Raw genomic sequence first — 143,224 nt, 5'->3', positions numbered from 1 at the left:
TCCACAAAATCTTTTATCACAACTAAGCTACACTTGTCTTTTTTTTTTAATAAAATGCTATTTTTAAAATTCCCATTCAACATTTAGTTCCTGTTTGCTGTTCTAAAAAGATTTCACTTTTCAGGGAAGATGTTCCACTAGCAGTCCAAGTCACCCCAAAGGTGTTCAATAGGGTTGTGGTCAGATTTCTAAAGCCACTCAAGATCTTTTACTTTAAACCCATGTAAACCATATCTTCAAGGATGCTTCATGCATCTTTATGTTGGAACAGATTTGGGTCTACTCATTTAAATGAAAGGAAACATTAATGCTGCCACTTCCAACACAATGGTGTGCCTCCAACTTTGTGGTAACAGTTTGGGGAAGAACAACATATAGTTAGAAAAGTCAGATATCCTAATCCTTTTGTCCATATATTGTACATGTCTTTGTAATGAAGGACTAACACCTGATTTTATTCATCAAAATTCATAGAAACAGAAATTATTTAAACTCCGTGATGTATGAGCAAGGAATACTGTTAAACCAAACATCCAGTGATTCAAACACAGCTGATAAATCAACTCAAAAGCTCTGCTAATAGTTTACTAATTTACATTTAACCTGCATATAACAATTTACACCCTTATACATGAAACTCACCCTAATTTATGTACGGTAGATGCTACAAAAGTAAATCGCCTAAAAAAAAAAAAAAAAAAAAAAAAAAAAAAATCTATCTGTAGGATACAAATCAGATACTAGAAGAAAAGTAAATAGTAAAAAGGAAAAAAAATTTTTTTCAGTAAATTTATGGCTGCTGACAAAATGTCTATCGCATCCTCAAAGAAATTGACTAAAAGCTTTCCACAAAATAAAATGAAAAAATAAAATCACCGGTTAAAATAGACACTAGAATTTTCTAGAAAATTCATTGAAACTTGCCATAATGTGTATAAAGACAGAATAAAATATTAAAAAGTATATTTTACAGGTTTTAAACGCGAGAAAAAAAATCAGGTAAAATTCAAATTATTTTTTAATAGAGGCTGATATCTAAATTATCTTTATTTTTAAAAACTTGATCAGTCAATTTTGACCCTGGTAATCAGTCAAGCATATGAGAATAAAAATAAGGAAGTGATGGGGGAAACACGCCAAAATGACATTCCAGATGAAAATTAGGTCTTTATGCCAAAAAAGCAAAAGGCCAAAAAAATCCATGTTTTTTTAAGTGCTTTATAAAATTAAAAAGTCTGTGGTGCACTCATCCAAAACACCATGTTTTCCAGCCCAAAGCAGCTGCACTCTGCATCTCGTATGCAAATGCATACAAAAACGAAGTTGAACGTTTATCCATCAGATCTAACAAAATCCAACTTTAAATAAAAGCCACTGACTTTTACACAAAACTTTTCTGAATGCTGTACTTGTGACTGCTCCTCATACTCTTTTAGATCCACAGAGCACTCTGGAACATAGTGTTTCTTTTCAACAGTGCTTCAGATGGAAAAAAAATCAGTGCTGATACACCCACTTCTTATACGTTGGTGTACGTGTTTCTGGTTTTAGCGAACATCAGTGGATTCAGCCTACGGTTTCATTTTGAAGAAACGAAGATGGAGGAGGAAAAAGCTTGGGCATGGATGATATCCACACACAATACACACAAGCAGGCTTTGTGGTGTGAGACCTTTATAACATAGTTAAACTTGCATTCAGTGGTGAAGCAGTGAATTTTATTTGGGTGTCAGTTAAATTAGATTTATAGACCATTTAATTTTTGGACCAGGAATGGGTAAAAGGAGCATCTAGGTGCAAAGAACACCACAAGGTTGGCACTGGACAGAAAAAAAATCCTTTTCTGCAGGCTCACACTTCTTGAAGCCTAGGAGGTTACCAGACAAATTCATAAAGCTTGGCAGAAATGGTGGATTTCAACCATGAAGGTCACCATAGAAACATTTGGCCTCCAACTCACACAGTAGGGGGACTATGGAATTTTGAAGTACCTAACTGCCTTAAGAAAAGCAAAAAAGCAATTGGTTTTTGGGACTCTAGAGGCATGCCACCCAATGTGCTGTAATGGACTACAAAACAACTAGCAAATGTATCAGTGGAAACTAAGTTCTTGTGGACCATGCAAAGGCAACAAGCAGGATTGTGTTAAAATTTATTTAAAAAAGGAAAAACCTAAAACTGGTGAGGGCAGTCTGAGCAGGTTTTCTTGCTTTTCCAAGAATAACCACAACTGTTAATGTGTTGTTCACTAGAAAGGATGTCCACACTTTTCCGGATCTGAACTACAAACTCCCTTAGTCTCCCTGTGTAGTAGTTTCAGGGTAGTAATGTGTTTGCCACAAGGCAGTTGGTTGGCTAGTTGGTGGGGAATTTGAGAAGGAGAAGAAGCATGTGAATAGCTAACCAAAAAAGTAGTAGTATTAATGATAGAAAATTATGGAACTTTTAGTTAATGAATGTTTTGGTACCCCATAGCTATATATCTAGAACACAGAATTCAGAGCTAAGGTAATTCCATCATCAATGCTTAAAGTTTCATAAAGTGCAGAAACACTTCAGAAACACAAATCAAAGCGAAACAACACGGCACAATTTCCTATGCACAACATGAACAAAAGTCGGCAGGTGGCCTGTTTCGTGGGTTCCATGTTATAATAAATGTTCTTGGATGGTGCTCAATCGTAGGCTTATCTCACATTGTTTTGTGAAGAATTGAGCCTGTCGCCAAGTTTAGAGATAATTGGCTTGGATTGGCTCTGCATATCCCAAGAGGAAATGAGATACAAATTGGTATGCACCATTCTGAAAAGACAGGATATTTGATGTTGCCTTATGCTTTTCGTCCTTTCTCAAACATGGTCGCAAAATGTAAAATCAAATTGAGCACACACACACGGTTTTGGTATGCAAAAGAAAAATCCTTAAATAATATTTTATATATATATATATATATATATATATATATATATATATATATATATATATATATATATATATATATATATATATATATATATATATATATATATATATATATATTTTTTTTTTTCTAAAACAAACTAACAAAACGTTAAAAAGTGCATTCTAATAAAAGTCAGCAAATCAAAACATAAAAAATACAAAATTTCATAAAAAATTGAGATCATGAGTCATGCACAAACTTGCAGAATGAGCAATCATAATGGCAGCATACACAACAATATTATTTTTTAACTCCATTGTCATTATAACCTCTGATCAGTTATATCACAGCAGCATTTTCTGTCTTTGTGTAGCACCTCTATGGAACATCACACATGGGAAACGAATGGGGAAAAAAAAAAAAAAAAAGGACGAAAATTTTCACCAAAACTATATATAAATTTTTTTAAATCGCCATCAAGACTATATCTTGTCCCCTGGTTGCAAAAATCCTTTAGGAAAAGATGTGACATGGTCTTAGTCGTAGAACAGTTTAAAAAAAAAAAAAGAACAGTACATTGATACCATGTTGTTTCCCGAGGTGCACTTTGAGCCAATAAACAGTAACAAGCATGCACTGGGGTAAACAGTTGGCACCTATTACACGAAAATTCCCTCAAGGGTCTCATTACACACACCACAGCAATCCCTAGGCAACCGTTGCTTGGGTGGCAATCTTGGCAGTGCATAGATAATGTAGGAGTTCAAAAGCTCAGCACGTGCTGATCAACCACCAGAGATTCCTGTTCACATGATGGTGCAGTGTACTGAACTTTGGAGATGAGAATCATGTACATTTGTACATGCACAAAAGTACCATGCAGTCAGACTGCATGGCAACCTGAAGTACTACTGTATAAAGACATGACAGCTACCAAGGGGATGTGTTTCTACTTTGCCAGTCAAAAGCCCAAGTAGAATGATTTTCAGTGGAATGCGAACTCCCAAGTCCCAAACATTCATCAGAAGTTTCACAGAAATACACATTTTAAAACCCTTTGGATTAGATTTAAATCGATTTTAAGGTACAAGACAAACATTTAACAGGATACATATAACTATGTAAATAATAAATGCTAGTCAATGAAATACTCCATATTGCTGCTAAATACAATTTGAGTCAATGTTATACTGTATAAAGATAGCAAGCACAATGCTAATCCATGTAATATTGTATAATGCTGGTTAAAATGCTAGTCAATGTCATACTGTATAATACATATGAATATAATGCTAGTCAATGTAACACTGTAATGCTAGTAAACAATGCTTAACAACACATTGTATATGCTGGACAGCACAGGTACTTCTGGCTCACACTTTTTCTGTTTCACACTGAATAAAAACGTAATGCTTTACAATGCAAATGACTATCAGCAATAAGCAGAAGGTCAGACACACACATTAAAGCAACGGTGTAGACAGGCTGCTAATACTCGACAAGTCTTAGTTCCGGGGCAGCATAATTGTAGTGCCCTTTAAAGAGTGGATGCGGATGTAGACATGCCTACACACTCATTTGACCAATGCTGAAGTGAAAGGAGCACAAACCTTGCCCTTCCCTCCACTTATATCCAGGAAATAAGGTAGTGATAAAAAAATATTCAGATTATAAGTGATTCAATTGTGGCTAGACATATTGGAATAGCTTAATAAATCATAGATTTTTGAGGATGTTTAAATTGGATGGTTGTGAAGAATAGTTTATGAGTTTGAAGAATAAACGGAAAAGAAGTGACCATTTGGCACTGAAAAATATGTGCGAGACAAATTTCTCACACACAATGCCACCATCTGGGTCTTTTAATGCTTTGTATCTGAATTCATGCAATAAGCACTGTTTAAACCATTAGGTTAGGTCAGGTCAAGTTTAGTTCTTCTCACCCATTTTCACACCTAGTAAAAAATTTAGAGTTGTAAATTTTTAACTTCAGCAGCATCAAAGAAGTTTACAAAGCTTTTTTTTGTTTTTAATCCAATTTTCTCTTTGTTTGTAACTCACCAGCATTGTTCTTAAATTTAGTTGATTCTATTGCCCCAATTTTAAAAAGATTAGCAACTAAATAAAAACCACAAGAACCCTGACCAGGTAGTTACTTAGGATGAAGGAGTTCCTTACACCATATTATTATAACATTATTCATTCATTAATTCATTGCACATTACATGTTAATGGCCAGTTTTTATGCTTTTACACTACAATAATACACATTGAGTTGGCACGACACCACAGAATGGAAAGCACAGCCATTACAAGCAAGCCTTAAACCACAGCAATTCACCAACAACAACCATTTTAACTAGAGGTCGACCGATAGTGGATTTTTACCAAATACCAATAGCTAGGTTGGACTGTACTTGCCAATAACCGATAATTCAACTGATCTTAAAAAACAGTTCTAAATCATGAATATGTGCTACATAAAATAAATGTGAATATATGAATTATATTAATAAATATTGAGGACAAGACATGCATTCAAACTAAATAAAAAAAAATAAGAATAAAGAGTTACATCCAAAACTAATACAAATAAATATGTAAATAAATAAAATAAATAAAATAAAAAGTGGCATCAGTGATTCGGCTCTAGAGACAGCTCTTGTACTGTATAACGTAACCTGGAAAAACTATCTTTATAGATTTTTGACAATAACCGATTCAATACCATTCCAGTAAGTAATTATCGGGTTTCGATTCATCTGCAAAACCAACACTGTTCATAAAGTCAACCTCTAATTTTAACTCTATCAATTTAGACTACCTTGTTAGTTCCTGCCAACATTTACATTATAACAGTGACAACCAGGTGTTCACTTACAAGTAGTGACTGATCGTTCATGAAAGATTTGTTCAATATGAACAAATCTTTAATGTGACTCAGAAGAACGAGTAATCTCAAAGATTAATTCTTTCATTTGCTTCTAGACACAGAAATGAGTAAATTACCTCTCAACTCTTCTAGTCCGAGTCATTCGTTCTTTTATCACATGAATCCAATAGATGCTACACAATGCAACATATCAGGTCTTTTTTGGTCCAAACCAAAACTAACCAGAACTAACAACACAGACCAGAAGATATAAAGGGTGAGCTACTTGATCATAAATTGTCCTTAGCTGCATGGTCATATTTTCATTACTGGAACTACAGTAATAAAAATAGAGTCTCAAACTACACTTGAGACTCTTTCCATGAAGGATACAGTACACACGACCTCTTTAAAACTTCAATCTGATTTACTTTGTTAAACAAAACATTTAACATAAATCGAAGTATACTTAGATGTAAATGTAAATTATACACCCTACAATTCTTTGTGGTACTAAAGCAACAATAACATTTTAGAAAGAGCGTTCATAAATCTATTATTAATTTAATGGCTGGTATTTCTGCTCGAGTCAAATTAATCTGCACTTTCTGAACAATCAGGTTCTCAACTGAGTCACGAGGTCGATTTGAATATTGCATTCATATTCATATCTGGCTGAATGAAATCATGCGCCCGCACCACTTCAATAGAGAAAAATTATATCATGATTACAAAAATTGCACATCCAATGGAATATCAACTTCCAAGCTGTAAACATGCCAAACTCAAAAACAAACAATGCTTTTAACATTTATATCACAAAGCTAAAATTAGTTGTGACATTAAAATTTACTAAATATAAATATTTTGGTCTTTTATGATGCAACCTGTTTAAGACAGCACAGCTACATGTCTAGCCTGGAGATATGTTGTGTGCTGCGCTCTTTTAGAAGTTTCCTCACAGAAAGCTGGCAAAACTTGCAAAATAATTGGCCCCTCACACAATAGAAACCAGACATGCATTTCCCTAGGACATGTAATTAATGATGTGTTTTTGTTTTTCAATAATTTAAAAATTATGCGACGAAAAAAAAAAAAAAAAACGCAATCTTTGAGAGAAACAAAAAGGAGCTCGGTATTTAGACGAAACAAAGCCAAAATGAATTGCAACATTGTAAGCAAAATAAATTTTTTTTTTTTTAAAGTTTAGAGCTGCACAATTCAACCTTTTTGCCGTGTTACTAGCCATTTACACTGACAGTATTATGTCAGATACAGCAAAATCTTAAAACATTCATTAGTCTAACAGTGTTCTATCAAATCCCTCTTAGGCATCTGTGCATACAATATACACCAGCGTTAATTACATTCTCATTACTGCTATAAATAAATTATTATTCATGTGAATAACATCATTTTAATCCTACCATGCACGTATTTACAAGGACATGGTGTATCTTCCAGATTACGTGACAGCAAATTATAAACACAAACATCAATATAAAGTACATTACGTTATGTGGCGAAATGCTGGAACTTGCTGGCATGCTGGGATGTGATTTGTATAATCTCCTGTCAGATTAGCATATTCAAGTGTCTTTATTTCATAACATGCTACGTAAAGTCACCTGTGTACAGGCTGGTAGCATTTGTGTTCTACTGGCAGCACGATAGGAATAGAACGCAGCTAACGAAACCTGCTTAGCAGATAGTGTGTAGGAGAAATAGATTCACCCACATTTCAGCTTGTGCATTGCAAATGTGTGTGTATTTATAATTTTTTTTCGGCTTTGCCTGTTCATTTAATTCGTTCTTTCGTATTTACATTAAACGAAATTATAAACACAACACTTTTGTTTTTGCCCTATTTTTCCATGAGCTGAACTTACAGATCTAAAAAATTTGTACACAAAAGGTCTATTTCTCTCAAATATTGTTTACAAATCTGTCTAAATCTGTGTTAGTGAGCACTTCTCCTTTGCCGAGATAATCCATCCACCTCACAGGTGTGGCATATCAAGATGCTGATTGGACAGCATGATTATTGCACAGGTGTGCTTTAGGCTGGCCACATTTAAAAAGGCCACTCTAAAATGTGCAGTTCTACTGTACTGGGGGGTCCAGATGGGTCCGAAAACCAGTCAGTATCTGGTGTGACCACAATTTTCCTTATATATGCATCATATATATAATAAGAGAATAATCATATCAGACGAAGAATAACAATCATAGACATAAATATTATATGATTATATAATTATTTTATGAAAAGTACATCAGCTTGTGCATCAACCTTGCAGTTTGCATTAACATACGGCTTCTTTGGGCTACAACCCACATTACACAATACAGAAAGGTACACCCAATTAGTAACTAGGACTATGTTCTATGGTCAAACTATTTTTACTGCATTTGTTAATAGCCTGGCTTTATGCTTCTTTAAACACACTGCCTAGCTTTTGTTTTAGAACAGCACAATCCTTTCCATGTAATATTTATGTATTTACTGCCTACTGGGCTTTAAAACACAACATAAGTTATTTGTTTATGGAAGGAAAAAAATATATAATATTCTGTCCAAATCTTTTAATCACTAGCAGGCAAAAGTGAGGTTTTCGTCTGCCACTGGTTCAGATATTTTGGCACAGACTATGTTTTTTTTTTTCTTCTTCTTCTTAAACACAAAGTCGAATGATGTACATGAAGCTCAAGTTTCATGAAAGAATATTTCTGTTTTACCTTTCCTAATATTGACCTAGTCAGCAGTACCCAGACCTACTGTAATGCAACAGATCACAATCATATTAAAACAACACTTAACCTTCTACAGAACATCAGTGTGTAAAAGCTAAACTGTTAATATACACACTTGTGCAACCAAACATGAACCAAAGTTAAACAATAAACCATCTTTCTTAAAATTAAGGTGTAGAGCAAGTGGAGTAAGCCTGACAACAACATGCCACATGAAGATAGACACTGTTGTTCACCAACACGGAGATTGAAAACAGAAAGAACAAAAATTGGATCAGGTCTGAACCATGACAACAATGATCCGGTTCACACGCTAACATTTTCCTTTTAACACTGGACTCAGGGGGTCTCGATGTGTGTATTTATAATGAGTGAATCGAGCAGTGCTTAGTTACTGCATCCATTCAAGTTTACAGCATCCAAAAGTAATCATGATAAACACACAAAGACATACATTAACAATATTAATTATTGGCATTAAGATTAATTGGATATTTATTTCATATTTATTACTGCACCAGGAAAGCAGTATATCCAGTGAATACACACTGTATGAGACACCAGTCCACTACAAGCCCAGCTGTTAAAATGTTAAACTTCTGATCAACAGGTTGTGAGTTTAAATAATAAATTATAAAATTTTACATAAATGTAACTTGTAACGTAAGATGTAAATGGCAATGCTACTGCACTCCACATTTAAAGTGGAAGAACACCTGAAGTGAACACCTTTGGAATGAATTGACCTCCTTGTCAGATATCATGTCTGACATTACTAATGCTCTCGAAGCTGAACACAGAAATCCCCACAGCCATGCTCCAGAATATACTGTAGTGGAAAGCTTCGAAAGACAAAAATGGAGTTTACATTTACAGTAAAGGTGGGACTAAATATGGAATGGGACACTAAAGAATGTGTGGTGTGAAGCTGTGAAGGTCGTTCACCAATATATTATATATTTATACAGTACCCCAACAGTGCCCCAAGCTCAGAATTTAACTATGGACCAGTCAGATGTGATGCAGCAATGCTACCTGCTGTGTCAACCCATAAACTAGTTTGTTCATTCAATTAGTATAATCATAAGTGTATTTGTATTAAAATAACATTTTCTGTCCACAATAAATAAATTATTTTCCTAATAAACTTTGTAAATGTTCTGGTAAAACATTTAAATTTAAACAAAAAGGAATCATAAATAGACTGAACTGCAACAAATCTCAATGATCAGATCAAACTAAAATCACACAAATACAGCACTGTAATTAACCGGTTCATTTAAGGTTTAACAAACTGCTTCGAAATAGAACTGGATCATAAAATCGACTCTCAACAGCAAGAAAATGAAAAGCGCCAACTGTTTGAAGTCATTTACTGACCTCTCATGGTGACTGACAGTAACTGCATATCAGTGAACCAAAAACCATGTTTATAGGTTTATGTATTTTGTAATATGAACAATTAGTAAGAAGGTTTACATAAAAATAATACTAATTATAAGCATTATATTTATGCTTTAACAGCTTATTGAAACTGGCTGGACTTTCAGAATGAGTATGAATGTAGCTGCACTAAACAATGAAACAGTTAAAAGAGGCTCGTTCTAAAAATCTTTCATTTTTATAGATAACTGAATAAAGAGACTGTTTAAAGTGATTGATGAACGTATTGAAATACAGTTGGACAAAAATGTGAATTTCTGAACATGGTGCAATGTTTAAAGTTTCAGTTTCCCCCTTAGATAGATAGATAGATAGATAGATAGATAGATAGATAGATAGACAGACAGATAGACAGATAGACAGATAGACAGATAGACAGATAGACAGATAGACAGATAGACAGACAGACTTTTGTCTAGATACACAAAATAGATTGCTGGGAAGAGCTACAGAACACAGATGATCAGGTTATGCTTTGTTCCTCATGTACATCGCTCCCAGTAATACATGATGTGTGTTTCACCATAAATATTCAGCTAAGAATGGACTGCCTCATTATTGTCAGATTTAACATGTGAATGCTAATATAAAAGCATGGGTATCTAACCTGGCCAGAGCAATAGTGCGCAGGAGGCGCTCTGTGGTTTCGGACAAATTCGAAGGCACCAGGATCTCTACAGGTTGGATCCTGAGAACTCTGGCCTCCAGTTCTGAGCGAGATGCGTTATCTTTAAAACAGTCAACCATCACGTCACCAATACTGGGCTGCACCACCTGAGACACAGAAACCAGACAACAACATAGACAGTCAAATTCATAGTCATAATCTACAAATACCCTATATAAACAAAAGAAAATAAAACCTGACTTTAGCCATATGTGGTTCTTCCCAGCTACTGCATAGGAGTGTCTTTGGATGCAGTAACATTCAAGTTTTTAAAAGATGCCCAGTTACTATTTTGTGTTTTAATCTTTCATGTCAAAAATTAAATGGAAAAAACATTTCCTTAAGCACTCTCTGAGCAATTCCATTTCCTTTTCACACACACCTCCCACGTTCTTGTGTAACTGACTGCTGCTAGTCAACCAATTTGCAGATACAAAGCTGCACTAAGCTGAAGCTGTAGTTCAGACTTGGGTCATTGTAATCATAGGTAGTAAAGTAAATACTCATTTTAATCATTTAAATTTACTGGTGAAATCTTGTGACTGATTGGTCAAATGAAAAAATTCCCAGGGGGGAATAAATAAATAAAAAAAATTAAAAATAGAAACCACTTACCACCAAGCCCACAGTAAGCTCCTTACTGTGTTTCTCCCAGCTCTCACTCACACACATGAGGTAGCTGCTGGCTGTGTCTGGCACTACATCTTCAGCTTGCTCCAAGTCCCCTAGCTTCAACAACGGGTTCACATCTGAAATACAGTGAAAACATTCATTACCACTAAACAGGAGAATTTTCAATTGGAGAAAAGTTTTTACTGAATAAATGAAGCATAAAAAAATTAACAGTAATAACTCTGGTAGTGCAGCACAAAAACAAAAACCATTTAATACTTCAACACCATTCAATTCTGTCTGGACTGTGGCTCATCAACCGACTTCAGCATAAAATAACACAATGGCCTGAAGCATACGACTGGGTCTGCCTTGTTACCACACCAAATTCTTTGGAACTGCTCTGGGATGAACTGGATCACAAGGTCCCAAAGAAATATCCAACTAGTAAAAACACCCAGCAGCATGGCATAGTATTTCAGCTAAATGTTTGCAGAAACTAAATGTCTGAATGCCATGAGTGTGTAAACTACAGGAGGATTTTTTCAATAAAAAAAAAAAGTCCAACATCTATAAATTTAGATATTTGTTTGGTTAAAGTACATTTTACTAACGTTAAATTAACTAGTTTGTTGCATATAAACAAAAGCAATATGCATGTGTTTCTCAAAACCCATAAAAGACTGTGTTTCCAAATATTTGGAAGGCACTGCATTTTTGGGTGTAAGTAAACTGAAAGGTTTGGAATAAAACGTAAATGTATACAAGCAAGAAACATGGCATCAAAAATGTAATATTAGCGAGTTTTTGATCCAAAGGAGAACATTTTATACACACCTTCCCCAACCAGTGTAGATTTGGTGTAAAGTGCGCTTAGCTGCCGGGTGAACAGAGAGCTCTTGTTGGCACTGGAGGCTTTGATTGCTGTTGTTTCTGTCTGTTTTACAACTCCGACCTACACCAACAATCATACATGTACACATATTACTAGTTTAGACTCTACATATCTTAGCAAAAAACTCATTCCCAACAATAAACCAGAGACAGAGAACAATAGTACTGACTTTGTAGCCCTGAGAAACGAGGCGGCGAACATGCACAAAAAGGCGATGAGCAGGGATGCTGGCGGTCATGAAGTTATGATCCAAATGGCAAAAGATGTTTAACTCCTTCGCTGCAATCTGCACATCAGCACAAGAGGATAGGGATTTAACTATTGGAAGCTATGGGTTTGGACACTGATGATATGGCTGTACAAGACAAAACAAGATTAATAAAGGTGTAACATAGTGGCTAATTATGAGTCAGTTATTAATAATAATAATAATAATAATAATAATAATAATAATAATGTGTGGACACAGTGCCTGTTAAACCACTGAAAGGAAATCATGTGGCCTCAGAACCTGCCTTTGCAGAGAAGGCAAGGGCTTTGTGCCTGTGATGTTCGGGCCATGTAATTACCCATCAAGCCTCTTGGCAATCACAAAAGAAGTCAAGAATTTAGTCTGGAGGCTCAGATTATCCCATAGAGTAACCGTACACCACCTTAACCTATCCAAAATTTGTAAATATCTAAAAATATTACAGATTTCTTACAATCTATTAGCAGAGGTCGACCGTTTGTAGTGGATTTTACCGATACCTATAGATAGAGTGGATCGGAGTCGCAGATAACTGATTTCAATCAACCAATAATTTTAAAAATAAAATAAATAAAAATTAAAAATAAATAAAAAGTCAAAGACAACACTCCATGAAAATCTTACTGAACTTTATTATAAAAATAAACAACTGTACTAAATCATAAAAATGTGACATTGTGTCAGTGTTGAGGCCGCTCTCGCAACGACAGCGGACTTTCTCAGCCTTCCAGCTACAGATGTTACCCGGAAAATCTATCAGTATGGAATTTTGCGGATAGTCAATAGTTCCAGCAATCAACTATCGGTGCCGATTAATAGGTCAAACTGTATCTATTACCATGCATAAATATGCCCAAGAAACATATACAAAGATGAGCACATACTATACTGTGGAATACATTTGTTTTTAAAATATACAATCTAGCCCATATCTTACCTCTGCATCTTCTCCAAAGAACCTGTACTTGTAACCACACTCCACACAAAGTATTGTGTCCTTGTGTTGCTCCTTAATCTCCATGTACTGCTGCTCAAGAGGAGTGTAGATGCTCTTGGTCCTCCTATTAGGTCCTGCCGGTTCTGGAGGAGTCCTCTTAGATGCAGAAACATCTCCAGTCTTGGTAAACGGACTGAAGTCAAGCACCTGGAGAGAACATCAGAAATAAACAGCAGAGAAATGAAGAAGAAAGTCTCATTTCCATGAAAACATTAGTACCGTTTCATCAGAAACACTTGTACAGTTTGATTTCATCTGATGCACACTGACAGGTTGGTTTTTAAACCATACCTGTTTGCTCTGAACCAGCTCTTCTTCAGCATCCTCCTCCACCTTGACATGTTCACTCATTGTGCTTTGTATTTGTCCTGTTCCTGAGCACTCCATCTTCTCACTCTGACATGCAGCTCTGCTCTCGTTGCCTGCATGGCAGCTAAAACCTCGAAGTTTCTCCAGTGTAGAACAGGAAAGACTTGCCTTAGAAGCAAAACCCTTTTCATCTACTGGAGGCAAACAGCAACAGCTACTCAGATCCACAAACAAACAATATTTATGAGCAAATATGTTTATATTCTTACCTTTAATGCTATTAGAGTTCGTCTTGCTTGGCGGCTTCTCCTCCTTCTCAAAGTCTTTTCCATCGTGAGAAACCTTTAGCCGTTTCTCCAAAGAGCCACTTCTATCAGGTAAGGACAGCCTTTTCTAAAGCACCAAGAAAGATTTAATTCAGTTTAATTAAACATTTACATTAACAGCATTTGTTGCCCTTATCTAAAGCAACTTATATTCATCCCATTTTACAACTGAGCAGTTGAGAGTTAAGGGTCTTGCTTAAGGGCCCAGCAGTGGCAGTTTGGTAGTGCTTGGAATTGAACTCACAACATTCCCATTAGAAGTCCAATGATTAAACCATTGAGTTGCCACTTGCCTTTTCTAAAATTATATACAGGCATTGGAGTATTTTCAAGGCTTCACAATTTCCAGTAAAACTTGCACATCACACTAAGCGAAAAAATTGTGCACGGACTTTAGTCGTGTTTTTATTTTTATTTTTACACAAGCTGCATAAATGTAAACTGCTTTGTGTATGAGTAAGGTGAATTAATATAAATCAATAAGCTCATGTGACTTGCAGCATGTTAATATTGTCTTTAGCTATAATAAACTTCATGCGACCACAAGCCTCTCACTTAAGCCCCAAGTTTGTCAAAGAATAGCCTTCATATCAATTTAGTTCTGTTAGAAATGACAAAAAAAATTATCAAGCACTAATTCTTTCAAACATCTGCACAAATGGTTTCATTCATACCATCATCAATAATGCTTTGATATACAAATCTGACATCAGTGACCCGATCCAGGTATGTTACTATTAAACTGCTGCTGAAATACACTAATAAAGTCAGGGAATTTCCATTTAAACTTTTGCACAGATTTTATCCAGCTAAGGCATGCAATCTGCTAGGATTGTACTCATACACAGTTGTTTTGGATTGAATTTTTAATGTTTATAAACTGCAACATGCTTTTAGATTTCTCTCTATTCTTTAAGGATGTTTAGCTTCATTTCTATAATATAGAAAAAGGCAAATATGATGAGCACTTTATTATTCATCTTTTATTGCTTGTCAAATCTCATATTCATCGTTGTAGATACTATACATTCGTCAAAATCCTATATTCATAGTTTTTGAAAAGGAAGTCAATATATCCGTGCTATTTCATCATCAAACAACTCAAAAGCCAAGACAATAAACCTGTGGTACAGCTTTAACTGACTTTGCTAATACTTAGATTGACTTTCGGTAATTTATTTATAATTGGCGCTTTGCTTCATTTAACTTTTTCAAACATGCTTAATTTTATTTTAGCACATTTGTCCTATATTTTTTCTTGTGTACTTGTGCTCTTGCTTTCCGTATGTATAATTTGATACTTTTGCAATAATAATAATAATAATAATAATAATAATAATAATAATAAACTGTTAAACATGCACCAATGTAATAATAATAATAATAAATAATAATAATAATGAACTGTTAAACATGCACCAATGTCGAATAAAGATTTTTTTTAAAAAGCTTAATAACAAGCTCCTAAGATCATAATTATGGGGTCCAACAATAAACGTGACAAGATATGCATGCTGAATTTGCATTCAGTCAATTGTAGGCATGAATTATACAAGATGCATTTGCTATACCAGATCAGTGTTTACATGCTAGGGCAAGCTGTGCATGGTTGCGTGAGTGCTTACTATGCTAAATGCATCTTAATTCTGAAATAGGGACAATATGCAGCGAAAGATTGCGCGTGCACGCGCTGTTTGCATGTGCAAGCTACAGTATGCTCAGCTAGAAATGGTTGCCAGTTCCACATACATAATTAGAGACTAAATGGGGCGCGCATGTTTAATATGCATGCTTACCTTGCCTCTTTTTTCCTGGCTAGGATCAGCACAGGTAATCCTTGGCTCATCGACTTCTACGCCTTTATTTCCTGCATTGTTGAAGAACCTGCTGATAGTCGTCTGTGTGCTGGACTTCACACAAACCTTACTTGCTGACAATCTTTTAAGATTAGAATGCATGATCAATAGCACCGGAGAAATAGTTTAAAAATCAGGTTACAGCGTTGCTCAACAAGCTAAAATCCTAATCAGCTCGACAGTATAACAAAAAGTCATCCTGGTGAGAGTCTCTAACACTCTTGTTGGCGCTTAAATGACGTTTTAGTTGCTCCACACGTGAGTCCGCGAGGCTGTTCGAGAGCTGACAGTATGCGTCGGAGATGCGCAGCTACAGCGCAAAAACATTATATTCTACCCTATAAATAGCAGTGGTGTCACAATCATAGAGAGGGACAAAATTAAATACTGGGTATAAGTAGAGGGCAAAGACAGATAGTGCGAAAATAAAACAGTGAGAAATAAGCAGTACATTTTGCTTTTATGCATATTTGCCCGAGCAGGATGATTGGCATTTTTTTTGGGTGGTCACAAATGTTTGGGGTTAGGTTCTGTACTGAAGTGACTCAGGATAGAGTGAAGATTTGCATCAGTGAGATGACTACTGTGCTTTTGTTTACCTTTATAAAAGGAAAAAGTTGCTCAAACAGATATGTACATCCAAAACATTCAGAGCGTTTAAGCAACCATGGTTTAATTTGGGGGATGAAGCATAGAAATCATCAAGAAATTTGAGGATGGATTTAAATTGCAATTAATATCATCAGTCTACTACAATGGCTCAGGACCACAGGTTGCATAAACAGTTTTGCATTTAAGTGCCTATTGCAGCATACCTTAACAATGATGGGCATGTAATGAATGGACATTCTGTGCCACAGAGACAAGAATAGGTTTGCCTTTTGAGTCTGGTTCTTCTCAAGGTTTCTTCTTCATGCCATCTCAGAGAGTTTTTCTTTGCCACAGTCACTATTGGCTCACTCATTAAAGATAAACTTACAATTATAAGGAACAAACTTACAGGCACTAAACTTTACACTTTTTTTATACAACTTTATCTCTGTAAAGCTACTTTGTCCTCTGTTAAAATGAATTAAACTGAAAGTTATAATAGAACTATGATATTACCTCACGAGTCGGTAGTGGCCCAGAGGCCTTGAGTTGGACATGTCTGTCATAGAGGATGAGACTTTTCAGTCTGGTTCCCCTCAATGTTTCTTCCTTATGCCATCTCAGGGAGTTTTTCTTGCCACTGTTTCCAATGGCTTGTTTATTAGGGTTAAACTAATAAAGGAATAAAATTTCAAATATAAAATGTATATTTTATTAACTCGGTATGTTTTGAATTCTGTATAATTAAGATTTCCTAATCTTAAGAAGCCCTGTCCAATCACTGACAATGCCCAGTTTGCCAAAGATGTTTTGAAAGAACTCAAGAGACTTGCAAAAAGCCCTGACTTAAACTAAAACCTTTTCTGTCTCAAAATAAGGTTAAAGCATCAGAACATTCTTACAATGAAAGATTTACACAATCATAGAGGTCAGGGTCAAAAGCGAACTCTGAAAAGCTGATCGTGCATGATTTTAAATGTCTCAAGGACAGGACAACTTGCCTCCTTTAATTGGCTTATGCTAATTTGGCTTGCTCCTCTCACTCTATCAATAGATGTCTTTCCATCACTTAATATCCATTCACACGATTTAAAATTAGCGAAGCTGGTGAGACTGCACCAGATCAGGCTGCCCACTTATTACTGATATGTAGGTTCTGCCTTTTAATCTCTCAAAGCTCCTCGTCTCAAACAGTCCTCTGAATAGCTTGGTACACACTAAATTTATTAAGCAGACTAATGGGCAGCTGCCTAAGCGACAGAATGAAGTACACCCTCTGCTCTGAACACCTTTGTTATTCATGGCACTGGCTGGAGTAGAATCTTGGTCAGATGTTGATTAATTCTCTTCAATAGCTGCCAACTTCATTGGAGGTTTATAACATTGCCATTGTTCTGACACATTTCTGTAGGGCAATCAGAACTCCATGTCATCTAAGAAAAATGTTTATGTTTATATTGTGTAGCTTTTAGCAACATTTATTTAAGATTTATGTACATAAGAAGTCTCCAGTGTTTTTTTTTACGTCATTTTACGTCAAATCATTCTATGCAATGTGAAAAACATTTTCACTGTTTTTTTTCCTCTTCCTCCAGAAAAAGGGGCCTAATAGGTTGAGGATGTTTAATTGGTGCTGTAAAATAAGTAACAACAGGAACTAACTTGTTTCATGGACAGTCCACAACATTTGTAACGCTAAACAGATAAAAAAGCATGACAGGTATTTATGAATACATTGGCAAATGAAAAAAGATTTGTGGAATCTTTACTCAGTCACATTCAGTAACTTCTATATCTTGGTGAGGGATCCAGAGTCTATTTAGGGAACATTGAATGTGAAGAAAGAATACATCCTGAATAGGATACCAATTCATTTCAGGTCACCATGTGCAACATTTCACATCTAGGAGCAATTTATCTATCCACTTACTGGCATGTTTTTGGAAGTGAGAGGAAACAAAAGAACAGGGATGAGGGCTTGCTAATATGTAGTATACATGAGGAAGAAAGTATTAGGGATCTGTCTTTTCCAGTCATAGGTGGTTCTTCTCCAATCTGTTGTAACAAAGCCAAAGGCACATATTTGTATAAAATGTGATTAGATGCAGTAGCATTAAAAATTCCCTTCATCTTAACTAAGAGACCCAACCATGTTCCAGCATGGCAATGCCCTTGTGCACAAAGCCGTGGAAATATGATTTTAATGGTTTGAAGTAGAACATCTTGAGTGGCTTGCTATAATAGAGCTCTGATCTCAACCCTATTAAACCCATTTGGGATAAATCTAAATGCTGACTGCACCACAGACCTCCTCAATCTTCAAAATCTAGTGGAACATCTTCCCAGAAGAATGGAGAATATTATAACAGCATGTGGGGATTAGATATGGAATAGAACGTTCAAAGAGCACAAATAAATGTTCCTTCAGGGTGGAAGCATTAACTTCACATCAGACTACATTACAGAATTCTGCAAGGCAAATCACATGCTTATATTAACAGGTTACAGTAACAGTTTATTAGGAAGGACTTGTATGGTGGACCACTATGTTATTTACAAAGAAAAGCTCTGTGTTACTAAAGATACAGAATGAAAGAATGAGGAGATTCGTGACAAAACACCTTTTAATTTATACTAGTTATCAAAAACTTTATATCATAAACATTAACCTGATGAAAAGAAAATAATTCTTTACTTCATTTTTAGGGGTTCAAGCATGAAATGCTGAAACTCTATTGTTATTGTAGAGATTTTTATTGGTATTATTCCGCCCTAAAACTGATTGCGCAAAATAAACTGTAAGGCCTAGAGAGTTAAAACTTGTCCAGATGGTAAAGCTCAATTTGGTGAGAGATTGACAAAGTATCAACCCAGTTGGCCAATGGGGGGTTACAACACTCAAAACTTTAAGATGCTTGGAATCCAAAACAAAAAAAAGCCTATTGACGTATTTGCTCAACGAAGTTCGCTTTTTCTGTAAAATTTAGTTATGTTAAAAACATTATTTTGCGGACTAGTCATAGGTTTTTCGTGCCATTGGACCAAAACCAGTGTAGCAAAGTTCAAAGGCTCACCAAAACGTTCAAAGTAGGTGTAGCTACTTTGACAAATATGGCAATCATTCATGAAAGGAATAAGATATCTCAATATGCTCAATGTGCTCAATATGTGAGATCAATATTTGGTAAAAGAATAAAAAAAATGTATAGCTTTGCCACTTGGTGGCGTTAAACAAGAAAAAATGGAAAAAACTGCTATAACTATGAAACCGTTTGGTTGATTGACCTGAACGTGGCATATAGAGTCTCTGTCCAATCTGCCATAAGGGTCTATGAAGGCATTTCTGTATCTCGAAAAACATGGCCACCATCAAGCAATAACTTTTGGGCACCTGTTAGGCAAGGTTAACAAAGGCTGATCAATACAAAACTCGGTAGGCATGTTCTGTTAAGTCTGTAAGAATTTTTAACGACGTCGGCCACTAGGGGTGATATCGGGTTTTCAAGTGTATAAATGAGTGTATATTGCACGATTTTTCAAACATTCACTAAATTATTCTTAATTATGTTAAAAACCTACTTGTGCGAACTACTTCTAGGTTTTTCATCTGATCAGAACCAACTACTTTGAGAACTCAGTGCTTGTCAATAATTATTTAAAAAAGAATTGTACTCACTACTCAATCAAAGGGTCGCCAAAATGTTTCAGGTAGGCGGGTCACTTTAACAAAAATGCCTAAAACTCATAAATGGATTGAGATATCTTTACCATACTTGGTGGAAGTGTCTATGAGCTCAATCCTTGGTCCAATAAAAAAGAAATGCTTTGCCACTTAGTGGCGTGAAACAGAAGAAAAAATTACACGACTGTAACTACAAAACTTTCATCCAATTGACTTGATACTTGGCACACAGCGACTCTGTCTGATGTGCCATAAGATTTCATGAGGACAATTGCATATCTCAAAAAGCATGGCCGCCATCTGCCAAGTACATGTAAGCACGTGTTAGCAGTTACCAGAGGCATATTACAACGAAACTCAGTGGGCATGTTCCTAATGTCTTTCCTAATGACCTTCAGTACCTCATTTGCTTGAACCCGGTAACCACGGCTACATTTTAAATTGTTAAAATATTGCTGTGTTATAAAATTTTATTATAAAATTTTGTTTTCTCCATATAGGTTCAACTCCATCACTGCATCACTCCACCCTATTGTAGATCACTTTTTAATAACACGGTGTGTCCTGGTGTTTCATTTCTTCATTTTTAAGCATAAAATGTTTGGAAACATACAGTGGCTGTCTCACTGACTGAAAATAAAATCATATGAAACATGTTTCATAAACGTCAAACCTTTTTATTTGTAATGATACAAAAAACAAGGCTTTCAACTTCTGCGTAGGTATGTGTAAAGTAAACGCAATGTGTTTTTCACATTGCTTAAATGTAAAGAACGGTTCTTTATTTACAGGAAGCTGTAACTCAATGTTGTATTGTACTCATCACAGAATCGTTAAACATGAGCAAAACACAATCGAGCATTTTAGCTTGAAAGTGATGAAAATCCTAAGCTCAAAGTGATGCTGCTATTGTCGACAAAACAGAATAAACTGTTGAGCATGAGACAGCACTAAGGCTTTCAGGGCTTTCACATTAAATTATTAGACACATGGGATTGTAAAACACACACACACACACACACACACACACACACACACACACACACACACACACACACACACACACACAATTATTGGGACACCTGATTACATTTTTCCTTATCCATAACTACAAGATCCAAACCTACTCCAACATGGCAATCCAGTGTGCACAAAGCCCATTTCATGATGATATAGTTTACATGGGTTGGACTGGAAGATCTTGAGGGGCCTGTTATAGAGCTCTGACCTCAACCCTTTTGAACACCTTTGAGATAAACTGGAACACTGACTGCACCCCAGGCCTCCTCACCTACATCAGTACCCGCCTTTACTAACATTCTTGTGGCTGAATGAACACAAATCTCCATAAGCATACCCTTAAATCTAGTGGAAAATCTTCCCAGAAGAATGAGGGTTATTATAACAGGTAATGAGTATAAAATGTGGATGTTCAGGAAGCACAAATGAATCAGGTGTCCACAATCTTTTGTAATTTTTTGTATATATATATATATATATATATATATATATATATATATATATATATATATATATATATATATATACACACACACACACACACACATATATATATATATATACACACACACACACACACACACTCAGACACACGCACTGTGATGTCAATAATGAGTCATTCTGAGAGGAGAATAAGTGTTGCATATTGCTTAAAACTTTGACTTGTGCAAAGAACAATTTCAAACACTGACAAATGTTTGTTTAAAAGAAAAAGAAAAAAAAAAAAAACCCTCTCTAAAATAAGACAAAGCCCACAAAATCAGTCTGTGAACTACACAGATGTATTGAGACATTGACACAAAGCACGTCATAAGAATAAATAGGACACACTGGTAAATAAAGTGTTTAAATAAATCCAAATATTACACTAAATTATTATTTATCTTGCTAAATGTTCGATTCCACCAGCTTTCTCCCACTCATTAAATATATTTTAGACTATTGCAACAGTAGAGCTTCTCCCTGCGGTAGATCTCTAAACCCCCTGAGCAAACACAGCAAAAACAATTCAAAACTTGAAAAACTCCAGAAAAACAAAAAACAACCTATAAGGAGAAATACAAAGTGTAGCTCAACACATCACAACCAAAACGAGAAAAGAGATTGTGATTACTTTGGTATCCAAGTGTTCTGATAAAGGGGAATTAAACCACCACAAGTACAAACCATTTTCATCTTAGTGGATGTTAATGAATTGAAAGTAAATAGTGTCACATGTACACATTCCTAAACAAATGCGAGTGGCAGAAAACAAATGCAAGTTCTGATATGTTCATATCATTCTCTGGAGAAAAACAAAAACAAACAAAAAAAAACCTCCTGCATTTTGTGAAGCGCCAGCTAATACTGACCACACTATATTTTCTATTTTTGCATTGTACTACAGTTGTGATGTAAACTATTTGGTGCACTGTAATATGAGGTGATCATGGCACAAATCAAAGCTACAAATGGGACATGTGACCTGACATACAGAGCACAAATCATTACTTTGTCATTCGAAACAATTTCTTTTTGAATTTGCAACAGGATGGTACGATAAATGGATCCAATTTGCAAAAGCCGAGAGGTTTCAATAAACACGAGTGGAAATGAAATATTTGGTGAAATATTGACATACAAGAATTTGATAGGGGATGAGAAACCGAATATTTTCCAAATAGGAGGGGATGAAAAATGTATATATATATTTTACAAAACCAGGTTAGTGTTTTAGTCAGACAGCAGCTGTTTCAACATAGTGTACTGGAGCCGGCTTCTCATGTGTATCTTATATGAATAATCTGAAATAATAGAAGAAACTCAGCATCAAATGAGGGATGTAGAGTGTAGGTTAAATCAATCAGTTTAAAAAAAAAAATGAGTGCAGGTTTTCTTGTAACAAGAGAGCAGAACAACAATAGTTCTGTAGGAAGATCTGCTGCTTTCTTCCTTTGCTTACTGGATTTTTCTCTACATGAGTGATGCATTGCAGAACTCGCTCAAAGAAACAAAGGAGGAAACATCCTGAAAGAGCACCAGAATTATTATAAGCTAAAAGCTACGTGGCATTCACAAATGCATACGTTCACCATTAAAAGAAAGGGAAAAAAAAGGTTTAAAAAGGTATTTAATACCCCACGTGTCTTTAGTTTCAGGGTTAAAAGGTCTTTCTAGATACAGAAGGTGAACCCTCAATCGCCTCACCTCGGCAACAAGGAAACGTACGCATTACGACTTGTTTTCTGACTGTAGTACTTACACAGACCTGAAATTATATGCTGTGTTGTTTCTGATGGCGCAACACCCAGATGCACTGGGATTGTACAGTGTTTATGAAGCTGTCAAATAACGGATCTCAAACAGAATGAATTTTGTTCTTGCTTGTGTCATGTTCCAGCAGAACACAGTATCCGGTATCTTGAGTTTCAGAAACTGCACACTAAATTTGAAATAACGCTGTGGTGTGTTAGTTATTACACCATGGAAACATGTTTTTAGATCAACTGTATGGAGAGACTAATACCAAGACGTTGAACATTTTCCTGAAGTGTAAACTTTTTTGCTCTGGATGCTATATAAAATAAAATATGTACTTAATAGAATTAAAAACGGTACATAAAATGAGAAAAAAAAATTGTAATCTAGCATTTATCTTAAGAATAACTTAGAATTAAGTTACTGTTTACATTTGTTGTTTACATGTGTTCTGTCAGTTTTATATATTACATATATAATATTCAAAACTGCAAATTCCCATCTCCTTATTATTGTTACATTCATTGCTCACTGTAACACAACATAAACCATACCAGCCACACGCACACACGCAGCACACACACGCAGCACACACACACACACACTTCCCTTATTAGTGAATAAGCCTGTCCTGTTTGCAGAAGCTCCAGAGATAAAGTGTGTTTTATGTGCGGTTGAGTGTCTGGAAGATTCTAGATATCTGAAGCATGACAGGGCCGGTTTCTGGGTCATTCATCCACTGTGTGCTGTTCAGAGGATTCTCCAGCATGTCTTCGAACGCTGCAGACCAAAAACGCAATGTGACACAGGGTTAAAAAAAAGGCTGCACAACAACCAACTGTTAAACATCAGCAAAACATCTGGCAAGGAAGTAATAGATTCTGAAAGACTGTTTCAGAACAGCGTTTCATCAGAATCACAGGCACTTGATCAAAAGTGTCAATTTAGAAGGCACTGAAAAGGCATGATAGTAAAACCGAGTCAATACTGTAGTAAAAGAAAAATATATTTCTGCCACAGGCAGCACTAACTAACTTTGGGCCTTGTTTAATCATTTTTAATTCACAATTATAGCTGGGTTAAATCGTACTTGCCGATAACCGATTAATCAAACAATAGTTTACTAAATGGATATTGGATAAAAGCAAACAAAAAACAAATAACGTAAAATAATACTGAATTTTTTTATTACAAATATAAAAAAAAACCCACAGTACTAAATCATGTGCCAAATGAAAAAATACGAATATATGAAAAAAGAATTTTAAATATCATTAATAAAATATAATTAATAAATAGCGCTCTCTGAGCAGCAGTCTCCTGTGTAAAAACAAACAGCACGTGGCGTCTAGAGGCCACTTTTATAATGGAAGCTTCTCAGCCACTTCAGCAACGGACGCAAGCTGAAAAAACTATCGATATGGATTTTTGACGATAGCCGATCGGTCCCTAAATCAACCTACGGGGCTGTTTCACCTGTCAAGGGGTGGAATTAATTAGACAGCAAGGACAGTTCACTCTCAAATTTAATGTGTTAAAAGCCATAAAAATGGGCAAGTGTAAGTACTTGACTTAGACAAGGTTGACTGGGGGATATTCTGAAGACTGGCTTCAAATTCTGCAGGTCTTTTAGTATGTATTGGGTTAATAAATAAGGTTAATATATAAATAAATAAATAAATAACCGCTGGCGAATCCACCACTTAGGGTACTAATACCCCACAAGGCCTGCTGGAGAATCTCTGACCCAATTGTCCAGCAATCACAATTTGACACTTCATCACTCAGATCATTAAACTTGCACATTTTTACTGCTTCCAACACATTAACTTTAAGAACTGACTGTTCACTTGCAGCATAATAAATTCCACCCATGTCACCATCATAGTTAAGTTTTTGTTGTCGGTTGCCTGTTGTTCTTATCCTAGTTAAGTTCCATCATGTAATGTGGTGAGGGTGGCAGAGTGATGTTGGAGAGTGTGGAATTTATTTATATGGAAAAAAAAAATAAAAATGTAAAATATTATATATATATATATATATATATATATATATATATATATATATATATATATATATATATATATATATATATATATATATATAATAAAAAATAAAATAATGCCAAAGCTTTTGTTCATTTCACGTGCTCTGCTGTAAAGAAGTTGTTTATTTACACACAACTACAGTAAATTATCAATAAATAATTTATTACAATTAATACTTAATTAAAACTTTAAAAAGAAAAAATAATTTCATTAAAAGACATGTAGACGGACTAACCCAGCAGTGTTTTCGGGTTTGTGAGGCCGAGCTGGACCACAGGATTCTCCAGTATGGCTTGAAACAGAGGGCTGTTAATGTCGATGCCCTTATCGAGCTCCTCCGGTGAAGGCTTTCTGTCACCAAGCAACCATTCACACTACATAACAGCAATCAACAGGTAAAAAGAAGAAAATTTATTTTTTATTATTTTAGTAAATACCATATGGACAGGTTTGTGGACGCCTGACTATAAGATTCATATGTGCTTGTTGAACATCCCATTACATGTTTAAACCCCATTTGCCTTTATAATAATCTTCACTCTTCTATATATATATATATATATATATATAAAAAAAAAAAAAAATAAAAAAAAAAAATTTATGTTGGTGAAGTCAGACACTGATGTAGATGAGGAGGCCTGGAGTGCAGTCAGCATGCCAATTCATCCCAAAGTTGTGTGATAGGGTTGAGGTCTATAGCAGGTGTCCAAGATCTTTCGCTCTAACCCATGTAAACTATATCTTCACAAAGCTGGATTTGTGCACAGGGCACGGTCATGCTGAAACAGGTTTGTACAGGTCACCTTGTACATATGACTGGAAAAGTCAGGTGTCCCAATATTTTTGTTCATATACTGTAGTGTATCTAAACCTGTTTCCAGTACTACACAACTAGCACATACACAGGGGTTTATTTATTGTTTTTGCTGCACTCAGTGCAGAATGAATAAACCTAATACACACAGACTTCTTACTGGTCACAAGCCACAGGACTTACCCACCTTATCCGGCATCATTTTTTTTATGCAGTCTTGGGTAATTACCAGGTTTTAATAATTAAATCGCTTTGTAATTTATCTGACACACTTATTTGTGATGTCTTTAGCTCAACTTGTTTCCCATTCAAGATAACACTGCACATGTTGCTATGTAACCTAGGGTATTGTGTTGCTTAAAGAACAAGAGAAATGAAGCTTGCCGTTCAAGAACAGAACAGTCTGTGGAAACAGTTTCCGTGTCAATTCCATGACTATTATGTAATAATAATATAAAAGACAATAAAAAATATATATACCGTAATTTCCGGACTATTAAGCGCACCCATATATTGCATGAATTTTACAAAGATTTTTATTTTGTACATAAATAAGCCTACACTAAAACTAATGAACTTTACACAGGCTTAAACGAAAGACAGTGTCTGTTACACGACTTGTATCTAAACAGTAGCCTACCAAGAAAGTCACTGTTCACTGTCTTCCTCCTTCCTTTCACAACAATTTCTCTCGAGAGTTTTCCTTTTGGCATCGTAGTGCGTTTAAAAATCACCATCGGTGAAGCTTTTCTCCCGATGCCGTGCAGCTCAGAACACAGGTGAAGTGTGTTTTCATGCCCGGTTGTTTTCAGCGTGACGAATGATTTGCATTTCCTGTAGACAGTCCGAGTGAGCAGCAGGTCAAACGTCAGAGGAACATCATCCATATTTATGATGTGGTGCGGTCCGATTCAGTGGGAGCGCATCTGATTTAATATAAAGAGTTTCATTGGTTCACCTGAACCTGTTCGGCAATTTCATTGGTCTAATGTTATGGGGCTCAGTTTTTTGGCTTGAAGTTTGTGAAACCGGGACAAACCCAGAAAAAATCCATAAATTAGCCGCTTCATTGTTTAAGACGCGATTCAAATCGTGGGAAAAAAGTAGCGGCTTATAGTCTGGAAAATACGGTATATATTTAAAAACAAAATATGAATTAGGAAATGGCTAAGATATTGCTGCAAAATTAGTCTTACTTAATATGTATTTATTAAATAGAAATTTAACAATTTTAATCATCTAATTTAAAAAAGATTTACATCCTAATTGGACAAGGACACAGAATTTAAAATGATGGTCATTAAAAAAAAAATTCTCGAGTTTTGTGCAAGTGTGTGTGCTTATGTTTGAAGGACAGCAGCACTTCACTCAAGCCGATATAAAAAAAAAAAATGGCCTCTGTTTTCAGCAAACTCCACCCTTTGTGTGTAAATTACTCAATGGCATCAAATGTAACTATAATTATATTTAACGAGTCTAATTTTAGTAGTAGCTTCACACAATGACTGCTCCTCTTCACAGCTTTGAATACATCCCTCATGTCCTAATCTTTAAATTAATAACTCACAGCAGCATCCTGTTGATTATTATTGACCCGGAGGGCGTCGATCACTTCCTTCTCATCAAACCCCATCTCCATCAATGCAATCACTGCCTGCACATGACACACAAGTAAGCGGTTCAATTATTACTGATTAGTGCCAAATACAAAAAAAAAAAAACAAACAAACAAAAAAAAAACTTAAAAAAAAAAAAAATCTGTATATAGCCAAATATTAGAATAAAATTATATACAGGAAAAAAGCAAAAACTTTCACAGAACTTAAAAACCAACCTCTTGTGAAACACGGCACTAACCCGTGAGTCCGGCCTGAACTCTCGTTTCCTCCGGATCCTTTTGAAGATCTCAGTCAGCTCATCCTGCTTGGCTTCGTCTGAGCTGGACGAGGAGGAAATAGCTGCCTGCAGCCCTGGATTTGAGGGAGACGGACCTACAGATGCAGATGCAGATGCAGCTGCCACAAATGCAGATGCAGTTGCCGCAGATGCAGATGCCGCAGATCCGGCTGCAGCTGCCGCAGATCCGGCTGCTCCTTGAGCTCCCTGAGCTTCCTGGCCTGGCAGGGGCATGTCGACCATGGGGTCGTCCACGTGCTCGATCAACCATTCCATAGCCTGCGTCACAGACATGCTGTGAGGAAAGTGACCGTGATTAGTGCATGTGACCTCACTAAAACAGCTAAGATTGCATTAAATATAAATTGAAGCTGAACATCCCAGCAATGTTTCAGTGTCAAATGGATTTTGATCCAAACAAGTCTGTCGTTTTACTTAAACCGCACATACCAGTCTGATTAGTACTGCTCATACCGAGTAATTGAATTCATCTGAACTAGCAAAAATGTTTAAGGAGACACTGAGTGAGTGTATGCTCACTGGTTGAGGCGCAGTGCCTTGACAGCACGGCTCTCTGGGAAACCCATCTCAGTCAGCTGCTGCAGGGCATTCTCATCCACACGCTCCTCGTCATCCTCGTCCAACATGGCTGAAATAAGGAGACAGAGACAATACAAGAGGTAAGATTTATTGCCAAAAGTTGTGAGGGACAGTGAAAACCTGATAATTGAATTTCTTCACTCACCATTGGCCTTTTTAAAAAGCTCAACAGCATCTGGATTTAAAGCGAGGAGTTTCTGCGCCACCTCAATAAGCGACACCAGAATTTTCCTCAATTCTGTCTGGAACTAGTAAAAAAAAAAAAAGACAGAAATAACAAATGGGTCCAAAAATGTAATGTGTTATTATTTATGTAATCAATACAAATTAACCAGTTAATTTACAAACCAAAACGTTAAATATTTCTTATTGTTTTATCAACTGGCTTTTGTTCCAATTGTTAGCTTTTTTTTGTTGTTGCTGTAAAACAAAAGGATGTGTTTTAGCACTACTTGCTGTCTCACACATCACTCCCTCACTGTTCTCACTCACGTCTCTGATGTTGTGCTGCGTGACGGTGCGGTCCGAGTGGCGTGTGGACAAATTCGCTGTGGCTTTGAGGATAGCGTCTTTATCAGGAGCCTTGCTCTCCTGCTTCTTCTGCCAATGCACAGAGGGGGAAAAAAAAAAAACAAAAGGAGACAGGATGAATAAATCAATTCTGCATATGCAACGTAATATGCAGGTTGGACCCAATCCACAATAAATCATTTTTAGTGGAAATCATAGCAAGCATACTTTCTCTTCTGCAGATACGTCAGTCATTTTTGGATGTACTGGTGGTGCCCTCTTCTTTATCAATAACAAGCAGTCTGAAAAGAAAAACGAACGCTTTAAAAAAATTAAATAGAAATCTGAATCTTCAAGGTAATCTACTGATATATGGGCATCAGTTAATGCATAGAGGAATAAAAGAAATTGTAAAGAATGACACTAATACCTTTATCTTTAAGGTTTTCATCTGCCACTGTTTTGGTTTCATTAAGAATCCTCTCTGTAGCTGCATGAATAAGTTTGTGGTGTGTGATGGTTTTGGGGTCCTCCAGACTCCCATGGGCACACTGTCAAATAAACACTGATATATTATAACACGATTATTTAAAAACAAGCACAGACAGTATTATGCAAAAGCGTGTAGAAAAAAGGCTGCACAGTAAGAATGCTTTCAAGTGTAAAAAAAAAAAATAATAAATAAATAAATGTAGCAGAAGACATGCGTATTTATTTATATCGGAGATTCTCTATGACTCAATAACTCAAAAATAAGTAAACAATCATCCCCAAAGAGATGGGAACACACAATGTAAAAAGATACATGTTCCTAATAAATAAATTAGTATTATACAGATCAAAAACAATTCATCAAGCAAAAAAAAATTTCCATCTGATTTATCACAGTTTGTTTTAAATGATAAAATAATTAATTAATTAATTAATTTAAAAATCTAATAAAAAAATTCTAATATAAGTGTGAATAGTTGACTAAATTAACAACATGGAAAATGAACAGAAAAGAAACTGAAATCAAATCAGTATTTGGTGTGACCAGCCTTTGCCTGCCATCGATTCTTCTACACGTGCACTTGCACAGTTTTTAAAGAAACTCTGCAGGAATGTTGTTGCAAATATCTTGGAGAACTAACCCCAGATCTTTTGTAAATAGATGCTGCCTCAAAACCTTCTATCACCTTATGGAATCGCAGGCATACTTAGTGATTTTGAGACCTTCTGTCATCCAAATCTTTACCTTTGTTAACTGAGTTTGGCTTTTCCTCCCCAAATTTAAGCCTGGTACACTACTGCTTCTGTTTCAGATAGTGTTTCAATCTACATATGAAATGAATGATCATTAGCACCTGCTAAGCATCCCTGGCTTTGTGCAAGTGTACAGCATGATTTGCATTTCTCTTGTTTGTTCGCTTTCCATTTTGCAAAATTGATATAAATACATTAATAACACACTTTCAGCATTTTTTTTGTTTGTTTGGTTTTTTTTTTTACAGCTGCCTAAGGATGTTTGTACTGTACTGTATATTTACCTTTTGTTAAAAAAAGCATGTAGTGTTAAGATATAAAATCCCTGGGCCAAAGAAACCCCAAGATCAGAAGAAAACTGATTAAGAGACATTGGGATTTTTTTTCTTCATCTTTTACTAAAATGTTTAAAAAGCGATTTTACTTGAAATAAATAGAAACCAGTTATTTTGTCATTTTTTTTCCTGGGAAAAACTTGTATGGCGAGCTATTTTACTGCTACATTTTCTTGCATGAAAATGCAAGTACACACAAACATATTGAGTAGAAATGTGCCTAATGTCTTTAAAATGCACACGGATGACATGATTGCAATCTGCACTCTGCATCTGACCATGTACAATTCCTCAAGCTGCAAATATCATTACAGAAACATGCAGGTCTCAGGGGACGAGGATCCTTTTTAGTGTGTGTTAAATCCAAGGCATGTTGTTGTATCCATGCTCAGTTCATATCGATGCTCAGGACTGGTTATTTGGTCAAAAAAAATTATGATAATGAGACTGTGGCTGGATCTACAGGTCACAGGTTCCCAGTACTGATCCTGGAGCAGAACTGGTCCTGCACTTTTGAGTGTTTTTTCCAGCTCGAAGCCAGATGATTATTAGCTAATCAGTTGAATTAGGTGTTTTTTTGGAGGCAGGAAAAACACTCCAATGTGCAGGTTAGGAATCTGTAGGATATATAAGGTCCAGGCTGAGCAATTGGACATTACAGCTTGGTTAATTATAAATAGAACTGTGTCTACTTGCCTGCTAGGGTCTAAAAATACATGGCAATGACACTGGCAGATCTAGGAGGCCTTGCTGAAAGCTTTAGGAGCCAGACATGGATAGGAGCCAGTGAACTAGACTAAACACATGACAGCTACAGACTTCAACTCGCTATACGTACGTGCTTGAGGCATTTCTCCTTTAGTTTCTCTATGGTCGTGTCTTCACTCACTTCCTCCAACCACTCCGTGCCCTCCATGGTGCAGATATGGATCTTCAACACATTCCCAGCGAAGATCTTCTCTTCTTGCACGAACATGGCTGAGAACAGCTCGAACACCACCACTGGCAGCGGCAGCAGCACCAGGAGCAGGAGCGGCAGCTCTCCCAGAATACAGCAGCCGTGCTGTGTAATGTGGCTAGCGCGCTAACTGTGTGTTAGCTAGCTAAGCTACGCTCTCCTTCAGCCGACTACAACCAAACCAGCTCCGGTTGGTTATCGTTATTCCATCTTTTTTTGCAGGCCTCGACAGCGGTCCCCAGACTAATCCCTCAGCGCTACTTTATTAACCACCCCTTCACCCCGAGTCGCTCCACAGCCTGAGCGTCGTTTCCCTTCCACCTGTGATACACAGACACCAACGGCACACGGAAGAGCCTCGTCTGCGCATGCGCGTTATCTCCAAAGCGCAAAAGTTAACCCCCCCTCCCATCACACTCTACTCTGTGTATGATTATTATACAAGCTTACTATTTATATTATTTTATCTTTATTTTAAGTCTTACCTTATTTCTACTGTTTGTTTGTTTTTTTTCCTTGAAGCCTATGTATCTAATGTGAATGTTTCCTGGGATCAACAAAGTAATGTTCCAATGTCAAATCCATTAAATAAAAAAAATTGCATCTTATTATTAGTAGTAGTAGTAGTAGCAGTAGTAGTATTAATCTCATTAATATAAGGAGAAGGCAAAGGAGTTTTCATTATAATGAATATAAAAGATAAAAAATGTTAACACCTTAAACTTTTTTTTTTTTTAACTTTTAGTAAAAAAAAAGTAATAAGTTGAAAACTGATAAGTTTATGTTTGTTTGTTTTTACATTTAACATTATGTGGTCTGTTTCATAATTGGATTTAATGAATATATTTTATAGAATGTGTGAAGAATGTGTTTACTGGGCTTATTCATTACCTACATATTTATTCAGAATAAATAATTAAATGGAAATAATCAAATAAAGTGCTTGTTGTAATAAAGCAGAGATTTGGCCCAGTAGGCTTTATATATATTCATGTGTTCTTTTATATATATTCATGTGTGTGTATATAATGACATTATGACCTGTAAATTGAATAACACTGATGGGTGTATTATATTAGGCAGTAAGTGAGCATTTTGTTCTCAAATTAGATGTGTTAGAAGCAGAAAAAATGGGCAAGCCTAAGGATGTGAGCGAGTTTGACAAGGGCCAAATTGTGATGTCTAGATGACTGGGTCCAAACATCTCCAAAACTGCAGCTCTTTTGAGCTGTTCCCGGTCTGCAGTCTGTCAGTATCTATCAAAATTGGTCCAAAAAGGAACAGTGGTGAACTGGTGACAGGGTCATGGGTGGGCAAGGCTCATTGATGCACATGGTGAGCGAAAGGCTGGACCATGTGGTTCGATCGAACAGACTTCAGATTGCTGAGGAAGTAAATCATGTTAATGATCGATGGGTCAGAACTGTTTTTTCAACAAAATAGGGACTGACATAATATTAAGCAGGTGGTCATAATGTTATGCTTATTATATATATATATATATATATATATATATATATATATATATATATATATATATATATATATATATAGTGGTATGTTTGTTTATTCTACATCAGCAATAATAATAATAATAATAATAATAATTGGTAGTTATAAATTGACTGTTTTTTAATTATTCGATTAATTGATTGATTAGTTAATTTGTTGATTGATTTTTACTTTATCTGGACCTGTTCCTCCTGCCAGGTCACTAGATGGCGTCGTTTAGCTCCCTTAGTGTATCAGAATGGACAGAAGAAGAAGAACTGCACGTCATAGCTGAGGTGGAGAAGTAGAAGCTCATTTCTAGCTCGCCAAGTCAAGAAGTGAAACAACTCTTTCTTTACTATAAACATGTGGAGCTGTTAGAGAGCTGCATTGGATTGTGTTTGGCTCAGCTGCAGGGTTTCATTCCTCCCAGAGGTAACAGCTGACAGCTGAGCATCAGGAATGTGGTAGTTTTGTGTTTTAACAGCATAAAGTGAACCTTTTATAAAGGAAACATGTCCAAAAACAAAACATCCAAGAAAAAGCTGATTATTGAAGATGGTGAGTAGTGTTTTGCTTTCCTGTAGTTTCTTGTATTTGCATGTTGTCTTTCTTACACGTGACAGATGTCAATAAAACCTGCAACATGTAGATAACTTACAATAAAGTGGGTTGTTTTGGTAAGAGAAACACTTCAAATGTGCAGTTCAGGGGGACAAGATCATTTTGGCAGGTTGAAAATAAAAGAAAGAAGAAAGAGCGATAGATGCTTTGGAATCAACAGATTTAAGAACAATGTCATCATTATAATCATATACTTCTGCGTGTACTACTATTAATAATATTTCTTGACACTTTGTGTTAGGAGTGTTCAACAATTTTAACCCTGCTTGTTCACCTCCTTCAGATGAGCCAAAAGAGGACGGGGAAGAACTGAATCCTTTCTCCTTCAAAGAATTCATTAAAAGCAAACATCAACATCCCTGTACCATAAAGCCTGTTGAGGTGAACTTACTTACTACAAGTCTGTATTTATATTCAAAATATCCAACATTATAATTATATTCATATTCAGTGTAAAAGAATACATTTTCGAACTCCGTTTGAACCCTACTGTATAAAAGATTACACACATTATGTTCAGCTCACAGAAGTGGAAAATAGAGTGAACACCATTGTAACATGTCATAACCCAGTTTCATTAAATAATCAGACAAGACATTTCCCTCAATTCATTCACCTTCAGTACAGTATGTTTTTATACTCTCTGGATCATGGTTTAGAAATAAAGGAGACAGGAATACACCTTGAATCGAATGGGATGCCAAACACTGATTTACTCCTCGTTTAAAAATAAGCACAGCTGATCCTCATGTTGGCCTGCTATTTTGGGCCATTCATCTGAGTACTTGGAGGAAATGAATGAAAGTGGAAAAGGTGTTCTCTGAAAAGGAATCCTCGACTAGAACCATTTTAAGAAGCCAAGAACCCTTAATTAGACAAAAATACTCTTGATTTTTTTTTTAAGAATTTGCTTATTTTCTATCATGTTCATGGAGTCACTACAGATTCTTCTCCTCTTTGACAAATGTTGTAATTCCCACAAGAAGAAGGACGCTAAGTAGAGCCTATGTTATATGTAATGCCATTTGTGGTGATGTCATTAACTTTCTTGTTATTGTTGTAGCCCGATGGTCTGTGTTCAGTGGAGGACGAATACAAGTACACCACAGCCTTTGAGCCCAGCCAAAAGGCTCACTTTTTCACGGATCCCTCCTTGCTCGAGCAGTCGTTTGACTATAAACCTGAGGATGAATGGACTGAAAGCTACCAACCCTCGACAATCAAGGACGCACACGATTTGGGGCTAAGCGGTGTTCTGGATTGCTCCTTACTGTCCTGTGTAGCTGAGGACGAGACATTGAACGAGTGGGAGCTGGAAGAGGACATCTCACCACAGCACCACTTCCCCAGACGGAACACAGATAGCTACGAAGGAGATGAAGAGACCTCGCTTATTGATCTCACCTTCCACGCGAAGAAAGGCAGCACAGAGAATGGGATTAGTTACCAGCAAAAGGTAATTCAGTGTTGCATTTGGTTTATCAGTGGTGGGATTGTGTCATGTTAATATCTTTGTTTTGTTTTTCTTGTTTTGTAGCTCAGAGACGAAAATGCTCAGCTTCGGAAGCATATCGAGAACTGATAAAAAAGTCAGGGGCCGATTCTACAAAGTAAGAAAACAGCAAGACTGTATAAGTAATGCCTTCAAATGTTTTTCATGTATGATGACTGACGACAGAATTAAAACAGATATTCATAACCTATATCATTACTGTGTAGATCTAATCAGTAAACTTGCCTTTTTATTTATTTATTTATTTATTTATTTATTTTTAAAGAATCAGACAGCTTACAGACGAGTTGCACAACCGAAATTTGCAAGAGGAGAAAGAAGCCAAAGCTTTAGAGAGCATGGTGCAGTCTGTGGAAGAAAACCTCCAGTTAATGACCGTATGCATCTTCATTTACGTCTCTTTAGCAGCACTTCACAGTACATCTCAATGTGTGAACTAACTCTGACCATGTTCTGTTTCCCCACACAGAAACGTGCAGTTAAAGCTGAAAGCAATTTGTCTAAACTGAAACAAGACGTCCAGCAGCTTCAGGTTTGGCCTTCCAACTTTCTAACTCTTCTTTCTTTTTAAACAATATTATCTATTACTACATCATCTATCTGCAGTTGATTTATTTTGCATTACATAACTTGTTGAACTCTCAGTTTTTAAATCTGATTGGTCAATGTCGTTATAAATCAGATCACATATAAACGGCAAAAATAACAGTTGTGTTTCTTGACAAATTGTTCGGTTTAAGAAGAATACAATCTTTTGAGCTGTGCGTTATTTCAGATCACGTCACCTTTGTTGATTATTTCCCTATAACTGTACATAATGTTCTGTTTTGCCACTGGTAACAACTCGTGCGTTCTTCTACCTTTTTCCTGTAGAGCCAGTTAGAGGCATACAGATGTGAAAATGAACGACTTCGTGCAGGAGAAACTGCTGCCTTGTGCTCGATGAGACAAAATGCCCAAGTGGCATCCAAATACCTCCTTAAAGCTGCTCAGGATGCTGAGACTTCCATTAAGTATGTTGAAAACTAACCGGTCTCATTTAAGTTTAAAATTACATTTCATACGATTTAGTGATTAGACACTTAATATGATGGATATTATTGAAAGTGTATTTTTCTGTCCACAGGCAGTTGTTGGCAGGAAGAGAGACTTTGTGCCTAGTATCGGAGATGTTGAGTTCAGTTGACAAGATCACAGAGATTCCAAAATAACACCTTCTTTACTTTATAATGTCGTGCCTTAAATGCCTCCATTATCAATTTACTCTTTCAAATCAGATGTTTATCACATACCAATGCTTTTTTTTTTACCGCTATGAACTGGTAGCTCATTGGTAGACATTGGATTTCTAATTGGAGTTCAAATCCTGCCACTACCAAGCTGCCACAGCTGAGCCTGTGAGCAAGGCCCTAAACTCTCAACTGCTCAGTTGTATCAAAAAGAAATTGAAAGTCTGTCTGGTTCAAGACATCTTCCAAATGCCTGGCTATGGCCACACTCCTGGTCCTAGCCAGTCCTAGCTTGTATTGACCCACCGACTTAACTAGCTTACAGTCTTAGCAATGGCAGACTATGCATTTCACACCAAAGCCTTCAGTCCTGCCTGAATTTATCCTGCATGAATTAATTCACCTCTTAATACCATTATTATGACACCATAGCTGTAGTAACCATCAATAATATACAGATGAAGCAAGAAACCCAATTAACACAATTTAATTCTCACAATTCTCCTTTCACTGCAGCCACAGCTGCACCGCCCGCATACATCGTCTCTAGCAGAAACTATTTTTTCAATATTAACCCTTTGACATCCCTAATCTCTGTCTGTTGTGCCAGTACCATTTCAATTTCGATCCTGTCACAGAGAACAGTCCGTGACAATAACAGTGTCTCTACACTGTATGCTGCAGCTCCCTTTTTATTAACACTTTATAAACACTTGTGTGCAGTTGTGCTTTGTTTACTAACATAGTGCTTTTATAAGTATAGAAATAAGGTTAGAGTGAAATCGTGAGAAAATACTGTGTGCACAAAAGACTTTATATTGTAGTGTTATCATTTTTCAAATCAAAAGGATACTTTATAAGTATGAGAATTGTTACTGTATGTATCAGGACATGTTTTATAGGTAGGTTGTTAGAGGGTTTTACCAATCCTCTTATATATATATAATGTATATCTATAATATATATATATATATCTTTAGCGGTGCATCTCGATTAATTAGAATATCATTGAAAAGTTGATATTTCAGTAAATTAATTTAAAAAGTGAACCTCATATTATATAGATTCATTACACAGAGACTGAATATTATATCAACTGTTTACTTCTTTTAATTTTTATGATTATGGTTTACAGCTAATGAAAACCCAAAATTGAGTATCTCCGTGAATTAGAATATTGCAAAAAAAAAAAAAAAAAAAGTTCAATATTGGAGACTCGTGGTGTCACTATGGAAGCCCATTTCCACCACTGGAGAAGAAAAAATAAAAGGTTATTGTGACTTTTTCTCTCACAATTCTGACTTTTTTTTCTGAGGATTGCGTAATACAAACTCACAATTCTCACAATTTATATACAGTTTATATCGCGCAAGTCTGAGGGAAAAAAAGTCAGATTTGTGAGTAACCAATAACCTTATTTAATTCAGTGGTGGAAACAGGCTTCCATGGTGTCACACTCTAATCAGCTAATTAACTCAAAATACCAGCAAAGGTTTTCTGAGCCTTTAAATAGTGTCTCAGTCTGGTTCAGGCTACACAATCATGGGAAAGACTGCTGATTTGACGCCTGTTCAGAAGACGATCATTGACACCCTGCACATGAAGGATAAGACACAAAAGGTCATCGCTAAAGAAGCTGGCTGTTCACAGAGTGCTGTATTCAAGCCGATTAATGGAAAGTAGAATAAAAGGAAAAATGTTAGAAAAATGTGAAACGAAGCCCATTTAAGAATTGAAAGATTTACAAAGCGTGGACTGCACCTGGAGTCAGTGCTTCAAGAGCCCCACACACAGCTGTATCCAGGATATGGCCTACAACTGTCACATTGCTTGTGTCAAACCACTCCTGAACCAGAGACAACGGCAGAAGCACCTTACCCCAGCTAAGGACATAAAGGACTGGACTGCTGCTCAGTGGGCCAAAGAACCCTTCTTAAAGTAAATTTTGCATTTCATTTGGAATTAAAGGTGCCAGAGTCTGAAGGAAGAGAGAAGACACCAGACCCAACAATGCAGAAGAGCTGAAGGCCGCTATCAGAGCAACCTGGACTTCCATGACACTTCAGCAGTGCCACAGACTGATCATCTCAATGCCATGCCACATTGCAGTAATTCATGCAAAGGAAGCCCTGACCAAGTATTAAGTACTTTTTATTGTTAATGTTTTTTTTTTATTGGTCTTAAGTAATATTCAAATTTTCAGAGATAGTAAATTTTGGGTTTTCATCAGCTGTAACCCATAATCATCCAAATTAAAAGAAATAAACACTTGAAATATATGTTGTGTAATGAATCTATATTTTGAGTTTCACTTTTTGAATTGAATTCATATAAAACTTTTTGATGATATTCTAATTTATTGAGATGCACGTGTGTGTGTGTGTGTGTGTGTGTGTGTATTAGTGTATAAAAACATGCTTTAATAACATTTATAATTTTTTTTGATTTAATCAACTTTTATGATTTGTTACACACAAAATTATGAGAACTTCAGTTCAGTCATTTTTGATTAAAGGTTCGAAAGATTTCTTGCTTTTTTTTTTTTTTACCTTAAATCAAATTCCACGCATATAATGTGTGATATCATTTAAACCGATGTACTAATTGTATTCTAAAAAACTATTGTGAAGCCATTCCGATGGAAAGGATTATTCTTACTAATTCCAACATGCTTGTTTATATGAGCAGAATTTATATCCAGAAGTAATACTTTTATGACTGATGTATACTTGTTTATCATTGTCTGTGTGCCTGTTTTTTATTACTTTAAGAAATAAAGAGGTGATTATTGTACCACAGAATTGTTGAATTCTCAATTTTGTTTGCTCATAAAGATTTGTTCTAATAATAGTTCTGTCTAAAAGATCAATCACAGATTAATATCAAAATTAGATAATTTAAATAAGTTATAAATACAGTGTATGTGTATATATATATATATATATATATATATATATATATATATATAATTTTGGATTGAATGTTTATCAGTTATCTAACTTTTCTAAGTTCTAATAAACTGTAACTTGCTTTCAGATTTCTTTTAATTATTGATTTCTATAATATGAAATAATGCAAATATGATGAGCTCTTTATTTTTAATCTTTTGTTACTGCTTTGCCAAATCTTATATTTATCGTAGTAAATTCATTTGTCAAAATCCCATATTGATTGTTTTTGCAATTAAAGTTCAGCAATATATCCATCCTCAAAGAACTCGAAAGCTGTATAAACTCTAAACCTGTGCTACTGTTTTGATTTCTTTGGCTAATTTTCAGCTTTACATTCTGTCATTTATTTATAATTGGTGCTTTGCTTAATTTAACATTTTATTTAAACAATTTTTTTATTTTAACATTTCTTTTTTCCACATTTGTCCTTTATCTATTTTTTGATGTACTTCCGCACTTGCTTTGTGTATGTATAATTTGATACTTTCAGGGAAAGAATTTTGTTATATATGCAAAATAGTTTTTTTTTATACTTTCTTCAATTTTTTTATTTTACACTTTTCTTTACAAAAATTGCTGTGTTGTTCTGTACTTCACCGAGCTCAAACATGCATCTGACCTGATGCTTCTTTTTCCACATAACCAGCTTCTGTTTATAAGTATAGGAAAATATATTTTATTTTAAACTAATAGTTGCTGTTGCTGCTTTCATGTTGTCCCGCTCAATCAGTACTTACTTAATAAATAAAAATCTCAAGTCACTGCTGTATGTGTGAGTGTCCGCTAGGGGGAGCGCCTTTTGCATAGTAAATGCATTTAAACGCCAACATTATATTGTTGGAGAAACAGATGAATTAATGGGCAGATTCATGGATGGATGATTGAAATTGTGTATTACGTTTAAAAAATAAATACTAAATACTAGTTGCGATTAATGAATATTAAAAAAGTGTTAATTAATTTTTTTTAAGACTGATCTTTATAAAAAGAACGAACAATCTGTGCATGTTTCACATTACACCACCCCAGAGTTTATTGTTTTCCAATACCAGCATGTCACGCCGAGTTTTATTTCTCATTTTTTTGCATTTTCTTGTTTGTATCTTCAAAAAAACATTTATGCATTACATTGCTCCATGCAATTGTACTTTTTCCAATTAAAAGTATTGTTTTGTTTTTTTTGTTTTAGTTTTTTATAAAAAGAATCAAACCATACCAGGGCACATGGTACATTTCTTTAACAATGTAACATACAGTAAATGTTTTTTAAAAGTATAAATAATAAAGTATAAAAAAAAGGAACCAATGTTCAGTTATATTGCTGTACCCTACTAAAATACAGCTGGAACGACAAAGAAAGGATGTGCACTCTTTTATATACATTCTTATACCTTAATTTTTGTGTGTGCACGCATTCTTCGTGTTTTATTTATTTTCTTAATCATTTCAGTTGCCAATTTCCAACTCCAACCCTCTGACACTGAGACTTTTATTATGAAGCCGAGATCTCCGACTCTTATAACGTGTTCCTGTTTCTATCATGGCCGGTGGCACGACGTTTCATTGACGCAACATGCGCGAACTTAAAAAACAAGAACGGTATGTCGGGTTTTCTATCATGAAAATATGTTTACAATTATAAGAATGTTTTTGTAAATGCAACATAAACACAAACGCTTGCATGAATTTTTTTTCCACCTTGTTGTTTACTGAGTTTCGATTCTTTCGAAATGCACGCTGGGTAATATGCTAACGACCTGCTTTCCGCATGCAGTAGAAAGACGTGATAGGGATGAAAGTCCTGATATAATTACACTGTTTAGTTTTTATCCTGTTTTGGGTGTAATCTGAAACGGCATTGTCGGTATTTGTAATATTATTTTGAGAAGAGTCAGGGGTCATATAGCTGTGAGCAGTACAGGAATACAAAAACTGCCTATTAACAGGCGTATAAATAATACCCAGTATGAGATATTAGTATCATTTGGGTTTTTATGATTTAATAAGTTACATAATTATGTTACACATTCATTGTGTCACAGATTGTGAGGCTATTTCATTATGTCAACATTTGATATTAGTATATGTTGGTAAAGGAATAAAAAAAAATCCATCCTCTGTATGTAGAAAAAAGACAGCAAAAACAAAAATCTCAAATCTGGTACCAACAGACCAAAGGAGTGTTTTTCACTGATCTAATGTCCATTCCAATTCTTCCATGAAGACCCAACTCATACAGTCACCTTTACACAGTAGATGTCTGCCACTTGAACTCAGAAGCATTCATGTAAATTGTTGGTTTCTGAGGCTGGTAATTCTAATGAAATTATCCTCTGCAGCAGAGGTAGCTCTTGGGCTTCCTTTCTTGGGACGCTCCTAATGAGAGCCTGTTCCATCATAGAGTTTAATGGATTTAGAGACTGCACTTGGGGACACATTTAAAGTTCTTGGGTTTTTTTATTTTTATTGACTGACCTGCATTTTTTTAAGTAAGTTTTTTTAAGGACTGGGGTTTTTTTTTTGCTTAACTGAGTGTTGCTTGCCTGCTCTCTACATGCAGGGAAGGTGTTAGGGATAAAAATCCTAAAATAATTACATTAAACTGTTTAGTTTTTATCCTGTTTTGGGTGTAATCTGAAACCACATTGTCAGGATGTGTAATATTATGTTGAGAAGAGTCAGGGGTCATATAGCTGTAATCACTGCAGGAGTAAAGAAACTACCCATTACCAGGCTTATAAATAATATCTAAAAGTATTAAATTGTTTGGGTTTTTAATGATGTAATAATTCACATAAGTATGTTACATACCCTTTGTGTGCCAGATTGTGAGTTATTTCACTATTTTAATATTTGATATTTGTAATTAAAGGAGGACAAAATGGCATTTTCAAAAGATTTGTTGCATCAAATTAGTATACAAGTCAAGACATTCTGTTCATGTTCACACCCCCGGATGCAAACTGTTGAATATTGGGAAAAACAAACACACATTGTTTTCATTATCTGGTCAGTTTGTCGTACTGTAGCCTCAAATTCCAGTTCATGTTCAAACAAGAGTGGAACCTAATCTGCTCTTCTTCCCAATGGCTATCTGACTGAAGGTTTGGGCTTTATGTGCCAGATTTTAAATCTACTTCATTATTTCAATGTGATATTTGCATATGTAGGTAACGGAGGGGAAAAATGGCATTTTCAGAAGATTTGTTAGCTGAAAGGAACAAATTACAGAATGAGATTGTGGCCCTTGAGAGCAATCTGGATGATGGCAGTAACCTTGCAGATTTGCTGTCTTCAGACAGAGACAATGGTAAGTCAAACATGATAACACTAACACAACACAAACTATGTACTATGTCACACACACTTACACAAGCTTTATTTATGTATCCCCTCTTGCAGATGAGGAGTCTGATGACAGTGGACACGCAGGAGAGGTTGTTGTACGTACAGCGGTGTATCTCCAAGATTTTCCCATTAATAAATATTGCTGCAGGAGCTCACGTGTGCATATTTTTGTCTCTTGCAGGCACACAATGACCTGGAAGCAGAGCGAAATAAGATACAGAGAGAGATCGAAGAGTTAGAGCGAACACTCGGGGCAGATGCCGCTCTGGTTGATGCCCTCACAGGTAAATGTGTGCATAGTTGTGACATCACAACCGTAAGGAATAAATAAATGAATAAAAATCTGTACTTGAGGCTCATGAAAGTTCATGAATGAACAGGTGTACAGGTGTTCCTGCATAATTAAAGTGTATATGTGTTTTACAAACTTTATTAAGTATGTTTTACATTACTAGAATATTAAATTTTACATACATTTTTATGTTAAATTCTTCTGTTTCTCAATTATTTATCAGAACAAACACATATTGGTCTCAAAATGTAGTTCTTGTTACAGCTAATATTTCTGAATGACATATTTAGGACCAGGTCAATATGAAAATCATTAAAGATTTATTTTTGTTTTCTTTCTCCCTTAACAAAGTGTGGATTTGACTTGTAAGTGTGTGTGTGTGTGTGTGTGTGTGTGTGTGTGTGTGTGTGTGTGTGTGTGTGTGTGTGATTTCAGACAGTGAACATGGCAGTCTTGTGGATTCCGTGAGTATTTGTATAACTGTATAGATTTAATCACTTTCCCTTCATTACTTTTATTTTAAAAAATATTGATTAGTTTTGTTTTCTAAAAAATCTAGGATAGTGATGTCGATTTGGACCTCCCTCAAGATTTGGAAACGTGTCTTCAGATGAACTTGGTGTATCAGGAGGTGCTGCAAGAAAAATTAGCTGGTGTAGAGAGGCTTCTTAGTGAAAATCGTGAACAGCAGGTTAATAGATTTCCTGTCAATAAATAAATAGGGTGGGTTTTCAAAATATCACTGAGATATTAGGTAAAAGTTTTCTGGAATTTCTTTTACAGAAAGAGCTTGAAGAACAGCTTTCTGGACCATCATATGTTTATTCTGGCCTGCCTCATCTCAAACTCTTCCTTGGCAGCTTCATGAAACCGTATTTTAAAGACAAGTTGACTGGTTTGGTAAGATTTAGTTATTACTAAATGATGTGGAGGGGTAAAAGTCTTGAAAGGCTACATGCATCCACATTTCAGATAAAAATAAATGTATAAATGTTTAAAATAAATCTCTTTTATTTGCACATACTAATGTGACTGAAGCTTGTATATGTGTACATTTCCTGTACAGGGCCCTCCAGCTAATGAAGAAACTAAAGAGAGGTTGTCTCATGGGACCAAGACTTGCGATGAAATGAAAATTCGAAGATGTACGGTTTTGTTGAGCTGAATTTTTTTGGATTGCTCGAGATAGACAAAATTGACTTATCGTATTGTCTTTTAGGGGAGCCATGGCAAAAGACCTTGCTGATCAACTCCGTAGTCACGGACACTATGAAACGAATGTTACAGCCAAAACTGTCAAAGTATGTTTGTATGTCTTTTCACTCATTATTTTTTGACTGTTATATGGAACTGTGTTATATTGTAATCAGCCTTAATATTCTTTATTCTTGTGTTCACATATTATAGGATGGAGTACTTAACTGCAAAGATGTCTAAAGCGAATAATGCAGAAAAAGAAGAAATACAGAACCAAATTGCTCTTTTAGAGAATGACATCACAAAAATCAGGTGCCTGTAATGAATTAATAGCTAAATCATTTGCATGTGTGTTGTGTGTTTTAAATTGAGGAGTAAGATTACTATGTGTATCTCAGCTATAGGGGGCATCATTGCTTTGTTACATAATTTTCACCCCAAAGTTTGTATTTTTAATCTAAAAAGTATGTTACTCAAATATTTATACTTGAACTGTCTGTAGAAACTCTCAGCTTTAAGTTGCTCATTATACTAAATGTCCGTCCTTATGAACATATTGTTTTGCAGATCACTAAAGGAAGATCAGCTATATGGGGATCGCCATGACGACCATGATTGGGATAAAATATCAAATATTGATGTAGGTTTTTTGATTCTTTTAACATACACTCACCATCCACATTATAAAGAACACCTTCCAATTTATATCAGGTCTGCCAGTTGTGTGGCAACATTGCAGTGTGTGAAAAGCCACACTTTATGGATAGCTGAAGCATAGAAAAAGTAACTGCACAGTTTGAGTGTGCCTGTGTTCTTAATAGCCTCTGATTCCTGGTCTTAGTTGGTAGGGGTGGAACCTGAGTTGCTTACCAATGTTGTGAAGTGATTGCATTACAACACTGGTTACTACAGACCTCCTGTTTGTCACATTACTTTTTTATTAACCAAATTAAAAGTATCTTGAACAATAAATTGAACCATTGCAGGTACAGTTAAAGATATCACCATCTCCAAGCTGCTGAGTCAGCTGTTGCTTTAGGTTAAAATTTTATTTTACACCATGCAATCATATTATTATTTAAATAATTATGACAATGATTCAGTTCGAGGGCCTTCGGCAACCTGATGATCTGATGAGGTTCTGGCAGAATTACCTGCATCCCTCCATCAACAAATCCACATGGAGTCAGGATGAGATCGCCAAGCTCGCAGATGCTGCAGAAGAGCACAAGTACTGCCACTGGGAACAAATTGCAGAATCTCTTGGGGTAAGTGTAACAGTGGAAGATGTTTTGGTTTGTGTAGTCAGTAATGCATGCAATATTGGACAGCTTGAACTTTCAAAGCATGTGTCAAAGGTGACCTTTGAAAAATGCGAAGAAGACTATATCACAGATATCTGTATAATCAGTATATCTGATTTATCTTCTTGTTCTTTTTCTTTTTATAGACCGGTAGGACAGCTTTCATGTGTTTCCAGACATATCAGCGGTACATCTCTAAACGGTTCAGGAAGAGAGAGTGGAGTAAAGAGGAGGACCAGGTCTTCTTGGAGCTCATAGAAAAGATGAGGATTGGCAACTTCATACCGTATACTCAAAGTACTTGGACACAACTTATTATGAACCAGTCACCCCTGCGAGATGTTTATTATATGTTAATAGGCAGGTTTTTCAAAAACTGACGTGTTGTATTGATATAACATTCTCATTCTTTACTTTGGGTATTTTTTCATATCTTCTTAGTATCATACTTTATGGAAGGTCGTGATAGTTCCCAGCTCATCTACCGTTGGACATGTGTTCTGGATCCATCAATAAAGAAGGGACCTTGGACAAAAGAAGAGGATAAGGTATGGACAGCGAGTTGGTATTTCATTTGTCTTTGAACAAATTAAAACCCAGATTATGAGTGGGTGACCAGTATTAAGTGGCATTAGGACTACACCAAATTGTACTGGTTCCTGAAAGTCTTGTTCATTGAAGCCCATTCTCAATTTCTCAAATTAAACAGACTACGGTGAGCGGAACTAAATATTGAGCTCAGAGCTCATATTTGATTATTCCTGAATATTTCGAATGGCAAAGACCTTAAGTGTTTCTTTGTTATTATCTGCTCTGATTGCAAAGGTATCAGTATTGAAAATGAATTATATAATATGTTTACATAATACAATAAACATTATTTCTCATTATTTCATTAAAATAAAATAAAGGATGATGCTGTAGCATTAGAGCCATGTTACTGAAGCTTGTATATGAGAGCTTATCAGGTGAGTGGCAGCAGCATTGCTGTATCAGACCAGAGGTTTTGCACAAAGCTCTTGTGTCAAAAACAAGCTCCAAACCCTTATTCTCCTCACCTGTAGTCATGACTCGTGGTTATTGACCAAAACAATAAGGTCAGGCCTGCTCTCTGTGACAGAAGTCACAAGCTCAACAATCCAGGAGAGCCTTGGAGTAAAGATGTTTCTCCTCCATATAATGGTTTCTTTGGGTAGCATTCAAGAATGCTTTGGACAAAGGGGCAACCTATGACCTACTGGAGGGTTTATATCTCACCGTTGGTAGAGGAGTGTCTGAGGATCTGCCAGGAGAAGCGATGGCCAGGGTAAAATTCTTGGCTGACCTACTTAGCATGTAAAGACCAAGATCCCCACTTCTAAAAGCAGAAGATCAATTAATTAAAAAATTTATAAAACTGACATAAAAATTACATTATTGTCCAGCTAAATTGTTGATTCTGGATTTTAATGTATAAAAGTATCAGTCATTATTATGGAGACAGATCATTTGCTGTTGATTTTTTTGTTTTTTAAATGGAAGACTGCATTAAGAGAGCTGAGGTAAATTTTTGTTATTGTTATTACAGTTACTTCTGAAAGCTGTAAAGAAGTATGGCTGCAAGGAGTGGTGGAAAATTAGACTGGAAGTACCTGGAAGGACGGACAATTCATGCAGAGATAGGTATGCAAATGCCTTCTTAGGTCTTCTCTGGCAGGAGAATGAATTGAAAATGTATATATGACTAATTATATGAGATCTGTTTGATTCTTCCTAGTTTCAATTAATTAAGCATTCTTCACTTGATGTACTCAGATATCTGGATTGCCTCCAAGCTAATATAAAGAGAGGTGCATGGAGTGAAGAAGAAGTGGAACTGCTGAAAAAACTTGTAGAGAAACATGGTGTTGGTGAGGTTTTTTTTTTTTTTTAATTCATAGAACCTAAATCGAATATATTTCTCAACAAACCCAAACCATGCTTTTGTTTCTGTAGGCACTACTTGAAGGGTAAATAATATTCCTGCTGTCTTTTTTTAGGTAAATGGTCTAAAATCGCTGCTGAAATTCCAAACAGGGTTGACAGCCAGTGTTTGAACAAGTGGAAATGGATGATGCAGAAAGCTAATGTAAGTATTTGGTGTAGGTTTTATACCATAGTGCTTCTGAACTCTATAATCCGATTGGTCAGAAAAAAGAAAAAAAAAAAAGAAAAACTATATAGTCATTGATATGGTAAAGCTTCTTGTAAGGAGATATATGTTTAACATTGAGTCTCCTTAGTCAGCAATTTAGAATTCTTCTTCTAGACAAATGACTTTGCACATTCCAGTTTCAGTCTAACATTTCTTATTAGCAACAAGAATGAGCAAAACAAAGAGGCTTATAGCAAGTATAATACAAGGCACATAAACATTTGATGTAATAAAGTGTAATTTAATAAAAAAAAATGTATTCAATACATATTTAATTTTTTTGTAAACTAATACAAAAAATTTATGTAATTTTTTTGGTGAGGAAATGGAGATATTAACAGTAAAGTCAAGACCACCTATAAACATTTCCCTTAAAACCAGACACCGTGTCACATTTCATTTGCTACTTATATTCTAGGTACTGCATAATTTGTGTTTTTCTTTTAAAATCATATTTTTTTTTTTACCCTTTACAGAAACAAGGTGTGAAGAGAGCAATAGGAAAAATAGATCAGAAAAATATGAGCCACAGTCAAAAAAGAGGTGCACAAGGCAGCAAAAGCTCAGCTCAGCGAAAGATGATGATTTTCACACTGAAAGCGACAGCTCTGAAGATGAAAAGGAACAAGTGCCGTACATGGATAGCGATAGTGAACAAGCAGGAGAAGCAGAAGTCTCTTCAGACGAGAACTGTAAACTAGAATACGTCCAGCCAGTCATGAAGGAATGGATTCCTGCATGTGAGAACAATCTGGTACATTCTTCCGGGAAAGTGAAAACCATATTGGTAAGGCTGCCCACTGAGCCAGAAGAGTGTGCCAGAGGTAGTGTCCGGAACACCGTTCTGGACAGATTGGGAAAACCTGTGAAGACTTATGTTGGCATGGAACCACCTGCTTTAGAAAAATGCAGTGTAAGTTTTAGACTTTGTAGAACAAAAATGAAAAGGTTTGTGCTTATATTCTAATAAGAGATAAATACTTACAGCCATATTGAAGTGTTTGGATATTTGTTCTCAGGTCAACCTGGTTTTTTAATAGTGATCCAAATTTCTTTTTACTGTATTTTATTTACAGAATTTAAGCAGTGAGCATGCCTTGATCATGGTGTCTGAATGTGAGGTTAGACGCTTCCTGATTTGCATGAAATCATCTGTCATGAATTCGGTAAGTTACCTTTATGAAGAATATAACAGACATCGCAAAGTGTCTTTTTTATAAGAAAACAATCCATAATGAATGCCGTAAATGTAATAAGGTGCAACTATTCCAGTGTTTTGTTTTTGTAGCTGTTAGTAGTGGACAAAGTACACAAACCATTCACTTGAGTTAAAGTATAATAAATATTACTCAAGTGAAAGAAAATGTGCTCCCTTTAAACTTCACTTGAGTAAAAGTACAAGTGTTTGCTTTCAAATGTACTTTAGTATCCAAATTACTATGTTTTACTATGGCTATATTGTTCCTATTATCATTTTTTGTCACAAGATTCTTCCATAATCATCTCAGTTTATGTGAAGACTTTTTATGTGAAAAGACTCTGTTACTCTCAGCACATCAATCTATTAATAGAATGATATTAATGAGTCAAACACTGGTTGATATCTGTTTAAATGATCATGAGCACAAAACCTTCTTTTCAACTACTTAAAATAAATTGTGTAATTGTGTAAATAAGGCCACAGGTGTTGTGGCAAGTTAGAGTCAGGAATTTCTTCCTGTATTTATCACTCTCTAAATGTTCTGCTTGCTGACACTGAACTGTATGTTATAAGGAAGTAACACTAAGCGGCAATTAAACAGTTGGAAACAGAGCATGCGCTCTACCCTGAATTTTGGCTTTCTGGGTGTTTGACTAGTTAAGTTTTATCCACTCATAAATAAAAAGGAACGACTGATTTCACAAAATGTAGTTGAGTAAAACGGACAATTGAACAAAAGACTTTGAAATGTAATTAAATTTAGATTTACCCAAATGGAAATACTCCAGAAAAATACAGATACGCAAATAAAAACCCTACTTAAATGAGGTAATGAATTATATTTACTTCATTACAGTCCACCACTGGTAACCGAGTGGCCTGAAGTGTATTATTTCTCTTATACCAGAGAGACAATTTCTGTTTTATTAGCGAATAGTGATATTGAACATTTACAAAATACAAGTTGGTTATAATAGCTGTTAATAGTCGTTGCATGACCAACCACTATTTTTATATACATTTTTATGTCTAGAAATCAAAAAAGACCAAAGCACAGATACTATTAAATCATTTCTAATACTGTTTCACTTTTCAGAACAAGAGGTACTGCTGTCAATTACTGTTGTGCTTTTGTGGAAACTAATTCAATCATTCAACATTGCTGCAGAATTATGAATCTAACGTGCATGTATGTAACAGATTAACAGTTAACAAAGCAATGCAGGTAAAAGTATCATAATAACAATTATCTTTACCCACACAGAGAACACTAAAATCCAAAGACAGCTTGTCTTCATGTGCAAAACAGAAGGATGCCAAAAAGGATGGAGAGAAAGGTAACAGTACAATGGAAAGCGGTCAAAGAAGAAGATGTAAATCTGTCCACAAGGCCACAGCCAACACCCAGCTAAACTATGATCTCATGTTAGCCATTACTCCATGGGTCGGCAACGTGGTAATGCCTTTACCTTTCAATGAGAGGCGGGTTTGTGAAGGTACTTTTGAGATACATTGATAAAATATAAATTACTCTATGTTGTGTTAAATTAGAATTAGATTTATTTTTCGATAGTGACATCATCTTTTATTTTCTTGTTGCAGCTGACATTGTTGGAAAACGAGCAGCAAATGTCCCTCTTGTAAAAACAACTGTGTTTTTGCTTTTTCTGCAGGTGAATAGAGTAATTACTTTCTGAAATTCTGTAATTATAATGACTATTGAAGGCTGGTTGCAATAAAAAGTGTGGTGTTGTTTTTGAAACAGGCTCTTAAAATTGATGTTGATGGATGCAAAAAAGTCATTCAAGCCCGCAATGACAAAATGTCCATGGTAAAGTTTACCTGCTTGTAGTATATTAACTATATGTACTATATTAATGTAACCAGATGCAAAATTCACTATTTGTTCTGTGTTGTTTAGATCAGTATTCTCCCCTCCTAAAATAGCCAGCAATAACCACTAAATATCTATGAGAGAATACAAAGGCATTCCAGATACTGGACAAATACTCAATGACTTTATTTTTCTCTCCTCCTCAGACACCAGGACCTAAATCAAGACCTTATTCAGGTAAAAGTAATGTGTTATTTATGTTCCTTTTCACATTCAAGTGCAGTGAATAAGACCTCCAAAATCAAGCTCTGTTCTGGTTTAATATCTTTCAGCCACGAAGCCAACTTTAGGTTCCTCTCGTTGTGGTAAGACTGTAGCAGACTTACTTGCTGAAAAAAAAGCACAGCGTAAAAAACAGTCTGGGCCCCTGCAGATCCCTGGGTTGTTTGGACCCCAGCTACTTCCACAGCCAGCTAAAATCCCAATCCCTCCACAGTCTCATCAGAGAGGGAAAACAAAACGGTCTGCTAGTCAGCAAATAGATGCTGCTTTGATACTTCCCCAGACTTTCATTGTTACCCAGCCAAATACAGATAACATAGCAGGCAATACACATAATGTGATACAGGGAATTTCACCTGTTCTGCAATTGGGTACAGAAGATGCATCAAAAATTCCTCAGCCAGTACTACATTTGGAAATACCAGTAGAATCTGGGATGGAGACCCACAAAGCATTCTGTCCCACAACCACACTGTCCACACCTGGACCACCTACAAAGGCATCAAAGGAAGTGGGCTCTGCAAAACGCAAGCACAAACCCACTATGAAAGCTCAAGCTTTGATGGCCGATGCAAAAACCAAGCTCTCCAAGAAACAGGCAGCTAAAAAAGAAGAAAATAGTAGTGTAAACCAGACAGTAGCTTTACTACCACAAACTACAGCCTGGATTCTCACTCCTGCTGGTTTAATGCCTGTTGCTGAAAATCAGATACAAGCTCCTGGCATCCCTGGTCATGAAAACCAGGTGATACCAAACAAGACTCAGATGGTATTTCAGCCACCTGTGACAATCAACCAGGGTAAATGTGTTGCACCGACCAATGCTAAGACACCAAGCAATCCAGCATCTGACTTAACTGAAATAGATACTGGATCTCTAAATGCTGGATCATATCTTGTCTCAGACAACCACATTGTTTCTTCACTTCCCCATTTTTCTAATTTCCCTGTTGTCCTTTCAGTCACAAATATAGTTGGTGTTCCTCAAGATCTTTCTAACACAAATGTGCCAACATCCATTACACTATCTGCAGATCAGTCTTCTAAAACTGGGAATCCCAAGTCTTCTCTAGTTTCTGTTTCATCCTCCCCTGTAGAAACAAGTCAAAACCTAACAGCGTCATGTAATGCAGATGCAACCAACAAGGTTCTCAAAGTTTCTGTCACAAATACATCTTCTATCACTTCTGCCTATCCAATGAACATTACTGATCCTGGTACCAATTCTGGTCCTCAGACCCAAAAAACGCCACATCCTGTTGCTCAGCCTGTATTTCAGCAACCAATCATAATAAACCAAAATGGTTTCCTGGCACTAATCAACACTGCTGGACCTTGCCAACCTAATGCACCTAATGCCTCTTCAGCTGCTACTATAAATGTAACTGGAGCTCCAACTACCTCTACATCATGTAATATCAATAAGAGTCTACCAATGTGTTTTAATATACCTATCAGTCCTGTGACCACCAGTCATCAAATTATGCCTCAAACAATGCAGCAGAAGACGGCCCACCACACCAAAACACAAATTGTTCAGAAAGCAGCTACAGTATCTACACCCAGACCTAAGCAAATGACTTTTGAGCCTAGCTTGGTGTTTTTCGAACAACCAGCACAAGTGAAAAACTGGATGAATGGCAATGGTGGGATTTCACTTCCTGGCCTAGAAAACAAAATGCCTTATCTTCCACCATTTGTTAGTAGTATTAATACATTGACTAATTTGCTCAAAGGAAAAGATTCTTTGTTAAAGTCAGCAGTGCAGATTCTGCCGGAAGAGCACAGAGATAACAGTGACGAAGACGCTAAGATAGCTGCTGTACGCAAGATGGTGTCTGAGAGATTAAAAACCAACCAAGCATATTTGCTTCTGAAGGCTCGCTTTTTGTCATGCTTCACCTTACCTGCCCTCTTGGCCACTATAAATCCACGTGTACAGTCGGCAGATGCTCCAGATCTGGAAGACGGTATAGATAAAGTCAAGACAAAACAGTTTGGAGATGATCAGCTCAGCCCAATGGTGAGTTTTGTTATGAAATGTTTGCTAAAATTTGTTTGCCTGCTAATTTGTTTCATTTTATTGAATTAACCACCATTTTTTTTATATAGGGGTCTCTACTCAACTGGAAAGAAAGTGAATTAACAGCAACACAGTTTCCTGGGAGAGAGTCAAGAAATCAAACTGACAGTCATAAAAGTGCATAGCATATTATGTATAGAAATTTTTATTTTTATAAGGACAATATATTTAATGACAATATTGAAAAACAATTGTAAAAAAATATCTAATGTATTTTTATGATTTTGTTTATAGAGAAATATAAGGCAAAATTTCTAATAAAATGTTTGCAAATCAATTTTCTCCTTGTATTGCCTTTATTTTAGCTGTAGGTATGTTACTGATTTAGTCACATTGAGGGGTAACAATGTGATAATAAGTTGACAATAAATGAGAATGGGGAATAGGTTTAGAATTTAAGTGTGTTCATTTCCAGGGCATGTCACGAGTTAAGCATATTGGCACAAGCGAATTGGGAAATACAGGAAAACCTCAAATGACTTTTTGAAGAAAAAAAAAGGAACTACGATTGATTTAGCTTGACCAACATTTCCTTTTTGTTTCGGCTATACTATACTGCAGTTGGATATGTTACTAGTTTCAGTTAAGAAGTAAAGACATCCACAACCTTTGACACAAGCAATGGCTGATAAATTGAACACTGTTGAATCTGAGGATGATGAGGAGTGTTGGATGCGTTTGGAAGACCACAGAATGCTTCTTATCAAGACCATTGAGCCTTCGCGAATAATCCCATACCTGAGACAGTGTAGAGTGATTAACAGTGAGGACGAGGAACAAATTTACAATGATCCGAGTTTGGTCATTAGACGGCGAAAAGTAGGTAGGTAAACTTCACACCACTACACTCTGCCCTGGTTCTTTTTCTTGTCTGTTATTTTTTTTTAGACACATATTGTGTGCTCTTTAGGTGTACTGCTAGATATCTTACAAAGGACAGGTTATAAGGGTTATGTGGCATTCCTTGAGAGTTTGGAACTGGACTACCCTCAGCTTTATCAGAAAATTACAGGCAAAGAGCCATCGAGGGTCTTCTCAATCCTTCTGGGTAAGTTTGCTGTTATAAAATAAAATAAAATAATGATTGACAGATTTCTTTCAGTATGAAACAAAACCAGTTATAAGACATTTTAATAAAATATGATTTTATATATATATATATATATATATATATATATATATATATATATATATATATATATATATATATATATAATGATACGTTATAATGTTATATTTTGTAATAGTTAAGATATGCTTATTTTTAAAACTTTAATAAGTGCCTATTTGATTCTAACAATTAAGATACCGCAGGTGAGTCAGGATTAACTCAGTTTCTAATGAATGAGGTGACTCGGCTCCAGAAAGAGCTCCATGAGGAACGCAAAGCAAGGCTGGCAGCTTCTGCACAAATGGCTGAGCATGCTGAAACCATTCGCAGACTGCAGACAAGAGAATGTGAGGTTCGCAAACAGCAAGAGCGTGTACAGCGCATGAGGGAAGAACGTGACCAAATGTGGGACAAAGCACGGCTCTTAAAGGATGAGAATTACAAGCTGATGAGTAACATGAACCGACTGAGCGAGGAGAAGAACTGTGCTCTCATGTGTAATCGTGACCTGCAGCTGGAGGTTTGACCGTTTAAATATAAGTAATTCTATCTATCTATCTATCTATCTATCTATCTATCTATCTATCTATCTATCTATCTATCTAAAGTTTTTTTTGCTCTCAAACAGATCGAGAGGCTGAAGCACAGCTTAATGAATGCTGAGAGCGATTCAAAGCTCCAACGGAAACGTACAATTACCCTGAAAAATGCTATGGAGCAGAGGCCTAGCCAAGAAATGGTGCTAGAGCTTCAAAAAGAGAATGATCTTCTCCGAGCTCAAATGCAGGAGCTTCAGAGCTCTTCCCAGGTAAAAAAAAAGGAAAAAAGCATAAAAAACAAGAACAGACTCACAATTATATATCCTACAAAGTCAAACTGATTTCCATGGGCAATGGTTTTCTATCAGGCTCAAATTGTGAAAGAAGATATTGAGAAGCCCACCAATGAATCAATGGAAGATTTAAAAGAGCAAAGGGAGGCGCATCAAGAGCTAGTCAATAAGTTTTATGAATTACGCAGGGAGCTACACGACGCTGAAGAACTACGAGATAAGGTTTGTTGGAAATGTTTTAAAATTGCTTCTTCTTGTAGCTTTCTCTCTCAATATATTGTAAGCAGCTAATTGTTTGCCTTCTTCATGAAAACATCTTTGCAGTACCTGGAAAAGAAGGATGAACTGGAACTAAAGTGTGAGATTTTAAAGAAAGACTCAAAAATGTATTGCAATCGCATGGAGGACATTTTAAAACAGCTGGATGAAGTCATTAAAGAAAGAGACAAGGTGATAAAATGCTCTAAATTTGCGTTGTACTACTACAGCATCTAACATGAATTATGTATCACATGTTATATGGGAAACTGTGCTCCAAATGCCCCATTTTTTCTATTCAGGCAATTTTATCACGAGAGGAGTACCATCAGGAGAACTGTAAAAACCTTCAGGACAAGGACAATTACCGCAAGCAGCTCCGAGAGATGGGCGAGCGTTACGACGAGCTACAGGTCCAGTTGTTTCGCACTCAAGGAGAAATTCTTGCTCTTCAAGCAAAACTCCGGAAACAGAAACATTACCACAAAACAATACTGGTGAGCAGTCACATTATTTGCAGAACTCTTCTGCTATATGATATCATGTGTTTTGACTAAAAGTGGGAAGTAACAGAAGTATGGTACTGGACATGGATTAAATTAAAAGACAAAACTATTGACTTCACATTACATTTCTATTTACATATTTGCAAAGTCATAATCTGACTTTACAACCAGTCAGATTTAAGATGAATTCAAATGTTTCTAACGTTCAAGAGATTAACAATACAGCTGTTGTCATTTAGCCTTAGCTAATAGTTTGTCTTTTGGTGAAACAGGAACAAATTTGAAGCAAACATTTTCATCTTTTGTGAATCTTTCAAGTACATGTGCTTCTTATATTGCTAGTTCTTTTTAACCAGGATTTTTTCAAATGTTTTATTGCCACCTTTGGTTTTGATATTTGATTCAGTGTATTGAGGTATGATCAGTTTGTGATTAGTGTGTATTGCTTGTGTATCATTATGACTTATTACAAAGTTTGATTACTTTTTCAAAGCCTCAGGCATTTTGTGTAGTCACTCAGTAACTCTTGTCTGCCTCTCTTCCAGACCACAGAAGGAAACTCTCCTTGGAGCTCAGTGGAGGTTTGTGTGACTTTCTTCTCTTTGCAGCATCATAAAACAGAAGTCCCAGGACCTCAATACAGCAAAAAGTTGTTCAGCATTTTTAAAAATAATTTAAATAAATTTATAAAAAATGATTGTGCACATTTCTGAGTTTAACTGTACTATTATTAGAGGTAAATGGCAGTTCAGAAGCAGAAGATTCATGACAGAAGTATGGTTATTCATTTAAAAAAAAAGAAGCAGACCCCAGTTACAGCAACTTGTTCCTCTTTTTTCCTTTTGTTTGTCGAGTGACTCTACATTTTTCTCTTTAGTTAAAAAGCCAAACGAGTGAGGAGGATTTCAAAGAGAGATATGAGAAAGGTGCTTTTCTTTTATCTGACTCCACTTCTACTTTCTGCAAAAGATTTGATATTTCTATCCTGTTTCTAAATCTGTTCTATTTTTCGCACTTATCGCACATTCTTATATGGTTCATGTCTGTAGTTGATCCTCATTTAAACAGATTTGAGCTCATTATTTCTGTCTCTATCAAACGAACAAAATATTATAAACATTTGTGTTTCTTGTTTTCATCAGACCAAACTTACCACAAAACCTAGTTCTCATTTTCTTAACCATTATTGGTTAATTTCTTGTTGGTTGGCATTTATATTTTGTATTTTTGACCTTAGGTATTAGTGATGAATCCCAAAGTCCAACATCAGGGGAGTACAGTGTATGCATAAGTATTAAAGACCCGTGTACGTCAGACGCCAAGGAAGAAAGCTTTCGGGTAAAGACTTAAATTTACTTAAAGTTATTGTTAGTTTTTTATCATGAATGGACAAAAAATTAGTTCCTGGAGAGGTTTCCCATGCGATCTACAATGCCCGTGGTGTCTTTTCTGATCAGGGAAGAATCACACAGCACACAGAATGGCTCATACGTTCTTCTTCAATTTAATGCAGATAACAGACAATTATATATATACATATACACACTGAAAAAACCTGAGCTAAAATCTTTCCTGATTAGGCATGAAGACACAATAACCAGAGACATGTGAGCTCAGACAAAGACATTCCGTTATGTACTCCCATTGTAAAGATTCTATAGACAATGAACAGACAATATGGGAATGTGTGTTTGAAGAACTAGTGTGAGGCCCATCTTAATACTTATGTAAATGACAAAAACTAAAACAAATACAATATACAATAAGCAAGACTGTTTTGTAAATATTTACGTTCACAGGAGAGGATTTTCACTGAGGAGGAACTATCCTCCAGCAACCCACCCAGGCCAAGGTGCAATTTTTATTACAGAAGGTATGCATTTACTGTTGCTCCTTTTGAGCGCTTACAGGACACGTGTTACTGTTTTTGCAATGTTTTTTTAAAAATAATTATTTAAGTAAAGTGCAAGATAAACAGCATTCTGAATAATTATTGTAACCATCTGTTCTTATGACAGGAAACGTGCCTTGAGAACAAAAGCCACTGTTAAAGAATGTGCTAAAGAGTGCACACAATGTGTTCTCGGCAACTCCAGTGGGAGTGATAACACCGACACAGATGGGATTTGATATAAGCCCTATCGGGATGAAGCTCACATCACCCTTCAGAAAAGAATGAAGACTATTGTTGTTGCTATTTTTATCATTTTGTTATTGTATTATTATTATTATTATTATTATTATTATTATTATTATTATTATTATTATTATTATTGCTTACCTTCAAAACTTTAGAGTGAAACATGAAGTTTATAGACCTATATGGTCTATCCTAAAGCAATCTTATCCACTGAATTTACACATATTGAATATTTGCTGGAGTGTCACTGGTCCAGATTCGATAAATAGAATAAAACATTAACATACAACACAAATAGGAAATGCTTGTGAACACAGAGTGTCGGTTAGATTTTCCTGGTCTGTCACAACTAGAAGAAACCACTGATCTCTATATGATTATTGTCTGAAGATCCATTAAACCTCCATACTGAAGTTTTTGCTTTCTTTTCCTCTATTTTTTCCACAATTCCAATCTGACAGTGTTTCACATTCTTTTTCATATTTTGAGACCCAACTGCAAATACTAGCTTTTTCTTTACTTTTTCTGACATGGGTGAGCCCATAAAAACTCTAACTAACCATCAGTATATTTGTTAATTCTATACCAACAAACCATTCCACAAAGAAACATATATATTTATATTCATCGGCAGGTCATGAGTTTAAATCCCAGCCATAACAAGCTGCCACTCCTGGGCCCCTGAAGGAAGGGACAGAGTTAGCTGATATGATGATGTGGAGAGAGGTAGATATGTTGTGTGTTCAGGAGACCGAGTGGAAAGGAAGTAAGACCAGGAACATTGGCGGTGGGTTTAAACTTTTTTTATTATGGTGTGGATGGAAAGAGAAATGGTGTAGGGGTGATACTGAAGGAAGAGTACAGTAAGAGTTTAGTGGAGGTGAAGAGAGTTTCTGATAGGGTGATTAACATGAAGCTAAAAGTTGAAGGCGTAATGATAAATGCTCCAAAGGTGGGTTGCGAGATGGAGGAGAAAGAAAAATGAGTGAGTTAGATGAAGTGGTAGAAGGTGTACCTAGTATTGAAGGATTGGTGATTGGGGCAGACTTCAATGGCCATGTTGGTAAAGGAGACAGGTGTGATGAAGGGTTGATGAGTAGGTATGGTCTTAAGAAGAGGAATGTGGAAGGGCAGATGGTGGTAGATTTTGCTACAAGGATGAAAATGGTAGTTGTGAATACTTATTTTAAGAAGCAGGAGGAGCATAGGGTGATGTATAAGAGTGGGTAAGGTGCACACAAGTGAACTATATTCTATGTAGGACCTGAAGATTGGAGATTGTAAGGTGCTGGCAGGGGACAGTGTAGCTAGACAGCATTGGATGGTGGTCTGAAGGATGGTTTTGGAGTCGAAGAAGAAGAGGAGGAGAGTAAGGACTGAAAGAAGAATAAGGTGGTGGAACTGAAGGAGGAAGAGTGTAGTGTGAGATTCAGGGAAGAGGTCAGACTGGAGCTCGGTGGTGGTGAAGAGGTGCTGGATGACTGGGCAACTACTGCAGGAGTGATAAGGGGGAGAGCTATAAAGGTACTTGGTGACATCTGGAAATAGAAAGGAAGTCAAAGAGACATGGTGGTGAAATGAGGAAGTGCAGGAAAGCATAAGGAGAAAGAGGTTGGCAAAACAGAATTGGGATCGACAGAGTGATGAGAAAAGTAGGCAGAAGTACAATAAGATGCGGCAGCAGGTAAAGAGGGATGTGGCGAATAAGCATATGAGGGAAGGATGTGCTGCATGTTAGAGCAATAAAGGATGGAGATGGAAATGCTGTGACTAGTGAGGAGAGTATGTTGAGAAGATGAAAGGAGTATTTTAAACAGCTGATGAATGAGGAAAATGAGAGAGAGAAGGTTGGATGGTGTGGTGATTGTGAAGCAGGAAGTGGATAGGATTAGTAAGGAGGAAGTGAGAGCAGCGATTAAGAGGATGAAAAGTGGAAAGTCAGTTGGACTAGATGACATACCGGTAGAAGCATGTAGATGTTTAGGAGAGATGGCAGTGGAGTTTTTAACCAGATTGTTTAACAAGATTCTGGAAGGTGAGAGGATGCCTGAGAAATGGAGTATGGAGTTTGGACAGTGTGACAGCAGTGAAGTGTGCAGTAGGAACGACAGACTGGTTCAAGGTGAAGGTTGGACAGCATCAAGGATCGGCTCTGAGCCCTTATCTGTTTGCAGTGGTGATGGACAGGTTGACAGACGAGGTCAGACAGAAGTCTCCCTGGACTATGATGTTTGCGATGATATTGTGATTTGTGGTGAGAGTAGAGAGCAGATTGAGAAGAGCCTGGAGCGGTGAAGGTATGTGCTGGAGAGAAGGGGAATGAAAGTCAGTAGGAGGAAGACAGAGTACATGTGTGTGAATGAGAAGGAAGGCAGTGGGGTGGTGCGGTTGCAGGGAGAAGAGGTGGAGAAGGTGGAGGAGTTCAGGTACCTGGGGTCAACAGTGCAAAGTAATAGAGAGTGTGTTAGAGAAGTGAAGAGTGCAGGCAGGGTGGAGTGGGTGGAGAAGAGTGACAGGAGTGATTTGTAATAGAAGAGTATCTGCATGAGTGAAAGGGAAAGTTTATAGGACTGTGAGACCTGCAATGTTGTATGGTTTAGAGACAGTGGCATTGAGTATAAGATAGGAGGTGGAGCTGGAGGTAGCAGAGTTGAAGATGTAAGATTTTCGTTGGGAGTGACGAGGATGGACAAGATTAGAAATGAGTTTATTAGAGGGACAGCGCATGTAGGACGTTTTGGAGAAAAGGTGAGGGAGGCGAGATTGAGATGGTTTGGACATGTGCAGAGAAGGGATATGGGTTATATCGGTAGAGAAATGCTGAGGATGGAGCCGCCAGTAACGAGGAAAAGAGGAAGAGCAGGAAGGAGGTTTATGAATGTGGTGAGGGAAGACATGCAGGTAGTTTGTGTGAAAGAGGCAGATGTAGAGGACAGGGGGGAATGGAGATGGATGATCCGCTGTGGCGACACCTAATGGGAGCAGCCGAAAGAAGAAGAAGACTTTAAAGAATGACCGCAGTCTGATGCTCAGCTGATGTTTACTGCTGGTTGTGCACTATGTCATGTCCTGCATACAGTACTTCCGGTGAGCGCATTCAGGTCCTCCACCTGGCGCGCATGCGCACACCACCTTGTCACCATAGCAACGAGGAAACGCAGTCGCTTGAAGGTGGTGCCTGGAAAACGGGTTCACTTTTTTTTTAATGAAGAGGTGTACAACTCAATCGTTTCATCAACAGTAAGAATAAAAAATATATAAAAACTAGAGACGTAATTTTCACAGTAGCATTACTTATTTAAATCTTTTTTTCCGACTAACTAAATAAGTTAGCGTTAGCTCGTGCTGGCCGAAGAACCATGGCTGAGACTCGGATTGATCCCAGCGGAAAAGTTTACCGACAAATTTTTGAAGCTCAGGTAAGAAAAAAAGCTTCTTCAATGTTATTCATAAGAATGCAATTATAAACTGTGATTTATGATAAATGAAATAAAAAAGTGTTCGGCAGTAGGAAAGCGCCAGTGGTGTCCGAATACTTTTGACCACAGCTTGACAATCTAAATGCATCTCTGCATTAAGGGCAAGAGTAGATTGGATCAGCGTTATTGAATTAGTGTTTGTCTGATTAGAATGATTAAATAGTAGTTGTTTTTCTCTTTGCAGACTCACTTGTCACTGTCTCTTCATGAGATGAGGAGGAGGCGTGCTGCACAGATGGGTTCACTGAGTGAGGATAACCTCATTAGCAGTAAAACAGATACTGGATCCCATCAGCATCCTCTAAGGACTCGAACTGGGGCTGAGCAGTGCTCTGAGGACACAGTGAGGTACGGTGGTAACTGCCAAACATGGTTCAGTAACTTTCAATTATAGATGATCTCACTGGGATCTATCCTGGTGATCTGTACAAGGATCTCTAATGGCACGATCTTGATCAAGATATCTGACATTCATTTATTCATTCATCGTCAGTTAATGCGGCACTTGCACCACTGCATCACCATGGCAGAAAATGTTACTGAACAAATAAACCTTCTTTCTTTCTTTCTTTCTTTCTTTCTTTCTTTCTTTCTTTCTTTCTTTCTTTCTTTCAGAAACCAGCTGTTTTCAGGAACAAAGCCTGTAATAAGAGTAGACCAGGATGATCATGAAGAGGTCAGAGGACTTCCTGACAGTGTCGGTTAGTAGAGTTCATAAACAGTCACAAAACATATACAGTTTACGTGCATGTTCAGGATGATAATAGTCAATACTTTTGCAGTTTCAGCGAAGACAGGCTCAGACATCATTGAGCGACTCATGGAGAAAAAACAAAAGGAACACATGGAAGCTGTCTGTCAGCTGCAGGGGGATCTTACTGAGATCAGTGTGGTATATAACTTTCATTACTGTGTAGGCAATGATTAATTTAAGATTGCTTATCTTCGCCTTATGCGGTGACTCCAATTAAATAGCAGTCCCTCTGATTTTGTTTAGGGTTATGAATCATTATTGAGAGACACAGGAGAAGATTTCTTTCTTAAACTGTCAGAATATGATGAGGAGGTGGAGAGATTGCTGCAGAAAACAGAACATGATGGTGATTTAGAAGCTCTCAGCTATCAGGTGATGTCTTCTACATGACAAATTGTTGGGAATTGTGAATTGTTGATGTTAAGTTTGGAAACTTATAACCCTAAATCTCATTTAGGATCTACACGAGATTTGGAACTCTGTGAGCCAGGTGTCTTCTATGAGGAGAAATTGCATTCAGGAGCTGGATGAGCTGTTTGTCAAATATGAGATAGAACGAGCAAAAGTGGTAACATATCCAAACCTCCTATCATCATCATGTATGGACTTTATTTATAGTATACATTGTAAAATTGCCTATGTTTTCCAGATTACTGCAGTGCTAAAGAAATACACAGAAAAACTTGAAAAAATCAGTTACCTTTTGCCCAGTGATGTCCATCGACTTATTAGTAATGAAGCTATGGTAAGTCACTTTGGTAAGTCACACACACAAAAAAATGTTTTATTAAGCATGCTATTTTAAATTCAGTGTGAATTTATTAATAGACGATAAATCAAGCATTACTGGCAAACAGACGATCTTTGGCCAAACTCCATTTGAACCTGATGGAAAAGGATTTTCAGAAAGAGGATAATTATCATCTGAGATGGCAGACAAGGCTTCAGGACTGGAAAGAAATTAAGTTTGTTGCATCCCTCAGTCAGTTTAAGTAAGTCTATTGCAATATCAGACTCTGAAAGCTTAGTATACTTTAGAACATTAAATGAAGAAAAAAAATACAACAGTGTTATGCTATAATGCTATATATTAATTTGTTATCTCCAGGGACTTCATCAACGGCCCTGAGATTCAAAACCCAAAAAATGTACAAGACACTTTAACTTTAATGGGGACAAAACAAAAATCCTTCAGTGAGCAGCGACTCCGAATTCTCGAGCAAGTCAGGTTAGGCAGATTCATATAGTAGGCAGATAGTGTTAAAAAATTTTTATTTGAATGTGACCATCATTCAATTTGCTTGTTTTGTTTCCACTTAAAGAAACATGACACCGCCGAACTGCTTAAAATCATCCGCTGCTGAATGGTACTCGTCTTTATCTTCAGTAAATGAGCAAATTGGTAAGAATAGGCTTCTGTTCATTAATGTATTAGAGGGATTTTTACTAAGTTTGTGATTGACTTTTGATAAACTTCTTTCAGATTGCCTGCACGACGAGACCATGACAAAACTGCGTGAATATTTTGCAGATACTTGGCAAAAATGTTCACAGGCAGTCGAAAACTTTAAGGTTTGCAATCTTCGTGATTTTATAATTTAGTATTTCATGACATTGTATGAATCAAGTGCACAATAAATTTTGCATTATGAACTCACACAGAATGAAGTATCTACCTATGGATTCACCTCAGATGAGATACAGGACATTGTTAATAGTGAGATGGTGCCTCTTATTGGCCAGTGCCAGACCCAAGCAGAGGAGGCTTTAGCATCGATGGAAGTAAGTTTAAAAAAAAAAAAAAAAGGGGGCGTTTTGTATGTATTATCTAGATGTCAAACTATAGTAAAACCTGATTCTCTGATATGTTTAATTAATATTTAAAAAAAAAACACATTATGTATTATATTACTGTGCATTACAGACAGCATTCAAGAGTTTGGCCAAAGATTCTGAATTCTCGAGCCAGTCTTTGCTCACGTTTGTGCTTGGGACGACTAACGTCTGGGAGACACATACCGCAGGTCTACAGAGGATAGAGCAGCAGCTACAGGATAATCTCGAAGAAGTCAGCAAGAACTACGAAGAAGAGAACCAAGTAAGCCTTTTAAATGTGTTCCTTGAAATATACTTCTTTAAAGGTAAAGCAATTAAGAAATTGTGCTGAGTCTTTAAAATTTGATGATGATGTTTTTAATTGCCTATGGTTTGTTTGATGCTAGAAAAAAGAGTCTCAGCTGGATGTGATGATGGACAAACTCAGACAGGAAAGCACAGAGGAATCACTTAAAGCTTCACTGGAGCAGATAGTTAACTTTTTAGACGTAATTAAGAAAGGGTAATAACAAAAGGATCAATTAATGTCTGTTTTTTTTGTTTTTTTTTTACCATAACTTTATTTTTCATTAAATGTTCCTCCTTTTACAGGTATATCGATTTCTATAAGGAAGGAATTATTACAGTGGAGAGGTATCCTGTAATGGTTCTAAAAGAAATACACAATTACAGCAAAGAAGTCAGCAAATACTTCAATGTCTATGAAATATACAGTCAGGTACAATTTAGCCCCTTATTAAGTTCATATTTTATTATTAATTGCTGCTAATGTATTGACTAATTCTCTGTCTGCATTCTCTAGAACCCAGAGGACCTTCAGATACTTTATCCTTCACTTATCCTTGGTGAGTTCTTTGTGATGCTCATTTTTCAAGTCTAATAATATTTTTGTACTTGGTTTTCACTGTTTTGTCTTTCATAGGTGCAAACACCGCAAGTCAGACATCTAGCATAAATCAGAAGTCACCCACATTCCAGAGTGTTACTTCTCAATCAAACACTCCTGATCTAGCCCAAGCTGAGGTATTTCTTTGCACACACAAATTTGTGACCCACTACACTGTTTTATTTACCTTTTTAATAACTTGTGGTTTTTTTTTTTGTTTGTTTTTTAGGATAATACCAGTTATTTCCACAAGAGATCATAGACTCTCAAAGTAGCGAAACGTTCACAACATTAAAAGGAAACGTCTATAGCTGCCCTGTAGTACAGTGTGACGATGCTGAAAAGCATCTGAATGTTGTGGAAGTGGAAGCAGTTTTGTTCCCAAACAGTCTCATAACTGAATTACAAAGAGAGTAAGATGAATATTTTGAATGCAAAAATTAATGAAAACTTCCACTGTTGATTTCACTACTTAAGTCCAATTTTTTGTGTCCTAATGTCATAGTGTGAGAGAAAAATTCTTTAATCACCTTGAAGAGAGAAATCAGGAAGTTCTCAATCACACAGTGACTGTAGTGGATGCCAAGAAAGAGCAGCTGAAATCTGAACTGGATCTCCGTTTCCATCTCCATCAGCCTCGAGCCAAGAGGATTGAGATGGACATTCACAATGTCCGTGCAGGTGTGATGTCCTCCTAGTATATTAACATTAATTTTGTATTGAGTGATTAATCATGTTTGTGAGCTGTCTATTTTTGTGTTGCCAGCTGAACTGATCTTGCATCAAGATCGCGTGGATAGACACTGCAAAGGTATTTTACAGGCTCTAGATGATTTCCGAACTGAATTCCGCAACCTCCAGGTCACACAGTGTAAGATAAATGAAGACTTCCATTCCAAAATCAACAACATGGAGGACACGTTATACACTGCTACAAACTCTAACACGTAAGTCCTCCTGTGCAAACAACAAGTGAAAATGTATTTGGCTGTAACCAAGACACGTTTTCATGCTCCATGATTTATCTATTTGTTTATCTGCATTTAACAGGCTGAATAAACTCACAGCTTCACTACATAAGAGCCTGGATGAGCACATGAAAGCCTTTCAGGAATTACAGAGGCAATTCAGACAAAATATGGAGATCAGATTTGAGGGCCTCAGAGAATCCAATGGAAAATTAATGAAACATTTTAAGTAAGTTAGTAATATTTTTCTTTTTGTGCTCTGAACACATCAGGATCCAAATTTATAACAATTGCTTTTTTCTTAAAAGGCTTTTTGCTGATGGAGGTAATTTTACCCCGAAAGAGATTGAGCAATACCGAAATCCTCTAGAGAAGATGGATAAACGCATCGACTTAGCTGAGCAAGCTCTAATACGGGACATAGAGGGAACAGAGTTCAAAATCCTGGGCCAGGTACAATGCACAATATGCAGTATGCAATGGATTACTGAATGATAATGTTAAATGTCTGCTTAATTATTTACTAAATACTAAGTGTCAAACAATAAAAACTGAAAATCTTTTGTCAGGCAAAAGAGGTCATTAGTAAGTTTGAAGAGAAGCTCCAGGTTCTGAAAGTGGATCTAATCTTTCTTGAGGAAATCCGAAGAATCCTCACAAACACCCAAGTCCGAATTAAATCAGAGGTACTTCAAACTTTTTTTTAAATATATTTTTATTCTTTACCACCAGCATTATTCTAACAAAATATATCTGCAGGCCCTGAAGAGCAACACTCAGAAAAAAATGATTAACACTGCAATAAGTAATCTAAAAGAGAGCCTTGATGCCTACAACCAGAGCATTCCAGATAATCAGGTAAATTTGGTTTTCCAATAAACACATAGCATGTTTTATGTATTAGAATTGTGTGCAATTTTAATACTTAAAACGTATGCATTCCAGGTGACACCAGGGGACATTTTCGGTTTAATATCTACTGTGGCAGAAGAACTTCGAAAGAGAAGCCAGTATCTGGATTGTTATCTGGTATGTTGGTGCACAATTACTCATTAGTAGTCCATGTTATTCTGTTCTTTGAAGCAGATGAGGTTAATGATTATGGCCCTTGTTGTCATTGTGTATCACGTATCATTGTTGTCAATATAATTTCCTGACTACAGGATCCTTCTATGGCTGTTCCACTGCCTGAAACTCCTCTCCAGGGGGCATTTGCTGTGGCTGCTCGTCCACGATCCCGTAAACAAGAGAAGGTGGGAAGCCCATCTGCAGATCCCCTTCTCCAGCCCAGCCACATGGGAGCACCCTTTATGGATGATAAGGCTGTAGAAGTGGTCAAAGGGCTCCTAAGGTAAAAAAAAAAAAAAACACGGCAAGAAGCTTGCAAGAATAAGAATTTGTAGACAAGTATTTCTTCACATTTATGTGTTAAAAGAAAATCAACATGACTTAACTTCTGTTTCAGCACAGTATTTTTTTCTAAAATTTCAACATTTTGGTAATACCCACCCACAAAGACTAGTCATTCTCATGTTTTTTCAACTCAAAATGAAAGTAAACAATAGGAAGAAGTGGCTTGAAACATATACAATACATAAGACAACTTTCTTATATGAATATTTCAGGATAAGCAAACCCCAAACCTGCCCAGAGGTCAGCGAAAGTCTTAAAGAGACAATCTCAGCAACAGTCACAGGTACAACAGTGTTTTCTTCAGTCCTTCTCCTTAAGAGTGAAAAGCCTGCTTGCTTGAAGTATCACAGTCTATCATAGTCACTGTCATTATGAGGTAATACATATATACTCTGAACAAAATGATAAACGCAACACGTTTGTTTTTGCCCCCATTTTTCATGAGCTGAACTTAAAGATCTAAAACTTTTTCTATGTACACAAAAGGTCTATTTCTCTCAAAAATTGTTCACAAATCTGTCTTAATCTGTGTTAGTGAGCACTTCTCCTTTGCCGATATAATCCATCCATTTCACAGGTGTGGCATATCAAGATGCTGATTAGACAGCATTATTATTGCACAGGTGTGCCTTAGGCTGGCCACATTTAAAAAGGCCACTCAATCAAAAGTTTTGTGCTTATAATTTTGTTCAGTATATATATACAAGGTGTTATCAAAACGTTTCGAAACTAGTTCTACTTACAATAAATAGTAGTATAATAACTTATTAATACACAATTACACACAATAACCTTCAAAAGCATATGTCATTCAAGATATACAGGAGATTAAATCTTATAACTATGTTTCTTGTACATGTGTAAAGTTCTCTGTTTACTTTAAACTATTTTTTTATTTCGAATAGTGCACCTTTGAATACAAGAAAATAACAGAAGTAAACATTGGCAAGCAAGGAGAAACTGTTGTACTTCCTGTATATCTTGAATGACAGGTGTCTTTTCCAATGATCGGTAAATTTCCATTCACAAACTAAACCTACCTTTTACGGTTTGTCTGAATTATTGCACGAAAACACATGAACAAATCCGAGAACACAATGACATTTCAGGCAAACCGGAAAAGGACAAGACACTTGACATTTAAGATATACAGGAAGTATTTTTTTATTTATTTTTTATTTTATATTATATATATATATATATATATATATATATATATATATATATATATATATATATATATATATATATTTTTTTTTTTTATTAAGCAATTAGCCATATACAAACAACGTGCCAATAACAAGTACAATTTACATTACAATACACAGAACAGGTGCATGAAAATACAAATATATACACATATATTTAGGGGAAAGAGGGAAAAAATAGATAAATAAATAAAATGTATAATAATAATAATAAAATTGAATTAAATTAAAGGATAAAAATAAACAGGGCTATGGTTTATTCTGTAAATCATATCGTATTATTGACAAATTCATTGCATTTTTCTTTTTATTCACTTTAAAGGCTTTTGTAAAAGAAATAAACTCATTATAAAATGGCAAAATGTTGGTTACACTTTCAAGTATTACGATTTGTGTATATAAAATTTTCCCATCAGAAGTATGTTATTAACAACAAAGTCGTCTTTGTTATTGTTCATTACAAGTCCAAAGTTAATGTCCTTCACAGGGACATTTCTTATATGGCAAACCTTTGGGTAAATTCAGTTATGGATATTAGACCATAAAGCGTCTGAAGTACAACAATCTGCGGCAGAGAGAGATAGAAAAATATTTTGAATCAGATACAGATGTTATTGTGGCAATAAACAAATGAATCTTATTAAATATCAAAACTATGTATAGGTGCGGATTCTAACACAGAACATTTTTGTTATGTGTATGAAATAAAAAGGTATTGTGGTTTCTTTTCATCAGCTCCTGTAAGACCGAGCTCTCATTCAGGATCAGGTCAAATTTTAGGAAATAATGGTAACCTGCCTGGCAGTCACCTACACAGGAAATCAGCTGAGTCATCTAAATCACAGAGGTTAGTTTACACCTAACTACAGCTCATTTTATATCAGACATTGCAATGCAACATTATTGATTTATGTCATTGTTAAAGGCCGTATTGAGTTGATAGCTTAAAAATTTTACCTTTTTTCTTCAGGAAGAAAAGGGTGGCCAAACCCACTCAGTCTGATCAGAGATTCCAAGTGTTCAGTTCTAAACCTGATGATCAACAGGAAATGTAAATGTTAACATTGTTATACGATTCACTCTTCTCAGAATATATCATAGCAACATAATGCCTTTTTTATTGACTGGGTGGGTAAATTATGTTTTTTTAGCCTCACTTTTAAGGGCATGATCAACAACATTCTGTGGAAAGCCAATGACCTTCTTCTCCATGTGGCTGAGGTACGCCTGTCTCTTTAACTTTAGGTGCATGAAAATACAAATATATACACATATATTTAGGGGAAAGAGGGAAAAAATAGATAAATAAATAAAATGTATAATAATAATAATAAAATTGAATTAAATTAAAGGATAAAAATAAACAGGGCTATGGTTTATTCTGTAAATCATATCGTATTATTGACAAATTCATTGCATTTTTCTTTTTATTCACTTTAAGGGCTTTTGTAAAAGAAATAAACTCATTATAAAATGGCAAAATGTTGGTTTCATGCATGTATTATTTGTTATGAACAATTTCAGTACTAGGAGTAATCAGATTAATTTGCTTCAATAAGGATTTCTACAAGAAAAAGGGCCGTGGCCTGGTCAGCCGATCTCGGCATATTCAGGAATCTTTTGAGCTGTGTGCAGAAGACATGAACAAGCGACTCCTTGTCTACCAGAGTCAAGCTCACGAGTACCACCATGGTTGTGTGCAAGGTCAGACTTTTCCTTTCATAAAGCTAAAAGCTGAAATTAACCAATGCTTAAATGCCATTCTAATGACTTTTAAATTATGTCAGATAAGTAAAATTTTCAATAAAAGAAAGTTTGTGTTTTTACCAGGAAAAGAATATTACCATAGATCTGTTCAAGCTACAATGGCTTCCTGTCACATGATTACTACAATAATACACCGATCAGGCATAACATTATGGCATTATAACATTATGACTGTTGATTATATAACACTGATTATCTCTTCATCATGGCACCTGTTAGTGGGTGGGATTTAACAAACAGCATGTAAACATTTTCTCCTAAAAAAAGATGAGAAAAAACGGGCAAGTGTAAGGATGTAAACGAGTTTGACAAGGGCCAAATTATGTCTAGACTACTGGGTCAAAGCAAAACTGCAGCTCTTGTGAGTTAATGCATGTGTGGTCGGATCCAAAAGATGAGCTCCTGTAGCTCAAATTGCTAAAAGGTTAACGCTGATAATGCTTGACAGGTCAGGACTGTTTTGGCAGCAAAAGGAGGACCAACACAATATTAGGCAGGAAGTCATAATGTTATGCCTGATCTGTGGTGATAAATTTATGCCTGATCGGTGTATTTAGCTCTGGCCCCTGAAGCAATATGCTTGATATGAAGATTTTTTACCAAATATTTTGAACTAATAATTCAGAGCCAACGAAATCACAACTTTTCCTGATCTCTGGATAGAATGAAAACCATTCTTTTCTCCTATATAACAGAGCAGCCTTATTTTTGTTGAAACTAGGATTACTATTGTTATTATTTTATGAACAGAGTTCTGTAAGCAGCTAAAGACCATTGAGGAAATTGTCTTTGAGATACCAGAAGCTCTTCTAATAAAACTGAAGTATCAGCATTTGGAGGGCCTGAGTCAGAGTTTGACGCTCTCTCGCCAGCAGTTTAAACAGACTCTGCAACAACTTCAACAACAGAAGGTGAATGGTAAATAACACGTTGTATGCTGTGCCATTTTATTTCACCATGGAATATTTTACTGAGGTTTCCACTCAATCTCTTCAGAGAAAGCACAGCAGTCAGTTGTGTGCACGTCTGAGCCACCCGGCTTGTAGAGAAGAACTGAACAGCCTGGTCAGCGCTGAGGATGCCCGGCAGAAAGAAGAGAGGAAGGCTATTAAGAATAACATACTGGAACTCCAGGTCATACATACGTCACACTGATGCTTTCACGCTTACAACTATAATTAATATGAATGTTTTAAAGTTTTGTTTTCTTCCTTATAGGCCTGCATTAAGAAGAACGCAGATGAGTTTGTGACCGCGCTTGCGACAATGACAGAGAACTTGCTCTTTCAACTGGACATCATCTTGACACTTGATGAGATTCAAGGTGGATGTAAGTGGTCTGTGATGTGGCTTGGGTTGCTTTAAATTGATAAAGCAAATCAATAACCTGAAAACTTTGTGTTTGCAGCTGTAGAACCAAAGCGGGTAAACATCACAACCCTTGTTCGTCGAACTCTATTGGCGATACCCGAGACGAGACGTATTTTGGAGAGAGGGAGCAGGTTGAGATTGATTAGAAGAATCTCGTATAGCAATTAGTAGTGCATATGAGTGCATTAAGCATTTTGTTAATTTTTATTTATTTTACAGAGTGTGGCCAGGAGTTACATACTTTGAAACCACTGAAGGTTCATCTGTCAAGCAACAGAAACGAGAGACAGCCACAATCACTACATCTAAAACCACAATGGCACATCTAAAGGTTATAGAAGTTCGAAATACACTGCATGAGGTAAATAGTCAATACTGCAATTCCTGCATTAATATACATTTATTCCCAGCATGACCCCCTTTATGATGCTGTTGTTGACTTTCTGTTCCAGAATTATAAGCAGAGAATCGTGCAGGCGTTTGAGAACATGGAGAAATCCAGGCAGGAACAGGAAACAGAGTTGGTCAACTGGCAAGAGCACTGGAAAAATCAACTCAAGACAGTTTCTACACTCAATTCAGAATGACTGTGAGGGATTAGGCGATATTCTGTGCCTGGAACAATACAAGTAAAATATATCATTATTAAAAAAAGTCAGTTCAATGATTTGCAGGATTCCTTCAGTAAATCATTTCCTTCAGACCGTTTGGTGATCCATTCGGGTGTATTTCCACCTCAGGTCCACTTTTCAATACAGTGAACTATGCTTTATTTTAAATAACTATTATTTATACTATTTATTAATTTCGCATGTGCTGAAAGGAAAGAAAATACACTTTAGACTTATTTGTAAACATTTAAATTTATTTATTTATTGAATTATTTCTAATGATCATTTTAATGGTCAATTTTGTGTTACTTGATAAAAAATAAAATCAGAAAATATTGTGACTGCAGAAAAAAAATCCATTCTATATTTTCAAGTATCATTAGTAGAAAACTTGGAACAGCTATAAAATAAACTAATGCTTTCTTTCGCTATATAAAGGGTTAAATAGTTCATTCACAGTGAAAAGGTTGCCAACTAGATTACTGCATTTAATAAACATTATATAGAAAAATATTTCATACTTGGGTTTGTTCAGATTCAGTAGCTCTCAAAATATTTTAGCTCATAGTTTATTTTTTTTTGTACTTATTATAAAACATAAAGCATCTTAAGCACATTCTCATAAAACCATGATTTGACGCCTCATTCTACAGCTCAGAATTATCTCTTCGTTTCAGTTGTGTTGTGTGTTCTCAGAAAAACATTAGTGTTTAGAGAGGAGAGAAGGAAAGATCAGCGTTTATGGAATAGTATATCCCAGCTGTCTCTCCATCGCAGTGTGTTCAGCTGCTCTGAGGTGAGCTCAGGCTGACCGTATGTGAGGGGACTGAAGGTGTGATAGCAAATATAGACCGAGCACAAAGCTGCCAGGATTACTCCAACAAATGCTTTCTGATAACCGGAAGATCTGAAGGGGTGGAAGAAGAAAAAACAGAGATATTACACTCTTACAGACGTTAGAAAACAGATGATAAGTATATCGTTTTTCTTCAGTCACCTCAGTGTATGAGTGTACAGGTGCTCCACAACAACAGGGATCAGCAGGATTTGAAAAGTGAGAGCTGGGAGATAGTGGTACAAAAACAGTGTCTTCTCCATTAGAAAAAAAGGAAGGTAATTAACAGCCCATCCTCCAGCGCACACCACACCTGCAAGCACCAGCTGCTCCCAAGAGGCTAAGTGTGGCAGAACAAAATGTGGAAAAAAAACAAAAACAACAACAGATGAACAGATACACAGATCAGTCATAGTCCATAACAGTTCTCTCAAAGCCAGAGCTTGACATACTCTATATTCATGAAAGTATTTGGACACCTGGCTTTTCCAGCCATATGTGGATCTTCCCCAAACTGTTACTACAAAGTTGGAGGCACACAATTTTATTATGTCTGACGTTTTTTTACAGTGGCATTCAATTTTCACTTCATTTAAAAGATATGCTCTACATGAGCTGAAGTGGAAGATCTTGAGTGACCTGCTCAATCTTTGGGATGAACGCTGATTTTACCCCAGGCCTCCTTACCCTACATCAGTACCTGATTTTACTTTTGTGCACCTTTTTGTGTAGACACACAAATCCTGTAGAGCATCTTTCCAGAGGTGGGGGTTATTTTACAGTAAATGAGAAATAAATGGAGAATTGGGATGTTCAAAAAGTATATACATAAAACCAAAAATCTTTGTTCATATAGTGTATTTCCTATATGGGCGATGGTATTTTAAAATATATAATGGGATTGTAATGTACAATAATGTTACGTAACAATATAACGTCATGTACCAGTCCCCTGGTACATATAGCTTTACTTATAGCTGATTAGAATCTACACAGATTATTTACAAGGTATTTTATTTTATAATTCTCTTTATAAATCTCATTCAAATTAGAGCAAAACATTAATGCATTTAGTATAAAAATGTAAATTTTGAAATGTAATAATAGTAATTGATTTTCAACAAATGAAACGTAATAGACTTTAATATAATTTGTTACTATTACTTAATAGATTCTTTATAAATTGGTGTTTCTAATAAAGTAGCAGTAGGTGTATAATTACAGAAAATAGGCTACATATCTTGAAGATGAATTTGTAGAGCAGAAATTTCTGTTTCCCATAAATAATGAAACACAAATATAAAGACATTATAGCAATTTTTTGCTTTTGATTTTTAGATTTTGTGACACAAGTCTTTAACAAGTCAAACCATGTACCTTCGGGGATGTCATCAATTTTCCGCCTTCGCCTCAGCAGATAAGTTAGAAACAGGACCATGTAAACGAGAAGTGCCAGGTTTGCCAGTGTCCAGGTGACTGCGTTTCCTATCAAGTGTATTTGGGCCTGAAGGAAATGATAGGAAATTATTTTATATTATACATAGTAATAATTATACACTTAATGTGTCCATAAGAATATATGGAGAAATCTAGAAATGACCTACATTACTTGATGGATGAAGCCAGTATGCGATATTGGAACCCATTGTGATCCATTCCATTGGTAAGGAGCTGTATTTGTGTTCGGACTCTTCATTTCTGACAGCCAGCATCTTCCACTGTCACAAGTAACATGCAATGATATTTCAAGCAAATCAAATTTACAGAAATTCATAAACAAATACAATATCAATATACTTACCTGCAGTTCCATGAACTTGGCCATAAACGTGAGATTTCTGCTGAAGTCAATGTTAGTAGGAGACTTGAGTTCAACTTCTCTCTCCCGCTGTTCCTGACCTGTGTCCATAGCACAGGTAACAGAATGGTCAGCTGGAACCTATATAGCTTTTTAACTCTGACCTCTATCTTCAAAAAGGCATTTTATATTAACAGAATACTGCTCATTGTAGATATTATTATACAACCGTGCCATGGTTAAAGTCTCAGAGATCACATTTTGAGTGTATAAAACACACATGGAATCAGACACTTCAGATGTAAAAGAATATAAATACATTAAGAAGGGACAGATTTTGTTCTAACCACATACAGATATAAACAATGCTCTGCTCATATTTTTTAGGATTTTATTTTGGGAAGAATGTTTTAGGGGGTTTCTTGGTGAGACTGGTTGACATTTATAACATTTTTAGTAACTTCCTATTCAATAAGGTTGTGGTTTATTTGTATTTTTTTATATATATACACACACATACATAAATATACATAAATATACATATATATATATATATATATATATATATATATATATATATATATATATATATATATATATATATGTATATATATATATATATATATATATATATATATATATATATATATATATATATATACACACACATACATAAATATACATATATATATATATATATATATATATATATATATATATATATATATATATATGTATATATATGTATGTATACTTAAAAAAGCATAAACCACACACACACACACACACACACACACACACACACACACACTTCATTTAGGTACAAACTGAACAAATGGGAGTGTCAGATCTTAAGTCAGCACTTCAGCATTTCCTCTAGTGAAGTGTGGGGTGTGCCCTCTAGTGGGGAATAAAGACATGACAGATGGGGCGTAGGATTTCTATTATTTTTTTTGTTCTTTGACAAAATTTTAATCTACCAATTTTCTCTTAAAGAAAGGCCTTTCTCTTACTTCTGCCATAGCGATGTTCTTCAACGTTCCACACACCACTCTGCTGGTAGCCTTTATAGATCTTATCACCCACCACTTCCAACTGATGAAACCCCCATTCTGGAAGAGAGGCTCCACTGAGCTACATGAAATAAAGAGAAGCATGGTCTTCTAATTTAACTTGAATTGATGCTCTTATAGTAAAATAGTTCTTCTGAAATCCACACAAACCTTTAGAACTGCAGAAGTGTTGACATGGATTAGTTGCACTTCTGACAGAATAGTCTTCCACACGTCTCGGTCAGACTCACGGTTTGTAATGTCCTGACAAACAGATAAGAAAAACTCTATTTTTTATAAACTATTTTTTATTATAAAGAGGAGCTGCCTAGGTAAAACAGCTTAGCGCTCCCTTCTGCCTGCAAGGAGAATTACAATTATTATGCATTCACAACTTCACCAACCAAAAAAACCCCAGTAAAAAACAAACAATTAATTTTTATTTTAAAGTTAATTTCTGTTTTAAAAAAGTTACAAGATATTTAAATTGAACAAAATAAGCAAGCACTTTTCATTGCAATATTACAAGCAGTCTATAGTAATGTATCTTTGGAAAAACATGGTTATTATTGATCTAGATACATTTTCATAGACAGATAGTCCCTGAGTTATGAAGGAGATGACTCCATCCTAACTAGAAAATATCGTCAAGTCAAGACATGGCCTAGTCTACGCAGGAGTTTTGTTTATGGTGAGAATGGTGATCAGTATGGGGTAGTATACTGTAGTTTGTTAATAATTAGCATAAAAAAATAATAATTATATATATATATATATATATATATATAGTCGGCAGTGGGCACAGCTGGGGGGCGGAGCCAGACCGATAAAAAGAAGCAATAAAAGCTCAGATTGGGCTATGAAACACCAAAACCCCAGAAAAAGTTACGTGCTTTTACACAGAGACAACTGAAGTCTATCAGAGTAAGGCATCTTACAAGGTGGGAGATGAGTACATCCTGACAGAGTCTCAATGTATCATCTAAAGCGTAAAATATTTTTTAAAAAATTGTCGTATCGCTATCATCATCATAACTCGTGGACTACCTGTATCCCAAACAGGACCTTTAAATCTGACGTTTTAATAAATTCAGTTTACTCACCACTCTCCAGAGATTCTGAGCTGGCATGGACACATTAAAGTCAATGTAGCCAGATACTTCCTGACAGTGAGGACTCAAAGGAGCTGCAACATCATGCCTAAGAGATATATGATTTGAATAATACTTTGTGTAAACTGACAGTCAAAAATCTTTGAGTTAAGACGTGAACATGGAGTTCAGTTACGTGTTGAGGAATCGTGAGGTCATGCCATGCAGCAGCTGTATAATATCGCCGTGTCTGACGGGTTTGGGTGGACTGCTCACCACGAGGCTCTGCCTAGAAGATCAAGAAGTATCAAAAAATTACACAAAACACATACGTTGCATTATGCATAACCCTCGTTTCACTAGAATCTTTCAGATGCTGAAAATTTTACATACTTTCTTGGCTCTTTGATAATCCACCAGTTGTTGACATCTTTGAAAGGGTAGCAGGTCACCTGCTGCTGGTGCGAGCTGCCACGCCCATTTTCATATCTTTACACATTTAGACAGAGGAAACTGTCATTGCATGTAGTTCAGTTCAATGTTTGATTTTATGCATCAGCATAGTACTAGTAATGAATGCATTGAAATAAAATAGAGATCTCTGACCTGATTGGATAGTTGGCCTTGTGAGAATGAAGCCAGCATGGAACAGGTTTACTGGACACACTACGAAGAGTCACCTGGGAACCAAACGCCACCTCCAGAGGCTGACCCTGAGTGATCCTGGCCAAACCACCCTGTTGGTTAGAGAAGTACTTCATGAGATACTTACAATGTTAGATTTAGATTTGATTCTAATACTGATATCAAGCAAGATGTTAAATAAGCATGATAGTTAAGAGTTGCAGTGAACTCTACAGCAAGAAATCTGCAATTTTACAGGGCTTCAAAACAAAAAAGTCATCGAACAGTGAATCTTCAAATTCAAATCTCACAAAACCCGATTTGCACAGATCTAAAAAATAAAATAAAAATAAACAAAATTGTTTATTACAACACACATTTCCTACCTAATCTAAAGCATGACATTATATATATATATATATATATATATATATATATATATATATATATATATATATATATATATATAAAATATTTTTTATTTAGTTAATTTCTGGAATAGTTTCATTTGATTAATGCCATAATATTTTTTTATTTATTTTATCTCGTGATCTCGACCTAACGAGTTTTGTCCTGATCACAACTTTATTTTCTCATTATCTTGACATTAAAATTTAAAAACATTCCTTTGTGATCAGTACTAAAAACGGACGAATAAAGGTTTATCTTATCTAAAAAAAAATAACTCAGAGTGAACAGGACCTCTAGACTGGCTTGAAAAGCGCTACTCATCAGCTGGTCATGTGGTCCACTGCGGTGCAGTAGAGACAGATGTATGTAGAAAAACCCCAAATACAGGAAAATTGGGAGCACAACAAGGGAGAGGAAACGAGCCACCACCTGTAGGAACACTTTCCCCTGTGGAGAAAAGAAGTCGAGCATCAGTTGTAGTATTTGTACTTTTTTCTTTTATTTATTTAAAAAAAAATTTAATCATCTCTGAAATCTAACATTGCTTAATGTTTTATCGCCAATAACATGCCAGGTGTGAACTGCAACCAGACCGAGTAGCAGCAAGTAGGTGAAAAGGCCCATATACTTCACTCTGAGTAAAAAAAATTAAAACAACACTGATTAATATATAACTTCACTGTTCAGACATTACAATTAACATATTTATCAATTCACTATTTTCTTTTTTATGAACACCTGACCAAAAGATTGGTATGTGTTTTTTGAACATCCCATTCCACATTTTGCCTCTTATTTGCTGTTAAACCTTCAATCTTCTGAGAAGATGCTCCATTAGATTGTAAAGTGTAGTAATTGAGATTTCAGCCACATGGTTGTAAATAAAGTCAGATACTGATGTAGGGTGAGGAGGCTTGGGTTCCAATTCATCCCAAAAGTGTTCAATAAGGTTGAGGTCAGAGCTCTATAGCCGGCTACTCAAGAGCTTCTGCTGCAAACCATATAAACCATATCTTCATGGAGCTGACTTTATGCACAGGGGCAGTGTCATGCTGGAACAGGTTTGAGTCTCCTAGTTCAAGTGAAGTTAAAAACATCATGTACAATTGTATGGCTCCAGCCTTGTGGTAACAGTTTGGGGAACCACATTTGAATTGAAAATGTCAGGTGTCCCAATACGTTTGTCCACATAGTGTATATTATACAGCATTTAATCATGAGATTCATTAAAAATGAGAGCTGATTCATTTTTTATAAAAAAAAAAAATACTGAAAATACCAGTAACAATATATTCTGTAATAAAGCACCAGAATATTCTATATAAAATTATAATTAATATAATATAATTTTATAATATAATAATTATAGTGATAAAATTCTTTACTTACCCTATTGCAAATGTGCAACTGGCTCCAGAGATGACAAGCCACAACCATCTGCTTAAAGAACTGAAAAGAAACAAAACCAATACATTACATTCTCACAGCAAAGGACCCTGAAGTGAGATCTGGGAAGCTTTATACCATCTGATGTAGTTCTTTGTACCTGTTTGGTGCATTGTGGAAGCGCAGGTAAGATACAACAGCAAGCAGCAAGAAAAAGATAAGCACTGACTCCAGGAGCATGAAGCGAGACTGCACAATCAACGAGTTCTCTGTTAAAAAGTTCAAATTTTAATGTTATGTTTGTTTTGGCAAAAGATACAGATAAAGTAAAAGTGCATTTACCCAGAATGAGCAGCACAGAAGCTGCGAGTGCAGTAAAGTGAGAACATCCCAGCTCCACTGTGATGAGGTAGGCAAGGGGCACGCAAAAGGACCCGGCCAAAGCAGGTATTAGACGGAGAGTCCAGACAGGAACATTACTGGTGTATTCTTTCATAAAAAGAACAAGAATATACGAAACAGTAATGAAAGATAAAGCAAGAATTACTCATCTTGCATTTTTATATGAGCATTTTATAAATGGGTCTGGGGGAATGATTTAATATCACGGCTACATACATTATCTTTCAATCAATATAATACACACTAAATACAAACCAAAGCCTGAAAGAAAATCAAATGGCAGAATTCAGAATTTTTGAAACTCTAAAAAGGATTACAATACAAAAACACTGTATAGGAATAGAACATAAAACACTATATAGTCAAAGACTGATGAACATGTGAACATGTGTGCATATCCTAATGTTAGTCTTTAGTCAACATTTTGATAAACCTCCACTCTTCTGGAAAGCTTTCCACTAGATTTTTGAGCACAGCTATGAGGTTCAATGGAGGTCATTCCAGTTCTTTTACTCCATTTGGAAACTATATATTCAGTCAACTTTCTTTGTGCACAGGGGCATTTTGGTTGCAGTGAAGACAATGTTTAATTATCCTGCAATACAAAGAGATTCTATGCAGTTGTGTACTTATAGCATGGTGGACACAGTTTGATGTAAAATGGTCAGGTGTTCAAAAACTTTTGGCAACATACTACTTGATTGGATCCCAAAATGTCCAAAATTAAAGAACATTTTGTTTTTCACTTATTTGTATTTACCTGCTCCAATTCTGTTCCAGACAAAATTACCATCAAATCCCCCTAGATAACCTGTAAAGAGAAACACATTAGATTAACATGTATCTCAATTACTGAATAAAACATAATAACAGACATCATATCTATGAGTGTCATCAAACCTCCAGGTCATTTTGGCTGTGTTTAGATTGTATTCCTGAGGCACAATTATATTGTGATAATGATATTTTGATACCGACCCAGTTTTCCCCAGACGTAACAGATTTCTATGTTAGGATTTCTTTCTGTCTGAATGAAAACAGAGACCTCTCACCATTAACAAAACGAAGGCTGTAGAAAGGAAATAATTCTTCTATAGTCTACTAAGCTATTTTGTAATTTGCCTTAAAGTCTTGAATTTTATATTTGCCACTGGTTCCATGACCAGCTGTATCCTTGTTCCAAAATGCCCTCACAAACAGCCCTATATCTATCTCTAATCTATCTATCTATGAATATTTTCTGGTGTGGCACATTGACTTCAACTCAGTATGTTTGAGAGTAAGAGAAAACACTACATTGTGCAGGACAAGAGGTTTTTCTTTTACACATTAGAGTAATAAGAGGTTGATTCTCACCTCCTAGTGCCAGGATCATGTGTCCTAAAGGTGGTCCACTCTCATCAATGAAAAACACCCTCTTCATGTACAGAGACACAAATTGGCCATAGTAAACCTCGTCGAAGCTATGGCACACAGAGGCTATGTGAGACTGTGTATACACAAGCAATAGGATTTTAAAAATGATATATTAGAAGAATATACTCACACCACAGCTCTGGGGAACTGAATGCCATACAGTCTGGTCAGGAGGCCAAAGGCTGTGGCTGCAACCAGCAACACATTAATGTCCACTTTCACTGTCAGAGGCATTTTTACAGCCTGCATAATGATCTTTTAGCTGCAAATGAATCAGAAACTCTTTTTGGGATAAATGCATCTGCAACAACCTCTTCAGATCACTCTCATTCCCCTTTATTCCCTTTATTCCGTCTTCCAGCTGTTTCTTATAAAAGCCTACTTTCAGGTCCATCAGGATCATTTATGATGATCATAATCATGAAGCTTTCGACAGCGAAGACATAATTTAAAAATATAGAGATATCCGGGTTTAAAGAGTCAATAAATAAATAAATAAATACACGTGTTTGCCAAATTAAGAGTCCGACATCCGGTCCTTACTGTTTCCGACTTGAAAATAAAAGTCTCAATTTGCGCGGGACTGCTCAGAATCAAAATCAGAAAACTTGAATTGTGAACAATATATTATTTGTTTGTTTATTAGGAAAATTCCATTTTCATAAGAAAAAGTGTGCTCAATGTAGACCAAACTTTTTTTTTTCAAACATTTTATTAATGACTTCGAATTGAATGTAAATCTCTTGAAACAAAAAAAAGAAAAGAAAAAAGCACTGAAAACATGCAATGCTCTGAAAACTTTGTATTTTATTTTTTTGTTTGTTTGTATTTTTTATCTCTGTAAGTAAGTGTAAATTTAACAAGTATGTAATATCTCTTGTTCTTTTGGCATTGATAAAAAAAAAAAATATATATATATATATATATATATATATATATATATATATATATATATATATATATATATATATATATATATATAGACTAGGCCATGTATTGACTTGCGATATGTTTAAGTTAGGATGGAGTCATCGGAACACATATCCTTCAGGTTTATTCGCTAAGTGTGTAGACACATACAAGGAATTTGGTAACTCTCAAAAGTGCAGTCATAAATAACACTATACATTTATCTTAGAAACAAGATTATACAGGACAATAAAGACTATACAGACAATACAGATTAATTAAGAATCTATGATAAGACTTTCATATATTTTCTCTACGTAAAGGGTTTTAGCGAACAGTTTAGTCCATGGTTTTGGCCTAAGAACTAAATGTGTATATAATAATGTTGTCATTGTAATTGTAAGTTTAGCCCAATGAGCGAGCCAGTAGCAAAAGTGGCAAGGAAAAACTCCATGAAATGGCATGATGAAGAAAAGTTGAGGAGAACCAGACTCAAAAGGGAAACATCTTCATCTGGGTAACATAAATATAATCAGAGGTGGGAAGTAACAGAGTACAAATACTTCGTTATTGTATTTAAATCGATTTTTCTGTACTTTACTTCAATATTTATTTTTCTTTTTAACTTTTTACTTTCACTCATTACATTTTTTACACTACTTCTTACATTTTCTAACCAGACTCTTTACTTCAGGTTTTGTTTTGTTTTTTCTTTTCACTGCCCATCAACATATTTCTTGATATTTTGTGGCTTTTTTAATCCACCACTGGTGTATCATTTCCTGGCACTCACACACCACAGACGTAGGCTGGATTATGAAACAAACAACAAGCAGGGCAGAAGGCAACAATAAGTATGGGGTAAAGTGGATGAGACAGAGGGAATCAGCGATGTAAATGTGAGAGCAGAGACATTCTTAATCACCTAATCATCATCATCTTTTCTCTGCTTGTGTTCTTTATGGTGGTTTTCAGCCTGAATACATTCATTAGGTTACAACATTTAAAAAAACATTTATTCATATTTTAATATGATGTGATGTAGAGACCTGCGTGAAACAGATTGTTCTCCAATTTGTGCTGGACTTTGGACAATTTCTATTTTTAATAGACATAGTTCTTATATAAATATACCATTTAAAATGTATATATACAAATAGCTAAAATAGCCTTAAATTGTAATGTAGGGAAGTGAAATTATTTTCTTTGCATATCCACACTTTTTTGGATAATAATTATACATTATACTGATTCGAATGTTTTAGTTTCTTATTAGGATACTAATGTAATCACCTGTAAATCATACCAATCCTGATAATAAAAAACTACAACAATTTACCATTGAAAATTCTTTATTAAAACAAGAAAAATAAAAGTATATTAAAATGCACATATAAAGCAAAAAAAACAATAATGGAACTGTTTAGTGGTGCAGGAAAAGAGATGCAATGTATATAGGTGTCAAATAAGTAACATATATTTCCGCTAATGGTTTATAAAGAACAGATAATAAAACTTTGTTTTACAATAGTAAAATTGTTCTAGTAACAATGCAATGCATGCTCAAAGATGCTAGAAATGCAAGTGGAAAGTCTATGTCTACACTATGTACCTGCAGTATTTTTTACAGTCAGGACTGAATAGGGGACATTTATAATGATTGTGTTTTAAAGAATCAAGACCCAGATAATATTTTGAATACAGATCTGGTTATATTTATACTATAACTACAAAAGAGCTGAATATTTCACCATTGAAGTCCCCAAAGTATTGAACATGCAAGAAATGTTTTAAAAAAAATGTGTAGACAATACAGGAAAGAGAAATATATCACTGAATATTGTTCAAGCACAAATCTACAGACCCACCATTCATGATTTCCCATTAATAAAAAAAAATATAGTAAAATATTTGTATATAGATATTCTTCAGAAATTTATATTAAAGTATAAATTTAGACTTTGAAAGCCCACTGTCTGTGAGAAACAGTTATTAAAGTATCACTAACAATATGCAAAATTGAATAGTTAAAAGTGACAAAATAGAAAGCTAAATAATGGTATACACTATATACTATACACTATATTTTGTGTATCAAAATTATACTTAAAAATGTATGGTCCACTAACCAACTGCTGTTATTCATTTTTTTATTACATTATTTTTGTTCTAAAAAGCCGTTCGGATCTCCGAGGTGTTAGCTTAACTTCGGATTTTCTTTTTTGCTGAGGTGTCTTTACCTCTTCCCCAAGTACCTCTTCTACCTCTTCTGCCTCAGACTTATTTTCCATTTCACTTGGACTATCTTGCAGCAATTTTCTCCTTTTCCTAGTTGTTTTTTGTTTAGCTGAAGCTTTTGCTGATTCCCTGCCTTGAAGGTTGTGTTGTGTCATCACTCCAGAGTCTTGTTCTGCATCTGTGATTTCTTTTTCACTTTCCTGAAATGAAGCTCTGGTCTCTTCAACCACTTGGCTACACTCTGCATCATTAGGGTTAAGCTCTTCATCCAGCGCCAAGGTGAAATTTTCATCTGCTATTACACTGGCTTCTGTCATTTTCTCAGCAATCTTCTCATATAGCTCTGGTACTTCTTGGGTAGCCACAATCCTTTTATGTTCATAAGCTACTTTAGCAGCTTTGCTTGCATTGTTTTCACATGCTGTCTGTTCTGTTAAGGACTGTTGTTCTCTGTTTGCCTCACCATGATCTTCACCATGATCTTCTTCTTGCGCAACTAGTTTAGAATCTTCTCCACCCATAATATTAATATCTTCTTTTTCTTGACCATGATTCGTTGCTTGGTTTTCTGCAGGTGACTTCACACTAGCCATCTCCATTACCATTGTCTCTACAGGTGCAGAATCTCCAGTGTTTGCCCACACAATTGTCTGCCCATCATTTCCACCTTGATCTTGTTCACAGAGTCGTTTGTATTTCCTTACAGAGAGAGCTTTGGTAGTTATTGTTCGTTTTTTTATCATCCTTCTTTCATAACCTATACCTTCTTCTAACTGATCAGGAACTGCTTCTGTAATCTGCAAGTTTATACTACTACCTTTTTTTTCTTCAAAGTGTTTTTCTTCCACTCCTTTACCAAGTCCCTTTTCAAATGTTTTCTCAAGCAACATTTCCTGCAGAGCTTCATCATGTTGCTCTCTTTCCAGTTCAGAGTTTGTACTTTTTACTTGTTCTTGATTTGGTTTATCAGGTGCTTTCTCCCGATTCTTATCTGGTGCATCAACCAATAGAACTCCTCTTTCTGTTGTTTCTACTTCTGCATGATCAACAGCTGCTTTATTCATAGCTTTTCGTACATCAGTCACCTTATCTACCTTGTCTGCATACTTTTTAAGTAAAGTTTTTTCTTGCGGCTGGTCTTTCCTTGCTGTTTTAGAAATAACAGGTACTTCTATATATTTTAAATAGGTCTCTTGTGTCTCTTCTGAAGTGGGCCTGGCAACTTCAGTGCCTTGCACTGTTACTATTTCATGTCCACCCATCTCCGACTCTGCTACTCGTAAGCCTGTGATATGTTTAGATCTTCTTCTCTGTGATGCTGTTACTGTTATTGTTCTTCGTCTGAGATTTCTCGTGAATACAGTTTCAAAATCTTCATCTGAAATCTCCTCTTCTGTATTTTTATTTACCCTTGTTTCTTTGTGTAAAGGTCTAGTCTTTCTTTCCGGTGTAAGCTTTGCTGGTAGAGTCCTACGTCTGGGATTTCTGCTTGTGCTAACTAAAATATCTTTAGTGCATCCCTCAACACTGTGACCTTGGGCAGGTGTTGTACTCGCTTTACAGTCTGACAGAGTTTTACTTGTATCCAATTCTGCCAAAGTAGTTTTTTCTTCCAAAACATCTTTCATACCTTCTTTTGAACAATTATCCCTTTCTTGTTTGTTAGATGTAATAAGTGTGTTATTCATACCCAGTTCTACTGCTTCCTCATTTTCTTTGTCTATTTTTTCTGTCACAGATTCTGTTACATCCATCTGAACCAATGCATTCTCATCATCTGCATAATGAGTTTTGGTAAGCAGTACTACTTCCTGTGATTGTGTTGTTTCATTGCCACTCTCATTTCTACCTGTTTGTCTTTCTGGTGCCAAATTTGTAGCCAGTTCTTCTTCATATTCTTCAACATAAATAAGATCTTTTACCACTTGAGTGTTATGAAAATCTTGCAGATCTTGCAGAGTGGACGGTATATCTGCAGGTTCCTCTATAATGGGATTTACAAACTCCTTCTCTATGATCTCTTCCTCTACAACTTTAGCTCGTAATTCTTCCCTCACCTTTTCAGGCATATCTGCTGCTTGTTCACTCATTTTAAGCTTGTTACCTATTTCCTCCTGAGCAGGACTACAGTCACCTGTTAAATTAGGGAGAACCTTTTTGACATCCACAAGCACAACGGAAGCTTCTTGGAATGTTAAAAGTGAAGTGGTTTCCATTACATCCTCACTATGCTCTCCATGCACCAATTCTGTAGATGTTTTGTCTTTTTGTACTCTGTTCTCAACTTCTTTCACAGTTTCAGAAAGTTCAAATAAATTTACAGTAACTGACTCCATGTGCTCTTCTACTGCCTTAATCCCTGATATAATGTTCATTTCATTATTTTTAGCCTCATCTAATCGTTCAGGTTCCTCTTGTAGCATCAGGGTTTTCATTTGTTTTTTGTGTCTACGTTGTGGAGTACCTTTGCCTGTGAGACTTGATGAATTCTCGAGAATTCTCATTTTTATTTCACTTTCTGCAGCTTGACCCTGCAGCCTTTTAGAGAATCTTAACGGGCTTACTGAGCTTGCCTCATCCTCATCCTCATTGACATGTTGACATTGTGGTTCCTTGGTTGGTGTTTCTTGAGCAGTGTCTGCCTCTTTTCGAACTGCTTCATCAGTAATAGTTGACTCTGGAACTTTGACTTCATCATTCAGTGCAACACTTTTCTTACTTTTCACCCTTTTATCTGTTTCTTTTTCAGTATGTTTAGCCAGAGATTCTGTATCAATGCATTCAGGTCTATGGGGTTCCACCTGAGGCTGTGAGATTTCCGTAGCATCTTCACCAGCAACTGTGGTTGTCAAACCATCGTCAAAATCCAAATGCACATCAGTGGCACATGTTAATATGGCTTCTTCTGTGTCTTCCGATGGCCCCTTTTCTAAGGCCATTTCCTCCTCCTGCTCTTCAACATTTTCTGCAGCAGACTGTTCTGGTGTTTTTGGTCCAACCTCCATTTCAATAGCTTTCACATGTTCCATTTCAGCATTGAAGCTTATTGACTGCTCCAAAGCAGTTTCAGTGTGTGACACCAGAACGTCCATCATCTGCTCAACTTCCAAATCATCAACTGTTTGTTTTGTTTTCACTTGTTGCTTTTCAGCTTTTGTTTTAGAAGTGTCTTTAGCTGCTTTTGTAGCACTCCTGAGAACTCTTGTGGTCACTTCGCTTTTTTCCCCTTGATGCTTGAGTCTTCTCGGATTCTTAAATGGAGTTTCAAAGCTTGTTTTATCCTCTGCTGCTTCGGACAGTTCAGACTGAACATCTAATTTCACCCTTTCATCATCTTCACCTGACTCAGTTATATGTTTTCTTTTTTCCTCATTATGTGTGTCTTGAACAGAGTTTAACAGAGTCTCTTTCAGAGCCTTCTCTTTTTGAAATGTCTCTATCTTGGTTTCATCTGTAACGAATGTTAGAACTTGCTCCTCAGCTGCTTCTACAATCTCGGATTCTTTCAAAGGTTCGACTTCTTGAGATTCTGCCATCTTGCTTGCATCTGTTAGATTTGGCTCTAAAACTATGTCATCATATTTTGATATAATATTTTCCATAATCTTGTCATGTCTTACATCTGATTCATCAATATTTAGATTTTCAGTTTTGTCCTCAGCCACCAGCGCATTTTCATTGTCTGCCACAAGAAGCTCAACAGATTTGTGACATTTCAAAGCTGCTACTTTGCTGTGGCCATCCGTTACTGGCACAGTTTCTACTGCTGGTTCCTCTCCCTGCTCTTCAATGTGTTCTGAAGCAGATGGTTCGTGTGCTTTTACATCAATTATTAATTTGGATATTTCAAAATTAACATCAACGAGTCCTATTTCCTCACCATCCATGGATGTCTTGGTAACTTCCTCTGCTGATGCTGTCTCTTTTTCTTGTTCTTTATTCCTTAACTTCTCATCCATCTTATTTTTATCTGCCCTGTCCTTCTCCACTTCCATGAGGTCTTGATCATCAGTTGGTTGTTGATCTAAACTGCTATTTTCATTATTCATTTCTTTTTTTCTAAGAGTCACAATCGAATTTTCACTGTAAACTTCAGTGGTGATGTTTATTGTCTCAATTTTCCCTTCCACATTCTCATTTTCAGCTTTTTCCATGACCCGCTCTTTTTCAGGAGATTCTGTCTGTTTTAATCCTTGATATTTGGGCTTACCTTGTACTTGTTTGCTTTCCTCTGGTTGTTTTATAGATTGGGTTTTTCTTGTGTACACATGTTTAGAAGTGGCTGCAAGTGCTTTTTTAGATGTACTTCTGGAAATGCTTTCTACCAGTTCACTTTTTGCAGCCTGATCATCGAGTCTTCTAGAGCTCCTTAATGAAGTTTCGTAGTTTGATCTTCGCTTGTCATGTTTTCCTTTTGAGCCTAAGCGGTATGCCGTGGTTTTGTTTTCCTCTTGTTGCATCAAAGTACTAACTTTCTCCTCTTTGTTATCAGGACTTGGTTCTAGGTCTTCAGTTTCCTGAATTTTTTTCCACGAACATTCCTGAACTATGCCAGACTCTTCAACTGTGTTCTTCGCTTTTTCTACCAAAGACACTACTAGTGCTCCAGCTTCCCTTTTTTCCACTTCTATTTCTACTGTCTCATCAACAATATTTTCAACCACTGATATTTTTCCTGCTTCTTCTGTGTCATTCTTGTTTGAATATTCTGCTGGTGGTGTTTGATCTTGTTGTGACTGAACTGTTTCTACCATTTGTGCATCCTTATTGTTTCGGATTTCCATAAAAGGAGGTATTTTGATCATCTGCTCTGTTTTAGTTTCTGAATGAGAGGAAGGCTCACAGGGCAATATGTTTTGTTCTTCACAGTGAAGACGAGAAATCTCTGATATGGTGGTCACATCATGTAATACTGTCTCCACTGTGTCCTACAAAACAAAAACAATGCCATTATTACTTATGTAGCACGTTAAAATCCAGAGTATCATCTGTCGGTCATGCATTCATGAACACTGCACCGTTTTACTTTTCTATAAACAGAATGTGATTGATCAGGTTTTTCATGTGTGAGAATGTGTGTATATTAAGACGCACGCATGATCACGTGTATAATACGGTGAAAACGCATGTAAGGTAATAATTAGAAGTGACAATTGTTCTAATTGTCAATCAACTCAGTGAAACTGACAGAGAAATTACTAACTATGATGCTCAGAAAGCTACACCACTTTTTACCGTAGGGTTTTTAGACACTTCAGCAAGAAACTGGAGACAGGTTTGGCATTTCTCAACAATTTATTGGATGAGTAATGATAGGTCTTATTGCTCACGCTGCAATAAATTACATTTCCAAACACAACAGAGGAAAAAGCAACAATAATGAGAGGTGTTCATGCCATTACTGGTTTTTATAATTATTATATATATATGGCAAAGGATTTCACACACACACACACACACACACACACACACACACACACAGCCAGAAAACCACCCTTTCAGAGTGAAGTTGTTTACCATAAATGGCAATTTGAAGCATTGATGTATGATAAATGGCATATTGGCAGACACAAATTTCAGACTTTGTCAATGCATTTATTTGATAATTAAGGCTGCAGGATACCAAGTAAAACAAAAAAAAACACTCATGCATACCTTTCTTAAGAAACGTTCGCCATCCTCATGCACCAAGTCATCTTCCGCACAATGAACATCAGGCTCAATGTCTTCAACCCTGCATAACGCACATTTAAAGATATCCACAATTCAATTAAGGCTTTCTAATTAAGCTGCTATAAGACTTAGATAATAAACATTAATGGTGGATTAATTGTGTAAAATAGTTCGAATAACCTGTTGGTTTTCTCAATTGTCACTTCTGTGTCTGTTCCAGGTTTTTTATGCTTTAGAATGCAGCTTCTGCAGTAGGTAGTAACAGCTGTGTCATGCACCACTGTAATTACCATGACAAAAAAAGATAAGGCCATAAAAACAAAATAAATTTCTTAATTGACCGTTAGAGTGTTTCACATTTTTGACACTTGAGCTGTTGACATACTACTTGACAGTAGGTGTACACACACATTTGCCTACTAAAAAAAAATGTTGTAACAGATTTTGCATCAATTAGACTTTTACCGCTCATATAACAAACATTGTTCTAGATTTTTATTAAGCACAGTAATAAGCTAACAAGAAATAAAAACAGCAACTTCCATGGAATTTTCTTTCTGTAGAATACTTGCCTTTTCTTTTTTTAACCTGGACAACCTCCTCCTAAAAATGTAGAGGTAATAATTGTTAAAACTGTGTAAGTAATTGTGTAAAATTATCCAATATTATAAGAATCACCATATTAATATCTCTAAATATTAAGAGTTAATGAGTTACATACCACATCCTCTGTGTAATGCATAGTCCCCTCTACTTGAGTAATACCAACTTCCATCTGGAAATTATCATCTTCTTCATCCCCAATAAACTCATGACTCTCTATCAAGATATTAACATAATTAAACTGACAATGCACTAGTTTTTATACCTAAGAAATGTAATTAACTGCTTACTATTTAGGTCCATTGCTTGCAGTTTTCTTGCTATTTGACTTCTCTGAAAACTGCATCCTGTACCATTTGTTTCCCACAGCAACTTTGTGTCTTGTGGATGAAGGTTCAGATATTTTTCACAAACTGTAACAATTTAGACATTTAGCATGTGTGATGAATATATAAGATATATATAAAAAAACACAGACAAGCTACAGGATGACATTATTAGCAATACCTTTGTACATGGCTGGTGACAGTGGACGCTGCAAACCTATGCAATCGTTTTTGAAGCTCCAAACAAAATCCTCCAGCATTTGGAGACCATAGCCATTGCTTCTGTGACATTTCCGGACGAATATGGTGTCCATGATAGGAAGGTCATAACACTTGGTCAGATAGTGACTGCATATTGTGCCTATAATTGGAACAAAAAGAGAAATGGTAAAATAATTCTGTGGTTGATTTAGATATTAAATGGTTGGTCCTAACTAATTCTAACACTGGTTTTCACTGCACAATACAGTCACATTTACACATTACTTTAAGTCTAAAAAAGGACACTTGTTATTTAGAACTCTGCATTTCATTCTGCCTGAGTGTAAAAAGTTTGGAAGCCTCAGATTGAAAGATGCTCAAAAAGATATCAGAAACTGCCCAAACAAGTCTCTAAAAGAGCTGATCAATTTAACTCAACTGTTTTTATAACCTTCGAAGCATGTTTTTTCATTCAAACATTTTAACTTTTAAACTATTATCTAAACTGGAAGAACAACTTAGGCAAATAGACATGTTGTACCTTCAGGTTTGACGGAGTAAAAGCCCACCGCCTCGCCATTTTTCCAGAGGATTTTAGCAAATTCGTCTTTCTCATGACAAAGAAATTTCACATCGCAATCAGCCCTCTCTTTTGTTCTGTGTATAATCCTGTTAAGCACATACAGGACTATCCTCTCTCCAGTCGTTTTTACCTGAAGACAGAAATGTTCTCTCAATATTCACCCTCATTTTGAGTAATTCAGTAAAAGGTTGTTGATGATATTGTAATGGCAGAAAATGGCAGTAACCTTGAGGAGTCCTGTTCGTGTGGGGTCTGCTGTTTTAAGAATATCTTCAGCAGACCACCAATGATTCAGTAAATAGAGTCCCACAGCTAAGCAGAGGACAGTGCATTGTTAGTGTTATCAATAATTCATCAATTTAAATATTAACATTTTTATTAAATAAATGCATATTACCTTTTGAATTTTCTTCAGGTAAAAATAGTGCAAGGACCTTGTATATAATGTTAGCTCCATGGAGGGGGACAAAACCCACATTACAGAGGCCAATCTCTATCTATAGCATGACATAAAAAGCTAAATAATTTATAATCATTAAGATTAGACATCTTTAGACATTTTTATACATCATTCTATACTGAATTACCACTTTACTTGCGAAACAATGTAGGACAGATTACATACAAATGCAGATTATAATAATTATTCACTTTGTATAACTCTTTATTAATAGCTTTACCCAGTAATAAACCTAGACATTCCAGACATTTAAAAAAACAACAGACTACTCTTACTTTCTTTGATCCAGGTATACTGAGGTACTCAGGTTTTTCTGGATTTCTGTGGAGAAGTTTAGACATGTAGTCTTTCGCCGAGTGCTCCAGGGATTCAGGATCCACACTGGTCAATACATCCACGGGGTACTCCATCCTGAGGGAGAAACATCCTTCAAAGTAAATATTCCTAATAACTTTGAGTTGTTGCCATAATTGGAAGGCAGTTTATCCAATATCCAATAATCAATTTAGATTGTTCGTTCAGAAACTAGTGTAACAACTCTACATTTATGGAATTTGGCGGATGCCAATATCCAAAGCGAATAACATTTATACGTGTTTTCTCATTTTTTACAACAAAGCACATCAGAGTTAAGGGCCTTGCTCAAGCATTGGCAGCATGATGTCTAGTAATTTGACCTCACAATGTTCTGGTTATAAATTCAACATCTTAATCACTAAGCTACTACATCTCTTTGAATCAATGCTAAAATAACCAGTGTTATTGGTAGAAAACTCTACACTGATTAACAAGCGTTACCATAACATTGCATGGTGTTTTTGTGACTTGATTTAATATATTCAAGTGTCAAGTCTATTAACTAAAATCAAATATATTAGAAGACTAAATCATTTAAACTATTCAAAATCTTTTTTTTTCTTTTAATTAATTAATATTACCAGTGTCTACAATGAAACTAGTAAAAAAAAAAAAAAAAAAAAAGTTACACACTTAAAAGACTGAGGAATGTAAGTATAAGTTTATGCTTGGCTCCAGGGCTTCAGAGGGAATAAAGAGTAAAAGGAATTTGGCTGAAAAATGTTTTCTGTTTTGAAAATAATAATTAGGGCTTTATGATGCTATTCTGGAAGAGTACTGAGTACAACAAAACTAAAAAAGTAGCAGCATCATAATTAGAAAATCGATAGTGGATATTGTTAGCCTGAGGGTCTTTTCTGGTTTGCATATTTTCATGGAATGAAAATACACCCACAAATTTTGTCTTTTTTGACAGTGATTTCTGACAAACTGTATGTTATAACACGAATATAACCTATACAAATATGTATTTATCCATATATGCTGCTAATGTTTTTTTTTTTTTTTTTTTTTTTTACCAAAACAAATTAAAAAGTAATTAGAATGATCCATTTATCTCTGTTTGTGACTTGATGCATGCACAAGTGGACTAGGAGAACCAGCTGGTGCATTTCACCTCCACAAATAAGTCAAAATGTGTTAGGAAGATTTTTTTAAAGGGTTCTATTTTGTCAGCAGTTTTTTTTTTTTTTTTTGAAGCAACACATTGACATCATACATTTGCACAGATAAACCTGTACTGGAGCTTCATATAGTTGTTTGTTTTAAGGGTTATCCAATTTAGTTCCCTCTTTGAAGCTGAAATGCTCAATTTAACTAAAGTCTGATGACCTACATGCCCAGTGTAGGACTAACGAAGTCCTTTGTTGTGTTAGTAGTGTGTTTTGGATCATTGCCTGTTGCATTTCTCTGTACACTGGCAGGCACAATGTTTCAGCAGCCTTCTGAATTAGTTTTGTTGTAACCATCACGGTTACATCATGAAAGGATACAATACAATGATTACTCAGCCTGTTCCAAAAGCAGTCCTGCAAGCCTTAGTCATGACATCAGTATGTTGAGCAGATGAACTTGTATGTTTTGGATCATAAGCAGATCCTTTCTTTTCCACACCTTCAATCTTTTCATCATTTAGTTGAGGTATTTTTTTTGTTCCAGAATTGTGTGATTTATTTCTATTTCAGTTCTTTGAGTAGGGAATTGAGATACTGTCAACTCTTCCCTGTGTAAAAGGACTTTTTTAAGGACATTCCAAATTAGCCTATTAGCAATACCCTATGTCTGCTTTATAGTTTTGAACAGTTTTCCCTCTTTTCTCTGCTTCAAAACAGCTTGTTTTCAGGTTGGTTTATCCTATTTTAACATCAAATATAGTTTAGTCATTAAAACCAAGCATACAGTGTTCTACTTTCTTTATCATATTTAGTGTAAATATCAGAAAACAAAAGCTAGAATTCTGTCATATCATCTCATATTCCTCTTTTGATTTCAAACCCAAATATCCAATATTTATCTTGCTATTGCAATAATTTTGGATGGGACGGTGTGTATCAGTATTTCAATATTAATACTGTTAGAGTTAAGCAATGCATATAATAAAGTCTCATCAGTGCTGTGATAAGAATATGGTGGGGCAAGTGACACACACACACACACAAACACACACACACACACACACATGGCTGAAACATAGGCTGAAAAACAAGGCCTGCATCAACTTACAGTCTAACTCAGAAAGAAATCAGTCTCAGTGTCCCTTTTTTTATAACAGTCTAGATTATTTGCTTATTTCCATGGATGGTACTGTTACACTGGGTTCTGTAAAAATTCTGATGAGGAACCCAGAAATGAAACCTTATACTGATTTCTATTGATCGTTAAAGGACAGGTGGCACTAAACCCTGCTACCACTTTTATACCAGCCCTCTTAACAACAATCAACACATTATTTTTGTATAAATGCATTAAAGAAATCACCATTTCTAAACCTGACCTACTGTTATATGTGTATTTGTTACAAAATAAACCAATACGACTATTAATATTTACTTACCACCTGACACTGACAGCCTTCAGCAGTTATTTCACAACAAAAATTTTTTAAGAGAAAATACTTAAACATGCCCAAACAGCAGATCACTTTCCCTTCAAACTTCAGTACATCTACTACTATCAGACAGACAGATATGCGTAGCATGTGTGAAATACATACAGTATAACCCTGCAATGCCACTGTTTGGTCTAGAATCATAGAACTGTATTTGTGCTTTATTACAAGATACACAGCAAGACACACACACATACACACAAACAAATATAACCAAGACTTTCAGCTCCTGCTGGTAGCCCCTTAACCCCACCCTTCTCTGGTTTGGCAAGTGTGTAGTCAGTGCTCATGAGATATGTTTCAAGTCTATGTCATATTTGACAGGGTGAATTTATTTGACATCTGTCCCACAGGTTGGAACAACTACAGTTTTCAAGAACAAACATGTGAAAAGCTAGCACAAATACTTCACAACAAAGAAACACCACAGTAAAGAGGCAAAGTCAAGGAGGGTGTTCCTGTGAAGTACAAGTCTCAGAGTGCGTGTGCATGTTCGTGTGTATGCATCTCCAGTCAATGGCTCCCCTGTCAAAGTAAATTAGCAGTGAAACACAAAAAGAAAGCTCATGTGTGAGAATGTGATTAACCGAAAACCAGATTCCATACACTCCCTTCAGAACAGCAGCACAGCTCAATACACACGCTTTCTCCAACACTGACGCACTTTCATACCAAGCTCAACTCTGCTCAGCAAACATGCAAATTCATGCGAATTCATAAAAGAGTCACTCTGAAATATTTCCTCAGCAGCAGCACAATGCCCAGTGTAGCTTTATTTTTTTATATTCTGAAGCAGATGTGATTGTCAAGATGTGAGTATTTGTAAAAGAACACACTGTACCTTTCAGATCACAACAAAAAAGACCATCCCCTAAGGTAATATCAGCTTCACATGGACTTCAGTAAGTTTTTGTAGCCAATAATCACGAGTCATTTTAACCTTAGAATGTTTCCAACTTACATCATTTTGTATTAAAGTACTAAATCAGACACTCTGATTAGGCAAACATCTGTGTGCACCATTTTTATTTTATGATACTGAGATTCGATCTATTGGATTGCATAAGGGTTCACATGCACACATGTTACAAGAACTCAGATCTTTAGCACTTCTGGACATATGGAGCATTTTTTTTTTTTTTTTGTATTAAGTAACATGTTTACACACAAAGGAAGGTGACAAAAAAAACAAAAAACAAAGCAACACTAAACTTTTAACAAACTTAAAAAAAATAATAATAATACGTGCATTACATGGAAAAGAGAAACGTTTTACGCATCAAGGGTTAACAAAATGCGCAGTTACAGAGCAGCCATTCTCATAAACAAAGGCAAAGAGGTGTGTGCGCGTGCGTGCGTTTTTATTGCAGAGCTGTAGGCAATCTTGTTTTACAAAAAAATAAAAACTTCACCAATCCAGCATAAACACAACTTCATTACGTTTCATGAAGTTTAGTTTGGGAATCAGTTCCAAGCTCAAAAGATGCTAAAATGACCAAAAATGCTCAACATATATGAGCTGAAATTGTCATTTAAACCTGCACAGTTTTCTGCCTCCAAAACAAATACACCATTCTGTTTTAGTGCACCAAGTCATTATTAGTGCAATTGTCCATTAGGATCACCATGCATGCGCTAGAACGTCACTGCTGCATGATATTTAAATGTCTGTTACCAGTGCAAAGAGAACAGGTTTCCACTAGTTTTGCCATTAGTGAGAAACTGCACGACTTTTAGAAGTCTGAGTTTTCCTGCTGCTCACTGCATGCAATTAAATATGTAAAACATTTGCCTCTGGTTTGTAAAATAACATTATTGGATGTGTATAAAGCGGCCCAGGTGAGCAGTCCAGGTGTGCGCAACAAACAGGTCCGGAGCGCCGATGCTTTCCTGACATGTTGCGTCACAACCCTTTTTCTGATTAGACGGGAAAAATGACGGGCTGAATGCACGCGCACGATTAGTCAAAGCAAAAAAAAAACAATCACTCACCTGGGATATGGAAAAAGGATCTCCCGTGATCTTAGTGCCCCGGTATAGCACTGACAAAAGTATTGCGTTGGAGCTGAGTGTGCAAAATAAAATAAAAATGGCTGGGACAAGCGGTGCACGCCCCCCTCGGGCTTCAGTGCGCGGTCCCGCCGAGACAACTGGAGAAAACGAGAGCGCGCACTGGAAAGCCTGTTGTATAACCCACAACGGTGCTGAAACGCTTCATAGGCTTCGATCTAAATTTGGAGTAGGCTACATGTCCTACCTGACCAGAGAGCTGTCTGAGAAAAGAGTGACTAATAACTAACCAAAGTTTCAGCTTAGGAAACGTATTCACACCGAAATAGGACACTTTCTAACACAACATTTAGTTTCATCTAGGTTCTTCAGTTTACCCCTAACACCCCACCTGAGCTCTTGAATATTCACTGTGGTTTCTTGGAATGTGCAAAATCACTGGCTTGGATAATGGATCACAAACTTTTATATCTGACAATCTGTTAGGGAGCAAATGGCTTTGGCACTGACAAACCCCAGGTTTTCACTGTCAAAGAAACTTCATGCAATCATCTCTAAAATTGCAACACATACCACATATCACAGCTTCAGAGACACACATATATGTGTGGACATGATTGATGGCATTATAGCACCTGTCAGAGGGAAAAGGGCAAAAGATCCAATAACTTCAAAGCATTTAGAGTAAGATCTGCATAACCAGCTAAATAGTTTTTAATGATTCATTATGCACAAGGTTATAAACTCTATTTAAAAATATATATATTTATTAGGGCTGTCAAAATTACGGCATCATTTTAAAGTCACTATTTTTTATTAACGTGCGATTAATGCAGCTCGCATTTTTGTTTGATCGTTTAATTAATCAATTAATTAAATATATATATAACTATGAAAGAGGCAAAATTACAACCTTCAATGCAGCACACATTTATTCACAACTTTTTAAATCAGATATAAAAAAAATTATAATAAACTCCACCGAAAAAAAAACATTTAATCACTTAACATTTGTTCAAACCAAACACGGAAATCCGCCATGATGCGCACATCCGGCAATTAAAACTGTCCGTTCGAAAACATAGCAAAAGTTTCGTTTGGTGTCCTGATAATTTACGTAATTTAAAACCCCACCATAACTACTTTAATACATTTACAAAAATATTTTGTCTTCATAATTTATGTTGAGTATAGTTTCACTAATAATGAACATACATTTGCATAAAGCATCCCTACTTGTCCATGCCCATGTAGATTAAAAACTACATAAAGTACATTTGAAACAAAAAAAAAGTGTGATTAAGTTGTGATTAATCACGAGTTGTGTGTGAATAAATCCATGTATTGTTTGCCAAATGGGCTGATAAGAATCTTGACTGTACTATCATAAAGGTATTAATAATAAAAAATAAAAAAGGTGGTGGTGTACTGTAAAATAGGCAAATGTACAGTATACACAACTTCAGGGTGAGCCAGGGCCAAAATAATAAACAAAATATTTTTTATCTAATATTTTGAGAAGACAGACAACACAAACACCACTTCAAATACCCTCTTCCTATCTTCACCACTTCCTCTCTATATATGGTTGCCAATCGGTGATGTCATTATTGGGACGTTGGATCAAAACAGGCTAAGGCAGGCTGGAAACATTGAAAGCTGATGACACAATGTGTGTCATACAGGCTCACAACTCTGGTTGGAAGTATTTAATTGGAAACAGAAGCAACAAAAAAGTGTAGAATACAGGTTTGTGATGTCAATGAGTCAGCAGAAACAAAATCAGCAGAAACAAAGTCAGGCGGTTCTATGGAAATGCCCCATAAAACAGTAAATGTACAGCTTTTTTATACTCTTCTCTGCAATCTTGATACGACTCATTATTTTTTATTGGCCATCTCTTATTTCATCCTCCCAATTCTTTTTTAATAATTAGATACTTTTCAAGTCCAATGGCATAATGGTGTCAGTTCCCATCGTCTCTTATTTTTAATAAAAAATATAAAAGTGTTTCCCAACAAAAAAACGTGACTCAGTCATTATTTAGGTCTTGGCCTGTCCATGACCACTTACTCATAAGGTTATAACACTAATACACCTCATGATTTCACTTAACACCTGCTCTCATTCATCTCTGTTTTAAATAAAAATGTGTCAAAAATAATTAGGTCCTTGCCTGTTTTTAATCTCCTAACATGAAGTCATCACAGGTGACTCAGTCCAGGCCTTGGCCATTCTCACCCATCACTACCTTTTAAAAAGTAGCAAAAGGGAGGGAGGCTTAGACAAGGCCTCCAGAACAATGGTCAGGTCTCCACACAGGCACTCTGGGTCACACATGAGGCCTCAGCCTGCAGTACCGTGGAGGAAACGTGTCACTAATGGGTATTTTAATAGCAACTGCTCGGCAAGCGGAGTATAATAAACTGCAATAGTGGACACGTAAGCCTTTAGGGTAGAAGAAGACAACCCTTTGGCAAACTGTTCCCCAAAGAAATTTCAGCACTGGGCCAACTGGGCAGTTATCTGGGTCTAACTGGTGACCTCCGCACCATTCAACCTCCTCGTGCAGGGAGCTCCGGATTAGGGAATGGTCTCTACAACCTCGGCCGAAAGACTAGTGGCTAAGTGCTGTGCCCCCTCAGAAAGACTCCATCGACTCCACTCCACTCGACTAGTGCAGGCATGGGTGTAAATCCCGGGGGGGGACGGGGGCGATTTTTTTTAAATCGCACTCTCCATTATATGTATTCTCTATTATATAAAAAAATATATGTATGTTTACCTAAAATAATTGTGTAAGTAGGGAAAAAAAACGCAAAAATGCATTTAGAAACAGTTGAGTTCCCCCTCCCCTTCCTCACAGTGGTCTGACCCACTGCCTGCGTTCCCAGTTCATCTCACCTTCTCTACGCACATGAGTCAGGTGTGCAGTTCATCTCACCTTCTCTACACACACGAGTCAGGTGTGCGGTTCATCTCACCTTCTCTACACACACGAGTCAGGTGTGCGGTTCATCTCACCTTCTCTACACACACGAGTCAGGTGTTTTATTGTTGTGATAATTTGTTTTATGATAGTTTTACTTTATTTATGTAAAGCAGTTTGAATTATCATTGTAATTGACGCAGATAGAAACAAAGTTTTTCACTGTGGGGACACTGTCTTTATACTGTAAGTACAATCTGACTGTATTATCAAAAATGAGAGTGCAAGGCCGAACAGAAGGACCCAATATTGGTAAGCTTCGGACCTAAACGCAAACCTTAGGAACGTCCTGTGTTTTCCTGGATGGATACATGAAAATACACGTCCTTCAGTCCTCGGACCTGATTTGGGACACAACCTGTTTCACGGGAAACATCTCGAACCTGAGTTTTATTATAGAGCGTTTCAGCCGATGTAGATCTAAAATGGGACACATCCCACTCCTTCTTGGCAACTATTAAGTACCGGGTGTAGAACCTAGACTTTCTGTCAAATGGAGGGACCACCTTGATGGCCTGCATGCTCAAGAGAGTTTCTACTTCTTGTTCTATAACCAGAGCCTGCATGGGCCCCACCAGAATGGGACACACCCTATTGAACCGGGGCGGAGGAGACCCATACTGAATCGTATAACCTCGCTCTACAGTAGGCAGGACCCACTGAGACACATCCGGCAGGGGTTTCCAGGCTTCCAGATAGTCTCTTAATGGAATCCGTCTCTTGAGAATGACCTTTGGTGTGCCTAGACACACAACTCTCTAATCAAGCAGAACTATTTGCCAATATTGTGTCTGAAGTGTCAGTTACTCAATATTAATTCCTTTTTAATAGAAACAAAAGCAATGTCACACTGATAAAATATCAGCTGTGCACAACTATATAACTGCTCTTTTGCTTGTGCAATATTAATATTGCTTAATTGTACTAATATTGCATCTGCAACAGAGGTCCAATAAGATATTACAAAAAAACAATAACAGTAGAAAGGCACATTAACTGGAAATACTGATAGAGCTGCTGTTACAGAATATATAAAGTAGCAATAACATTGTGCTAGTATACTATTTGACCACATGAGGGAGCCATTGTTTTGTCAACATCCCCAATAATGTTTGTCTTTGAGCAATGTTATTGAACAAATATTTATTTTAGAATGAGACGTGAGTAATAAGAAATCTCTAGATAGCTTAGACAGAAATGTAAAAAATGTGGTAAATATATCATATAATATAATTTTATATGCTCCGTTCTTTTATATCATGTAGTATATTTATAAGTTACATGTATGAAGTATAAATATATAATATAAATAAATAATAATATAAATATAATTATAGTGTATTTTTATAAAGTGTAAGCATATACTATTAATACCTTTTCATTTAATGTCATTTTTTTATAATTGACCCCACGTGCATCAATGAGCCTCGGCTGCTTATGACCCTGTCACCGGTTCACCACTGGACCACTTTTTGGCCGGGAACACACCACAAGAGCTGCAGTTTTGGAGATGCTCTGACCCAATCGTCTAGCCATCACAATTTGGTCCATTGTCAAACTCGCTCACATCCTTATGCTTGCCCATTTTTTCTGCTTCTAACAACTTAGAGGACAAAATGACTGCCTGCTGCCTAATAAATTACACCCACTAACAGGTGCCATGATGAAGAGATAATCAGTGTTATTCACTTCAGCTCATAATGTTATAATGCCTGGTCAGGGTATATACAGTATATTATATATTAAATATTATATAAAAAGTTTAAAGAGTCTACACACCCTTTAAAAAAATATAAAGACAGAAATACAAACGATGTAAATGTCAGACTTGTAACATCTTTAATGTGATCTTCCAACAAACATACAAATAAAGGAGTATTTAATATTTAAATAATTACTTAAAATAAAAAAAAATCCTAAAGAAAAGAAAAAAAGATACATTCTTCCTACATTCTTTTCCACATTTGCTGTTATTATAACCTCCTCTACTCTGGGAAGGCTTTCCACAAGCATACCTGTGGGAATATGTATTTATTCAGCCACAAGAACATTAGTGAGGTTACCACTGCTGCTGGGTGAGGAGGTCTGGGGTGCAGTCAGAGTTCCAGTTAAGCTCAAAGGTGTTCAGTGGGGTTGATGTCAAGGCTCTGTGCAGGACACTCATGTTTCTACACTTCAACTGTGTGCTTCCAGCATTGAAGCAATGATTTGGAAAAGAACACATAGATTTGTAGATACATGCGAAAGGTACAGAAGATATACCTTTAATGGTGCAAGAAGGACATGTACTGTTTCCACCCTTTTTCTGATAGTAGATAAAGATGCATAAATTAAGAAAAATTACTTTCATACTTTTAAATTATGTTTATCATATAAAAAGTTTGGTATGTAAATATATATGTTTAATTGAAAAAATGCCCTAAAGAGTGTTTCATTTCTTGACTGTAACTTCTGCACTGTATGTCAAATCAAGTCAAGTCAAGTTTATTTCTATAGCGCTTTTCACAACAGACATTGTCTCAAAGCAGCTTTACAGAAATCAACAGTGAAGGTGAATGGTGTGCATTTATCCCTGATAAGCAGCCATGGCGACTGTGGCAAGGAAAAACTCCCTTAGATGTTATGAGGAAGAAACCTTGGGAGGAACCAGACTCAAAAGGGGAACCCAACCTCATTTGGGTGACATCAAGAGTTTGATCACAAAGGGAATATGTATTCTCCCACACAGAAAGTCCTCCTCCTGAGCACAGCTTAACATATTCGTTGAAACAAATATTCATCTGCTGCACCATTTTATACCAGAAGGTGGCTCCTGATTAGAAATACTCTACCATTAATATTTTCGCATTTTCTGTTGCCCAGTCCAACATATGGCACTCCCTGCTTTGCCTCAACTTCTCCCAGGGAGGGCAGGAAGCCACAAGCTCATATAACAGCCAGTTCTTCAGTTTATATCACTCTGCCCCAACTATTGCTCTCTGCCATGACCTGTCACCACTCAGACACAATGACAACAAGACTTTGGACATGTAATCTTTATTATTACTTATTGAACGAAACCCTGCCCACCTGGTTTTATTTATTTATGATGCAGTTCAAAAAATATTCATTAATTACCCATCCAACTGGGTGCTACAGAGGCTGCATGTAGAGGAAGGTTCTTTAGAAAGGAGAATATGATACATGGCATTAACAATTGTGGCCTTGTGGGGCCTGAGACTGAAACCGTGTATTGTGTTACATTCTTGTGGTATGTGGATTGTCTTATGGCTCAGTGCTTTGAGGCTTATTGTTCTTGTTAAACAGAATTTGTAATTCATAGAACGATCCCAGAACTAGTATTACCCCAAGAACATATAGAAATAATTCATGTCCTACAACAGCATGCTGACATCGTACTCTTGAGATTAATGTGGTGGTGCACATATAATCTTTATGATACATTATAAGATGGACATGTGAAAATATGTGAAGCAGCATCTACATTCAAAATTGTGTTTATGGGATTATAGAATGCTGTGAGGGAGAGTGAATAAAGTATTTTCTAGAATGAAAGAAGGAAATGAAACCAGCAAAAAAATACCTACTATTGTATTGTATTGTATCTCAAAAGGTAATGGTAACCCTAGAGCTGAATTAGAAAGTTAATATGTCACAGAATAAAAAAATAAAAGAATTTTAGGTCACCAGGTTTTTCTCATTATAATTGCAATACATTTTAACTCCTAAATATTGAGTTATAGCCAATTATTTATTTAAAATCATAGTATTAAGTGACTAAAGATGATATGATAATATTAGGAAAATAAATTAGTTTGTAGTTTAAAAAAATAAAAGAATTTCAGGTCACCAGGTTTTTCTCATTATAATTGCAATACATTTTAACTCCTAAATATTGAGTTATAGCCAATTATTTATTTAAAATCATAGTATTAAGTGACTAAAGATGATATGATAATATTAGGAAAATAAATTAGTTTGTAGTTTAAAAAAAAAAAAAATGCTTTAAAACAAACAAACTCATAAAATATTAAACATAACATTTCGGTCTTATTGACTTCATGGGAGGGAAACAATACAGCATTGACTAATGAATATTTATAGCTGCTTTCTGAGAGCTGATAACAAGAATTAACTTGTTTTGATTATGTTCCAGAACCAATATTTATAACCATATATGGATAAACAATATGACATTGGAAACCTGTTGTCATATTAGAGATATAAAACAATGAAATGTGCTGTTATAGTAAAAATTGTTTATGCTATTTGTCCCAACACATTTTATTCATTAGTCTTTGTCCTAATGAAAATTATATTTTTTAGATATAATTTATTAACATGAATTACTGCTGCATGTACTCACGTTTGTTGGCAGTTATTTTGGCAATAATGACTGAATGTAGAATTATTTTCAGAGGACAGTAAATCTGTACTGCTATACAAGTTATAATTGACTACTCTAAAATATATCCAATTTTCATTTCTACAGTATTGTATTTTTGAGAACATATAATAAAATGGTTGTAATTAACCACAATTTCTTTTTTTGAAATCGCTAGTTTTTTCACTCATCTTAGCACCTTAGAACCTAGTTATAAAATGATTACTGATAAAATATGTTTAGATGTTCACAGTTGTTCAGCAGGTTGCTTTTGCCACACCACTAATTAACATCCTCTACTAATCATTTGTGGCCTGACTCATCTCCATTCTAAATGCACCCCAAAATGGTGAGAACTTTTTTAGGTAGTATGAGCTGGCAAGCTACTGAAATTCATCAGATGTGTAAACTGTGAAGTGGAAAGGTGATAAGGCTGTTTCTTGAGAGACCCCATTGTTCACCATCTTTGACAGATGAAAAAACATGTCCTGCTCAGATCCTTACTGTAGCTCTAGGCTTCTCCAGATGTGGCTGAGCTCTGAAACAGAGTTTAGCACAGTGTTCTGCAGATCAGAACACACCTTATTGAGGCAAACTGAGAGAGGTTGTTGCATACCATGACCAGTAGCTAGCTGTTTTATTATTTTTTTTTTTTTATATATATATAATAAAAATTAGAGCAACAGAAATCTCTATTCAAAAACTTCTGAAGAACTGGGGAACTCCCTTTCACCATTTGGCTTCTTGTCTGTATCCTGTGGTTGAACTCATTAAACACACTTCCTGGACATTTCCTGTTTCAGCTTAGACTGCAGCTTGTCTTAATTCTTTCCCCTTCCTAAGCTCTATCTATGTATCTATGTAAGTATGTTTGAAAGTATGTATGTATGTATGTTTGTATGTATGTATGTATGTATGTATGTATGTATGTATCTATCTATCTATCTATCTATCTATCTATCTATCTATCTATCTATCTATCTATCTATCTATCTATCTATCTATCTATCTATCTATCTATCTACTATCTATCTATCATTACAGACATGTTGTTACTGTTATTACAATATATTAATGGCATTACAGCAACTATACATCAACAAAATGACCTTTGTTTGCCATGTTCAGTACTCAATGATTTACTTTTATCAGTGTTTTTTTTTTTTTGCTTTGTCATGACAACAGACCACAAAGTGCTAAAAATGTGTTAACAATTTATCATATAGATAATTTTTTGTGGACCCTCCCTGCTTATGGACATTCTTTGGTAACCATAATATACACAGTGTTTATAGTAAACATTAGCCAACTACTGTAAATGACTAACTACCAATTAAAATTAAGCACTGATACATTTAAAATATTTAAATCTATACAGAAGGAATAGTAGAAGGTATAGTTTTAGCCATGTTTCCTGAAGCCTGGGGTAAGATGTTATCATCAGGGTAATTTCCAGGGAATGTTTAAACTTAACTTGAGAGAGTAAACTCCCCAAAAAGACTTCAGAAAAAGTTGATCGTTCTTGTCTTTAATTTTATTTAAAATTAGGTACATTATTTTGAGTCACTTAAAGATGAAAATGACAAGCCAAAACTATGGGAAAAAGTATTTACTTAACCCCACCCTGAGGACAAAGCCCAACATTATCTTATCATTCACAGACCTGTAGGGTTGTGTCAATAAGCCACTGGCAACTCTTGACTTGTTCAACCTCTGGCTGCAGTCCTCAGACAAGACGAGGAGAAGGTGCAAGGCACTTCGCTCACGGTGACTGAGGCCGGTGGATTAGGGAAGGGAGTGCATCATATAAAGGCTCTTTGTTTCAGGAGAGTCCATGTGCTTAGGCCAACTCTGTAGACACTGCTGAGTGACATGGGTTGTCTCGCTGTAGCCATGGCGCTTGCTTGTCTGTCACAGACCCATAAGCCTCCGTCATCAGACAAACAAAGGCCATGATTATAACTCTGATTACTCTTATGTTGACAGAGACCAGAAAAGGCCAAAGCACATTGTGTTGATTTAGGCCAGTGTTCAGATTTCTCTAAGGGCTTATTTTTGCGTAGCAGTACTCTATAATTTTGGAAAAAGCTTGCTGTTTGGTCAGATTTTTATAGTTTTATAGTTCGGAGTCATGCTGGCTGAGAAAGCAATAAAGATGTTTGGTGTCATTTACACTTCACACTATGCTCATGAAGAGAGCATGGCCAAATGACTTTATGGTAATAGTGTGAGATTCTGAAATAGGCAAGAAGAATAACACATGCATGAGAAATTGGTTATAAAAACAGGTCAGCAAAGTGACTTTAATTTTTGCTGACTAAGCTAGATCTTTGTAGTATAATTCTATTTTTGGGAAATAAATGCAGCTAATGTACAAATTTCATTAAAAGCTTTCAGGAACATTGCTATTGAGATGTTTTATTAGCTCCTAGTTCTATAACCACAAATGACTGTAAAAGACTGTAGAAAGAACATTACTCATAATCTTACATTCCATTGCTCATGTTAGTTCTCATTTTCCAGTGTTCTGTATTGTTTAAAGACTATAATCACACTCTTGATGTCACCCAAATGAGGATGGGTTCCCCTTTTGAGTCTGGTTCCTCTCAAGGTTTCTTTCTTATGTCATTTAAGGAAGTTTTTTCTTGCCACAGTCGCCATGGCTGCTCATCAGGGATAAATACACACCATTCACCTTAACTCTTAAATTCTATAAAGCTGCTTTGAGACAATGTCTGTTGTGAAAAGCGCTATAGAAATAAACTTGACTTGACTTTTTAAATGGCAGTGGTGGACAAAGAACACAAACCAAGTACTTGAGTTAAAGTAGAGATTAAATATTACTCCAGTGAAAGTGCTCCTGTTAAACTTTTACTTGACTTAAAAGTATTCACCTACCCAAAGTACTATGATCTATTATGGTTATATTGTTCCTATAATAATTTTTCTTACAAGTGTCTCACTTGATCAAGTTTATGTGAAAACATTAGTGTTTTCACATAAACTTGATCAAGTGAGACACTTGTGAGAAAAATTATTATAGGAACAATATAACAAATTTTCTCTTTGCATTTTATAGTGGTGGACAGTAACAAGGAAATTGTCAGTTGTTACTGACATTTTCTTTGTTACTGTCCACCACTATAAAATAGTATAGGAAACCAGACTGCACTTTAAATAGCAGCATCTAAAATGTACAGTGAAAACATGTCATTTTCTATTCTCTAATTATTAAATAAGATGGTGTAGGAATAGACCCTTCTTGTTTATACATGAATATAATATTATGATGTTTATGCAGAGAACAGCAAACTCTAATTTGCATCAACATCTTCAGTGAATTTCCACCAAATTTCACCCACAGTAATGGCAGACGTGTGCAAATGTATTTACTTAGATAAGAATGTTCCAGGACATCCAAATGCAGCTGCTCTGGCCTTTTCCCATATTTAGAATGAATGGAATATTGATTTATATTTATAATAAAGCAAATAAGCAACCAGGTGGATACCAGGTGGATATGTAAACAATGTAATATTTAGAAAAGTCCTAAGTGTATTACTGCTTTAAAGATGTGTAGACAAACAAGGCCTACAAACTTCTATCTCTATTTAGATTACTATCACAAACAGTCCTACAGATTTACTGGCAATAAAATGAAAACTTCTAAACATCCTTTAACCTTATTATAAGTTTCAGTTGCATTTAAAATGGCTAAAGTTCAAATGACAGCTACAGATAATACATGTGATAAAATATACGTGTAAATATAAGTGCAACAAACTCTAGGGAGAATAGACTGTTCAAATCAAATAAAACCAACAAAGAACAGGATTAAATCTATATTTGATAGATGAACATGGTAGATTTGCTTTTCTCAGTGTTAGGAAATTCTAGCTACACAACGTAAACGACTGTTAAAGAGACTAATGATTCAGAGGGAAGAATCACAAGTCAAAGGAATGTGGGAACTTGAATCATGTGATTATATTCTTGCAGTCACAGTCAAACAATGTTTAAGTTGTTGAAATTTGTTTTAAAGTTTTCAAAATTTCCTCTTTGCATTACTATTTCTTTTGACAGATACACACCTCTTCCTTTTCCTGCTCAAGGGTTTCCCTTAAAGCAAAAGTATAATGACTTCAAACAAATTATAATATTTTGCATTTTTGTTATGACTTTATGGACAGTTGTTATATTAATAACCCAGATTTGATAAATTACTATTCCACATATGAATTAAATTTTCAGAATTACAGACCTGTATTTAAAAACAAGCACCACATATTCTATGATATAATATACTCTAGGTATTGTAGGTTATTATTATACTGTAACAGAAAGCTAATAACATTGTTCTAATGTCTAATATAACAATTAAAACCTTGTGATTTTGTTTGTAACTGCATATAATCTATTTAGGTGCGGTGTTTTCAACAGAAATGTGTCAGGAAACCACAAAATGTTAAAGAAAACCGAAAATAAGATGAAGCAGAAGGGTAAAACAGTTACACCCTAAATGTTCCACAATGTTTTATAAGTTTATCCAATCCATACACAAATTCTGTCTCGCTTAAATCAGTCTCATGTTTAATAAGTAATTTATTTGGTGCTTTAGCTCCAGAAACTTAAGATTTGCTGTAACAGATAATAATAGATATTGGTTGCTTTAGCAGTCTAAATATGAATAATGTTTAAAGCTTAATTTTGAGAGACCACAAACATTTGGACCACACATGCTTAAAAGAAAGAGCATTTTAGATTTCGATAAAAAAATTGGGTTCATTTAATATCAGATGTGTTACATTTAATATGAATAAAAAAAGTTATATTTTCCCACCAGAATCCCAGAATTTAAAGAGATCTTCTTTTAAAATACTACCATCTTATTTTGCTGTGTTTGGAAAAAATCACTAATTTATCTTTCACATACTGACTTTTGAAAGACTTCTAAAACTAAAACACAACCAGGCGAAAACAGTAGGAAAACTGTATTTGGAGCCCATCTCTAAAAAATAATGAAAGACAATCGAGGTAGAGTACTGGGGATAGTTGAGGAATGTGCTATTTTAATAAGGCAACAACAGTAAACACACTATACTTTTTGTATGAGCTGAAAGGCACTTGAGGTCATAAGTTCTGGTATGATGTTGATGGCAAAAAGCATTGTTTGTTATGAGAATCTATTTTGGAGCCTGTATTGCACTTCAAATGAAAGAATTTCAGCTGTTGATAAAGTTTTACAATAAGTGCAAGTTTTAGTCATAAACAAGTATAAAAGCACTAGGTTATAAATAAAGGCCTTAAATCCATACCCATGTTTATAAGACTTTTTTCAACCCATGTTGATTATTACTCTCTTGAAGTTTTTGCTCAAGACATTGAATTAGTACAGGGTCTACTTTGGGATCAAACTTGTTTGCAAACCAGTGGCCATAGTTCAAAAGCCACCTGAGTTCTGCAGCACCATAAATGCAAACACTACGCATATGTGTTCCGGTGCAAGGGGGGTACAAAGACCCTTCCAGATAGTTCCATTTTACCAGCCGGGTTTTACTCTTCAAATCAGTCACATCAGGCTCCACCCTCAGGATCTCTCCTGGCACACCAGGCACTCGTACCAGCGTGGCCCAAAAGTGCTCATCCGGAGAGTAGGTGTCAGATGACCACTCTAAGAAGTCTTTTGCCAGCTGGCTAGTCTGAACATACTGGACAAAATCACGCGAAAGGACAAAATAGGCACTTCCAATAAACATCTCAATGCCATGCGGTGGGGGGCTTTTAATGACTGTTGTTTTAATGGGTAACTTCTGGTACTCATAAGGGACCTCTTTCAGTTCATGCTGAAAGCTGAAGCGTTGTTTCTTTAACTCACTTGGTCGGCTTGATTCCAACATGTTTGACCCATTCAGCATTTTCAGCTCCTTTACCAGGTCATAGTTAGACTTGAGAGGGAAGTCTTGCCCACAGAGATTGATAGCATATTTCCATTTGACCTCTGACCTCATTAGGTCTGACAGGCAATTGAGATCTGCGTTGAGTCTTGTGATGTGTGCGTACTGCACTGATTCCAGCTTGGAGGCGACGATTATGTTTGGGAAACATTTCGCCAGATTTTTCACCCCTGCGATAAAAGATTTGGAGGACTTCTGATCGTAATGAATGCAGTAAATGTTGTGCGGTGCATAGATGGCTCTGATAATTCTCTCTACCAGGGGCAGGTTCTTATGCACTACTAAAGAGTAGGCCAGTGGAAAGTCACGCTCCTCGTCTGTAACGTAGACCCTATCGTAACCTCTCGCAGATAGGTATTGTGGGCAATCCTCGGTAAAGGACACAACCGTCTCATCATCCAAATCCACAATGTCTTTGCGCCTTATCTCCAATGACTTGCCAATTTCTACTGGATCCAGCTGATAAATGGCTGAGCAGTCAATGGCATCTTTGTTAGACTGAGAATTGGATGATCTTACTGTAATTCCATAGGGCTCGATGTAGAATCGCTTTTGCCGAGAGTGTTTTAGGTAGGCAAGTGTCAGCACACACAGAATGAATGACACAAAGAGCAGGTAGAGTTTGTTCCTTAATTTATGTAGAGCAATACATTTCCTTTTCATTCTGTGGATAAACAAAAATGTTTTATGTTAATAGAAATTAAGTCATACGTCTGTATTCTGAAAGACACAATTCGTTTCCTACGATAACCCATATGGTTGGATAAAATAGTAAAGGAGAACGTCCCTTCTGATTTAACCTTAAGGACAACGGATGCACAGAAAAACCATTAATAAGCTCCTATGTCTATTCTGTTTCCTAGTCATTAAGTTAAGTTTTAAACATTTTGACTGAGTCACTCAAATGTCAAGTGCTGTTATTTTGTTATCTCAGCAAACAGCCTGTCCATACAAGCAGAAAAAAACTTGTTCTACTGACTACTTTGAGATGATCACTTATACGTGAAAGTTGGAGTGAAGCTCACCTTGCGCTCTCGCCGTTTCACTTCCTTTCTGTTGCGTTCCATCAAAAATGTCTTGGACAAACTTGGAGCAAGTCCAGTGCCAATGTGTCCACTTCATACAGGCGTCACTACTGTTTCGAGGGTAAACCAGAAACAAGAACAGAATTAGCACAATGTGGAAATCCCCAAGCAGCCCACGTGCATTCTGTAGGTCAGAGCATCAAAAGGATAAATCGGAAAATACGTCAATGAGGCTGCACAGTAACTAAACAGCTGCGTGTTTCATTTTAGACCTACAGTAGGATGCTGTATTAGACTTAGACTACAACAGAAATCAAGCTTTCATGGATTTATCGGATGATAACATTTTGTATGACAAAAGATGAATAATACTTATGGTTTCAGCTGTAATATCTTCGCGTGTCTCCTCCTGGTTTAACTGTGAAGCAGTAGTGTGTGAGATCCGCTTGTGCTTTTCTCCAATGCACGGAATTGGTGGGGGCGGTGGGCGTGTCCAAGCTCAGAGGCGTTTAGGTGTACAAACCACAGGCCACGCCCACACACCCGCCGCGTTCACTGTGATATACAATGACTTGGTTCTTTTTGGAAATAACGCGAAAAGTACATTATTTTCCAAAAAGAGACGTAACTTCTGAAATAACCATCAGTATTAAAAAGCAAGCATTCCATAAACTCAGGCATTTTAATTCTTGTTACATTGCAAATTAATCCTTTCATGCTGTTTTTAAACAAACTATTTTGTATTATTATTATTGTATTGCATATCAGATAAGGTTTTAATGTGATTGTAAACTTTCTCTTGCCAGTTCAACAAAATAAAATAAGTTTCCAATAATCCCTATCAAGAACATCATTTCAAAAGTCCCAGTCGTTATTGTTCAGGAAGGAATCCCAGAATCTGTCCATCAAGAAGGAAGGAAGGAGCTCTTCATTACTGATCAGTCGGATAGAAGTGATGCTCATATGAGTTTCTTTTCTGAATTCTCCTGTAATAAATAATACAATTTACAGCAAGGTCAAGTTTATAAATCGGCATACCGTATTAATATTTAATATAGCCTTGACATTGAGGGTTAATACTAGTCCAAATAAATAAATCTTAGGTGTCTGACATTTACTACAATTTAATTTACTAACATTTATTTTATGCAAGTATAATTATGCAAGTATAATGGCAAATAAACTTTTTAAAGTAATTATATTACATAATAATTTTGGTTATGCTTGGCAATCACTACTTAGTGACATTGACACATTTTGACAAACATTTTATAATATTTCTGATTTAACAAAGAAAAGCCAGAAAGCTTGCCTTATGGCACTACAAATGCTTAAAGAAGCATTCTTTAAGATCAATTTGTTAAACTCAAGTCTTACATCACTCATTTATCAGCTACTGCAGTTACACAATGATATTTCTTCAGTGATGAAAGTAAATCCTTTATTAGGTTATGAGACAGAAAGAAATACCCAGAAACTGACACTGTGGACAGTCTTGTGAAGTACATGGCAACTTGTGGACAGGCAAAGTAGACAAGACTGAAAATGTAAAGCAGGGTGCTACAACCCAAATTCAAATTTGTTTTAATCACAAAGACACTACTATATTCCAGGCAGTGCTGATGAGAACTGCAGATTCCTTTTAAGGCAAATTACAGTGACTTGCTCAGTCATGGTAAACATTTCAGCCATTTCAACAGCATGACAGAATAAAGACTTGAAAAACTTGTTTTGGATCACGTCCATGTAAACCTAATCTGACACCAACAACAGCATATGGTATCAGCAAACCTTGTTTTCTCACACTGCTAGTTCCACCTTCGTTAACCGTTATTAACTCTCCCTATCAGTTAATAACAAGGAACCAGTTATGTCTTTTCTTCCCTGTTTTGTAGTTCTCAATGCTGTATGTTTACCAGTAAATAACCATAATTTATTCAACTAGTTCCTGCTTTCAAGACTTTAGAATTACCTACACAAAAACTGTTAACTAGGTTTACATTTTATTGTGTTAGCAGAATTATCAGAGAATTTAAAAACTAAAAAATTAATAATGAATGAATAAATTAATTAACCAAACAGATCCCAGACTGATACCTGTCTGCTTCGGTTCCACTTTTTCAGATGTTGCATTTGTAGTTTGGGACAAAGCACTTTTCTGCTAAAATGATTAAAATCGATTAGTGATTAAATCGTTATAACAATTTACATTATTAAATCTGCTATTAATACACATTACATACTAAATTGGGTGCAGAACCAGTACTGCTTGCTGTAGTGTTCCTCTTATTATATTTCCTGAAGGAGCCAGTTGATCTCCTGTGAACCTGATTATCTGGAAAAGAAACTTAAATTTAGCGATACTGAAAAAAGACATTTTGCAATACAATGATTATAATGCTTAAATATATGCATATAATAGTGCCTTTATTTTACAATTTATAATTTTTTAATAATAAATTTACAATTTATAAGAATTTGATCATCTTTTGGACTTTAACAGTTGACATGCTAAAAAAAACGATGTTTCCTTGCATAACGTGCTACCTTGCAACTCTAAAGCACAAGCTAGAGTGGTGTCAAGTACCCTTGATGCTGATCTGCCACTACACAGTCTCTAGGTGCATACAATGCCAAGAATGTTTGGAGAACTGACAGGACAATGACTGAAATTAAACTAAGCCACCTTCCTGTTTTCCTGGGGTCTTTTTTTCACAAATACATGTGAGCTATTACTACTGTATGTCAATGACATTTCACTTCTCTTTATTGCGTATATGCTGCAGAATTACTCTGAAGGTTGGGCAGTAGCAAAGATGTCTGATTTTGTTGGCTTTCATTACAACAAAGCTGTGTCTTCTTTGATGGTGCTTCTACTTCTTCAGGGGTTGCTCTCATGGCTCTGGATTGATCACACACAAGCTAGAAATTATAAAAAAAAAATCAATCATTTTAATCATTTAAATGATTGTAGCTGTAATTAATAAATGTTACATACAGAACTACAATGTGCAGATCCAGCACTGCTTCCTGCAATGTTCCTTGTATTATTTCTCCTGAAGCAGGAAGGAGGCTGTCTGTGAACTGTATTATCTGAAAACACAATTTATTATAAATGTATTTCCGTAAAACTGATTAAAAACGAGAGGTCATTCACAGCTGAACTCACACTGCTCATTTCTCTAGGAGAACTATATTACCGTGCCGTATTTGTCCATGGTGCAAAATTTCAGACTCTAGTTTGGACGTGTCAGATGGTTGCTCAGGTACAACAGGGGTTCCTCTAAATGTCAAGAGCAGCTCTCTGATGATTTCATGTTTTGCAAGATCCAGTGCACTTTGTCCAAGTGAGTTCTTATCATGAGGATTTGAGCCGTACTGAAGAAGATGTTTTACAACCTATGAATGAACACTGAACTGAACACTGAACTTTGAAGGCAGTCACCTTTAAATCTGACCCAAGGATGGAACAGATTTACATAGGGAAATGTGTGTTGATAAAAAACAAAGTTGTCTTTAGGAAAGACCAAGACATTGGCAACGTGAAAATTCTTCCAGATACTGTATATCTGTCCAGATACTTTAATTGCAACTAACAATAGCAAAAACTTAATCTAAACAATATTGGACTTTTTTTTCACCTTGTATTTACCGCATATGACAGCATCATGGAGAGGAGTGACTCCTTTCAGCCCCCTGCTAGATACATTTGCACCTGCACGCAAAAGTTCCTCCACCACATCTGGACAACCTTTAACAGTGGCCTCATGTAGAGCTGTCCAACCTGACAAACCAACAGGAGTTATTGCAAGAACATTTTCAACACCCTTTATTTTTTTTGCATTGTTAATTAATTTTTTTCAGACCTGCATTGTCAGCAGTATTGACGTTTATTCCAGCTTTAATCAGCCTTTTAACCTCTAGTAGGTCTCCTTTTTTGCAGGCTCGATGGAGTAAAGTCTCTCCCAAATAATTCCTTTGGTGGATGTTTCTCTGGGTTAGGTTTATAACTGGCTTTGAGGCTATTTAGGAAGATATTGTGTATAAATATACAGTAAAGTGGCACAATATACAGGTGCTAGCATTAAAATATTTAGCTTGCATGACTTTCGTTAAGGACATCTTACCTTCATTACGCACACCATCATGTTTAGTTTGCTTGCTGAATCTATGTTTGGATTGCCTCTTTTTGCGCTGGCAGGTTTTAGCAGCGTATGAGGCCTCTTCATTTTCCACTGCTTTCTGAAAACCATCTTGTCCTGCACTCTCTGTAACTTGATTGTTATTTGGTGTTGGAAGTAAACATAAGGGCTTCTGGGACAAGTCTGTCAACATGCTGACAGAGCTCTCGGTGCTCAATGGATCAGTTGTGTTCTCTGTTGGTTCTCCCCTGCTATGCTCCTTACTAGTTTTACACGAGTCATGCTGCTTGTCCTGTCTTAATCCCTCAGAAGAGATGACTACTGGGGCTGGATGTAACCCTGCTCGAATTGTCATACCCTCTCTATCATTGTCAGTACTCTTTATCTGTTCCTGCTCTTCAATCATTGTGCTGTCAGAATCTGCAGAACTTTTAGCATCATCATTTTTGACAGCAGCATTATCATCTATGGCACACGGCAACAAGACTGGAGGCATATTATCATCTGTGGAAATCTTTCTACTACTCCTAATATTGCTTTCATCATCTTTCTGGCTTTTACTACTTGGTGTGCTCATTAAAAGTTTTTTGCCCTCGCATATAGGGCTAGTTTGCATTTCTAAGGGACTGGTTAGAGTGGTGTCAAGTACCCTTGACAGTGATCTGCCACCACACAGCCTCTCATTGCATACAATGCCCTGAATGTCTGCAGAACTGACACTGGGGCAGTGACTGAAACTAGACAAGGTTACTTTATCTTCATGTTTTTGCTGAAGTTGTTTGATGGATTCATCTGGATCATTACTTAGACACTGAAGTCCTGAAGTGAGTATGTTTCATTAGGTCCAACAAGCAGGTCTCCATATGCAAGGCTGTTTAGGGTGGATATATTGGTTTGAGGCCATTTTGAGGCAACAGCATTACTGTCATCGGCAGGCAATAATAAAGAAGTTTGTTTTTGTTGGCTTTCTTCTTTACAATTTATATGGGTTGTGTCTGTCTTCTTTAATGTGGGCTGAACCGAATGAAGTTTTAGCTGCTCTTTAATAGGTTCTACCTGCACTATCATCTTTAAACCTATCTGAGGCTCAGGACTACAGGTAAGTCCATAGTCATGAATTAGGCCTATAAGCAGAGACTGAGATTCAGAAGATTCATCTGAGGGTAAAGATTGCTCAACTGCACATGATTCACTGACTTCAGTTTGACAGGAGCTTAGTACTGGAATACTACATTCCTGATACATGTTGCTTTGAGCCTGGAGAGCAGGACTGGAGGAGGGATTCTTACACACATTTTTGTTCAGTGGAGAAGCTCTATTAGTCATGCTGCTAATTTCTGTGTTTACGACTGAGACGCTGTTCAGGTCAAAGTTGAGCAAGTAATCTAAAAAGTTTTGATCGTTCCCCATTTTCCTTCTTCTCATCTTTTTTTTGCCAACTCCAGAATTACTTTCCTCCAGAAGATCAGTTTTATGATTGTCTCTCGAACCACCCAAAATATTATCTGTGGTCTCCCTGCATGAATCTTTCCATTGATTTAGGTTTGTTTTGGGACCCAAAACCAAACTCTGTAATGTAGATTTACATATAAAACTATAACAGTGAAAATTTTGAAAAACAAATTAGCCTGGTCTATTGTTAATATTATTTTATCAATACTTTCATTACCTGATGTTCAAGAAGCTCCTCATTTAAGCTGTTTTCATTTTCCCTGACTGCTGCACCATCTACTCCTAAAAAATCATGAACATTTTCAAATAAAACCCGAATATGTTTAACCAATATGTTCTAATAAAATAAAATCTGTTTCTAAAACCTAAAAGCAAAAACACAAAAACCAAAAGCACACTTCTAATCACTTTGGTCAAATTAGATTATAGCTGTGGGAATTTGGCAGCTTTCCAGTCTGTTCGAAATGTAGATTTTTAATGGCAACTAACAAGATTGCTAAGCTGGCACAAGTTTTATTGCTTTCCTAATTTAATTTATTGTATTTGTGTAAAAAAAAAAAAAAAAATTTTTCTGAACACTGAACATATATTTTGCAACTTGTATTTACAGAAATGACAGCATGCATCATGTGAAATGGCAGCTAAATCTGACCCTAGCAAATGATAAAGCTAACACAAATGCATAATCGTATCCTATGCTGTTTTGCTATCTTATTTAAATCATTGAAAACATTTCAACAACAACCCTGAAAACGAACAATTGCACATTCACATAAACAACCCACTGCAATATGTTATTTCTACAAATGTAGACATTGGTTACAGATGACAGAGGCAGTTCTTATCATACTAACGGTTTATAGCTCCCAAGAAATCCTGAGTAGCACTTAAAGCCCAGTGTTCAGGTGATGATGACCGAGTCTCTGTGTAATCCACAGTGATATCGCTATCATGATCACTGTCTGGACAAGACATGGTGTCACAGCCCATAGACTCTCGCTCTTGAACAGCTAAGGAGGCATCAATATCTGAATCTTTTGTCTGGTCTCTTAGTTGGGGCAAAGTTTGACCCGATTGTCTTTCTAAGAAATAAGGGAGAAATAAGAAGAGGGAATAGTAAAGTGACAAATGTTTTCTCAGAGACGTTAATCTCACATAATTATTATAATTCAGTCTCCGACTCTTGCATGTTTAATGCTCGTATAACATCCTATTTGCCATTTCCACAGTGTATCTGCATACCTTCAGAATGTGCAGAGGAACTGTCTTGTACTTTTGCTGAATCCTCTGAGTCTGGACAAACAGTTTGACAAAGTTCAGCTGCATCTACTGCAGGAGACTGTCTTGTCCTCTGAGTATCACAAAAACAACATTAGGATACAATCCTGTGCCAGGGTTTAAAAGTAGCAGAAATTCCTTTTGACTAACAAATGATTTTAATTATACAGGTTTTTATTGCTCAAAATGTGTTTAAAAAATTCCCCACTCACACTGACACTGAGTGTGGGAGCACGGATAACAGCCTACATTGCTATGGTGAGAGCATGTGTTTGTTTTATTGCCATGTTCTGATTCATGTCTTGTCTGTTCCCATATCCTCTCACTGCTAGTCTCTTATCGACTTTCTCGTGTTTCCTGAATATTTTGACCCGTTTTCAGATTTTCCTTGAATCACTTAGAGCATTAAGCCCTTGTGTGTTTGTTCAAGCAAAAAGGAATGTTCAACGTTTTCACTGGACCTTGCAGAGTTGTTTCTGTGATTTTCTGTTTTTTTTTTTTTATCTGGATCTTGTTTCCTGTTTCTCATGCGCTGCCTTTGCCTAATACAATCCTGTTTTTGACCCTAACTTTGGATTTGCCTCTCAAATCAAACACCTTTTACTGCATTTGCATTGGTCTTTGTTCTCCATACATGACAGATCACAACTGGTTATATCGTAACCAGAAAGTTTAAGTCTGTTTATATAATACGAGGATACTGAGATTACTCATTGATACTCTTATTCCTACACTGAATAATGCAATGTTTAAAATGAAATGGAAAGGATCCTTGTTCGAAGCCCCGGTATCACCAAGATGCCACTTTTGGGCAAGGCCCTTAACCTTCTGTGCTCCAGGGGTGCATTGCTGACCCTTTGTTTTGAACCAAGCCTCCGATCCAGCTGGCATATGCAAACAAAAATATTTCACTGTGATATAATGTATATGTGACAACTAAAGGCTATTCTATTCTATTCTATTGCTCATTAAACATTATATACATGATACATGATTTGTGTACATAGTAAGCTACAATAGCAATGGAACCAAGTTACCCGAATTTTCACAGACATTACAGCCCTTCAAAAATATTTTCCAACGCTGGATCGCTCCAGAACAATTTGTAGAGGTAATTTGATATTGCTATAATTATAAAGGTTTAGTAAGTCAATAACAAGTTTATTATTATAAAGCCTGGCTAAATAACATTGCTACTTTTGGATCATACAAAGCACTCTGCAATGGAAAATACATGACATATGGTATGGTAATACCCCCAAAGTCCATGTATACAATCATAAAGTGTTATTACCTATTTATCTGGCACTAAATATATAGCTGAAATATAGCTAACATTGCCTTTCATTGGTTAAGAGCCCTGAGACATAATTAAGTTAATTTATATAATAATTTGAGATGAGCAGCCCAGCACATCTGTAGACCATGGTACCTAGACAAAGGAAGATAAGCAGTTGATCTGAGGATTAAATGGCCACAGTCCAGGTTAAATAATACAATCGGTGATATGTTCTGCAAGCTCACCTTCATTGAAAACAGATTATTGGGGCAAATTAAAGGGTGAGGAGGCATGTATTTACACAAATCCAAAATAAATGTACTGTACTGTGAGAAATATTACAATCTGATACATTTCAGATTTAACCTCCCTCAGATATAATAATAATAACAACCTCCACTATTCTGGGATGGCTTTCCATCAGATTATGGAATGTGGCTATGGGGATTTGTGCTCATTCATCCTCAAAAGACACTGATGTTAAAAGAGGAGGCCTGGGAATCAGTCTGTATTACAATTCCTCCATCTGACAAGCCATGTCTTTGTGAAACTCGGGTAAGATCCACATATGGGTCTGACGGTCACATGTCCACAAACCTTTTGGCCATACAGTGTAGGATGACTTAATGTAATGAAACTTTATACAAATATCACATTTGAATTGTATTGAATGAAGTTTGTGGTCTCCTGAAATTGGTTCCAAAAATTTAAATAAATGGACCGAACATTGTACAGGAATCTCTTTGCCCTTTTGTTGCATGTAGAAATAAACCTATAAGGCTACAGAAAATGCAGAGTCTGAAGTGTGAAGAAAATTTAGCATCTTTTGATGATGGATATGTTGTCCAGCAGGCTGTCCCAGATCTGGGTTACTACTTCTGGGTGCTGATAACAAAAAACAGGTTGTCCAATGCACTACTGTAAAGCTACTGTAAGATGAGATGTTTGTGCTCAGTGAGGCTAACCTAGTATAGCCCTGCCTAAGTAAATTTCATGCAAAGTACAGCTGCTTGACCTTGCCATGCCCTAGTAGTTGTTACAGCTGATCGAGCTGTGTGATACTTGGAGGAGACAGAAACCAAATTAGTGAGGAGATATGATGATTAGCCATCAAGAGAGAAGAACACTATTAATTTCTTCTGTGTACTGGCCCTGAAAAACAGTGTAATATATGATATCTGAATCAGTAATCAGACAGCTGAAGAAGTTCAATATGAAGAAGTTCAATATGAGTTCAATATGATAGCCTCAGAAATATACAGTGCAGCAAATGCAAGCTGGAAGAAGCACTATAGAAAGAATGTGGTGAGTCAAACATAGGTTAGTGCTAATAAGAGAAAATGGCTCAAGGCTAATGGCTTCCTCTGAGCTCTGCAGCTTTCTATTAAACATACTCACAAAGAGAGAAGGCTTTAAGAAGAGACTATACCAAGCTTTGGAGAGCAGGATGCCTGTCAGTTAAGTGTAATCACAAGTGGATAAATCTATATTGTAGAGGTCTGACGGTATGATGCAATATGAAGACAGAAATAAATATATATATGCAGTATAGCGATGTTTAATTCAAATATTGTTTAAATCATGGCATTGCTTTACTTAGGTGGATATTTTCGGATTATGTGTGCAAAGATGTCCTGGTGAATTTCACAAATTCTGACGGTTAGGAGAGAAACAACATATGTTTTAAAAATTTTAATGTTAAATAAATTGTCATTTTCTTTGCATCAACAGGCGTAATCGTGTTTCCAAAATGTCATCTAACAGCTGAAATAGTCATAAAGATGAAAAGGTAAAGTAACGGTGATGTTAAAAAAAAAGCGTAAAAATAGATAATTAACAAACAAAGACAAAAGAAAAGTTTTAATCATCAACAAGTGGACTCAGATCAAACATGCAGATTTAAAACAAAGCAGCAAAATACCAACCAAGCATTACAGATTCCTTTAATTTGCCACCTATCTGTATGAATCGAATTAATAAACTAATTGTTTTAAGCAATGTGGTAATCAATGTGGTAAACAGGGTATTTATATACATAAGAGAAATAATTTAATTTGATTTAACAATTTTGGTGCATCACACCATTAAACGTATAAATAAATTCTCTGCCACCTACAGTGTCTCACAAAAATTAGTCTTCTCAAAGGACAATACTATAGAAATTAAACTTCACAGCTTGTATATCAGTACAGATTTACTGTCCTCTGAAAATAATTAAACATACATCCATTTTTAAATAACTGGCAACAAAAGTGAGTAGACCCTAAGTGAACACGCCAAAACTGTGTCCAAAGTTTTGTGTGAGCACCATTGTTATCTAGCACAGTGATGTCGAGAAAAATATTCTAATCAACCTTATCTAGCGTGTGTTTAATCAAACTAATATTAATCCAACAAATTGACCTAATAATTAGTATAGAACCAATTTTAGATACAATAGAAGTAGCTTGATTAAACCTATTCAGCCTATATGTTCATCAAACTCATAATTTATATACTCAAAATATAAAATTAATAATAATCAGATACTTATAAATAGAGTAGAGTAGGGTCTGACTGGTGTTATGAGTGTGTTTTGGAGACAGAAAAACAATGTACAAGGCAGACTTAAGCATGTTTATTGGGGATGAAAAAGAGCTGGTGGGCCTCAGCTGCTGCAGAAGACATAGGCGAGTAATCAGGGTCAGAATCAGGTTAGGCTATGGGAGGAACATAATAATCCTGTAATGGAACCAGAGTAGTAGGAGAATAATTAGTAGGAGAACAACATGAAGGGTAAGGAGAAGATGGATGGTTTGTTGCAGGAATGAGGGTGTCAACATCAAAGTCTTCATTATAGGTTTCAAGAAAGTAGAGTTGAAATTGACGATACTGCTCCTAAGAGATGTCCCAGAACGTCAGCGAGTTGGAGCTGAATAAAAGAAACCAACAGAGATACGATATAAAAAGGTGAAATCACAATTACTTAAAAAACAACATAAAATTAATATGTGCATGTAGCAACAAAAGTAACAAGCTAATAAATGCTATGCAACAGTCAGTTCAGAAATTACGAATGAAGTATGACCTAGGTACTAACATAACCAAGTAGAATAATGTAGTTAAACATACATGAATAGACAATCTAAGTAAAATAATATAGCTTGATCTAATAAAAGTAGGATAGCAAACAGCGTTATAAAAAAAAGAATAAAAGCAGAACACTTACACATTGCAGATGCAGGAAGGAAAAATAGGCTGCAAAATGGTTGTCCACACAAAAACTGAGAGTTGGAGGCTGTACAAGAGGGAGTGAAAGTTTAATGCACATTCTTTTCTTAATTAAAACAGAGAAAATGCCCAAATTTGTGATCACAGGAAGTGGTGGAGAACCAAGGTGCGAAGATATGGGAACTGAAATATAGAAGGCGAAAACGAGAAAATAAGGGGAATTTGCTAGAATGAAGAAATTTAAAAAGATAAAGGTGTCATGTAACACCAGGGTATAAATATGAGTGTCCAAAGTGTGCTTCATCATTTTGATGTGATGAAGTGACCACCTTCTATGGGCTTATTAGAACGTGACTGCAATAAAGAAGTTTTTGCTTTTACTCATCCAAGACTGAAGTTTTTCATTGGCTTTTGACGTCTATTTCATTTAACTTTATTAGGTTAAGAGGGCTACATTAGAAATCAACCGAAACAAAGAATTCACCCGTGATGTGTCTGCTCAGAGACGGGTTCTGAGTTCTGACCACTGCCTTAATCCTCTTGGTCGTGGAATTCACCACAGCTGCACAGGTTGTTGCTGGGATCCTCTTTCACTCCTCATACATACATTCAGCCATTATTGTCAAAATAGCTGGCAACAGAAGTGAGTACACTCTAAGTGATAACAGCTGTACGTCACGTAACCCTGCAAAGCCACATGTCCTTTTCATCATGTTCATGTTTTTGTCTGCTTGACAGGACCATACAAATTTAAGTATTGTTTATTAGAGCAGTTACAATTTTGTGGAAGTTCAACAGATATAGAAGCGGAAGGTCCACTTTTCAGTGCTAAGGCAATACTCCACACACTGCAACAAGTTGGTTTGCATGGCTGTCGTCCCAGAAGGAATCCTCTTCTGAAGCTTGCTAACATGAAAGCCTGCAAGCAGTTTGCTGAAGACAACCTGTCCAAGAGCATGAATTACTGGAACAATGTCCTGTGGTCTGATGAGACAGATAAACTTGTTTGGCTCAGATGGTGTCCAGAAAATTGTCTTGGTGGTGGTAGCATCATGGTCTGGGGCTGCATGAGTGGTGCTGGTACTGGGGATGCGGGTTCATTTAGGGAAACAAGGATTTCAACATGTACTGTGACATTGTAAAGCAGAACATGATGTCCTCCCTTTTAAAACTGGGCTGAACGGCAGTTTTCTAACATAATAACGACCCCAAACGCACTTTCAAGATGACAACTGCCCTGCTGAGGATGCTGAAGGTAAAGTTGATAGAGTTGCCATGTATGTCTCCAGACCTTAACACTATTAAGCACCTGTGGGGCATCGTCCAGCGAAAGGTGAAGAAGCACTATGTGTCTGACATCCAGCATCTCTGTGATGTTATTATGGAGGAGTGGAAGAGGATCCCACCAACAACCTGTGCAGCTCTGTTGAATTCCATGCCCAGGAGGATTAAGGCAGTGCTAGATATCAATGGTGCTCACACAGAACTTTGGACACCGTTTTGACATGTTTACTTAGGGTGTACTTACTTTTGTTGACAGTTATTTAAATATGGCTGTATGTTGAGTTATTTTCAGAGGACAGTAAATCTGTACTGATATACACATTGATTATACTAAAATATATCCAAGTTTCATTTCTATAGTATTGTCCCCTGAGAAGATCTACTAAAATGGTTGCTGAAATGTGAGGTTTGTACTGCATCTATATGTATACTGCAAATACTGCAGCCATGCTCAGGACAAATATTTACCTGCAATTTTACCTAACAAATCATAACTCATGGTATAAAGCTAACTTGAAAATTCTGCCGCTGGAACATACCACAGGAAGCACAGCCCTGGCCTGGCTAGGAAACACGCCTAGGCCTACTGCAGAGTTATTGATGGTTTTTTTGGAAGCAATAGCAGAAAAGTCTGGCATTCATCCAAACGCTCCTATCACAGCCGACACTAGCTTACACTGCGAAACTGTCAAAGGAAATTAGGCTAATAAAATGCTTCTTTTACTCTTTAAGGAGAAACTGTTTAGCTAAATAGAATGTGGTGTAATTTATCATTCTTCTAAAAATCAATCACTACTGTAACATTATATTATTTTGAACAGAATATATACAGGCACAAAAAATAAAAGAATAAATATAGTTCTTTAAATGTTTATCTGGCTGTTGGAAAATTAGAGAGCAACTCCATGCCTTATAAACTAAATCAGTGGTGGAAGTGATAGATTTATATATTTATTTTTTAGATTTAATACATATTTTTGTGTTTATTAAAATATTTTTTTTTTGTTTTCTTGCATTTTCTTTTTCAGTAAAAAACATTTCTGAATTGAAATGGACAATTTGGTTATTTAATACTCATGATTATGTTAAAATTCCAGTTTATTCATTAATAATTTTTCACCAATATAAATTTATTTTTTTAAGTACATTATGCATTTAAGTATTGTTTATATTAAAACTAAATAAAACATATTTTAATAATTAATTATTTTACTTTTGTCTGTTGAACAGCTACTGAATTAGACATGTCTCTTACACATGGTATCATGATTTTTCATTATTTTAGACTCACATGTTTTGGACTTTCTTTTTGTGGGGTCAAGAGTACTATATATAACTCGTAATTTAATGTCAAATGCACTGCTCACTTCACTATATTGGATTTTCACTAGAATGCCTGAGTCATACATTTTTGCCACCTACTGGATATATTTCGAACTGCAGTAATAAAACATAATGGAAATTTCAACCAACTTTAAACAGTAGTGGATTGCATGAACCTACACCCTACAAAAAACAAAACAAACAAACAAAAAACAATAAAATGGAATATATAAAAATATATACTATAAATAATTCACAAATAAATCAGTCTATAAATAAATCATGAAAAATGTGTGATCCACATTCATTCAGAATCAACTTTTTTTCCGGAGCAGCAAAGTCTCTCCCTAATACTCCATCATGCACTGACCACTTTATAAACTAACCTTTGGCCTCTTATCTTGTTTCATCCCCTTACTACACAGAACTGAGGTATATACTCACCTGTACCAGTATTCCAGCATGTCAGTCATAGCACAAGTCACTTTATTCCCAAAACTCAGACATTTCTATGCAGCTTGTGGTTATAATGACCTACTTACCACTGTGTTGTGTATTGTATTTGATGGTTTCTGTAAAATGTTTTCCCTTCAATTTCTGTAATATGTCCCTTTGTGTAATAAGCCCTTGTGGAGATTGATATTTCTTTCTACTGCATACTGTCCTGAATAATAATGCAATTTTCTCATATCAAAATCGGTAAACAGACACTGGGTCAGCATGGCCTACTGCAAAATGTACACTGCAAAAAAACGTATATATGATTGAAGCATGCCTGTTTTTTGTTGCAAGTTAAATGATACTTACTCTACAGTGCTTAGATGCATATTGTCTCAGTAGTTTCTCCATACTCATGTCTTGACAGAGGTCTATGGCATTGTCTCCCTTCTGATTCTTCAATAATGGATTAGCACCCCACTTTAACAGCAACTGAACAAGCTAGATTCACAAAAATAAGACCATGTTTTACAAAATGACAGCAGAAATACAAATACAGACACCGTTAACAGGAGACACACCTTAAAGTTCCCAAGTAGTACTGCATCGTGTAAAGGCATAATCCCTTCATATCCTACAGAATTCACTTTGGCTCCAGCTTTAAGCAGAGTTTCTGCAATGGCGCAATTATGTCCCAATGCTGCCTCATGAAGTGGGGTCCAGCCTGAAATAATGGATCACAGCTTTAAATTCAATATCGGTGGACAAGTGGGCAAAATATAGAGTTTAATAGAATGTCAGCATTCTTAGGTTAGTAACACGATTTAATCTATACCGGTTTGTGGATTGTGTTATAGTAAAATGTACCTGCATTATCCGCCAAGTTGACGCGGGCACCAACTTCAATTATGTCTTTTACAGATTGAAGATCTCCTTTCATCACAGCAAGATGGAGGGGAGTCTCTCCAAATTTGTTTCGTTTATGGATGCTCCGTAATTTTGAGACTTTTCGTTTGTCACTTGTTGGTTTTTTAACTGTGCTACCACAAGAGCCTAAAACAAACAGTAATCAAAAAGCAGTCTTAAGTCTTTAACAGTCTTATATTAACTTACGGTAACCTTCATAATCTTAATTGCATGATTGGCACAAATATAAATAAAAACTAAATATTTTCACGTAATAGATACATCTAGTTATGTATAATTAATTGCATTTTATTGTAATCACATTCTCTTTTTAATTAAACATAATCTAGCCTGGCTATAGTTAGCAATCTGGTTAATATTAAATGTTTATTTTCATATGTAAGTTTTTATCAGTATGTCTGTTTGCAAACAGTCAGGCCAAGTTTATTCATGTTCATGACTAAGGCTCTTGTGTTGTTTCTTAAGCTGAAACAGGACAATGACCCTGATATAAATTTCTAGACATATACAATAATTACCATGATTTTTTTTATTTATTTATGTAGCTCTGTTCTCCTTTTTGAAATCATGATAACCTATAAATATGGTATAGAGTTGTAAGTGCTTGAATACGATAATCCTGTCTGTTCAGAGAGCAACAGCCGTGCACTTTTAGTATTTTTCGATTCTCTGTGGTTTTGGTTCAACTAGCTGATTTGGTGTGTGGTAAAAATAAAATAAAATAAAATTTTCTCTTAAATTTTCTGTATAAAAAACTCTCGCCAGACCTTCATTTTTAATTGCAATCAAATAAACAGAAGGAAACACCTGTTCCTGGTGTCTGCTGACCTCTCGTGGACATATGAGATACCACAGCACTGTTTACAGTCTCCACTCTTTCAGAAGATAAATCTCTGCACCCCGGCTCCTGTGACCTACGTGTAGAACAAGTCAGTCATATTTCATTTTAGTGATGTGTTACAAATGGACTACAACCAGTCAGATTAGTAGATTAGTATATTATTGTCTGTAAAACCCTACTAACCTGCTTTTAGAAAGACTGCCATTGCACTTTATTAAACTTCTCTGACTGCCTACAGTGCTCTGTTTACTGCAGACACACTGTGACGTGCCATGTTCGGGATGTTCGGGATGTTCAACTAAGGTTGTAGGGTTGGGATGAGGTTGTTTGTTGTTTGTATGGATTCTTCTGGATTTTGAAGATGTTTCCAGAGTCACCGGACCCACTGCATCAAAACCAAAATGAATCACAGAAACTAAGAAAGCTATTATATATATTAACACAATGACAAGCAACAGCCAGTAGGAATAGAGATTTATTTAATTTGCAGTAAAACACAAACAGTGGAGTGTATTTGATAATTTTTTTGTGGATAACAAGGAGAACTTGCCTCAAACCCAGACCAGCATAGCTTATGAGGCAGCTATGCTACATGCAGCACCATGAAGTGAATGCAATATTATATTAATTAAGTCAAAGCGAGTTATTTTTATTTTAGTTGTGTCACAAACACTTTCAATGATATCTAACATACTTTTTGTCACAGCACAAGCTTCTATGCTTACCTTTTGTCTGATTTATTTTTGCTGGCCCATCATCCTCCTTGCAAACAGTGTTGCTCTGACCTAATGAGCATGGGCTGGCACTAATCTGTAAAGATTATAATATAAGTATTACAGTGTTCTACAAGATTTTTGGGAGTAGCTCTATGGATTTTGTGCTCCTTCATACACATTACATTATTAGTGTCACTGGGCACTGATGCCCCTTTTCATTGCACTCAATTTGTGCACAGGAGTATTTTTATTCTGTCATTAATGCAAGTGAATGAAAACTGTAATGCTGCAGCATAGACAGTCAACATCAGCGGTCCCAAACCTTATTTACACCACAGAGCACTTAGATGTTAAGTGCATAACTAAACACTATAACATGTAAACATATATAATGAAAACTTAACTCATCTCATCATAATGCAGAATCAGTGAAATCTTCATTTATTATTAAAAAAAATACAGAATGACCATTAAAGTCAATAAAATTAAAATAAAATTATAAAGGTTGTTATTCTTTCTGTGTGGCCCGGTATTTAATGGTCCACAGCCCAGCACAGGGATGTGTCCTGGTGATTAGGGACCCTGGGTCCATCCGAATATGTGTTATTGTGTTTTATGTATTCTTTTTTGGTGCATTTTACCTGACTGCTGCTAGCAGGTATTCTGACTCCTTTGTGGACCAAAAGTCCAATCTCTGGCGAAATTTCTGTCAAGAAATGCTCAATGAAACTGAACTAAATAGAACTAATAAACTTATTATAGGAAATCAGACAGGTCAAATTTACAACCATGGTGCAGACTTATTATTGTATTTATCCGGATGTTGTAATGTTGGTACGAACTTTATAAAGGAGGATATTAAATAATTTCTGTAATATGTTAATCTAAACTTGTGCATGTCAGTAAGATGCTGTAATGTTTACCGCAGTGAGAAGATAACAGAGGAGGAGAATGATGGCCGGATGTAGACAGTATTCCTGCAGTATCCAACATCAACAGCCTGTAGAAAGAGCAAAACAGTTCTCCTAATAAATACATCGTCTACACAGCAAAATTTCTGTCTGCTTACATTGTAATTAATGAACATTTAAGGTCGTTTTTACTATAGACAGTTGTAGCAGGTAGTTAGTTGTCTGCTAGCTGGATTCTACACGCGCTATCAGACAGCTGTGGTTAAAGCTAGCGGTTTTTACCTATTCATATAAAACTTTTCATCTACTTCTTCGGTCTCCGGGTCTGTTGTAACTTCCTCTTCGTGGTCTAAAACGAATTCCATGCTTATCAATTTATCAGTCAATTAATCACCAACCAACAATCTATTAATATAACTGAATGGGTTTTATTGAACGTTGGCGTCCTGCCTCCTCAGCGCCCTCAGCGAGCTCGCGACCTCTCGCGCGCGAAAATATTCGGAGCGCGAGCACGGCACTGCGCTGATTGGTGGGACGGCAGACGGGCGGGGTCGCGCAGCTGTGGCGCGAGAGTGTAAAAAGGTCAACCAATACTCATCCAATACTCATCCAATACTCATCTAATACTCATCTAATACTCAAACAATACTCAAACAATACTCATCCAATACTCAAACAATACTCATCCAATACTCATCTAATACTCAAACAATACTCATCCAATACTCAAACAATACTCAAACAATGCTCATCCAATACAGAAACAATACTCAAACAATACTCATCCAAAACTTAAACAATGCTCATCCAATATTCAAACAATACTCATCCAATACTCAAACAATACTTAAACAATGCTCATCCAATACTCAAACAATACTCATCCAATACTCAACAAATACCCATCCAATACTCAAACAATGCTCAAACAATACTCATCCAATGCTCAAACATTACTCAAACAATACTCATCCAATACTAAAATAATGCTTATCCAATACTCAAACAGTATTACAAAAATTCTCATCCAATATTCAGTTAATACTCATATAATACATATCCAATTCTCTACTATTCAATAAATATTAATCCAATACTTTTCCAATACTCATCCAATACTCATTCAGTACTTAACCAATAATTATTCAATATTTATCAAATTAAACACAGCTATTAGGGTTGCACAAGCCAGTGCACTCTTAGTCCCAAGCCCGGATAAATGAGGAGGTTTGCGTTTGAAAGACATCCAGCATAAAACGTGCCAAATTAAATATGCGGATCACGAATCAGAAATTCAAACCGAATCGGTCGACGCCCGGGTTACCAATGACCGCCACAGATATTGTTAGCCAACAGGGTAGAGGAGGAAGACGTCTACAGAAACAGAAGGAAAAGGAGAAGTGTAGGAGAGTGGAGGTTCGGGTTAATACTTTAAATGTATGACTGGTAAAGGGAGAGAGTTAGCTGATATGATGGAGAGGAGAAAGGTAGATATGTTGTGTGTTCAGGAGACCAAGTGGAAGGGAAGAAAGGCCAGAAACATTGGAGGGGGGTTTAAACTCTTCTATCTTCTATTGATGATTCTGAAGGTAGAGTACAGTAAGAGTGTAGTGGAGGTGAAGAGAGTTTCTGATAGGGTTAAAAACGTGAAGCTGGAAGTTGAAGGGATGATGATAAATGTGTGCCTATGCTCCACAAGTTGGTTGGCTGAGTGAGATGAAGTCATTCATTCATTCATCTGTTTATTTATTTTTAATTCAGAAATTAACAACTCACATAACTAACTGTGTTTCATACAAAAAAAACATAATGAAGGATTCCAAGTCAAAGTGTACAGATGAACTGTGGCACTGGATACTGAGTAGAACTTACCAACAAATTACTTGTAAAATTGCACAAAGTTCACCTGAGAGTAATCTTGCTAAATATTGATTTGTTTAGTCTCTATTAGTAGTTTATTTTATTTTTGTGTTTGGAAATTTTTTGTTTTGAATTACAATATTTTTATAAGGCAGTGGTTTGTTGGTCTAACCAACACACACACACAAATGCTCTTATATTTTATATATATATATATATATATATATATATATATATATATATATATATATATATATACACATATGTGTGTGTTTGTGTGTGTGTGTGTGTGTGTGTGTGTGTGTGTGTGTGTGTGTGTGTGTGTGTGTGTATGTGTGTGTGTGTGTGTGTACAGGTGCATCTCAATAAATTAGAATGTCATGGAAAAGATAATTTATTTCCGTAATTCAACTCAAATTGTGAAACTCGTGTATTCAATAAATTCAATGCACACAGACTAAAGTAGTTTAAGTTTTTGTTTCTTTTAATTGTAAAGATTTTGTCTCACATTTAACAAAAACTCACCAATTTACTATCTCAAAAAATTTGAATATGGTGACAGGCTAAACAGCAACTCAAAACACCTGCAAAGGTTTTTTAAGCTTTCAAAATGGTCCACTAGGCTACACAATCATGTGGAAGACTGCTGATCTGATAGTTGTCCAGAAGACAATTATTGACACCCTTCACAAGAAGGGTAAGCCACAAACATGTATTGCCAAAGAAGCTGCTGTTCACAGAGTGCTGTATCCAAGCATGTTAACTCAAAGTTGAGTGGAAGGAAAAAATGTGGAAGAAAAAGGTGCACAACTTCACAAGGAATGGACTGAGGCTAAGGTCAAGGCATCAAGAGCCACCACATACAGATGTGTCAAGACATTTGGCTACAGTTGTTGTTTTCCTCTTGTTAAGCCACTCCTAAAACACAGGCAACTTTAGAGTCATCTTACCTGGGCTAAAGAGAAGAAGAACTGAACTGTTGCCCAGTGGTCCAAAGTCCTCCTTCAAAAGAGAGCAAGTTTTGATTTCATTTGGAAACCAAGGTCCTAGAGTCTGGAGGAAAGGTGGAGAAGCTCATAGCCCAAGTTGTTTTAAGTCCAGTGTTAAGTTTCCACAATCTATGATAATTCGTTATGGCATTGAGATGATCAGTCTGTGCCACTGCTGAGGTGGTATGGAAGCCCAGGTTTCTTTGACAGTGGCCCCATTTAGCATTTTTTGGTCTCTTGCTTTTGGCAGTGTGGGCAGGTGCCAAATCCTGCTGGAAAATGAAATCAGCATCTCCATAAAGCTGGTCAGCAGCGGGAAGCATGACGTGCTCTAAAACTTTCTGGTAGGTGTCTGTGCTGACCTTGGACTTGATAAAACACAGTGGACCAACACCAGCAGATGACATGACTCCCCAAACCACCACTGACTGTGCAAACTTTACACTGGATCTCAAGCAACTTGGATTCTGTGCCTCTCCTCTTTTCTCCCAGACTCTGGGACCTTGATTTCCAAATGAAATGCTACATTTTCTTTTCTTTCATCTGAAAAGATGACTTGGGCCCACTGAGCAACAGTCCAGTAGTTTTGCTGAACTCAATCTTGCTGTGGTGTATGACCTGTGACATTAAACTGTCTTCCACACACACATACACATACACACACCTTAGTAGCAGATTTAGGCTCTTCGTCACTCAGTTGAAATCCCTCTTACACACACCCAATTATGTTTCAGTTCATGACTGTGATTTAATTTACCTAAATATGAAATTATTCATTAGAACTCCACTCCTACAACATCCCTGACTTTATGCAAGCGTGCAAAAGTAAGAATTTATAGCCAAAGCGTGGTCACACCAAATATTGATTTGATTTGGATTTTCTCCCATTTGCCTACTTTGCATTTTGTAAATTGCAAATAATAAGCAATTTAAATACGTATTTGGAAAGCATTCTTATTTTACAGCATTTTCTCACACACCTGAATAAAACTTTTGCACAGTAGTGTTGTGTATGTGTGTGTGTGTGTCTATATATATATATATATAAGCTTTTTCCTGGTACTACTGTAATTGTCATAAACTAAATGCCTATGGATAAACGATGGCGAGATCACGCGTCCTCCTACTGTAAATACCTTCTATATACAACGGTTGAAATGGGCGCGGCTTGTGCGTTCATTTCTGCGGTCCGTGAATGTGATTGGCTCGGTGAGCAGTGACGCAGTGCCTTGCCATCGCTCCACACGCGGTACAGGCGGGCGGCTGCAGGTGATTGGCCTGAGCAGCGAAGATCTCACTTATACCACCGGCTGCAGATTAACACTGTCCGCTTTCTCCTCACAGCGCGAGCGGACTGGAGCCCCTGCCATCCTCTTATTTACTCCGGGTTCCTGCATTAGCCCACAGACGAGGAGTTCATTAACCAGGTACACATTATTACTATAATTATCTACTCTGGCTTTGGTAAGTACTAAGGGCAGATTTATATTTATTAGATGATGTCATTACGGTCAAATGATTTAATCGTATTTTTTATGAAAACCGTGTTTGATTTTTTTTTTTTAATAGACGGAAAAAACTATTTACTGCATTAATATTATATTCATAGGTAGCATTTTTAAGCGTGAAGGTTCATTATCCTGCATATAATAATAATGATAATAATAATAATACAATTATTTATATTGTACCGATCCGCATTAGTCACATTATTATTATTATTATTATTATTATTATTATTATTATTATTATTTGTTTACTTAATCAATAATAGTTTAAGCAATAATAGTTTTTTTAATGATATTTCATATATTCATCACTTACAATATGTAATAATATAGTTTAATAATTACAATCATAAAAATTTAGGTTTATAATTTTATCCCAGTATTATTATTATTATTATTATTATTATTATTATTGTTTAAAGGAATATCTAACAAGGATAGTATTAAACACTTACAAGTCTTTGTTAGAGATTGGAGCTTCATCACCCCAGTCCTGTCGGATGAGTTTCTTATTCACGCCTCTTTCTCCTCCTTTCTTTTATGCCCTTCCGATCCAGCTGCAATACGTCAGAGAGACCAAAATGCTGAGCAGACTTTTCCGACTCCATGGCATGTTTGTGGCCTCCCATCCCTGGGAGGTGATTGTGGCCACGGTCACGCTCACCATCTGTATGATGTCCATGAATATGTTCACTGGCAATAACCGCATTTGTGGTTGGAACTTTGACTGCCCCAAATACGAAGAGGTACTGTGTAAAATTACGGTCAAAATCTGTTCTGATGATTATTTGTAAATTGTAGTAAAACTGTGAATGATAACATTTTTACTTTACTGTCCATGGATGTCCATGTATGCAGCAAGTCCTCAGTAGTGACATCATCATTCTGACAATCACACGATGCATTGCGATCATCTATATTTACTTCCAATTTCAAAATCTTCGGCAGCTTGGGTCGAAGTATATTCTGGGTAGGTTTTTATAGGTTTATATCCATGTGGTCCAGAGAATAGAACCTATATCTGATGTTAATATCTTTTTCTTTTTTTGTTTCTTTTCAGGTATTGCTGGACTTTTCACTATCTTTTCCAGTTTTGTGTTCAGCACTGTTGTGATTCATTTCTTGGATAAGGAGCTGACAGGTTTAAAGTACGTAAATTGCTATGATTGTTTTATTTAATACGATCCACAACTTGTTTGCGGCTATACAGTAACATATATATTTTTTGTTTTATAGTGAGGCATTGCCATTCTTTTTGCTTTTGATTGACCTCTCCAAAGCATGTGCTCTGGCAAAATTTGCACTGAGTTCAAACTCACAGGTACATGACATCACATTCTTATCTGTCTAGACCTTATTTAAATAATTACCTTCGACAAAACATTGATGTTGGTTTACTGTAGCTATTTTTTTTATGCTTCAGGATGAGGTCAGAGAAAACATAGCTAGAGGAATGGCAGTACTGGGTCCAACGTTCACTCTGGATGCCCTGGTGGAGTGTCTAGTAATTGGTGTAGGGACCATGTCAGGTACATAGCATTTCCCCTATTCAGGTCTCTGTAAATGACCTGTTAATTTAGAAACAATAAACATATTAAAAGTAATTTCCTCTGGTAAGAGATGCTATTGTAAGAAATGATTATCCAATCAAATGTAAGAATTTAAGTGCACAACAATTCGTATTAAATTACGGTGAGGTAAACCTAAACAGAAAGCTTCAACATCTATTTCTGATGAATGACAGGTGTTCGTCAGCTTGAGATCATGTGCGGCTTTGGATGCATGTCTGTCCTCGCGAACTACTTTGCCTTCATGACTTTCTTCCCAGCCTGTGTCTCGTTAGTGCTTGAGGTAAGTGAAATTCTGCCTTGAAACTATATATGCTGTAAATATTGTTTTCATGGGATAAAAGACGTCATTTTTCATCAGCATTTTCTAAAATGTTTCTAACACAGCTATCCAGGGAAAGCAGAGAAGGACATCCAATCTGGCAGCTAAACCACTTTGCTCGTGTCCTGGAGGAAGAGGAGGACAACAAGCCAAATCCGGTCACACAGAGAGTCAAGATGATCATGGTACAAACTGGACATAGGAGGAGATTTATTATAAATGAAGACCTGGTTTAGGTCATTTAGTCATCGAATTTTAATTACCAATATTGTCAAACAAATTACATTTCAAATTCATCATAGTAGAAGCTCTGAATCTTAATAGTTTTTTTAAATTAACTTAAAACTAAAGATCTCCTACTAATTTAGAGCACCACCAGATTTGCAGATTCTGCAAATATTGCATTGTCCATGAGTACTTACCAATTTTTCATTTCCTTTGACAGTCTCTAGGCCTGGTGATGGTTCACGCTCACAGTCGATGGATTGCAGATCCTGCATCTCCAAATAGAACTCTGGATGTTCCACAAGTGGGGATGAGTTTAAATTCACCCAAGAGGATTGAGCCAGACGTGCCCCTGTGGCAGTTCTATCTGTCCAGGTAAGTAATTTTAGGAGGAGCTTTATTATTCTTGTTTTGCTCTGTGCTTGCAAATTAGGCTAAAATATAATTAAATCAACAGTCAAATTTCCAAAGAATACACACTAGCATAAATTATATGTTTTCCTGTATATTGCTACCCTGTCGCGTTTTTAATAAGAAGTAAATGTGTATCTTAACAGGATGATAAGCATGGACATTGAGCAGGTCATCACTTTAGGCCTCGCCCTCTTCCTGGCCGTGAAGTACATCTTTTTTGAGCAGGTGGAAATGGAGTCTACGCTGTCTCTTAAAGTCTCTACTCCAACCGCCGAGCTCACACAGAAACAGTGTCCTGACCAGTGCTGCAGAAAGGATGTGACCTCTTGCACTAACAGGATCGAGAAGCCCACTGCTCCTCCTGCTGTCATCACTAAAGAGGAAATAGGTAGGGGTTTATTATCCATTTTTATCCATTATAGATTTGTTATATTTCTTTGAAACCTCAGCAAATGTTTATGAACTGAGCCATAAGTTTTAATGTCTAAATTTGCTATTATTAATTTTCTAGATTTAGTGATAAAGCCCTTGCCTATCACTAATGAGCCAACACCAAAAAGCATGTTTGTGGTGGGAGAGGTGGAAACCTTGGACAACAGTGTTGTGGTGGAGCCTCAGCCCAGTATCCCCTCAGAGCCCAGGCCAGTGGAAAAGTGCTTGAGCATTCTGAAAGACCCACAGGTGAGGATGGAGTTGAAATTTTTGTTTAATCAAATAGTATGCCTGTCTACTGTTTTAGTGAAGGTATTTAATTACCAGGAGCGTATGTAGAGAATCTAGGACTCCTTGTGTCCTTGGCTTTGTGGTTATGACCCATGTAATCTCTAATTAGCTTGCTCACACTACTTACTCACTTACTCTTAACCAATTAGTGTGTGACGAGAGGCTCAGAAATCTCTTTTGACTTCAAGAATCGTCCTTCTTTAAAAGTATTGTGTACGAGCTCTCTGCAGAAGAGTGCATTATGAAACATATATATGAAAAATATTTGTGATTTTACAGATGGGGGCACAAAATCTGAGTGATGCTGAGGTTATAATGTTAGTAACTGCGAAGCACATTCCTGCATATAAGTTAGAGGCACTGATGGAGAGCCCAGAGAGAGGGGTGATGATCCGGAGAAAGATGCTCTGCCCCAAACTCCCCAAGACCTCTGCGCTCACCTGTCTTCCATACAAAGATTACAACTACTCTCAGGTAAATGAAGAAAATTTCACATTTTCAAACTTCTTCAGAGGTTAGGCCATTTTAGATGACTTATTATTTTTCACAGGTGATGGGAACTTGCTGTGAGAACATCATTGGTTACATGCCTGTTCCAGTGGGCGTTGCAGGCCCTCTGCTTTTGGATGGAAAGCAGTTCCAGGTCCCATTGGCTACAACTGAGGGCTGCCTGGTGGCAAGCACAAATCGAGGCTGCAGAGCAATAGCTGTAAATCATATTTTCATGGCTCTATCTAATCTGCTCTAAGATATGGAAAACAGTACATAATGTTACAAATCTTGACTACAACCTTAACATGCATTAATGCTTGTATTTCTCTTAAAGCTTGCCGGTGGAGTCAACAGCAGGCTTTTGGCTGATAGTATGACCCGCGGCCCTGTAGTTCGAATGCCTTCTGCCTGCAAGGCTGCTGAGGTGAAGGCCTGGCTAGAGAGCCCAGAGGGCTACAAGTGCATCAAAGAGTCATTTGACCACACTAGCAGGTAAACAAACAGAAAATCACATATTCTAAAATGACTTGTTTTGCATATAGCTATGTGTATGTAAACGTTTTGGTTTTGCTTTTCCTTTTTAGGTTTGCACGTTTAGAGAAGCTCCTGATTGCCGTTGCTTCACGTAATCTCTATATACGCTTCCAGTCCCAAACTGGAGATGCGATGGGCATGAACATGATCTCAAAGGTAATGTTATATAATATATTGTAATAAGATATTGTATGAAATAAGCCTTTATGATGTCTTATTTGCTCCCATTTGGGTTTTCAGGGAACAGAGAATGCTCTGGGTAGGCTTAAGGAGGAATTTTCTGAGCTGCAGGTCCTGGCAGTTAGTGGAAATTACTGCACTGATAAAAAACCAGCTGCTATTAATTGGATTGAGGGCAGGGGCAAGTCTGTGGTGTGTGAAGCTGTTATACCTGCTCAAGTTGTCAGAGAGGTAAAGTTCTTCAAGCTAGTTGAATATGTATCATTAGGATCACAAAATGCAGCAAAATTGTAATAAACAAACCCTTTTTGCAGGTTTTGAAGACCAGTACACATGCTCTGGTGGATCTTAATATCAATAAAAATCTTGTGGGTTCAGCCATGGCAGGAAGTATTGGGGGCTACAATGCTCACGCAGCCAACATTGTTGCAGCCATTTACATCGCATGTGGACAGGTAATGGACATTTCCACCAACTATATGCATTCAACATATATACTACTAGAGAAAATAAGGATGATGTCAGAGTAACTGTGAGAATTACTTTGACAGGACCCAGCTCAGACAGTGGGCAGCTCTAACTGTATCACACTAATGGAAGCAGCAGGACCTATAGAAGAGGATCTCTACATCAGCTGCACCATGCCTTCCATTGAACTAGGCACTGTAGGAGGAGGAACCAATCTGGCACCTCAACAAGCCTGTCTGCAGGTATCTACACTTTTTATTGCCCACTCAGTTAACAGCTTACAATAAGTAAGTCTCCTGTATATAGTAGGTCACTTTATAGTCTATCTGTTGTCATACAGGTTTAGACATTCTATTCACTGTCAAACAATTTCCAAGAAGTTCCAATAAAAAGACCAGAGCTAGCCAGATAGTATTAGGGTAATGGAGTCTTAGGAGTATATGGCCCTGTTAATGCTTAATATTAACTTCTGTCTAAGGTTAATAGAACACAAGTGGCAACACTAAGTGGGCATTTGGTGATGGTTGAAAAGCATTTGTTGAATAACAATGTGTCCCCATTTTTCCAGTTTTACAAAAAAACTTTGGCATTTTGAAATATTCATCCACACTGTAGATAATGGGTTATTGTTGTTTCTCATTTAAATATGATCTTAAAGTGTTTTTACAAACATTATATAAACAAAATTATTTCAAATATTTAAAGCATATCGGTCACATGAAGCCTACTCATATGCTCTTAAGTTATGTAAACCAAAGGTATTTGTATCAGTAAATAGTTTTTTTATATTCACAGTATCGGTCATTATTTATATCAATTTGTGGTATTTATAGTACGGTTTAAGTAATACTTAATAAACTTTCTTTTCAATGTAAATATTCTTGCACTGAGGATCTTTAAAAGGATGTATTGGATTTTAAAGGTGCGGGTTTTGCAGTGTACGTACAAGCGTCAAACAGCTTTGTTAAAGACAATTATTCATATATAGCGTCATGCAATAAATCCGTTATGCATGATCTAAAAACGTGCTCGTCTACAAATGTTCAAGAAATACAAATTTTACTGACTTTCTACAGAAAAGACACACTATTATTTACAGTATATGTCAGTATTGTGTTTTCAGAGTCTTGTGCAATGTGGTCAGTTTTATTATAGCTTTGTTTGTCTAGTTATTTGTACTTTTTGAGTTCTTGTATGCAATTCTTTTGTATGCAATTCCTGCACATTCCATGCAAACAGATGGCCGTATGAGTACAACTGTTATATTTTTCAGTAATTTTACCTTAACTTTCTTTGGAAGTGGGTGGCATTGAGCCTGACTTATTTTTGGTAAACTAGCAACCCTGATACTGACAGAAGTTACAGAACACTCAGTACCCCGTTCATTACCAAATACCAAGGATAAACAGCTATCTGTTTGTCTAAACTACACCTAAGGTTAATAAAACAAGGCCATACCTGAATCATTGATATGTCAGGCTGAAAATGTTGTTTTTTTTCTTACTTTTAGATGTTAGGCGTGCAGGGTGCCAGTGAGACGTGTCCAGGTGAAAATGCCCGGCAGCTTGCCAGGGTGGTATGTGCCACCGTGATGGCAGGGGAATTATCGCTCATGGCTGCTCTTGCTGCCGGACAGCTAGTTAAAAGTCACATGACACATAATAGGTAAGTAGTGCTTTTAGAGTTGGTGTCAATTTTATAGACCAGAATTCCAGATTGACTCTGTGTGATGATCAAACTTATTATTTTGTTATCTTTTTTTTAGGTCAAAAGTAAATTTACAAGGCACACCAGGAAGCTGCACAAAACAAGCATCTTGAGACCTGATACAAGTTACACAAAAGGGGGACAAAAAGACTCAGAAGGAGAAAAAAAACACACTTCATGCACATTTAAGTCATTTTACGTTTGAGTAAAAGTCAAATGGATGGCTAAAACAACATTTTTAACACCCGGTCCAGGAAGGAAACGCTTTCATTTACTATATGGAGTGCACAATCATCTCAAAGGTTGCTGAAATCACAACATTAATGATCACAGTGTAATGTTCGGACCGTTCACTTTTTACTTTTATCTCAGAACTGATGCTTCTTTCAATGCCTTCGGTGTTTGTTGGATGCACTCAGGATAATATAATTTATTTTATTTTCATATTTCACTATTTATAGGGAAAGAAATAATAATTTTTACTGTTATAGAATATAATCTAGCCAACATGGAGAGCAATCACTAATTCCTGCACTTTTTTAGAATTACCTTCAATTGCCAAAATTCAACCTTCTGCATTTATTGTCAGTCTGAATACATGTCGGTTTTACAGCTATGGAAAGTTAACTGATTTTGATGATAATGATGATGATGATTATATGTAAGGTCTGGTTAAACAAATGTATGCAAATGCACAGCTATTTCAAAAGGTGCTATAATGGCCTGAATGAAAGCAATCAGCTTTTGCTTGTGTTGAATAGCAGCAAGAACACTGTACTTTAACAATAATGCATAAACAGCTTCTGGTGCTACTTCCCATGCACATGGAAATTGTTATGCCTGCTGGTTATGCATACTAAAATGTGCAAGTAGCCTATACTATTAATGCAATCTTTTTGTCAAATGCTTTTTATTCCTCCCAAAATATATAATTCTATTTTCTAAAAATGCAGAATATAATAACAGTTGCATATATTTTTATAATTAAGACATGAAAGGGAACTTTTAAATAAATTTGCAAAAAACAAAGTTTCTGCTGCAATGTGTTTTGTGCTAACCACAATTAAGAATGAGTTTCTCCTCATATTCTACATGTGATAACCCCTAAATAAACCTCAGACTCAAAAGATTCCCACAAAATAGACACTATAGTTTGTGGACTTCTGGCCATCAAACCCATGCAGGAAGTGCCAGACAGTGACGTGGATTGCAATCGTTCTAATTCATAATTAAAGGTTTTTAATGATGTTTGAGGTCAGGGTTCTGTTGAGTTCTTCCACTTCAGCTTGGGCAAACCATGTCTTCATGGAGCTTGCGTTGGAATTTTTGGTACAGGTACATATACCAATTGTTTCTTTCCACTTTTGTGCCAACAGTTTGGGAAAGAACTACATTATGAATGTGTTTCTTGGTGTGGTTAATAAAAGTGAACGCTCTTGCCATCTGGATGGTGTATATATGGTGTAGCTACCATTTATAGTGCTTTTCTTAATGTTAGTCAAACATTAGGATTCAGGTTTAAATCAATTGAAATGCTCGTTCTTAAAGTTGTACTTTCAGACATATATAGAAAGCCCCTACTATCTCTCGCTCTGGCAACCGTGTACAGACCCCCAGGGCTCTACGCTGATTTTCTTCAAGAGTTTGCTCGTTTTCTTTCAGACCTCTTGATCAATTTTGATAAAGTGCTGCTTGTAGGAGATTTTAATATTCATGTAGATGATGCAAACGATGCCCTAGGACTATCATTTGTGGGGTTGAACAAAAGACCACCAGACCAACTCATCGTTTGAATCACACACTAGACTTAATAATATCCCACGGCGCAGACGTCACTGATATAGATATTTTAGCCGTGTTTCACCACATTATTGACTTGGTAGGACTATTGTTCTGACCACTAATGACAGATACAGAAATACCCTGCCTGATTTATCTCAGTTTCTCACTAAACCCATGAATGCTAACGATCTTGATGAAATGGCTAACAACATAGATCTTATCCTCACTAGGACATTAGACACTGTTGCCCCATCCGGTTATAAAAGGTTAGAGAAAAAACACCTGCACCATTGTATAATAGTTATACGAATGCCCTCAAGAGAGCAGCTGTAATCTGGAAAGATAATGGAGGAAAACTAAATTAGAGGTATTTAGGATTGTGTATAAAGACAGTATGCTCAGCTACAGACAGGTGCTAAATGCTGCTAGAGCTGAGCACCTGAGCAAACTCAGGAAACAACAAAAACAATCCTAGGTTCCTTTTCAGTACAGTAGCTAAATTAACAACAAATCAGGTATCTGAAAAATGTGTTCCATCACAGTTTAGTAGTGAGGACTTGAATTTCTTCACTATAAACATTGATAGTAGTAGAAAACAGTTGTGGAGGTCAAACCTCTGACAGCGTCTCCAGATCCAATCGTACCTAAAACTCCACAACTACACTGCTTTACACATAAAGGACAGGAAGAGCTGTATGATGTTATTACCAAAGCTAAATCAACAACATGTCTGTTAAATCCTATTCCAACTAAACTACTGAAAGAAGTGTTACATACAGCTGGTGAGCCTCTTCTGAATATTATTAACTCCTCACTCCTCAAGTCCCTAAACCC

General features: G+C 36.1%; 11 protein-coding genes across 26 annotated transcripts in view; 5 read left to right on the top strand and 6 right to left on the bottom strand.

Moving 5' to 3' along the window:
* Window positions 1-16,141, bottom strand: part of msh3 (mutS homolog 3 (E. coli)) — a 61,357-nt gene extending 45,216 nt beyond the window's left edge. Inside the window, exons 1-8 of one of the 2 annotated variants that reach the window (XM_046842132.1) lie at window positions 15,824-16,141; window positions 13,971-14,094; window positions 13,684-13,895; window positions 13,333-13,539; window positions 12,315-12,431; window positions 12,088-12,205; window positions 11,254-11,387; window positions 10,579-10,745 (exon numbers count right to left, since the gene is read on the bottom strand). In XM_046842132.1, the coding sequence (XP_046698088.1) occupies window positions 10,579-10,745; window positions 11,254-11,387; window positions 12,088-12,205; window positions 12,315-12,431; window positions 13,333-13,539; window positions 13,684-13,895; window positions 13,971-14,094; window positions 15,824-15,985 (1,241 nt within the window). In that variant the 5' untranslated portion in view covers window positions 15,986-16,141. The remainder of the gene's footprint in view (window positions 1-10,578; window positions 10,746-11,253; window positions 11,388-12,087; window positions 12,206-12,314; window positions 12,432-13,332; window positions 13,540-13,683; window positions 13,896-13,970; window positions 14,095-15,823) is intronic. The other variant, XM_046842133.1, reaches the window with a different exon arrangement.
* Window positions 16,142-23,648: 7,507 nt separating this feature from the next.
* ubac1 (UBA domain containing 1) lies at window positions 23,649-32,190 on the bottom strand. The gene is made up of 10 exons (XM_046842101.1): window positions 31,701-32,190; window positions 29,713-29,833; window positions 29,511-29,584; window positions 29,265-29,372; window positions 28,918-29,020; window positions 28,713-28,821; window positions 28,134-28,467; window positions 27,844-27,930; window positions 25,698-25,836; window positions 23,649-24,194 (listed from the first exon to the last, which is right to left on the bottom strand). The coding sequence occupies exons 1-10, from the start codon at window positions 31,836-31,838 to the stop codon at window positions 24,079-24,081; spliced, it is 1,329 nt and encodes a 442-aa protein (XP_046698057.1). The 5' UTR covers window positions 31,839-32,190; the 3' UTR covers window positions 23,649-24,078.
* Window positions 32,191-33,565: 1,375 nt separating this feature from the next.
* Window positions 33,566-36,675, top strand: entr1 (endosome associated trafficking regulator 1). Its single transcript, XM_046841107.1, is given in 9 exon segments — window positions 33,566-33,872; window positions 34,219-34,316; window positions 34,999-35,391; window positions 35,473-35,506; window positions 35,509-35,545; window positions 35,714-35,825; window positions 35,918-35,980; window positions 36,322-36,461; window positions 36,575-36,675. Coding segments are annotated over 9 exon segments (1,008 nt in total). The 5' UTR covers window positions 33,566-33,826; the 3' UTR covers window positions 36,660-36,675.
* Window positions 36,676-41,097: 4,422 nt separating this feature from the next.
* snapc4 (small nuclear RNA activating complex, polypeptide 4) lies at window positions 41,098-53,619 on the top strand. Its single transcript, XM_046841902.1, is given in 26 exon segments — window positions 41,098-41,227; window positions 42,799-42,938; window positions 43,031-43,071; window positions 43,158-43,260; window positions 43,704-43,732; window positions 43,828-43,959; window positions 44,052-44,168; window positions 44,335-44,413; window positions 44,488-44,569; window positions 44,676-44,777; window positions 45,033-45,105; window positions 45,569-45,733; window positions 45,916-46,066; window positions 46,211-46,317; window positions 47,337-47,431; window positions 47,564-47,658; window positions 47,788-47,876; window positions 48,419-48,614; window positions 48,617-48,855; window positions 49,019-49,108; window positions 50,408-50,639; window positions 50,746-50,816; window positions 50,909-50,974; window positions 51,184-51,214; window positions 51,310-53,282; window positions 53,372-53,619. Coding segments are annotated over 25 exon segments (4,578 nt in total). The 5' UTR covers window positions 41,098-41,227; window positions 42,799-42,814; the 3' UTR covers window positions 53,468-53,619.
* A 250-nt stretch (window positions 53,620-53,869) lies between these two features.
* On the top strand, window positions 53,870-58,602 carry card9 (caspase recruitment domain family, member 9). Its single transcript, XM_046841901.1, has 12 exons — window positions 53,870-54,165; window positions 54,253-54,390; window positions 54,648-54,973; window positions 55,082-55,261; window positions 55,361-55,507; window positions 55,610-55,735; window positions 55,846-56,040; window positions 56,595-56,630; window positions 56,927-56,975; window positions 57,287-57,387; window positions 57,849-57,922; window positions 58,068-58,602. Exons 1-12 carry the CDS (start codon window positions 53,964-53,966, stop codon window positions 58,177-58,179), a joined length of 1,686 nt encoding a protein of 561 aa, XP_046697857.1. The 5' UTR covers window positions 53,870-53,963; the 3' UTR covers window positions 58,180-58,602.
* A 2,946-nt stretch (window positions 58,603-61,548) lies between these two features.
* ccdc180 (coiled-coil domain containing 180) lies at window positions 61,549-72,538 on the top strand. The gene is made up of 37 exons (XM_046842234.1): window positions 61,549-61,608; window positions 61,853-62,016; window positions 62,284-62,369; window positions 62,451-62,560; window positions 62,666-62,794; window positions 62,880-62,990; window positions 63,072-63,167; window positions 63,251-63,414; window positions 63,531-63,650; window positions 63,745-63,824; window positions 63,906-63,994; window positions 64,085-64,204; window positions 64,347-64,520; window positions 64,645-64,760; window positions 64,850-64,976; window positions 65,061-65,103; window positions 65,181-65,281; window positions 65,385-65,557; window positions 65,650-65,825; window positions 65,911-66,091; window positions 66,195-66,341; window positions 66,421-66,565; window positions 66,682-66,798; window positions 66,872-66,970; window positions 67,058-67,141; window positions 67,276-67,463; window positions 67,738-67,808; window positions 69,469-69,580; window positions 69,704-69,784; window positions 69,885-69,954; window positions 70,293-70,437; window positions 71,251-71,411; window positions 71,497-71,634; window positions 71,719-71,830; window positions 71,909-72,002; window positions 72,091-72,232; window positions 72,324-72,538. The coding sequence occupies exons 1-37, from the start codon at window positions 61,549-61,551 to the stop codon at window positions 72,456-72,458; spliced, it is 4,461 nt and encodes a 1,486-aa protein (XP_046698190.1). The 3' UTR covers window positions 72,459-72,538.
* A 497-nt stretch (window positions 72,539-73,035) lies between these two features.
* pomt1 (protein-O-mannosyltransferase 1) lies at window positions 73,036-82,031 on the bottom strand. Its single transcript, XM_046842032.1, has 19 exons — window positions 81,628-82,031; window positions 81,438-81,544; window positions 80,842-80,892; window positions 80,022-80,168; window positions 79,840-79,948; window positions 79,683-79,742; window positions 78,834-78,927; window positions 78,585-78,740; window positions 77,865-77,995; window positions 77,652-77,747; window positions 77,455-77,547; window positions 77,271-77,367; window positions 76,339-76,431; window positions 76,129-76,249; window positions 75,119-75,216; window positions 74,922-75,035; window positions 74,695-74,821; window positions 73,480-73,657; window positions 73,036-73,389 (listed from the first exon to the last, which is right to left on the bottom strand). Exons 1-19 carry the CDS (start codon window positions 81,744-81,746, stop codon window positions 73,215-73,217), a joined length of 2,166 nt encoding a protein of 721 aa, XP_046697988.1. The 5' UTR covers window positions 81,747-82,031; the 3' UTR covers window positions 73,036-73,214.
* A 1,709-nt stretch (window positions 82,032-83,740) lies between these two features.
* On the bottom strand, window positions 83,741-97,594 carry fam169aa (family with sequence similarity 169 member Aa). The gene is made up of 12 exons (XM_046841842.1): window positions 97,448-97,594; window positions 92,766-92,901; window positions 92,428-92,527; window positions 92,257-92,342; window positions 91,989-92,160; window positions 91,428-91,607; window positions 91,211-91,333; window positions 91,039-91,136; window positions 90,890-90,920; window positions 90,498-90,597; window positions 90,300-90,378; window positions 83,741-89,572 (listed from the first exon to the last, which is right to left on the bottom strand). Exons 2-12 carry the CDS (start codon window positions 92,898-92,900, stop codon window positions 84,560-84,562), a joined length of 6,117 nt encoding a protein of 2,038 aa, XP_046697798.1. The 5' UTR covers window position 92,901; window positions 97,448-97,594; the 3' UTR covers window positions 83,741-84,559.
* Window positions 97,595-109,606: 12,012 nt separating this feature from the next.
* Window positions 109,607-117,798, bottom strand: gcnt4a (glucosaminyl (N-acetyl) transferase 4a). Of its 8 annotated transcripts, none has more exons than XM_046841588.1 (11): window positions 117,629-117,798; window positions 115,945-117,528; window positions 115,684-115,839; window positions 115,459-115,601; window positions 115,018-115,216; window positions 114,816-114,910; window positions 114,610-114,739; window positions 114,061-114,152; window positions 113,915-113,978; window positions 112,190-112,803; window positions 111,812-111,927 (listed from the first exon to the last, which is right to left on the bottom strand). In XM_046841588.1, exons 2-10 carry the CDS (start codon window positions 116,573-116,575, stop codon window positions 112,673-112,675), a joined length of 1,641 nt encoding a protein of 546 aa, XP_046697544.1. In that variant the 5' UTR covers window positions 116,576-117,528; window positions 117,629-117,798; the 3' UTR covers window positions 111,812-111,927; window positions 112,190-112,672. The 8 variants fall into 8 exon arrangements, with proteins under 8 accessions (XP_046697549.1, XP_046697544.1, XP_046697545.1 ...); XM_046841589.1 differs by having other exon boundaries at window positions 111,819-111,927; window positions 113,915-113,975; XM_046841591.1 differs by lacking the exon at window positions 115,018-115,216 and having other exon boundaries at window positions 111,819-111,927; window positions 114,610-114,719.
* Window positions 117,799-117,977: 179 nt separating this feature from the next.
* On the bottom strand, window positions 117,978-134,468 carry ankrd31 (ankyrin repeat domain 31). Of its 8 annotated transcripts, none has more exons than XM_046841599.1 (11): window positions 134,431-134,468; window positions 129,631-129,707; window positions 129,349-129,413; window positions 128,717-128,801; window positions 128,175-128,376; window positions 127,958-128,064; window positions 127,091-127,276; window positions 126,805-126,947; window positions 126,593-126,724; window positions 118,654-118,762; window positions 117,978-118,493 (listed from the first exon to the last, which is right to left on the bottom strand). In XM_046841599.1, exons 2-11 carry the CDS (start codon window positions 129,698-129,700, stop codon window positions 118,261-118,263), a joined length of 1,332 nt encoding a protein of 443 aa, XP_046697555.1. In that variant the 5' UTR covers window positions 129,701-129,707; window positions 134,431-134,468; the 3' UTR covers window positions 117,978-118,260. The 8 variants fall into 8 exon arrangements, with proteins under 8 accessions (XP_046697555.1, XP_046697554.1, XP_046697553.1 ...); XM_046841598.1 differs by lacking the exon at window positions 134,431-134,468 and adding an exon at window positions 133,604-133,735; XM_046841597.1 differs by lacking the exon at window positions 134,431-134,468 and adding an exon at window positions 129,901-130,231 and having other exon boundaries at window positions 127,979-128,064.
* Window positions 133,763-140,768, top strand: hmgcra (3-hydroxy-3-methylglutaryl-CoA reductase a). The gene is made up of 20 exons (XM_046841586.1): window positions 133,763-133,894; window positions 134,533-134,721; window positions 134,834-134,945; window positions 135,036-135,123; window positions 135,212-135,296; window positions 135,399-135,504; window positions 135,720-135,826; window positions 135,931-136,050; window positions 136,311-136,465; window positions 136,648-136,892; window positions 137,016-137,185; window positions 137,507-137,701; window positions 137,778-137,936; window positions 138,054-138,211; window positions 138,304-138,409; window positions 138,494-138,664; window positions 138,748-138,888; window positions 138,985-139,143; window positions 140,412-140,566; window positions 140,667-140,768. The coding sequence occupies exons 2-20, from the start codon at window positions 134,557-134,559 to the stop codon at window positions 140,719-140,721; spliced, it is 2,652 nt and encodes an 883-aa protein (XP_046697542.1). The 5' UTR covers window positions 133,763-133,894; window positions 134,533-134,556; the 3' UTR covers window positions 140,722-140,768.
* The last annotated feature ends 2,456 nt before the right edge of the window (window positions 140,769-143,224 follow it).

This window comes from Silurus meridionalis, chromosome 27, assembly GCF_014805685.1.
Source record: "Silurus meridionalis isolate SWU-2019-XX chromosome 27, ASM1480568v1, whole genome shotgun sequence".
Classification (NCBI taxonomy): domain Eukaryota; kingdom Metazoa; phylum Chordata; class Actinopteri; order Siluriformes; family Siluridae; genus Silurus; species Silurus meridionalis.
Note: the sequence above shows the minus strand (reverse complement) of the source record. Positions and strands in the feature narration are given on the sequence as shown.

Excerpts from the sequence above, each read along its gene's own strand:
- ubac1 (XM_046842101.1), bottom strand. The coding sequence starts at position 31,838 with ATGTTCGTGCAAGAAGAGAAGATCTTCGCTGGGAATGTGTTGAAGATC. Across the intron at positions 29,021-29,264 it reads CGCAGCACAACATCAGAGAC|TTCCAGACAGAATTGAGGAA; the intron begins GTGAGTGAGAAC and ends TTTTTTTACTAG. Across the intron at positions 27,931-28,133 it reads AGTTCAGGCCGGACTCACGG|GCAGTGATTGCATTGATGGA; the intron begins GTTAGTGCCGTG and ends TGTCATGTGCAG.
- card9 (XM_046841901.1), top strand. The coding sequence starts at position 53,964 with ATGGCTGATAAATTGAACACTGTTGAATCTGAGGATGATGAGGAGTGT. Across the intron at positions 54,974-55,081 it reads ATCGTGACCTGCAGCTGGAG|ATCGAGAGGCTGAAGCACAG; the intron begins GTTTGACCGTTT and ends GCTCTCAAACAG. Across the intron at positions 55,262-55,360 it reads AGCTTCAGAGCTCTTCCCAG|GCTCAAATTGTGAAAGAAGA; the intron begins GTAAAAAAAAAG and ends GTTTTCTATCAG.
- ccdc180 (XM_046842234.1), top strand. The coding sequence starts at position 61,549 with ATGGCTGAGACTCGGATTGATCCCAGCGGAAAAGTTTACCGACAAATT. Across the intron at positions 62,991-63,071 it reads AGATAGAACGAGCAAAAGTG|ATTACTGCAGTGCTAAAGAA; the intron begins GTAACATATCCA and ends TATGTTTTCCAG. Across the intron at positions 70,438-71,250 it reads CCACCATGGTTGTGTGCAAG|AGTTCTGTAAGCAGCTAAAG; the intron begins GTCAGACTTTTC and ends TTTTATGAACAG.
- pomt1 (XM_046842032.1), bottom strand. The coding sequence starts at position 81,746 with ATGCAGGCTGTAAAAATGCCTCTGACAGTGAAAGTGGACATTAATGTG. Across the intron at positions 81,545-81,627 it reads CAGTTCCCCAGAGCTGTGGT|CTTCGACGAGGTTTACTATG; the intron begins GTGAGTATATTC and ends TGTGTGCCATAG. Across the intron at positions 76,250-76,338 it reads ACACTTCTGCAGTTCTAAAG|CTCAGTGGAGCCTCTCTTCC; the intron begins GTTTGTGTGGAT and ends TATTTCATGTAG.
- fam169aa (XM_046841842.1), bottom strand. The coding sequence starts at position 92,900 with ATGGAGTACCCCGTGGATGTATTGACCAGTGTGGATCCTGAATCCCTG. Across the intron at positions 92,343-92,427 it reads ACCTGAAGAAAATTCAAAAG|CTGTGGGACTCTATTTACTG; the intron begins GTAATATGCATT and ends TCCTCTGCTTAG. Across the intron at positions 90,921-91,038 it reads TGCATTACACAGAGGATGTG|GAGGAGGTTGTCCAGGTTAA; the intron begins GTATGTAACTCA and ends CTACATTTTTAG.
- gcnt4a (XM_046841588.1), bottom strand. The coding sequence starts at position 116,575 with ATGCAAACTAGCCCTATATGCGAGGGCAAAAAACTTTTAATGAGCACA. Across the intron at positions 115,840-115,944 it reads TGATGGTGTGCGTAATGAAG|CCTCAAAGCCAGTTATAAAC; the intron begins GTAAGATGTCCT and ends CTTCCTAAATAG. Across the intron at positions 115,217-115,458 it reads TCATATGCGGTAAATACAAG|GTTGTAAAACATCTTCTTCA; the intron begins GTGAAAAAAAAG and ends GTTCATTCATAG.
- ankrd31 (XM_046841596.1), bottom strand. The coding sequence starts at position 129,983 with ATGGAATTCGTTTTAGACCACGAAGAGGAAGTTACAACAGACCCGGAG. Across the intron at positions 129,414-129,630 it reads TCTGTTATCTTCTCACTGCG|AAATTTCGCCAGAGATTGGA; the intron begins GTAAACATTACA and ends ATTTCTTGACAG. Across the intron at positions 128,802-129,348 it reads TACCTGCTAGCAGCAGTCAG|ATTAGTGCCAGCCCATGCTC; the intron begins GTAAAATGCACC and ends TAATCTTTACAG.
- hmgcra (XM_046841586.1), top strand. The coding sequence starts at position 134,557 with ATGCTGAGCAGACTTTTCCGACTCCATGGCATGTTTGTGGCCTCCCAT. Across the intron at positions 134,946-135,035 it reads TGGGTCGAAGTATATTCTGG|GTATTGCTGGACTTTTCACT; the intron begins GTAGGTTTTTAT and ends GTTTCTTTTCAG. Across the intron at positions 138,889-138,984 it reads TTTACATCGCATGTGGACAG|GACCCAGCTCAGACAGTGGG; the intron begins GTAATGGACATT and ends TTACTTTGACAG.